Below are 140,325 nucleotides of genomic sequence, written 5' to 3'. Positions count from 1 at the left end.
TTAAGCTGGGTAGTAAATACCTATGACCCCAGGAAAAGACAATATTCCACAAACTTTTTTTTTTTTACTTTGTTTATAAAATGCAAAATTATAGGACTGGACCGAACATTATACAAATAAACATTCTGGTGGCAATTTGTAAAAAGAAGCCATAAAAATAATTTTGAGATCCTGGTATTTCGCAGAATAGTTATGCATGTTCAGTTAACCAGCATTGTTGCTGTTCAGACTTGATAAGTTTTTATGTTGAGTAAAAAAAAAAAAAAAAAAAAGGAAGGTAGCAGACACAATCCGCTGGTAATCAGTTTACAGCTGTTTTTCTCTTCTAACTTTGAGTAGTGGCAGCCCCATTACTATACATCTTACCATGAAATATACTGCACCATTGTTCTCCCATACACTGTGTTTATACTAGGAAAGAATTTGAAAGAATGAGGTAGCCATGTGAGAGGCTGTCCATTGTCACAGTAGGGTATGTTATCATGATTGTTTCATTGTAAGAGATTTTACAACAAAGAAAACAAATAAGGCTCTTCTGGGCTCAAAGGTGTATTTATTAAATTAATATGGTAATGCATTTTAAATACTTTTAAAAAGTCATGGCATTTCATCGTTAAGTTTAAATTAAGCATTTGTAAGGATACTCTTATTTAATTGGGCCAAATATAATGGCATTTTGATTAAGGAGTTTTAGATGTTACTACTTCAAATGGTAATCTATTCCATGCATTTAACTGTAACGACTCGCCCTTAGCACAAAACTAATCGGTGGGATTACCTCCCTGTATCATATATAGCTCAAATTAACAAAGGGGAAGGGCGAAGCGACAGTGCATCAAGGACGCGAGATCCCCCAATAAATACACTATAGAAACAAGGGATAACCTTAAACATTTATTGGCTAAAATAATTGATTGTTAAACAAAACAAAATAGAAAAGATAAGTTCCGAGCAGAAAAAAAAACCAAAACTGGCACAAAGCACTTGCTAATAAAAAACAAAACAACTTCCAACAGGAACAGTCGAAGTAAACAGGATCGCTCTACCATGGCAAACCTCCCCGGGCAAAAGAACGCCGCGGTCTTTTCAAAACACGGAATAAAGTCACTAAACAGGAACTAAGGAGATGGCAGGAACTCACAAGGCAAGTAAGTAGCACCCCCCTATGGCGTAACAAAGGTACTATTTATACTTGCCTAAAACAGTCTTTCCATTAACAGCGCTGCCGCTTCCAGCGAATAAGAACCTCGAAATGTATTTGGAACCTGGCCAGGCTTCCGTGCTGCCCAATTAAGGCGCAACACATGTTACGCTTCTTGCACCATGTAGAACCGAACATTTTAATTTAGGTGGCAGTGCCACATAGTCGTCCACCCCCCCCCGACCCCCCCCCCCCCAGCGGAGTAACTAGGGTAATACCCCAAAACATGGCTTTAGATTTACCACATTTATTGTTTAGACCTTCTCAGGACGATCCACCCACTTCAATCTGTAATTAACTGGTCCCAGTTTTTTTATTACTGAGGCTGGTCCAGACCATTCTGGGGCTAATTTAGCTGAGAAAAAAGCAGATGCATCAGAAATTGGGTGACTCCTCACCCAAACTAAGTGTCCTTCGCTATATATCACACATCTTCTCCGGGCATTATAATCTTTAGCCTGCCGCCCTTGAGCTTCCTTCACACGCTCTCTAACCAGCTTGGCAATACCAGCCTGTCACTCAAGCACAGAGTAACTGGACTCTCCAGGTGAAGGAGATTTGGACACTAAATGATCAAGAGGACCTTTAAGAACCCTTCCTAACATTAGCTCAGCGGGAGTAAAGCCAGTGGTCTCCTGTTTTGCTGAATTTATGGCAAATCTAAATTCGGGCAACCATTGATCCCACAACTGCTGATTTTGTCCCACAAAGGAAGCTATCATTGGCTTCAGAGTTCTGTTGACTCTCTCCGTAAGATTAGACTGAGGGTGATAACTTGTAGTAAGTTTTCGTGTAACACCCCACTTTTTGCAAACCTCAATTAGAACACCACTGGTAAACTGAGCCCCCCTGTCAGACACCAGGTACTTTGGTGTCCCCCAGCGCGTAAAAATCTCCCGAGTTAAAAGCTGCACGATGCGATGAGTCTTTCCATCACGCATTGGGAATACCTCCACCCACTTGGTGTAATAATCCACAATCACCACCAAGCATGTATTACCTTTCTTACTGCGTGGGAAAGGCCCCATCAAGTCAATTCCTAGCATGTGACCTGGCTCTTCCACGGTCGTGGACTGTAAAAACCCTGCATGTTTCTGATTTGATGGCTTGTATATTTGACAAGCTATACACTCCTTAACATGCTTTGTAACATCTTGCCTAATTGTAGGCCACCATGCTACCTCCAAAACACGAAGCAGAGTCTTCATTCTACCCAGATGCCCACTCAATGGGTTGTCATGATAGTATTGTAAAATATTGTAATTAATGACTCGGGAACAACCACTTGGTAGCGCTGACCCTCACCTCTGGGTAGAGACATTCTCCTATACAACACCCCCTTTTTCAACCACAAACCCTATAAGGTCAGACCGCTGACCATCCATTTTCTTCTTCAATTCTTGAAGGTTCAGATCTTGAGCCTGAGCCTCTGCGATCTCACTCATTTCAGAGGGCATATCAAGACGGCAACCTGCTTTTTTTCCTCTGAAAAAATGGCAAGTCCTGCCTTTTCTATCTGAGTAGATCGAGACAGGGCATCTGGCACTACATTTAAACTTCCCTTTCGATATATAACTCAAAGTATACGGTTGGAGACGCAAAGCCCAACGAGTTAGGCGGGATGTCACTTCGGGAGAATAAAAAACCCAAGTTAAAGCAGCATGATCTGTCACAACTTCAAATTCCACCCCTTCCAGGTAATGCTTCCATTTCTCAATGGCCCAGATAACCGCCAAGCATTCCTTCTCGGATGTGGAATAGTTAGATTCAGGTTTTGTTAAAACACGAGATGCATAAGCACCAACAACTCGTTTTCTGAGCACCCCTGAGCCAGAACAGCTCCTAATCCCACATCACTGGCATCAGTATACACCCGGAACGGTTTCATTAAATCAGGGTGGGACAACACAGGAGCTCTCTGTAAGGCTTCCTTTAATTGTTCAAAGCTGTCTTGCTCAGCTTTTGACCACACCCAGCTCACTCCTTTCTTTTTCAGCCGATTCAGTGGAGCAGCTTTATCAGCAAATTGATACCACCCGGCCAACCCCAGGAACCTTTGCAGCCCCCTGAGATTGGTCGGTGCTGGGTACTCCTTTATTGCCCCAACTTTATCTGTATCTACGGACACCCCATTTCCTGATACTATATGACCCAGGAACTTAAGTGAAGGTTGAAAGAAATGACATTTGGCTAAATTGAGGGTGAGATTGGCTTGATCCAGGGCCTGAAATACAGATGCCAGATCTCTCACATGCTGCTATTTAGTGGGAGAGTACCCAATGATATCATCTATGTATACAAAGCAACTGTTACCCTTCAGGTTTACCAGCACTTGTTCCATCAGACGTTGGAACAACGCTGCAGCGTTCTTCAAACCGAAAGGCATCACATTAAACTGATACAGACCGAAAGGAGTAATAAATGCTGTGTTTGGTTTACTTTGATCATTCATAACCACCTGCCAGTAACCAGAACGCAAATCTAAGGAACTAAAAACTGAAGCTCCCTCTAATGATTCCAAAATGTCATGAACTCTGGGCATGGGATATGCATCAAGGTCAGTTTTCTTATTTACCCCCCGGTAATCAACACAGAACCTAAATGACCCATCCTTTTTTTCGGTCAAAACCACAGCTGCGGCCCAGGCTGAAGCAGACGGTTCTACAATGCCATCCTGTAGCATTTGCTCAAGATGTTGCTTTATAATAGTTTTTTTGTGTTCCGATACTCAATAAGCTCGGACACGCACTGGAATCTCATTGGTAGTAAGTATCACATGGTGGATTAAGTCTGTCTTTCCCAAACGGGAAGTACAAACCGACGGCCACTGCAGCATCAGTGGGTCCAACAACCTTTGCCCTTCAATCGTAACATTAAATTCTAATATCGGTCTCTCTCTTAACCCCAGATCTAGCTCTTTCCTCACCACCTTAGTGGGAACTGCCATAAAAAGCTTTGACATTAGCTGCCACTCTGCCCCCCACACATTCTCACGAGAAAATGGAAAAAATGAATATCCCTCAGGCTTCTTTACTCCATACACCTGCTTCACCAAGTCAAGCAATGTAGATGTTTTGACTAGGAAATCAAGTCCTAAAACTAAAGGCTGAGCTAAATGAGCATCATCCATTATGTAGGTGTCTACAGACCAAAACTCTCCATGAAGATTATAAGTCAGACGAAACTTGCCCAGTGCAGTATATGCCTGACCATTGGCCAACACAAAAGATTTCTCTGTACTTGGAGATAAACGATCCTTTGACAAAGCTGTAACCAAAGATTATTCCTCATTAAAGTGTAGGTACATCCAATGTCAATCAATGCTAAACCTTCCCACCTTGCTTGCATTGTGTATGACAGACATATCAGCTGCTATTCTAACTGATCCTTTCACTGGCTTCTTTGCCCCTCTCTCAGTCTTTGCATTTATTTTCCCCCAATACTCTTTCTGAGAGGACCAATCCCTTTCTGCCATGGCCCCAACTCTAACCAAATCTGCCACAGACGACACCGATCCCCTAATAAAACTTGCTAGCTTGGGCTTTGCATTTCCCATAATTCTAGCTACTATTTCAGCCTCTGTCATACCTGGACGCCACTTAAGACAAAGAGCTTGGTAATCATATGCAAAATCTCTTACACTTTCAGCTGGATCTTGAACCCGATCACACAACCTTTTCTCCACCTCAGTTAAATAATCTCTGGGAAGAAAAGCCTCAATAAAAGCAGTTTTGAAAAGTGCCCATGTCTGAATTTTATGGCGTTCTGCAATCCACCAACTCTTTGCAGAACCCTTTAACACTGTTGACAGTGTAGCTAAGATTTCTGATTCAGTCATGGTTATTACCGACAAGAAATCCTGGCAGGCATCTATAAAACTCAATACATCAGTGGAACCTTCAGCCTCTCCAAAGACTGGAAAACTTAGTTTAATAGGTGGTTTATAATTATATGCACGGGATCTAACACTTTCAGTCACCATAGGTCTCAGTGACAAAGCTTTCAAAGAGCTATTAGACACATGAGCCATATCAGGCTGATAAGGCTGATAAAAACGTGGAATAAAAGATACTTTCGGAGTGCTTGTGCTGCTGTATCAAATATACCTCAAATTAACAAAGGGGAAGGGCGAAGTGACAGTGCATCAAGGACGCTAGATCCCCTAATAAATACACTATAGAAACAAGGGATAACCTTAAACATTTATTGGCTAAAATAATTAATACTGTTAAATAAAACAAAATAGAAAAGTTAAGTTCAGAGCAGAAAAATAAACAAAATGTAAACAAGCCAGCAAAATATCCACTGCGAGAACAAAGTAACAAAATAAAACAAAACAAAAACAGAACAGTCCCGCAACAAAAATAAAAAAAAACAACAATCTCACCAAACTCCTGGGTACCCGCTTGCTTGAAGATCCTCTCAGAAGGCGATGACAAGTAATCCACAAAAGAAATGAGAGAAACTTCCATATTCCAATTTTCAAGCCACTGGAAAATAAACAGTAACTTCCATGTTAAAGGATGTATGCAACTGTAGTTACAAACTGGCACAAAGCACTTGCTAATAAAAAACAAAACAACTTCCAACAGGAACGATAGTCGAAGTAAACAGGATCGCTCTACCATGGCAAACCTCCCCGGGAAAAAGAACGCCGCGGTCTTTTCAAAACACGGAATAAAGTCACTAAACAGGAACTAAGGAGATGACAGGAACTCACAAGGCAAGTAAGTAGCTCCCCCCTATGGCGTAACAAAGGTACTATTTATACTTGCCTAAAACAATCTTTCCATTAAGCGCTTCCGATTCCAGCGAATAAGAACCTCGAAATGTATTTGGAACCTAGCCAGGCTTCCGTGCTGCCCAATTAAGGTGCAACACATGGTACGCTTATTGCACCATGTAGAACCGAACATTTTAATTTAGGTGGCAGTGCCACACAACTATAACAAAAAAAGTGACAAGTTATCTACTTTTAGGATTTGACTTTAATATCTTTGTTTTTCTGAGATGAATAGATTTTTCTGTACCTTCAAGTACAATAATGTATATATAGCACACCCTCGCTATAACACCCTTTATTATAACAAACCTGGTCCCTGGACCCCAAATTAAAATATATGTGAAGTCTGTGAAGAGCAGGAACGCTTGGAGTAGGAGGGGCTGTGTTTCACATCGGTCAAACAGCCTATGGGTGACAGGCACGGACCACAAGAGCTGCTGGTGATTGGCTGGGGCTAAAGACCAGCGACGGGGAGTGTGTTTGTTGTTCTGAAGCAGAGTGAAAATTGAATAAACAGAGACAGAATAGGTCCACCCTGAGATTTATTTTAAAAATGAATTTGTTTTAGTGGGGCAGGTCGCCTTTTAATTGTTAGTTAACAATTGGCAGATTTGTTTTTGATCATTTTAGTGTAATAAATATTGAGTTTGGCTCTGAATCGACTGAAGGCTCATTCTCATAGCTTTATTATTGTTATTATTTCTTTCTTAGCAGACGCCCTTATCCAGGGCGACTTACAATTGTTACAAGATATCACATTATTTTTACATACAATTACCCATTTATACAGTTGGGTTTTTACTGGAGCAATCTAGGTAAAGTTCCTTGCTCAAGGGTACAACAGCAGTCACCCCGCACCTGGGATTGAACCCACAACCCTCCGGTCAAGAGTCCAGAGCCCTAACCACTACTCCACACTGCTGCCCAAGGATTTTTGTGACAGTATACACATTCTGTCAACATCCCGGTCTTTACATACCAGTGAAGTCAACTCCGAAATGAAAATCATTTTATGTTGCAACAAAGCTGGAAACTATATTGATCGTTTGAAAAAAGCAGTAACGTAGGCATATCTGTCGTGAATATAGGTTGTCAAATATAGGTTGGCTTGTTCAGCAACCATTTGGCAAGCAAAATTGATTTAAAGAAAAAAAACTACGAAAAAAAAGAATTTGAGGACCTGATAAACTTTTCATGTCAAATTTTTCATGTTGGTTTGATTTGGAATAAAAGCTCAGTTTGGGATTCTTGCATGTTGGATTAAGAGTAAGAGTTTTGGAATAAAAGTTTAGCTTCAATTCGGAATTTTTGCTTTTTGTACTATGTTTTAATCCTTTAACGAATTGGATAAAGTAAAGGCAGAATACTGCATACATGAAATGAACAGGTACATGTAATTCTACTTGTATTCACAATATCATCTCATTAACTTACTCCAACAGTGTATCGTTCATTTTGATTGTCCTTTTGCTATAACAAACCCCTCGATATAACTAACAAAAGGCTTGGACTCAGGTTTGTTATAGCAAGGGTGTACTGTGTGTGTATATCTATTATTTTTTACGTTAAATGAAAGCACTTCTCATAAAGTTGCTACTGTTCAAAAAAAATCTGCCAAAACATTAGGCATGCTCTTTATTATATTCATGAGCAGCCCTCTTTGCCCTATGCATCATTTCTGAAGTGACAAGAACTTTGAAGCAAACACAGTCCACATTTGGCTTTCTATCTTCTGGCATGCTGGGCAATGCTTCATCTTCCACCACTTGAAACTCCTCATACTCATCTTTCAGCGCCTCTGAATCAATACTGGGGGTGAATCTAATCGCAAGCCTCACAATTGAAAAACAGATATAAAATATGTAACTATCTAGAATAGTGAATATATAATGCACAGTTAAGCCATGTTTATTTTATGCCCCTTAAGACAACTGACAATTTAAAGCAAGCAACAATCCTACAAAAAAGCTGGACAGAGATTTCATACTTGGCTCACAGGTAAGTTCATGCCTTCTAGCAGGATCCAGGATGACTAGATCTTTCAAAAGGGAACTTCTGAAGCACCTTTTTGACCACAGCACAGTAGAAACCTATAACTTCCCTAGAACACCAAACAAAACAGTAAGAATACAAATAAAATTCAACCTAAGCAAGTCAGGGTTTATAGAAAGATCCAAGTTTTTTTTTACTACCCATGAACCGGTACAAAAAAAATAAACATTTGTAAAAAATACATACAGTGCCGTGAAAAAGTATTTGTCTCCTGTCTGATTTTCTGCATTTTTGCATATTTCTGACACTGAATGTTATCAGATATTCAACCAAAACCTAATATTAGATAAAAGGGACCCTGAGTGAACAAATAATACAAAAATTTGATACATATTTCATTTATTTATTAAATAAAGTTGTGCAACACCCAATGCCCCTGTGTGAAAAAGTATTCACCCCCTTAGACTCAATAACTGGTTACGCCACCTTTGACAGCAATAACTGCAACCAAACACTTCCTGTAGTTATTGATTAGTCTCTCACAGCGCCCTGGAGGAATTTTGGCCTACTCTTCCATGCAGACCTGCTTCAACTCAGTGACATTTGTGGGTTTTCAAGCATGAACTGCTCGTTTCAGGTCCTGCCACAACATCTCAATGGGGTTTAGGTCTGGACTTTGACTAGGCCATTCCAAAAGTTTAAATTTCTTGTTCTTCAACCATTCTGATGTAGACTTGCTTGTGTGTTTTGGATCATTGTCTTGCTGCATGACCCAGCTGCGCTTCAGCTTCAGCTCACGGACGGATGGCCTGACATTCTCCTGTGGAATTCTCTGATACAGAGCAGAATTCATGGTTCCTTCAATGATGGCAAGGCGTCCCCAAACCATGACACTACCACCACCATGCTTGACCATTGGTATGAGGTTCTTACTGTGGAATGCAGTGTTTGGTTTTCGCCAGACATAACGGGGCCCATGTCGGCCAAAAAGTTCCACTTTTGACTCATCTGTCCATAGAACATTGTTCAAGAACTTTTGAGGATCATCCAGGTGCTTTTTGGCAAACTTGAGACGAGCATTCATGTTCTTAGTGAGCAATGGTTTCTACCTTGCTACTCTGCCATGAAACCCATTTTTGCCCAGTGTCTTTCTGATGGTGGAGTCATGAACACTGACCTTAGCCGAGGCGAGAGAGGCCTGCAGATCCCCAGATGTTCTAGGGTTCTTTGTGACTTCCTGGACGATTTTACGCCTTGCTCTTGGAGAGATTTTGGCAGGACGGACACTCCTGGGAAGATTCACTACTGTCCCAAACCTTCTCCATTTGGACAATATGGTTCTGACTGTGGTTCGGTGGAGCCCCAGAACCTTAGAAATGGCTTTGTAACCCTTTCCAAACTGATAGGCATCAACAACTTTTTTCCAGAGGTCTTCAGGAATTTCTTTTGTTCGTGACATGATGTGCCTCTAGAACCTGTGTGCTGACAACTTAACTCTGATGGTAAGGGCCAAAGTTAGTCAGATTTATATTGGGCAGGGCTGGCCCAAATCAGGCCTGGTTGTTAACCAAAGTACTCAAACAGCTGACCCTAATTATCCCTTTAATTGGGTTGAGTTAACTAGGGGGGGCAATAACATTTTCACATCTGAAGATTGCATGTTTGATTACCTTGCACACCAAACAAATGAAAGAAGCACCAAACTTTGGTGTCTCTGACTCCCTCTATATACTACTACAACCCACAAAAAAATCTGACCAAATACAATGTGAAAAATGTGCAAAAATGCAGAAAATCAGACAGGGGGCAAATACTTTTTCATGGCACTGTACATGCGCGCACACACATAAATCGAACCACTCATCAAATGAAATTATACATGTTAGTAAACATTAAATGCAAGCCCCTTGCCCTAAATAACTTGGTCCTTGTAACAGGGTTAACAGCAATCTCTTCTTCCAGAAAGGTCCTGACAGACATACCAACTGCTATGATGTTATCGTCATGTTGCTTTTCCGGGACATCATACTCCACTTTCGTTAAATCAGCCTGCTCTTTGATGTACCTCCTGGAAACTTGATGATATTCAATTAAATGATACAAAGCTGCAGATTAATCTACCTGGAAAAGCTTGTTAAAATCGTTCAACACTGGCAAAATGTATTTGAGGAGCATCAAGGTTAGCTGAATGACGGGATCTCCCCGACTTTCAGAGATGCATTTTACCAGGCCCTGCTTTTCAGCATCCTCATGACTGACAAAGTAACCCTCTGAAGAGACAGCCAACACATTGGGTAATGTTTTAAAATCTCCAGCTGGTCAACTTCAACAAACACCTGAAACACCTTGGAACTGAGGACAAAAAGCAAACACAGGATGTATATTACTGTAGGATTGCTCATTTTAGATGTATATATAATATTGTATATAGTTATATGTGTTCTCTGCCTGCCTTTACCTAGTATTGCAAAATTGCAAATATCTGATAATGAAGAAAAACAAGCAAAGTGTCCTATCTACAGGCTAGAAAGAAATTTGCTTTAACTGTGAAGAAAGGTATGTAGTCACTACACAACACTTGTGACCATTTTAGTGGCATAATTAAAGACAACTTTTTAACAGAATAATGTAAAAGCATCAAAGTCTGCAGCAAGACAGGCACATAGAGACTCATTTAAAATACAGGAAAATTAATTAAAGTATGTCCAAATTATGAAAAATGTCTGTCTTTTTAAAATTAAGACATATGCAGAATTGGTAAAGAAACAATTGGTAGGGTTAATAATGGATATTTGCATTAAAATATCTACATTGCAACCTGATGATCTCAAAGCAACATTTTTTGGAGAAACAGCGCACCACAGTCTCATATAAAGTAATTTGGTAGGAATAAACACTGAAAGCAGCAACCTTAAAATAAATTTAAACATATATAACCCCTACTCACTATCTTTCTAACCACTACCCATTGACGTGACTATATCAGTAACCAGGGCTCACTTAAATACTTAAGCCTTACTTGGGGTCGATCATATAGCTGGCTGAGTTATATATATATATATATATATATATATATATATATATATATATATATATTAACCTATGGGCTAGACAAGGTGTAGCAAACGGGCTATTCTACTCTGAAATCCCCTTTAAATCTAAGCTACTGTCAGGCAGGGTGGTGGCTACTTGCTACATAGGCTGTATTCCTGGGCCTGGCACCACCCATTCAGGTGCTCTGCGTTGTGTAAAAGTGTGTAGATTCGTTTAACACGATACTCTCAAGCTTGCTGGTCAGTTCAGTGGCATTTTATTTTGTCCTTCTGAAATTAAAACACATCAGGAGGGACGTTTAACAGGACTTCTCATAATAACACAGTACAGAAAAACACTGCACGTAGCTTCTACATTAACATTCTCGCGAGATCCCCTAAGTGAGATCTCACACCCTCCAGACCTGGAATTAGAACGATAGGCTACAGCATTAAACTATGCTGCCTACAACTAATGTCCTGTACTGCTTCCCCATGTGTCAGCATTCATATATTCAACTTAAACTACCCTTATTACACCCTCCCCAGGTTTACAGAACGACGGCTTAGTCATTTACACTATATATTTTACATAGCATGTGGCCTAGATAATTTTCTCCAGCTTAAACTAATTCAGTCCCTTCTTTTCCTTGTGCAGTTCCAAAATCTCTCTCCCTCGGGCAACCTTGCTGTGGTACTCCAGGGAATTAGGGTCTATAACACGGCTTTCCAAGGACAGTCTATTTGGTGCCCGACGCACCTGCTGCGACCGTCTTGGGAGGGGTGGAGGTCGCTCGGTGTGGTGGTCTGGTTCATCGTCCTCTGCTGAAACCTCCGAATCATGTCCATGTGTCTCAGTCCAGTCCCTATCATTATCCCTGAATATATTTTCTGAGGGGCCTACTCTATCAGGGAACCGATCACTAGTGGTATGACTATTGAAGCTCTCCCTATGTACAGGGCTACCTTCACTAACCCTTGCCCTGCCTGAGGCCTCAGTACAGTTTTCAACATCCCCCCCTGACTACCCTCACCATCCCAGTCTGACCTCTCACTCTCTGAATCGCTGTTGGGTGACTGTTGATGGAGTGGCTGGCTGCTGGCGGTGGCTCCTTCAGATACATCTGGAACGAATGTGCAGGGTTTTAGGAGATTCCGGTGTAATGTGCATTCTTTGGCAACATCTTCTGGCCTCAGTGTATACACTGGTAGGTCTCCCTGCTTCCTCACTACTATATGAGGCCTCCTTTCCCACTTGTCCCCAAGCTTCTGCTTACCCCGCTGGCTCTTATTAGCTACCAGGACTCGGTCCCCTGGCCGAGAATAGATCTCCATTGCCTTCACATCGTATTTTCTCTTCTGGTCAGCTTTAGCTTTACAGGAGTGAAGAGATGCTAGGTGGTATGCTTCTTGTAGTGTGTTCTGGAACTGCACAACGTAGTCTTCATAACCCAATTCTTCCTCGGATGACCTGCTATCAAGTATAAGTTCAATTGGCAGTCTGGGGTGTCTCCCAAACATGAGTAGGAACGGAGTGTACTGAGTGGACTCATACCTAGTGCAATTATAGGCATGAGTCAATGCCTCAATGTGGTCCTTCCAGTCCACCTTCTGCTCCAGTTTAAAGTGCCCAACATGTTCAGGAGGGTGTGGTTGAACCGTTCGGTGGTCCCATTTCCCTGGGGGTGGTAAGGCGTTGTTCTACTGTGCACTATACCCATGACTTTGCACAGCTGCCGGATGAGATTGCTCTCGAAGTTTCTGCCCCGGTCTGCATGTATTATTATTATTATTATTATTTATTTCTTAGCAGACGCCCTTATCCAGGGCGACTTACAATTGTTACAAGATATCACATTATACATTATTTCACATTATACAGATATCACATTATTTTTACATACAATTACCCATTTATACAGTTGGGTTTTTACTGGAGCAATCTAGGTAAAGTACCTTGCTCAAGGGTACAACAGCAGTGTCCCCCACTGGGGATTGAACCCACAACCCTCCGGTCAAGAGTCAAGAGCCCTAACCACTGCTCCACACTGATGTATCCTCTCTGGGATCCCGTAGTGGCAAATATTCCTCTTTCATAAGACTTGGGCAACCGTGGAGGCTCTCTGGTCTTTCATTGGATAGACTTGAGCGTACCTTGTGAAATGGTCGGTCACTACCAGGATATGCTCATATCCTCCTCGGGATTGCTCCAGGGTCAGGAAATCAATCCATACGAGTTTCAGTGGCCTGCTGGTGTGGATGGAGGTCAGCGGAGCCCAGGCAGTTGGTGCAGGTACCTTGCACAAAGACAAAAACGTTTACAGCCCTCACATCACTGCTTGATGGTGGCGTACATTTGGGGCCAGAACCCCCGTGCTCGAACCAGGTCCATTATCCTCTCGACTCCGGGATGCCCCATCTCATTGTGAAGCTTCCTGATTACCTCATCCTTCATGCTCTCCGGTAGGACTATCCTCAACACCTCATTCCCCCCTGGACTGCGGGATTTCTGGAATAAAACTCCATCTCCATCTTACCAGCCGGTCTCATTGTTTTAGTAGCAATCGTACCGTTGGACTCTCTTTTTTTCGAACGAGAGGATTTGGCGCTCTGGGTCGGGATTTGTGGAACAACACTCTCGAAATGGCAATGTCGTTGGCCTGATGGTTTCGTAGTTCCTGTAGGGACATACTAGGTATCACTTCCAATCCCTTTTCCAACTGATCATCTCTCACTGGCGGTCTGGGGACGTCTGCCACCTGGCAGCCTGCTTGGAGGGCCTCCACCACCTCGCTCTGGGGCATCCTGGAAAGGGCATCCGTGTTGGCATTGCTCTTTCCCAGCCTGTATTGGACGTCAAAATCGAACATGGCTAACTGGGCCACCCACCTCTGTCCGTTGGCATCTAATTTGGTGGAGCTGGTCACATATGCCAAAGGGTTGTTGTCGGTCTGAGCTGTGAATTTGTGTCCATAGAGGTAGTCCTTGAATTTCTCTGCCACTGCACACTTTAAAGCTAGAAACTACCTTGTGGGCCAGGTACCTTCATTCTGCAGGTGACAGGCGGCAGGCAGCAAACAAAATCACCCTCTCTTTACCATCTTGGACTTGTGCGATGAATGCCCCTAACCCTTCTAATGATGCATCAGTCTGCAGAAGAAACAGCAGATTATAGTTGGCATAACCCAGGACCGGGGTGGTGGTGAGCCTCTCTCTTAGAACCCTGAAAACTTTCGCAGTCTTCAGTCCACTCGAAAGCTGGTGGCCAGTTCAACGGTCTTCGGGCTTTGTTCATCCTCTTTTGGGGCCCCTCAGTGAGTTTGAATAAGTGAGCTGCCAGCTGTGAAAAGCCTCTGATGAACCGCCGGTAGTACTCAGCGAACCCCAGGAACTGCAACACTTCTTTCCGGTTGGCAGAGGTCTTCCAGTCCTGTACTTGTCGCACCTTTTCAGGGTCAGTGGCTATCCCTCTCTCGGACACAATGTGCCCCAGGTACCGGCCATTCTGAAGTCCAAAGGGCATTTGATTGCACTCATAGAGGCCAATTGGAGTCGTAAAGGCTGTCTTATGGCGATTGTGCTCTGCTACCTCCACTTGCCAGTAGCCTGCTGTGAGGCATCCCGCACCGTCTTTGAGTTCAGCTGCCTGTAGTCTATGCATAGGCGGATTGAGCCATCTTTCTTTTGGGCTACCACAATGGGAGAAGCATTGCTAGGGCCGATTGCCCCTGCTGCTTCCATTTTCTGGAGGTGTTTGCAGACGTCGTGATACTGCGTCGGCGGTATCCTTCTATAAGGCTGTCGGAACGGTTTGGTGTCGACTAATGGTATTTCGTACTGCACCATAGAGGTGCATCCGAGATCCAGGTCGCTCTTGGAGAACACGTCAGAATGTCGACGAAGTAGTTCCTTTAATCTCTGTATTTGGGTCTCGTTCTGAATGGCCGCCTCATCCAAGCTCACCTCAGCTAGGTTTGGTCTTCCATCGTGGCTTCACCTTGTGGGAGAATCTCCTACTCCAACGCTTCATTAGGTCTTCTTTACTAGCTTTGATCACGTTTGTGCCCAGGAGGACAGGGACATCCTTCCTATATGGGGTGGCTGGTACGACAAACACTGGAACTCCCTGGTAAACTTGGCCCAAAAATGCTATGTCCACTTAAGGACTCCTTTGTGGGGTACCTTCTGGCCGCCTGCTCCCTCGATATCTACGCTGACCTCTTCAGGCTTCCGTGACCTTAACTCGGGATGCCTTTGCCAGAAGTCTTCAGTCACACAGACGTTATCTGCGACCCGGAGTCAATCAGGGCAGTGCAAGTTACGCCACACATCCGGATGTAGTCTTTGTTTGTTGAGCCAACAAGGGTGTGCACAGGGTTTCTCTTTTCCTTCCATGGGCTCCCTTTAGCGGACAGCCGCCGTATAGCCTCTGTTGTCCAAGTGCTGGAGCTTCCTAAGTTTGTCGCCCCCTCTACCCACTCCGCAGTAGGGGGAGGAACTAGTTTAAAGGCGGGGCATCTACAGCACTGGCCCCCTTTGGATGGGTCGGCACTGTTGGGTTACGGCAGCCTCTCTTGATATGGCCCTCCTGTCCACAGTTAAAACACACCACTGGCTCATTAGGCCTTCCAGCCCCGGGGGAAGGTGGTGTACGGGTATAGCCCCTCCCTCCCCTAGTCAGGTAAGCCATGTTGGTGGAACAATTATTCTCCCATCCTCCTATCTTGTCTTCAAGCTTCTGCTGGTTGACCACCATCTCTTGAACAAGAGCCGAGAGGTTCAGGATAGCCTGCTACTGCGTTAGCCCAGCCTCCGGGGCGGTAGTAATGGACTGCCCCTGGGCAGGGCCAGCCTCCTTAGTCATCTGGGGTAAGCTCTGAGCATTACAAGGTTTGTTGTTGCCCCCTGAAGACATCCTTTCCATGTCAACTGCTGCAGTTCTGCTTGAAGCTCCCTGAACTTCATATACCAGGGCCGCATTGGGGCTATCCTTTCTCTGGCTTCCCTATCGTTCACGCTCCTCATAAACTGCTGGGTAAGCTTATAGTCCCAGTCTGGAAAGGGGCGGTTGTGATAGATCCTTTCTTCAATGGTGCGCAGCAGAGCTTCTAATTCGATTGCATACTCAGTGGCTGTCTCCTGGGGTCTCTGTCGTCTCTCGTAGAAATCCGCCATTGGGTCGAAAGACAAATAGCAATCACTATATTCCGCCCTCAACTCTTCGAAGACCCTGGCCATATACTGCTCATTTATGGACAGGTTCAGGACCAATTTTCTTGTGCCACCCCTCAAGTGCCTCACAATGGTGGAGAACTGCAGTGTGGAGGGAACAGAGGAAGCTTCTAACAAATACTGGACATCTTTAATCCAATCTTTGATACCCAGGCAGTCCGCCCCCCCGCTAAAGATCGGGATGCCCTTTTTCTTGGTGTATAGTGGTGGTGGGCTCCCCAGATGGCTTGGCCCTTGGCTGGTGTCAGGCATGGCTGCTCCTCCATGGGCAGGAGGGGTCATGTGTTCGGAATAAGGTAAAGGTCCTTCTCCCTGCGGCATCTCCATGGTTACTGAGTAATTTGCATATGGTGCTGCCAGTAGTTCCTGTCTCGCTGGGGTGAACATCTTTGGCCGGGTGCAGGTGGACTGGTACGGCTCCATAAATAAAATTATTGATTTATCTATTTCTATATATGTACAGACGTGCTCAAATTTGTTGGTACCCCTACAGCTCATTGAAATAATGCTTCATTCCTCCTGAAAAGTGATGAAATTAAAAGCTATTTTATCATGTATACTTGCATGCCTTTGGTATGTCATAGAATAAAGCAAAGAAGCGGTGAAAGGAGATGAATTATTGCTTATTCTACAAAGATATTCTAAAATGGCCTGGACAAATTTGTTGGTACCCCTTAGAAAAGATAATAAATAATTGGATTATAGTGATATTTCAAACTAATTAGTTTCTTTAATTAGTATCACACATGTCTCCAATCTTGTAATCAGTCATTCAGCCTATTTAAATGGAGAAAAGTAGTCACTGTGCTGTTTGGTATCATTGTGTGCACCACACTGAACATGGACCAGAGAAAGCAAAGGAGAGAGTTGTCTGAGGAGATCAGAAAGAAAATAACAGACAAGCATGGTAAAGGTAAAGGCTACAAGACCATCTCCAAGCAGCTTGATGTTCCTGTGACAACAGTTGCAAATATTATTAAGAAGTTTAAGGTCCATGGAACTGTAGCCAACCTCCCTGGGCGCGTCCGCAAGAGGAAAATCGACCCCAGATTGAACAGAAGGATAGTGTGAATGGTAGAAAAAGAACCAAGGATAACTGCCAAAGAGATACAAGCTGAACTCCAAGGTGAAGGTACGTCAGTTTCTGATTGTACCATCCGTCGCTTTTTGAGCGAAAGTGGGCTCCATGGAAGAAGACCCAGGAGGACTCCACTTTTGAAAGAAAAACATACAAAAGCCAGACTGGAATTTGCTAAAATGCATATTGACAAGCCACAATCCTTCTGGGAGAATGTCCTTTGGACAGATGAATCAAAACTGGAGCTTTTTGGCAAGTCACATCAGATCTATGTTCACAGATGAAAAAATGAAGTTTTCAAAGAAAAGAACACCATACCTACAGTGAAACATGGAGGAAGCTCGGTTATGTTTTGGGGCTGCTTTGCTGCGCCTGGCACAGGGTGCCTTGAATCTGTGCAGGGCACAATGAAATCTCAAGACTATCAAGGCATTCTGGAGCGAAACGTACTGCCCAGTGTCAGAAAGCTCTGTCTCAGTCGCAGGTCATGGGTCCTCCAACAGGATAATGACCCAAAACACACAGCTAAAAGCACCCAAGAATGGATAAGAACAAAACATTGGACTATTCTGAAGTGGCCTTCTATGAGTCCTGATCTGAATCCTATCGAACATCTATGGAAAGAGCAGAAACTTGCAGTCTGGAGAAGGCACCCATCAAACCTGAGACAGCTGGAGCAGTTTGCTCAGGAAGAGTGGGCCAAACTACCTGTTAACAGGTGCAGAAGTCTCATTGAGAGCTACAGAAAACGTTTGATTGCAGTGATTGCCTCTAAAGGTTGTGCAACAAATTATTAGGTTAGTGGTCCCATCATTTTGTCCATGTCATTTTCATTTGTTTTATTTTTTACAATATTATGTTGAATAAAAAATCAAAAGCAAAGTCTGATTTCTATTAAATATGGAATAAACAATGGTGGATGCCAATTACTATTGTCAGTTTCAAGTTATTTCAGAGAAAATTGTGCATTCTTCGTTTTTTGTGGAGGGGTACCAACAAATTTGAGCACGTCTGTATATATTTATTTATTATTATTTTATGTATTTATTGAATAAACTATTACTAACCCCTAATAACTATAGTGCCAGATATCTGGGTCACGGCACCAGAGAAAAAAAATGAAACCCCTACTCACTATCTTTCTAACCACTACCCATTGACGTGACTATATCAGTAACCAGGGCTCACTTAAATACTTAAGCCTTAATTGGGGTCGATCTTATAGCTGGCTGAGTTATATATATATATATATATATATATATATATATATATATATATACAGACGTGCTCAAATTTGTTGGTACCCCTCCACAAAAAACGAAGAATGCACAATTTTCTCTGAAATAACTTGAAACTGACAATAGTAATTGGCATCCACCATTGTTTATTCCATATTTAATAGAAATCAGACTTTGCTTTTGATTTTTTATTCAACATAATATTGTAAAAAATAAAACAAATGAAAATGGCATGGACAAAAATGATGGGACCGCTAACCTAATATTTTGTTGCACAACCTTTAGAGGCAATCACTGCAATCAAACGTTTTCTGTAGCTCTCAATGAGACTTCTGCACCTGTTAACAGGTAGTTTGGCCCACTCTTCCTGAGCAAACTGCTCCAGCTGTCTCAGGTTTGATGGGTGCCTTCTCCAGACTGCAAGTTTCAGCTCGATGTTCGATAGGATTCAGATCAGGACTCATGAAGGCCATTTCAGAATAGTCCAATGTTTTGTTCTTATCCATTCTTGGGTGCTTTTAGCTGTGTGTTTTGGGTCATTATCCTGTTGGAGGACCCATGACCTGCGACTGAGACAGAGCTTTCTGACACTGGGCAGTACGTTTCGCTCCAGAATGCCTTGATAGTCTTGAGATTTCATTGTGCCCTGCACAGATTCAAGGCACCCTGTGCCAGGCGCAGCAAAGCAGCCCCAAAACATAACCGAGCTTCCTCCATGTTTCACTGTAGGTATGGTGTTCTTTTCTTTGAAAACTTCATTTTTTCATCTGTGAACATAGATCTGATGTGACTTGCCAAAAAGCTCCAGTTTTGATTCATCTGTCCAAGGACATTCTCCCAGAAGGATTGTGGCTTGTCAATATGCATTTTAGCAAATTCCAGTCTGGCTTTTGTATGTTTTTCTTTCAAAAGTGGAGTCCTCCTGGGTCTTCTTCCATGGAGCCCACTTTCGCTCAAAAAGCGACGGATGGTGCAATCAGAAACTGACGTACCTTCACCTTGGAGTTCAGCTTGTATCTCTTTGGCAGTTATCCTTGGTTCTTTTTCTACCATTCACACTATCCTTCTGTTCAATCTGGGGTCGATTTTCCTCTTGCGGCCGCGCCCAGGGAGGTTGGCTACAGTTCCATGGACCTTAAACTTCTTAATAATATTTGCAGCTGTTGTCACAGGAACATCAAGCTGCTTGGAGATGGTCTTGTAGCCTTTACCTTTACCATGCTTGTCTATTATTTTCTTTCTGATCTCCTCAGACAACTCTCTCCTTTGCTTTCTCTGGTCCATGTTCAGTGTGGTGCACACAATGATACCAAACAGCACAGTGACTACTTTTCTCCATTTAAATAGGCTGATTACAAGATGGAGACGTGTGCTACTAATTAAAGAAACTAATTAGTTTGAAATATCACTATAATCCAATAATTTTTATCTTTTCTAAGGGGTACCAACAAATGTGTCCAGGCCATTTTAGAATATCTTTGTAGAATAAGCAATAATTCATCTCTTTTCACAGATTCTTTGCTTTATTCTATGACATACCAAAGGCATGCAAGTATACATGATAAAATAGCTTTTAATTTCATCACTTTTCAGGAGGAATGAAGCATTATTTCAATGAGCTGTAAGGGTACCAACAAATTTGAGCACGTCTGTGTATGTATATATATATATATATTAACCTATGGGCTAGACAAGGTGTAGCAAACTGGGGCTATTCTACTCTAAAATCCCCTTTAAATCTAAGCTACTGTCAGGCAGGTTGGTGGCTACTTGCTACACAGGCTGTCTATCATGCAGTATTCCTGGGCCTGGCTCCGCCCATTCAGATGCTCTGCGTTTTAAGTTTTAACACGATACTCCCAAGCTTGCTGGTCAATTCAATGGCACTTTATTTTGTCCTCCTGCAATTAAAACACATCAGGAGGGACGTTTAACAGGGCTTTTCATCATAACACAGTACAGGAAAACACTGCACGTAGCTTCTACATTAACATACTTGCGAGATCCTCCCAGTGAGATCTCCGTTGTCCATGCACTTTACTTTCACTTTTAACACGCAGAAACACAAGCAGAACGTGAAATACAAGCTCTCTGCTAGACTATTGTTACAAAATGTCAAGCAATATTAACTAATGAAGAACATAAGAAAGTTTACAAACGAGAGGAGGCCATTGACCCCACCTTGTTTGTTAGGTTGTTAGTAGCTTATTGATCTCTGAATCTCATCAAGCAGCTTCTGAAGGATCCCATGGTGTCAGCTTCAAGAACATTACTGGGGAGTTGGTTCCAGACCCTCACAATTCTCTGTGTAAAAAAGTGCCTCCTATTTTCTGTTCTGAATGCCACTTTATCTAATCTCCATTTGCGACCCCTGGTCCTTGTTTCAGGTCAAAAAAGTCCCTTAGGTCGACATTGTCTATACCTTTTAGAATTTTGAATGCTTGAATCAGATCACTGCATAGTCTTCTTTGTTCAAGACTGAATAGATTCAATTCTTTTAGCCTGGCATACGACATGCCTTTTAAACCCGGGATAATTCTGGTCATGCCTTTTTGCACTCTTTCTAGAGCAGCAATATCCTTTTTGTAACGATGTGACCAGAACTGAACACAATATTCTAGACGAGGTCTTACTAATGCATTGCAAAGTTTTAACATTACTTCCCTTGATTTAAATTTCAACACTTCTCACAATATATCCGAGCATCTTGTTGGCCTTTTTTTATAGCTTCCCCACATTGTCTAGATGAAGACATTTTTGAGTCAACATAAACTCCTAGGTCTTTTTCATAGATTCCTTCTTCAATTTCAGTATCTCCCATATGATATTTATAATGCACATTTTTATTGCCTGCGTGCAGTACTTTACACTTTTCTCTATTAAATGTAATTTGCCATGTGTCTGCCCAGTTCTGAATGCTGTCTAGATCATTTTGAATGACCTCTGCTGCTGCATCAGTGTTTGCCACTCCTCCTATTTTTGTGTCGTCTGCAAATTTAATGAGTTTGCTTACTATACCAGAATCTAAATCATTAATGTAGATTAGGAATAGTAGAGGACCTAATACTGATCCCTGTGGTACACCACTGGTTACCTCGCTCCATTTTGAGGTTTCTCCTCTAATCAGTACTTTCTGTTTTCTACATGTTAACCAGTCCCTAATCCATGTGCATGCATTTCCTTGAATCCCTACTGCGTTCAGTTTGAGAAGTAATCTTTTATGCGGGACTTTGTCAAAAGCTTTCTGGAAATCTAAATAAACCATGTCGTATACTTTGCAATTATCCATTGTCAATGTTGCATCCTCAAAAAAGTCAAGTAGGTTAGTTAGACACGATCTCCCTTTCCTAAAACCATGCTGACTGTCTCCCAGGATACTGTTACCATATAGGTAATTTTCCATTTTAGATCTTATTATAGTTTCTATTAAGTTTACATATAATAGAAGTCAGGCTTATTAGTCTGTAGTCACCTGGTTCGGTTTTGTCTCCCTTTTTGTGGATCGGTATTACGTTTGCAATTTTCCAGTCTGTCGGTACAACCCCTGTGTCAAGAGACTGTTGCATGATCTTGGTTAACGGTCTGTAAGTAACGTTTTTTCATTTCTTTGAGTACTATTGGGAGATCTCATCCAGCCCAGGGGATTTGTTATTTTAAGAGCTCCTAGTCCCTTTAACACTTCTGCCTCTGTTATGCTAAAGTTATTTAAATCTGGATAGGAACAGGTCGACATGTGGGGCATGTTGTTCGTGTCCTCCTTTGTAATTTTAATGCAGGCTGCTTTGTTACTATGATATCTAACTTAGTACAGTGCAACACTTGATGTGACTAAAAGAAATGCTGAACGACCAGTAGCATTAAAAGCAGTTGCACAGCGCTGTGCAAATGTGGAGAATTACTGAACAGTCAACGTTCATATTTGAAACCAATCACAGAGAATTACGTGTGGGTTTATCTACTGACTGCTGCTAAAACAAACTGTTGCTATGATCCTCGTCTTAATCATCACTCTCGCTGCCCAAAGAGGTTAGACTACTGTAGTCTAACAATAACAGTATGGGGTGCCATGTGTAAAAAAGCGTTAATATTTTAACATTTCTTTTTTTCCAGATTTAACTTAAATCTTGTATTTTTTCCCAGATCTAACTTGTCTTTTTTCCCCAGATTTATAAATGTTGTGAAAATAAATAAATATTGTTTTTTTAAATGTGTACATTCAGATATAATTTATAAATCTTAAAATATCTAGCAACTTTTCAACATTTAAATGTTAAATTTTTATTTTAAAAATAAATATATATTTTGTTATTAAATATTTATTTTGAGAATCAAGATTTAGCTGTTCACAAATAAATCTGGATTTTGTGAACTTAAATATTTAACTAAATCTTAAATCTCTAAAGATTTAACATTTAGCTAAATATTTAACTGGCCAGCTAAATCTCTGTGTAACACCCCTTTCAGCCTAATAGTAGTGTACTTGGATGGACAGGTGTAATGCAGTGCTTGAGTTTGCATATATATATATATATATATATATATATATATATATATATATATATATATATATATATATATATATATATATACATACACACACACACACTACCGGTCAAAAGTTTTAGAACACCTCAATTTTTCCAGTTTTTATTGAAATTTACGCAGTTTAATGTCTCAATGTACTCTGAAATTAAAGCATAGAACAAATAAACAATTGGAGATAAAAAAGAAATCATGGAATCGTTTTGTTTAACAAAATGTAATCTAAATTTTTGACTCATCAAAGTAGCCACCTTTTGCAGATATAACAGCCGAACACACTCCTGGCATTCTTTCTACAATGGAAATCAAATATTGTTCGGAAAATTCTTCCCAACACTGTTGCAGCAGTTCCCACAAATGTGTTGCACTTGTAGGTTGCTTTGCTTTCACCCTTCTGTCCAGTTCATCCCAAACCAGCTCGATAGGGTTTAAGTCTGGAGACTGTGCTGGCCATTCCATGATTTGAAGCCTACCGTCTTGTTCTTTTCTTCTAAAGTAGTTCTGACATAGCCTGGAGGTATGTTTTGGGTCATTATCTTGCTGTAGGATGAACCCCTGACCAACTAGGCGTATACCAGAGGGTATTGCATGGCGCTGCAAAATGCTGTGGTAGCAGTTTTGGTTCAGGGTGCCACTCACTCTGTGCAAGTCACCGACTCTGGATCCAGCAAAAGAACCCCAGACCATCACGCTTCCTCCTCCATGTTTGACAGTTGGTGTCACAGACCGAGGAACCATCCATTCGCCTACTCGACGGCGTACAAAAACCCTGTGTGATGACCGAAGATTTCAAATTTTGATTCATCGGTCCATAAGACCTTCTTCCAGTCTTCAGTAGTCCACTGGCGGTGCTTCATGGCCCAGGCACGCCTCTTTTTCTTATTTTGCCATCTTAGCAATGGCTTTCTTACTGCCACTCGACCTGTCAAACCTGCAGCTCGAAGTCTTCTCTTCACAGTTGAAACGAGACTTGCTTACTTCGACCAGTGTTAAGCTGTGCTTGAAGCTGTTGTCCTGTGAGCCGCCTATCACGCAAGCTGTTGACTCTCAGAAACCTGTCTTCTGATTCTGTTGTGGCTTTAGGTATGCCAGACCTCTTCCTGTCAGTGTTTCCTCCAGTTTCCAAGTGCCTTTTGATGGTGTAGGAAACTGTACTCACTGACACCTTGCCTTTCTTTGCAATTTCTCTAAAGGAAAGACCTACACTTTTAAGGGTTATAATGGTCTGTCTGTCTTCCTTTGTTAATTGCCTTTTTCTCGCCATTATGAGAGCAATATACTACTTCCTGCAGTACAATACTGTCCAAATAATGCTTAAGAGGGTGTAGTAACACAGTCTGTTCCAACACAGCTTTTATACAGACAGAGGGTTTGTAAGTAAATCAACAAAGTTGGGACACCTGTAGGAATTGTTAGCATCAACTTTCAAGGCTTAATTTACTTCCATTGCTGCAGAACAGCTGTAAGTTGTTAACCCATTACTTCTTCCCTGAAAAAGGCCTTTTTGTATAACTCTGAAATGTACATTATTTTTCAGTTTTTGGTAACCTAAACTTTTTTTTTTAACCAGTTTACCGCTTACCTTTGTACCATTTCAGGTTATTCACTGGACTTGAACTGCTTAAATTTCAATAAAAACTGGAAAAATGGGGGTGTTCTAAAACTTTTGACAGGTACTGTATATATATATATATATATATATATATATATATATATATATATATATTGTAACCGGCCGGCACTCACGGTCGTTCGTTGCCCCTTTAAAAGCAGGATCCAGGACACAAGAAATGGATTTTCAAGCGCTTACGCGCTAATTTTAATATACACACATATAAATAAACAAAACGAAACAAAACACCTAGCTCCGTTTTGAGCACTAACTAAACATTTTATGCAGGTCCCTGACTAGCTCGCAGGACGGCTAAGCCGTTTACCTGTCATAAAAACACTGGAAACCACACAAGTTTAACTCAGCACTTTGACTGCTCGGAAGCAGAGCGCACCTTCTGCCTCCTTCTACTCAGCAGCCGTGTGCAGACAAGCTGCATGTCTCAAATACCCTGCACCTGACATTAATTTACAATATATATCAGGTGCAGGTGATAATTAAACAATAAACAAATTACCAAAACATAAAACAATTAAACAAAATGTGCATACGCACATGTTTTCTTCAGGGAGGATACTAACCCCCTCCCTGATGTGTTACAATATATATATACAGCTCTGGAAAAAATTAAGAGACCACTGCAAAATTATCAGTTTCTCTGGTTTTACTATTTATAGGTATGTGTTTGAGTAAAATGAACATTTTTGTTTTATTCTATAAACTACTGACAACATTTCTCCCAAATTCCAAATCAAAATATTGTCATTTAGAGCATTTATTTGCAGAAAATGACAACTGGTCAAAATAACAAAAAAGATGCAGTGTTGTCAGACCTCGAATAATGCAAAGAAAATAAGTTCATATTCATTTTTAAACAACACAATACTAATGTTTTAACTTAGGAAGAGTTCAGAAATCAATATTTGCTGGAATAACCCTGATTTTCAAGCACAGCTTTCATGCGTCTTGGCATGCTCTCCACCAGTCTTTCACATTGATGTTGGGTGACTTTATGCCACTCCTGGCGCAAAAATTCAAGCAGCTCGGCTTTGTTTGATGGCTTGTGACCATCCATCTTCCTCTTGATCACATTCCAGAGGTTTTTCAATGGGGTTCAGGTCTGGAGATTGGGCTGGCCATGACAGGGTCTTGATCTGGTGGTCCTCCATCCACACCTTGATTGACCTGGCTGTGTGGCATAGAGCATTGTCCTGCTGGAAAAACCAATCCTCAGAGTTGGGGAACATTGTCAGAGCAGAAGGAAGCAAGTTTTCTTCCAGGACAACCTTGTACTTGGCTTGATTCATGCATCCTTCACAAAGACAAATCTGTCCGATTCCAGCCTTGCTGAAGCACCCCCAGATGAGTCCAATTTTCAGCTTTGCCCAACACCTGGTCGTCTAATGGTTAGACGGAGACCTGGAGAGGCCTACAAGCCACAGTGTCTCGCACCCACTGTGAAATGTGTTGGAGGATCGGTGATGATCTGGGGGTGCTGCAGCAAGGCTGGAATCGGGCAGCTTTGGCATGAATCAAGCCAAGTACAAGGTTGTCCTGGAAGAAAACTTGCTTCCTTCTGCTCTGACAATGTTCTCTGAGGATTGTTTTTTCCAGCAGGACAATGCTCCATGCCACACAGCAAGGTCAATCAAGGTGTGGATGGAGGACCACCAGATCAAGACCCTGTCATGGCCAGCCCAATCTCCAGACCTGAACCCCATTGAAAAACCTCTGGAATGTGATCAAGAGGAAGATGGATGGTCACAAGCCATCAAACAAAGCCGAGCTGCTTGAATTTTTGCGCCAGGAGTGGCATAAAGTCACCCAACATCAATGTGAAAGACTGGTGGAGAGCATGCCAAGACGCATGAAAGCTGTGCTTGAAAATCAGGGTTATTCCACCAAATATTGATTTCTGAACTCTTCCTAAGTTAAAACATTAGTATTGTGTTGTTTAAAAATGAATATGAACTTATTTTCTTTGCATTATTCGAGGTCTGACAACACTGCATCTTTTTTGTTATTTTGACCAGTTGTCATTTTCTGCAAATAAATGCTCTAAATGACAATATTTTTATTTGGAATTTGGGAGAAATGTTGTCAGTAGTTTATAGAATAAAACAAAAATGTTCATTTTACCCAAACACATACCTATAAATAGTAAAACCAGAGAAACTGATAATTTTGCAGTGGTCACTTAATTTTTTCCAGAGCTGTGTATATATATATATATATATATATATATATATATATATATATATATATATATATATATATATACAGTACTGTGCAAAAGTTTTAGGCAGGTGTGAAAAAATGCTGTAAAGTAAGAATGCTTTCAAAAATAGACATGTTAATAGTTTATATTCATCAATTAACAAAATGCAAAGTGAGTGAACAGAAGAAAAATCTACATCAAATCAATATTTGGTGTGACCACCCTTTGCCTTCAAAACAGCATCAGTTCTTCTGGGTACACTTGCACACAGTTTTTGAAGGAACTCGGCAGGTAGGTTGGCCCAAACATCTTGGAGAACTAACCACAGTTCTTCTGTGGATTTAGGCAGCCTCAGTTGCTTCTTCACTCTCTTCATGTAATCCCATACAGACTCGATGATGTTGAGATCAGGGCTCTGTGGGGGCCATACCATCACTTCCAGGACTCCTTGTTCTTCTTTACGCTGAAGATAGTTCTTAATGACTTTCGCTGTATGTTTGGGGTCGTTGTCATGCTGCAGAATACATTTGGGGCCAATCAGATGCCTCCCTGATGGTATTGCATGATGGATAAGTATCTGCCTGTACTTCTCAGCATTGAGGAGACCATTAATTCTGACCAAATCCCCAACTCCTTTTGCAGAAATGCAGCCCCAAACTTGCAAGGAACCTCCACCATGCTTCACTGTTGCCTGCAGACACTCATTCGTGTACCGCTCTCCAGCCCTTCGGCGAGCAAACTGCCTTCTGCTACAGCCAAATATTTCAAATTTGGACTCATCAGTCCAGAGCACCTGCTGCCATTTTTCTGCACCCCAGTTCCTGTGTTTTCGTGCATAGTTGAGTCACTTGGTCTTGTTTCCACGTCGGAGGTATGGCTTTTTGGCCGCAAGTCTTCCATGAAGGCCACTTCTGACCAGACTTCTCCAGACAGTAGATGGGTGTACCAGGGTCCCACTGTTTTCTGCCAATTCTGAGCTGATGGCACTGCTGGACATCTTCTGATTGCAAAGGGAAGTAAGCATGATGTGTCTTTCATCTGCTGCAGTAAGTTTCCTTGGCCGACCACTGCATCTACGGTCCTCAGCGTTGCCCGTTTCTTTGTGCTTCTTCAAAAGAGCTTGGACAGCACATCTGGAAACCCCTGTCTGCCTTGAAATTTCTGCCTGGGAAAGACCTTGCTGATGCAGTATAACTACCTTGTGTCTTGTTGCTGTGCTCAGTCTTGCCATGGTGTATGACTTTTGACAGTAAACTGTCTTCAGCAACCTCACCTTGTTAGCTGAGGTTGGCTGTTCCTCACCCAGTTTTATTCCTCCTACACAGCTATTTCTGTTTCAGTTAATGATTGTGTTTCAACCTACATATTGAATTGATGATCATTAGCACCTGTTTGGTATAATTGTTTAATCATACACCTGACTATATTCCTACAAAATCCCTGACTTTGTGCAAGTGTAACCAGAAGAATTGATGCTGTTTTGAAGCCAAAGGGTGGTCACACCAAATATAGATTTGATTTAGATTTTTCTTCTGTTCACTCACTTTGCATTTAGTTAATTGATAAATATAATCTAAATATAGTCTATTTTTGAAAGCATTCTTACTTTACAGCATTTTTTCACACCTGTCTAAAACTTTTGCACAGTACTGTATATATATATATATCAACCACAGTTGCGGCCTCCCCAGCGCATCAGCATGACAACCGTCTGGATTGAGCTAAGTAGGGTACATCTCTGGGGTTTTCAAGTGGGCACCTTCCATCCTCAGTGTTTCGTCGACTAGCCCGCGACACCTCAAGAGGGCTCGACGGTGATTCTGGCGTCCCAGCATCACCCCCCTCCGTCCCCCACTCAACTCAGCCCAGCTTACCTACCTGTACATCAGCGTTTCTTTGTTTCTATTGTGCTTGAGATCCCCAGCCAGAATCTTTCCGTCTCAACCACAGCCAGTTGCTGCTCCTATCTGCTGCTTCAGATAAGTTCTTCACTGTGCGACGCAACTCTTGGCCACTGAATCCGACGTCTCTGAGAAACCGGGTTGTAGAGTGTGCCACAAATCCTCGACAACCCACTTCCACTGGGTAAACCCGAACTCTCCATCCTCGCTGTTCCGCTTCAGTGGCTAGTTGAGCATACCGCAGTTTCTTCCTCTCATACGCCTCATCTACAGCATCCTCCCATGGCACTGTTAACTCTACCAGGTGAACAAGGTGTGCTGATCCAGACCACAAGACAATATCTGGTCGAAGGTTAGTGGTGGCAATCTCAGGTGGAAAAATAAGCCGTTGACCAACATCTGCCAGCATTTTCCAGTCTCTAGCAGCTTCCAGTTGTCCTGGGCGAGGATTGGTTTTAACACCTTTTCTTGGTGGTTGCTCTCCTGGGCGGAGGAATGTTGTCTTTTGTGTGTAATGTTTTGATGGAACAGGTGACAACTTATTGGTCATGTTACGCTTGTCTTCCAATGCTAAGGCAAAACATCGCAGCACCTGGTCATGGCGCCAAGTAAACCGTCCTTGGCTAAGAGCCACCTTACATCCTGTCAAAATGTGCCTTAATGTTTCAGGTGATGAACACAAAGGACATGAGGGATCCTCTCCTACCCAGAGGTTTAGGTTCTGTGGTGATGGGAGAACATCATATGTTGACCTGATGAGGAAACTGATCCTGCTCTGTTCCATTGACCATAGGTCTTACCAGCCAATCTTGCGTTGTTCCACACTCTCCCATCTCATCCATTCTCCCTGCTTGGCCTGGGAAATGGCCTTTATACACCTCATCCTCTCCTCCTGCTTTTGCACCTCGTTGACTACCAGCTTCCTCCTTTGAGCTGGGGCTGCCTTGTGCCATGTAGGAGGAGCTGAACTGAAACCAAGACCCCCTCTTCCATGCTGAACTTGCCCCATGATATCACCAATTCGAAGGGCAGCCTTTGCATCTTCCACAGCTTTCTTTGCCGCCCACTTTCTTCCAGTTTTCAACACAGGTGCTGCCTCCCTTACGCATTTATCGCGTGACTCTACTAATGTCATTTCCAGTCTGACCTTGGCGCACTTAAACTCCTCGGTTAGAGCAGAGACTGGTAGCTGCAGTATTCCTTTACCATAAAGTCCCACTCTGCTGAGGCAGCGTGGAACTCCCAACCATTTCCTGATGTATGAACTGATTAAAGCTTCCAGCTTCTCTACTGTTGTCAAAGAAACCTCGTACACAGTCAGTGGCCACAGCAACCTCGGCAGTAGACCAAACTGAAAGCACCAGAGTTTTAGTTTACCTGGTAGAGCGCAGCTGTCTATGCTCTTCAACCCTTCCACTGCTTGTTGTCTAACTTCTACCACACAAACTGTGTCCTTTAGATCCCCGTCGTACCATCTCCCAAGACTCTTCACTGGTTTCTCAGACACTGTTGGTATTGCTTCACCATTAATGAAGAATGTTTTATCTACTACTTTGCCTTTAATTATAGAGATGCTCCTTGATTTAGTGGGCTTGAATTGCATTCGTGCCCATTCAATGTTATTGGTTAATTTGCCCAATAATCGATTAGTGCAGGCTACTGTTGTAGTCATGTTGTCATGTCATCCATGTATGCTCGAATTGGTGGTAGTCGCATTCCAGAAGCCAAGCGCTCTCCTCCTACTACCCATTTTGATGCCCTAATGATTACTTCCATTGCCATGGTAAAAGCCAGTGGAGAAATGGTGCATCCTGCCATTATTCCAACCTCTAGGCATTGCCATGTAGTGCTGAATTCTGAAGTTGAAAAACTGAACTGCAAATCTCCAAAATAGGCTTTCACTAAATTTGTTATTGTCATTGGTACACTGAAAAAATCAAATGCTGCCCATAGTGGTTCATTTGGCACTGAACCATATGCATTAGCCAAATCCAGGAATGTCACATGGAGCTCCTTCCTCTCCTTTATAGCTGATTGAATTTGTTGCCAGATCACATTGATGTGTTCTAAGCAACCTGGGAAACCTGGAATACCCGCTTTTTGTATTGAGGTGTCAATGAAGCAGTTCTTTAATAGGTAAGCTGACAATCTCTGAGCAATAATGCTGAAGAAAATATTGCCTTCTACGTTTAATAGGGAAATGGGACGAAACTGACTGATGCTTGTAGAATCTTTTTCTTTAGGTATAAAGACTCCACCTGCTCGGCGCCATGCTCTTGGTACAACCTGTTTTTCCCATGCCACTTTCATCAATTTCCACAGAATTCGTAGAACTCCTGAACCACTCTTGTACACTCTGTATGGAACTCCATTAGGCCCTGGAGATGATGAAGCCCTTGCTTTTTTCACAGCTTGCTCTATTTCTTTCCACTTAGGTGCACAGTCCTCCATTTGGTATTCTGGTGGATTGATAGGTGGGATGTCTGACGGAATTGACATAGGCTCCTGCCTTTTTGAATCTGTATGTGTTTCCTCCAAATATCTCTCCAGCTCAACCTTAGATGCTTTTAGTGTGCCATTCTTCTCACTGGTGAATAACTTCTTTACAAATTTGAATGGGTCTTTATAAAAGTTAGCTCTCGCACGCTCCTTCTTTTTGTAGCGTTTCCGTAGGCGCTCAGCTCTGCGCAATGTTGCAAGCTTATCTTTTATGACCCTTTGTAAGAGATTGAGTCCCTCCTTCTGACTTTGTTCTGCTGTTCTCCATTGGTTCCTCAGCTGTCTCCTTTCTCTAAGCGTTCAATCTCCTGCTGCCGTCTAGACTTTCCAGGAATAGTTTGTACTTTTTCCTTCCTTTTTTCAACTCCAAACCTCTCACTTCCATATGCATAGATGATGTCCCCAAATTTATACAGCTTCTTTTCAACTGTTCCACTTAATCTTTCCAATGCAACGCAGAGATCTGTGTTTACTGTGTCCCATGCAGTTTTCTCACAAGCTCTTGGCCATTTAACTCCAGGCTACATGGGTAGCTAACTTTCCTCCTGTCAGCTGTCTCTCCAGGCTGTCACAAGGTATTTCCCTTGTTGCCAGCTGCACTATTCACAGCAGTCACTGGACGTATCCAGATCTTCCATGATTTCCATTACACGAGAGTAGATGTTAAAACTTCATGCTGATTTGAACTCGGCTCTCGCCAAGATAAGCACCAACTAAGACGTAGCTTTGCAGTAAACTAATGTGATCCATATGTGTCTCCATCCATTTACGTTTCCTTCCATGACTCTATTATTAGACATGTATTTACGCATGGATACACCCATAAAGAAATTGCAAGACTTGGAGGGGGGGGGGGGGGGGGGTAATACACTATACTTACGAAAAAAAGCATATCGTAATGGCTTCAGTGAGTCTTGCAGTTTCTTAATGGGTGTATCAACACGTAAATACAATTCTAATAATAGAGTCTCCTAATGACACTTAAGGAATAAAGTGTATTATTTTGTGTATTATTCGTAGGTTCCAGACCCTCACAATTATCTGTGTAAAAAAGTGCCTCCTATTTTCTGTTCTGAATGCCCCTTTATCTAATCTCCATTTGTGACCCCTGGTCCTTGTTTCTTTTTTCAGGTCAAAAATGATCCATGACAAAGAAATTCCTGATAACTGACACTGAGACGTGAGAAATGACGATGTCCTAATATGTACACTGTAGATACACACACACTTTAGCACGCTGCGCCACCGGTCAGCTGTTGGAAAGCCTTCAATTTTGAAGCTTACATCCGTACTTGACGAGTTTGACTGAAAATCTCCAGCTTCCGGTTTTAAAACTAGCAGTATCCGGTTACATTGAGAAAAACGGCCTGACTCGATTTCACATGTTGGTCTACATCAAAATAAACCAGGGAACGCAAGCACTTTGATATCCATACCAGTTACATTAAGATATTTATTTATGACATTTTTGAAACAGCACATATCGCACAAAAAAAAAAAAATAATCCTGATGTTCGAACTTCCAACCCGCTGCGCCTCTGGGTAGTTGTTAATGTATTTAATTTTTAAACTTACATAAATTAACAAATGGCAAGCCAGGAAAATACATGTCATTAATTGATGTGGTTGATGTTTTTATCCAATTTATATTTGTATAGGCCTACCCATATATTATAAAAAAAAAATACATTAAAATACATTCAAATAAAAATATAGTATAACGATAGCCTATTATATCCATAATGCTCGTGAGCCATGACTTCGTGCCTGCATTTGACAATATATGTCAGTGGTGTAATGGTTAGTGTCACAAAATCCGCGTGTTCAGATTTCTTTACGTACTCTTTTTATTTGCTCAGCATACACTCTTATCTCAGGGGAGACGTTAGGAGGACAGAGATGTTATTACTCCTAGTGGGATATAGTTCGTGCTCTGGACCCGCAGTATATTCGGATGACCAATATAGTACCCAAGAAATTGACAGACTCATGTATCTAAAGTGTTTTTACGAATCAGAGTATGATCAGTACTCCTTCGGTTTATTAACAGTTAAATATTGGATTGAGTAGCTACAGGCTACTTCATATCCCCAGCTGACAGACATTCTGGGCAGTCCAGTGTCTTAACAGATATTACCGTTTACACTTTAATACATCTTTATGTATTCGTGCAGCCTGCAGGCCTGCTCATGACCACGACACTAAATACACCCAGTAGCCTCTTTCAGCACATTCAACAAATGTTCTCCTATTCTCTAAACATAGTGTGAGTCCCTTATAGCAATACATGCAATACGTGTGAGATAAAATAATAATTGATTAATGCTTACCCTTTAATATAAATCGTAAAAGGATATGACTGTCTTCACCAGGCAAATGAAACTGAGGTCAATCAGCTCAATTGTGTAAGTCTGCAAAAGATGGACCACCTTACCCTGTCTGGGATGAGTGTGGTACTCCATTGAAATTACTCTGGAGTTAAATAGGTTTTTGTCTCATTGGAATACATGGGACGCCTCAATTAAATCCAATCATTAATCAGGTGAGACAGCTCTTTATCCCTTTTACAAATAATAGTTTTCAAAAAATCCAGACTAACTTTTCAGAATTAATAGGTGTCATGTACTTCAATAAATTCAAAACTTCACATCTGTTTCAACTCTTATGATCTCATTCCTTTGCTTTCCTCCGAGCCCCTCCTTTATCTGAAAAGTTAAGTGAACCAAGGTTCCCAGGATCTTGGTTTATAATATAATATAAAAACACTACTGCATGCAAAACACTATTTTTATATGTGTTATATATGAGAGATGTTCTTAATATGTGACATCATCTTCTAAGTGATTATATTATGCTAAATTAAAGGTATGTGTTTCTTTTAACTTCATATTGTTTCATCATTTTGTTAATGAGTCAGTTTTGATTCCATATACCATTGTCTAACAGAGTATACAATATTCAAGTCATTTAGTTTCACTAAGTTTAAGTGGTAATAGTTTTCATTACAATTATTTATCCCTTAAGAGATGCACTAACCAGGCTCTGACCTGTACCTGACTCTGGGAATATGTTACTGCTAGCAGTTTCCACAGTCTCTTGTTTTTTTTCCAAGGTCAGAGTCTGTGCAAAGCACTTTATTAAATATATGACCTGTCCATTAAAAAATGTCATAATTTTTTACATTATTGTTTTTTACTGTTAATCTCAATACCGTAATGTGCACAAACTTTATTTTTTTACATTAATGAGAAATCTTTTCGGACACCATATTTTTCTAAAAAAAATAAATAAATAAAAATAAAAAATGTATGTGCACTTTTACAAACCATGGATTTATGTAAAATTATGAACAAGATGCATAGTTTGTATTAAGAATTGCCTAAAAAAAAAAAAAGTTCTGACACATGGTAATGAGATAAAAATCAATACAAATTGTAAAAATACATTTATTCTCATCAAAGAACAGATTTTCTTCTTACAGTGATTATAATCTTTTGTTCTAGTCATGTATTTTTTTAAAAGATATACACCTCGGACATGGTTTTGCAGCCTGTTGGTGAGAATACCAACACCCAGAACCTGAATTCGTTTAGCAAATGTTTTTACTTTTTTCTTGGGTGACTTGAGAATACTGCACTCCAGGGTTCCTGTTACACATGTATATGTTTTAAAGTTGCTCTGAAGTTATTGTATATTGTATCTGCTCTTACTTGTGAAATATGTATATTTTGTGACAAAAAGAAGAAAAACAACAACAAAACTGAACTTGAGAGGAGATTATAATTATTTCCAGGGGCACCGTTTTTCAAAGTTGCCCTGGAATATTTGGTGTCCCCGCTGTAAATTAAGCAGGAGCTTGCCAAAAAATACCAAACTTATACTGTTAGTGTGTCTCTCTCTCACCTGCATGCTAAATAGATTTGTGTCAATCTGGTGTGCATTTGCTCTCAATAAACAAGGGGCACCATTTTTTCCAGGGGCACAGTTTTTTGCAGTCGCCCTGAAATATTTGGTGTCCCCTCTGTAAATCAAGCATCGCTCGCATCTAGTGTGCATCGGCCTGACGCGTCTAGTGTGGATCGGCCTTTATAAACGTCATCTGTTGTTTTTTTTTATTTCACAAAAAACTGACCTACTGACAGTGTTGTGAGGAGCGTGCAGTAGCAGAAAAGAGTCTGGAAACTTGTACATAAATACTTTAGTTTATTTCTCATTGAAGAACGTATTTTTCTTTTAAAATATTACTTGGTACTGTTTTTTGTCTGTTAATATTTAAGTGAGAAGTTTCTTTTTATTTGTTTTATTCAGGAATTATTTCTTAAATTATTAAGTCACACCCGTGACGAGGACAAAAGAAACAGGGTGAGTAAAAAAATATATATATATAAGTACAATTTTTCAATTATGATTCGATTTTTAATGTTTGATTTCCATATGAAATATTGAGAGAAGAAAAGTGTATTATGTTAATTTATCAAATGAACAGCAGGGCATTGCGACATATTCGATTGTATAATGATGAGTGTAGCACAAGGGCGTAGGTTTGGTTTGAACATTGGTGGGGACACAATTTTTAGGGGGGTGGAGTCGCGGTCGCTAGGGGGGTTCAGGGGCGTGCCCCCCCCCCCCGGGAAGACATTTTTTAGGAGACAGCTGTTAAATGGTCACTTCTGGTGGCTTGAAATGAATGAATCGAGGATAATCTGATTGACATGAAGTTGGCTGGTATACACTTAAAACACTATGATAAAGTGGCCCTCCTGGAAGCTGGTTTGACATCCCTGCTATAGAATTACTAATAACCTGAATTATAACCTATCCCAGCCTTACTGTAAGCTACCAATACCCCTGCCACTACAAGCATGAGCACATGCACGCTCAGGTGCTCTGCCTGCCACTCCTGTGTCTGTGCTGTGCATTACTTCATTCACCTGATAAAATAATAAATTGATGCATGCCATATAGAGAGAAAATATATGGCTATGCTAACTTTATTTGCTGAGTATTACTATACAGCATTAGCCTACTATCATATCATAATGTGCCTCAAACAATAATATATCTAAAAACTGAGTCTAACACTTTCACTTTTATTATCACTAAGCCATTACAAACCTCACCTGCGACCCTGTTGCTCCACCTGCCTCTGTACTGCTTTTACCAGGTTGCACTGCTTCATTCACCTGATAAAATGATAAATTGATGCATGCTGTTTAGAGAGAAAGTATGACTCTGCTAACTTCATTAGTAAATTACTTTTTCATTTGCTATGAGAATCATTATCAATTGTGTTTATTACTTTAACAACATCTTCCTACTTACACTTTGACTTTTTGTAAAAAAAACTTCCTTATGTCCGTCTTTATTTTTTTGGCTGCCATTATGCTTTAGTCACCTAAAGCCAAATTGAAGTGATTAGATAACCTTAGTTGGTTGACGATATCAAAACATGCTCATGTACACTGACTCTCTCTCTCTCTCTCTCTCTCTCTCTCTCTCTCTCTCTCTCTCTCTCTCACACACACACACACATAATGATTAGCTGTGAAACAAGCTAGCTAGCCACCAATGACGTGGGGTTAGCAGCTAGCAATGGGTCGCTAACGTAATAAACCTACTTACCTACCCATTAGGTAGGTAGGTAGGTTTATTCTCTCAAACTATGTTGCTGACGAGCTGACAATACCTTCAGCCCCGGCATCTGGCTTTCATTCAGTCAGTGGCTCACACTCATATCAGACTGACCGGCAAGCGGCACCTTCAGATGAGCGTCTTTCCAGAGTCCAGCCTAAGCCAGCGGGTCTCAACCTTTTTTTACTCACGCCCCACTGAAATTTATTTTTATATCCTCCCCCCCCCCCCGGTTACTTTTTAATATATATTCTTTTATGACTACCTATATAATATAGAGCGTTTATTTAGCCGCCTGGATAGTCACACTGTCCATTCAATCAAATATATGTTCGTGTTCGCTTTTTACACACAGAATACAAAAATATCAAGCAAGGAGTAAGTTAGTTACAAAGGGAGGAAGGAGGAGGATTGAAATAATGTGACAACGCATTAACCAACAAACACAAAATAAATATCGAATTTAACTGATTGCATTTGTTCTTCTTTTTTAAAATAAATGTGAAAAATGTGGCACAATTTACACCATTTAAGATTGACTAGAATGTTCCTTATTTTTAACCCGGAGAATCACCTTTAACTCCCAAGTCCTTGTTCACTTTCGCGCCTCAATGAAAACAGAACACTCTGCTTGGTCCCTGACGTCAGCCGCGCACTGAGTCCGTGTTACAGTGATGCATTATGGAATTTGTAGTTTTCTTGTCTGCTGATTACACCCCAAAACCCCACCAAACACCTACAAATCCCAGGGTGCCATTCTTTTTAAAGCTATCTCTTTTTCTCTCTTTAATAAGTCGCTGCACTCAAAGGGCGAAATCGGGAGTATCGTTTGGCACGTCACTGTTATTATTACTAGTACGTTATTATTCAAAGTTCACCGCCCGGTTCAGAACCTAGTGCTTAAGCTAATCAAATTAGCATTTTTTTTTTGTTGTTTTTTTTTTGGAGGAGGGATGAGCAACGAGGGGATCTTGGGAGAGTTAACCCTTTGTGGAGCGGATAAAATAACATGACAAAAGACGTTTCAGATTTATCAAAATTATTGATAGGGACAATTCAACGGTCCCTTGACATTGGTAGGGACATGTCCCTACCGTCCCTAGCTAAATCTACGCCGGTGGTGTAGCAAATGTATTAAAAACCTATTTTAACCCTTTTGATCTATTCATCTTAGCGAAGATTATGGATCCAACAATGTACAGGGAAATATTACTGTTCAAGACACGGGGAAAATACCCCGAGAAGTCCACGAAGGGGGAAAAATTCATCATCCGGAGGCGTGCAGGACACTTATGTGGTTCAAGGTAATTCAAAGCTTGGATGGGTTGCAAATGGCTATAAATTCAAATTAAATTAAATTTCACAAAACCCCAAATTGTATAGCTAACTTATCTGGAGACGTGGTGGTGGCTCTGTTTGCCAAATAAATAATCGGCTAATATTATTTTTGTCGCTTTACAGTGTTGATGACCATTCGTTTCATGTGTATTTTTTGTTTACGACTGTAAGTCGTCCTGGGTAAGGGCGTCTAAGAAATAAATAATAATAATAATAATAATAATAATAATAATAATAATAATAATATTCGGTAATGTCTAAAGTATCTTCACTACAACGAAAACATAATTAGCCAACGTAACTTATTTTCAGCAACAGATGCTACTGTAATCATATTAGCCTAATATATTGTTGGATAGCTGTATATGAACTTTGTAGTTCACCAAACCTTTCGTTTAACAAAACTCAGATATTCATCCCTAGTAACCTATCTCAACTAGAAAAAAGCAGACATGGCTAACTACAGGACTACGGTTGAAAATCACTGCCATAGCTGAATATGTGTTTACAACCGCCTCTACATGTTTTTTTCTTATTATTTTCTTTTGTTTATTAGACGGCGAGCTCTATTATATACATAAGAAGGGTACAGAGCCATCAATAAAGGTGAAGGTGGTCAAAGGCACTGAAGAGGCAGACAGTCTTTTCCTGGAATTTCATGCAAGTGCTATAGGGGCACACTGTGGCCAACACAGAACTAGAGAGGCAGTTTCCTCCAGATATTACTGGCCTGGAATGAGTTCCGATATTGATAATTGGGTGAGTGCTTTTTGATGGGTGTACATGACCCACACCAGTATCCAATACAATAACTAGAGAGGTCAATCGGTTTTTGGTTATAAAAATAAATAAATAAAAAGGAAGTTTAAACAACAGCTCAACTGAGTTTTCTTAACATTGAAAAATCTTACACTGTGTGATAAAGTTTAAAAACATTTTTATGCAAGTGCCATAATGTTAGAGGCTATGAGACTGACACCAGCTGTTTGCTAGATACCTGGTAACATTTCATTAAATTAACAAAAATATTTTCCAATAATTCACAGTTTGGTATCATAATATGAAAGCGACACACGATGTGAGTAATCATGTGTTTAGACTAGTATTCAAATATATATAGTTTTTTTTACTATGAATGTTCATGTCATTTTGCCTTCAAGGGCAATATTATAGTTGTATGAATACAAACAAGAAAGCTTTTCAGTAGAGTTTATATACTCCAAATAAAATTTCAATTTAAGTTTTTCATATTTTAAAATACCACAGAACTACATTAATCAGGTTTTCAAAATGGTCTTGATTAACTTGATGCATTAAACATTCTTTTTGATCTCTCTAGTCCAACAAAGACTGTTGAGATTGTTCCTAGTTCATTTGTAGTCTAACAAAAATATAAACTCAGAGCAACAACACTATTTTAAGAGTAACTGCAAGTAGCATATTAGCACATTACTAAAAAGACTAAAAGACTAGACTGAGAGCCCCAAAAATGATACATCACTTATTTCTTATCTGGAAAAAAGAATTAGTCCTCAAAACCATAAACACTGAATAGTGCTTTCACATGGGAAATCAGCGTTTATGAAAAATCATGGATGTCATTTGAAAGTATACAGTAACTTACACTGCAAAGACAGAAGTTAAAATGTTTTTTGTTTTTTACCCAATTGTTTTCTCCGCCAATTTTTCCTGTTTTCTCCCCAATTTGGAATACCCAATTGACCCCATTAAGCTTGGCTCACGGCTGCAACCCCCTGCTCCAATCCAGGAGGGATGAAGACGTGCTACATGCGTCCTCCGAGATGTGAGCCGTCATCCATCCTACTTTTTTCACACCACGAGCTCAGAACCTAGGCAGTGAAACCCATAGTGGTGATTGGAGGACTGGCGCCAGTCTCTCCGCCCCCATCCCCAAGCTCGCGGGCGCCTGGTCAGCCACAGGGGGGTGCTGAAGAGCGGTGAGCCGAGCAAGCTAATGCCGACTCCCCCCTCCCAACCCTGGGCAGCGCTCGGCCAATTATGCGCTGCCCCTGTGAGCTCCTGTCCTCAGCTGGCGAGGAAATAAATCGGGTATGAAACCAGGTTAAAGAGCGCACTCTGCAGTCCGAGCAGGGGCCTTTACCGGATGCGCCACTCGGGAGCCCCGATGAAGTTAAAATGTTTTTTAAGTAAATAATGCATTATTTTATCTGCAGGTTACACAGTGCCCTAAATGTCAGGGGAAGAGGACCACTATAAAACTAGAAGAAAAATTCACTCCCATTGTTGTACGTCTTCAGTTGTATTTGACATTATATATTTTCTTTGACCAATTTTTTTCTTACAGCCACATTATCCTCACATTATAATTTCTTACATTTCCTGTAGGTCAAGGAACCATGGGAGCTTCTAGGAGTGGACCTTATTAGTAAATTGAGCAAGACCCTAAATGGCAACCAATAAATTTGCGTGCTGATTGATTACCAAATGGGTGGAGGCCTTCCCCATTTCCTCCAAATCTGCAGAGGATGTCACAATGTGCATAGTAAAGTCCTTTTACACTTTTGGAGCTCCTAAAAGGATTTTAATGGACCAAGGGAGAGAATTCATTAATCAGGTGATATCTGGTCTTCACTACTTCTAAATGTTTACTTTACATGATCTCTGTAATTGTATGCGTTATTTCAAATTCCATAAATAATTTTAGCCGTCACCGCTTATTTTATTCTGTTTTAATGTATTTACAGGTATACATTTCAGTGTTGAATCTTACAAATGAAAGATATTTAAACAAAAATATTAGAAATTTTAAATGTTATTTTAAGCTAAACAACTGTCAGTTTACATTAATAAGTTTGTACTGTGTTTTAACATCCCCCCCCTCCCACACACACACTTTCTTATCAAAAGGTCAAAGGAGTTTGTGAACTCCTGAATATAAAACGGAGCCTCTGCTCACCTTACCACCCTCAAACGAATGGTTTGGTGGAAAGAATGAATGGCACCATACAGAGGTAAGAGGTATTTAACTGTAATTTTGAAGCATGATATTGAACACACACAACATCAATAATCCCACAACTTCCACCACCAATTTGTGATTAGCTATCCATGAGAATATAAGCATTGTTTTCATTTGCCATCAGTTGCCCAAATATTTGGAGATTTGGAAAAATATATTTTGCCCCGTCCTAAAACGTTATAATTTGATGCAATGTGTTTAGAGTTGTTAGTTATGTAAAATGTAAATAAGAATTGAAAAAAAAATATTCTACACTGTTTATTTTCAGAACTCTAAGCAAACTTTGCCAGCAGAAGCCAGAGACCTGGGACACATATCTGGATGTGGTTATTTTTGGGCTTAGGACCAAAAAACAGTTGACCACACGTCATTCACCATATTTTATCATGTTTGGACGAGAGGCCCGCTACCCCTCTGAAGTTCCAGAATCTTATGAGGTAGGTTTACATTTGTAAATGTTAGTTGATTTGCTTTACTTGATCAGTTATAATATTTGGTATCCATTGTAATGTACGTGTTAATGTTAAACGTTTTTAGATTTCATTCAGTCTGCTTTGTAACGAAGACATTGTTTGCTCTGTTTCTTTATTATTATTATGGTTGTTTCCAACCTCTTCTTTGTAAACTCATCTCCTCCTACAGTTTTGTACCTATCAACATACAATTCAGCATACTAGTACTATATATTTTACTAGTATTATTTAACATAAGGTTTCAATTAAATCATCATTTAAAAATGCAAACACAATTGTATGTTTTTGCAACCTTATGTTGCAGCAGTATTTGCTGTTCTCTGTAGCATTGTCATCAGCAAGTTTAAATAATTTATTAATGATAGCCTGTAACAGGGCGAGCGCCCTGTACAGGGTTTGTTTATTTTAGAACGGGATTTCCCCCTCCGCCCCTGTGTTATTTTGTATTTGATTATTATTGTATTATGGTTTAGTTAGTGTATTTAATATGATGGCAAAACGCTGCAGGTTTTGTTGTTTTGTTTATAGAAGTGACGGCGTAGCCGTTTGTTTGTTATTATTTAGTAGCGTGGATGGGAAGCCCCATCCACACAGTATTTAGAAAACTCGTGCAGAAGGTGGCCATCTCCCGAATTAATTGGGTGATTTAATTTGTTGCTAATCGGGAGATGGCCACCTGTATAAAAAGCCTGCAGCTCTCCAGCTCGGGGTTGGGTGTTTAAGAGGAACGAGAGCGGAGAGATGGAGCGCGAGCAAAAACAAAACTAAATTAAAAACTCTAGGAACAGTGAAGGCAATTGCTCAGCCTGACATGGGTTTTGTTTATATTTTGTGTTTGTGATTATTTTTGTTTACCCTATTATTTTGCTCTGTGAGCACAGTGTTTTTGTTTGAATATTTTATTTATTTTTGTTAAATAAAACGGCGCCGCCTTTAACTGCAGTACTTGCCCGGTGTCAGTATTTTTCCTGTGCCTGCTTCTGTCTGACATCACCGCCCAGCCACCCTGTCACACGTGGTGTTAAAGTGGGATCACCAGCGCCTCCTGGATTCAGGCAGAGGAGGGGGACTGCAGTTTTTTTCTTTTTTTTCATTTTTTATTATTGCGTGTGGAAAAAAAGGAGAGTGAGGAAAGAGGATGGGAAGAAGGAAGAAGAGCTGCAGAGGGCTGTAACAACAGAAGCAGCAGCAGGAGAGAGGTGGGAGGAGATGGTGGTCACGGGACCCCACCCAACTGGGACCCCCATACTGGGACACGGAACAGGAGCAGTGGAGAGCTGAAGGGGCCCCCCCTGTGTGTCATCTGCAGGGAGTTTGGGCATGACCAGGGGACTGCCCCTATGAAGACCCCTGCTTCTGGGAAGCCTACACAATGGGGAGGGTGTCCTGTGCGTCAGGGTGGTTTTGGCTGCTGGAGTAACAGACCCCATCACCTCCACAGGCCAAAGGAGACAAGGGGAAGGAGTCTGTGCGTCCACAGCCCAAGAGGGAGGAGACTGAGCGTCCACAGCCCAAGAGGGAGGAGCCGGTGCGTCCACAGCCCAAAAGAGGGGAGGCCGAACGTCTACAGCCCACGTCTCCACCAGCAGAGGGGTTTTCCCACTACAGCCGGAAGGGGAGGAGCCCCTTCCGCTTTCGCAGCCAGAAGGGGAGGAGCCCCTGCCGCCCTGCCGCCTTCGCAGCCAGAAGGGGAGGAGCCCCTGCCGCCTTCGCAGCCAGAAGGCGAAGAGCCCCTGCCGCCTTCGCAGCCAGAAGGCGAGGAGCCCCTGCCGCCTTCGCAGCCAGAAGGCGAGGAGCCCCTGCCGCCTTCGCAGCCAGAAGGGGAGGAGCCCCTGCCACCTTCGACAGGAGAAGAGCAGCAGGAACTGCCTCTGCCTCCACCACCACCACCTGAGGGAGAGGAGCAGGAGCTGCCTCTCCCTTCACAACAGGACGGACCCGAACAGAAGCCTGGCGGTCCGCAGCTGTCCTTGCACAGGCTGCTAAAAAGAGCAAGGGGGAAAATGGCCGGGTCACCGCGGCTGAGAAGAGGGCCAACCCCAGCACCACCGCTGGTCCTGGCTCCCCTCCTGCAATCGCCTCCTGAGAGTCCGCTGCCGCCGTTGCCTCCAGAGGGACCGCTGCCTCCCTGTCGTGCATCGCCTGGGGATGCCAGTCTCGCACCGCTCAGGGATGCCAGTCTCGCACCGCTCAGGGATGCCAGTCTCGCACCGCCCAAGGATGCCAGCCTCGCACCGCTCAGGGATGCCTGCCTCGTACCGCCCAGGGATGCCATGCCCGCTCCGCTCAGGGATGCCACGCCTGGGTCGTCTGGGGCTGCCTGCTGCTCCGCATCGCCTGGGGCTGCCTGCTGCTGCGCATCTCCTGGGGCTGCCTGCTGCTCCGCCCCAGTTACAGGGTACAAGGGAGAAGTGGAGCTCCAGCTGCCGCCTCCATGGCCAGGGGCTCCCCTCCCGAGTTCGCCTCCCGAGGGTCCGCTGCTGCCGCCGTCGCCTCCCGAGGGTCCACTGCTCCCGCCGTCGCCTCCCGAGGGTCCGCTGCTGCCGCCATCGCCTCCCGAGGGTCCGCTGCTGCCGCCGTCGCCTCCCGAGGGTCCGCTGCTGCCGCCATCGCCTCCCGAGGGTCCGCTGCTGCCGCCGTCGCCTCCCGAGGGTCCGCTGCTGCCGCCGTCGCCTCCCGAGGGTCCGCTGCTGCCGCCGTCGCCTCCCGAGGGTCCGCTGCTGCCGCCGTCGCCTGGGGTCGTTGAGGGCCCTGCTTTGCCAGGGGTCACCGGGGGCTCTGCTTTGCCTGGGGTGGCTACACTGTGGCCGGAGCCCCATGAAGGGGAGCTGCCTGCCACAAAGAAGGGGGGGAGGTCAGGAGACCAGCTCCCCCAGCCGCACTTTCGCGGCAGGAGATTATGTGGCTGAAGCCCCGGAAGAGGGAGCTGTTAGCCACAAAGAAGTTGGGAGTGGTGGACATTCCACCATGGCCACCCCCAGAAATACCTTGCTTCCCCCTCTTCCAGGACTTTGGGACTGAGGGGAGAGGTGGCCGTTGGGGCCATGTGTGCGTCGCACAAGGGGAGGGGATATGTAACAGGGCGAGCAGCCCTGTACAGGGTTTGTTTATTTTAGAACTGGGTTTCCCCCTCCGCCCCTGTGTTATTTTGTATTTGATTATTATTATTGTATTATGATTTAGTTAGTGTATTTAATATGACGGCAAAACACTGTGGGTTTTGTGTTTTGTTTATAGAAGTGACGGCGCAGCCGTTTGTTTGTTATTATTTAGTAGCATGGATGGGAAGCCCCATCCACACAGTATTTAGAAAACTCGTGCAGAAGGTGGCCATCTCCCGAATTAATTAGGTGATTTAATTTGTTGCTAATCGGGAGATTTTGTGTTTGTGGTTATTTTTGTTTACCCTTTTATTTTGCTCTGTGAGCACAGTGTTTTTGTTTGAATATTTTATTTATTTTTGTTAAATAAAACGGCGCCGCCTTTAACTGCAGTACTTGCCTGGTGTCAGTATTTTTCCCATCCCTGCTTCTGTATGACATCACCGCCCAGCCACCCTGTCACATAGCCATATATAAACATTAAGAAACTGTGACAGTATGGCTTGCCGTGCGCAGGTGTGGTGACGTCACGGACCAAGAACACAAAACCAAAACAAGTAATGGCAGTGCAAAACTGGAGCGCAACGGCGCTCAGGGTTTTATTAAATAATAAAACAAACAGTTCAAACAAAACAAAACAAAACTCTACAAACCAAAAAGGTGCGTTGGCCAAACAAACAGAAATAAACAAATAAGTATCATGCTGGTGTAAAAACCAGCACGCTTAGCAGTTGTTTATGTTTTAGTTTCTTTACCTCCTAACTCCTCACTCGTTCTCCACTCTCTAACACCCTCACCCTGAGCACAGACAGCTGCAAGCTTTTATATTCTGGCCGAGGGGTTAACTAGCTATTAATTAATTATCCTATTACCCCTCGGCCATAGTCTGGACAAGTTTAAAAAGGATGCGCGACTGTCAGCTAGTTAAATAAATTACTAGCTGATCAGTCATGCATCCTCACAAGGTTTTAAAATCAAATAATGATGACAGCTTTCGTCCGCGATGCAAACAATAATAATACAAATAATAACAATACAGTGCACATACATATAGGGGAGGGCCACTCCGCCACAGAAATGTATATCAATATAGGTATTCCGTACATTTTTATACTTGTTCAATTTCTAATCCATCCAAAGTGCTTTCGAGAAGAGAGGTGAAAAAATTAATAAATCTATTTGCTTCCCCCCCCCAGACTATTAGTAACATTGTATTTAATGTAACAGACTTTGTAACAACATTCCAAATGTTACTACCCCTCTGGCTACAATGTTTCAGTTTCATGGAGAACAATGCAGTAACAGCTCACAACACCTTATATAACTCAGTGGTCTTTCACCTCTTCTTAAGGTCAAATGAAGTAGTGCCTTAAATGTCTATATAAATGGGAGTTTAACCCAGCAGACACGGTGCAAGGCAGGACTACACCCAGGATGGGACACCAGTCCATCACTGGCCAACTCTCACAATCACACAAGCAAGCACACAGAGGGCAATTTAGAGTGACCAATCAACCTGACCAGTATGTTGTTGGATGAGGGGAAGAAACCGGTGTGCCTGGTTAAAACCAACACGAACACGGGGAGAACATGCAAACTCCTATGAAACGGGAATCAAACCTGGGACCCTGGAGCTGTGGGCAGCAGTGCTAACCACCACACCACCATGCCACAAACTGTAATCTAATATACATGATAAATCATAAGAGCAAAGATTGTAATCAAGTTCTTCATTAAGACCTCCAGTGGTTACAGAACTCCTTGTTATTATTATTATCATTTCTTTCTTAGCAGACGCCCTTATCCAGGGTGACTTACAATTGTTACAAGACATTACATTATTTTTTACATACAATTACCCATTTATACAGTTGAGGTTTTATAGAAATCAGACTTTGCTTTTGATTTTTTATTCAACATAATATTGTAAATAATAAAACAAATGAAAATGGCATGGACAAAAATGATGGGACCCCTAACCTAATATTTTGTTGCACAACCTTTAGAGACAATCACTGCAATCAAACGTTTTCTGTAGCTCTCAATAAGACTTCTGCACCTGTTAACAGGTAGTTTGGCCCACTCTTCCGGAGCAAACTGCTCCAGCTGACTCAGGTTTGATGGGTGCCTTCTCCAGACTGCAAGTTTCAGCTCTTTCCATAGATGTTCGATAGGATTCAGATCAGGACTCATAGAAGGCCACTTCAGAATAGTCCAATGTTTTGTTCTTATCCATTCTTGGGTGCTTTTAGCTGTGTGTTTTGGGTCATTATCCTGTTGGAGGACCCATGACCTGCGACTGAGATAGAGCTTTCTGACACTGGGCAGTACGTTTCGCTCCAGAATGCCTTGATAGTCTTTAGATTTCATTGTGCCCTGCACAGATTCAAGGCACCCTGTGCCAGGTGCAGCAAAGCAGCCCCAAAACATAACCGAGCCTCCTCCATGTTTCACTGTAGGTATGGTGTTCTTTTCTTTGATAGCTTCATTTTTTCGTCAGTGAACATAGAGCTGATGTGACTTGCCAAAAAGCTCCAGTTTTGACTCATCTGTCCAAAGGACATTCTCCCAGAAGGATTGTGGCTTGTCAATATGCATTTTAGCAAATTCCAGTCTGGCTTTTTTATGTTTTTCTTTCAAAACTGGAGTCCTCCTGGGTCTTCTTCCATGGAGCCCACTTTCGCTCAAAAAGCGACGGATGGCGTGATCAGAAACTGACGTACCTTCACCTTGGAGTTCAGCTTGTATCTCTTTGGCAGTTATCCTTGGTTCTTTTTCTACCATTCACACTATCCTTCTGTTCAATCTGGGGTCGATTTTCCTCTTGCGGCCGCGCCCAGGGAGGTTGGCTACAGTTCCATGGACCTTAAACTTCTTAATAATATTTGCAGCTGTTGTCACAGGAACATCAAGCTGCTTGGAGATGGTCTTGTAGCCTTTACCTTTACCATGCTTGTCTATTATTTTCTTTCTGATCTCCTCAGACAACTCTCTCCTTTGCTTTCTCTGGTCCATGTTCAGTGTGGTGCACACAATGATACCAAACAGCACAGTGACTACTTTTCTCCATTTAAATAGGCTGAATGACTGATTATAAGATTGGAGACATGTGTGATACTAATTAAAGAAACTAATTAGTTTGAAATATCACTATAATCCAATTATTTATTATCTTTTCTAAGGGGTACCAACAAATGTGTCCAGGCCATTTTAGAATATCTTTGTAGAAAAAGCAATAATTCATCTCTTTTCACAGCTTCTTTGCTTTATGCTATGACATACCAAAGGCATGCAAGTATACATGATAAAATAGCTTTTAATTTCATCACTTTTCAGGAGGAATGAAGCATTATTTCAATGAGCTGTAAGGGTACCAACAAATTTGAGCACGTCTGTATATACATAAGAAATAGCCTTGAAGCCCAGGTGTTAAATCAGGACAAAGAAAACAATGCAGAATCAATATGGGTCAGAATAATGGACACAAATTCAAAGGGCATAATAATAGGAGCATGCTATAGACCGCCAAATTCAGACGCTGAGCAAAATAATCTGTTGTACAATGACATTCGAAATGCGTGTAGAAAAGGAGAAGCCATACTAATGGGGGATTTCAACGTCCCCTGTATAAAATGGGAAAACCCAATGGGGGGCACGACGGACAAAAGTGAAATGGTGGAAATGACAAATGACTGCTTCCTAACGCAATTTGTCAAGGCACCGACTAAGGGGAGGCATGCCTTGATTTAGTCTTTTCAAATAATGAAGACAGAATAACTAAAACAGAGGTCAGAGAGCCATTGGCAAACTCAGACCACAACATGGTCTCATTTGAAATATTTTTTAAAACCCCAAAAGTAATGACAAAAGCTAAGGTTTACAATTTTAGAAAAGCAAACTAAAAGGTATGAAACAGAGACTAATAGAAGTAGATTGGAGTAAAATAGAGAAAACATCCACAGAAAAAGGGTGGCTGTTTTTTTAAAATGTAGTACTAGAGGCACAAAACAATTACATACCAAAAGTAGACAAATCTAAATCTAAAACAAAATGGCCAAAATGGTTTAATAGATCAATCAAAAAAAATATTCAGCGAAAAAAGGCACTTTACAGAGCGTTTAAAAGGGACCAAAACAAAGCACACAGAAAGAGTACTTGGAATTGCAAACACAAGTCAAAAAGGAAGTTGGAAAGGCCAAGAGAGAGATAGAAATCAATATTGCTAAGGGGGCTAAAACCAATTCCAAAATGTTTTTCCAATATTATAACAGCAAGAGAACATTCAAAGAGGAGGTTAAATGTCTAAGAGACACAAATGGCAAAATCATAGATGAAGAAAAAAAAAATAGCAAATATATTAAATGATTACTTTTCACAGGTTTTTACAAAGGAGGACACGGACAACATGCCCCACATGTCGACCTGTTCCTATCCAATTTTAAATAACTTTAGCATAACAGAGGCAGAAGTGTTAAAGGGACTGGGAGCTCTTAAAATAAACAAATCCCCTGGGCTGGATGAGATCCTCCCAATAGTACTCAAAGAAATGAAAGAAGTTATTTACAAACCGCTAACCAAGATCATGCAACAGTCTCTTGACACAGGGGTTGTACCAACAGACTGGAAAATAGCAAACGTAATAGCGATCCACAAAAAGGGAGACAAAACCGAACCAGGTAACTACAGACCAATAAGCCTGACTTCTATTATATGTAAACTTATGGAATCTATAATAAGATCCAAAATGGAAAATTACCTATATGGTAACAATATCCTGGGAGACAGCCAGCATGGTTTTAGGAAAGGGAGATCGTGTCTAACTAACCTACTTGACTTTTTTGAGGATGCAACATTGAAAATGGATAACTGCAAAGCATACGACATGGTTTATTTAGATTTCCAGAAAGCTTTTGAGAAAGTCCCGCATAAAAGATTAATTCTCAAACTGAACGCAGTAGGGATTCAAGGAAATGCATGCACATGGATTAGGGAGTGGTTAACATGTAGAAAACAGAAAGTACTGATTAGAGGAGAAACCTCGAAATGGAGTGAGGTAACCAGTGGTGTACCACAGGGATCAGTATTAGGTCCTCTGCTATTCCAATCTACATTAATGATTTAGACTCTGATATAGTAAGCAAACTCGTTAAATTTGCAGACGACACAAAAATAGGAGGAGTGGCAGACACTGTTGAAGCAGCAAAGGTCATTCAAAATTGGGCAGACACATGGCAAATGAAATTTAATAGAGAAAAGTGTAAAGTATTGCATGCGGGCAATGAAAATGTGCATTATAAATATCATATGGGAGATAGTGAAATTGAAGAAGGGAACTATGAAAAATACCAAGGAGTTTATGTTGACTCAGAAATGTCTTCATCTAGACAATGTGGGGAAGCTATAAAAAAGGCTAACAATATGCTTGGATATATTGTGAGAAGTGTTGAATTTAAATCAAGGGAAGTAATGTTAAAACTCTACAATGCATTAGTAAGACCTCACCTAGAATATTGTGTTCAGTTCTGGTCACCTCGTTACAAAAAGGATATTGCTGCTCTAGAAAGAGTGCAAAGAAGAGCAACCAAAATTATCCATGTTTAAAAGGCATGTCGTATGCAGACAGGCTAAAAGAATTTAATCTATTCAGTCTTGAACAAAGAAGACTACGCGGCGATCTGATTCAAACATTCAAAATCCTAAAAGGTATAGACAATGTCAACCCGGGGGACTTCTTTGACTTGAAAAAAGAAACAAGGACCAGGGGTCACAAATGGAGATTAGATAAAGGGGCATTCAGAACAGAAAATAGGAGGCATTTTTTTACACAGAGAATTGTGAGGGTCTGGAACCAACTCCCCAGTAATGTTATTGAAGCTGACACCCTGGGATCCTTCAAGCTGCTTGATGAGATTCTGGGATCAATAAGCTACTAACAACCAAGTGAGCAAGATGGGCTGAATGGCCTCCTCTCGTTTGTAAACTGTCTTATGTTCTTATGTTCTTATGTTCTTATATATATATATATTAAAAACTGATTGCACAATGGTTTACACAGGCCTGCATTTTTATTTTACATCTACATTGAAATTCTAATTTCAGTTTGTATTTCATTTAGGATATGTAAATTGTCACGTTTTCACTTTTCACGTTCTCTTTTATTATATTATTCGCTCTGCACACACTCTTAACTCAGGGGAGACGTTAAGGAGGACAGAGATGTTTAAAAATCCTAGTGGTTTATGTTCGAGCACTGGACGAGCGGTGTGTCCTTAAAACCTTTTTATTTAATCAAGAAAATCACTCAGACTCATTTATTCAAAGTTTTACGAATCAGAGCAACATCAGCGCTCCTTCGTTTTATTAAAATGCCTTTAATATTGGTTTAGTAGTTTGCGCATACTACTAAAACCCGAAAACATGTAACAATAATTAGCAATCCTAAGTTTATTACAAGCTCAGCATTTAATACTTCAATAACATAATACAATTATATGTATTTAGTGCAGCCCTCAGGCTGGCTAAGCACAAAGCCTACAAGCACCCACTGCTATGTTTTAGCACATTCAATATAACACTCTCAATACTAAAACATAGTTTCAAAACCTCATAGCAATATAACCAATAAATGCGAGATACAATAATACCATCAATATGCTTACCTCCTATTATAAGGAAGAGTAGCATGAACAAAAGAGAAGGACTGTTCTGTAGAGATCTGCAAAGGATGGACCACGTAGCTCTGCCAAGCTTGATTGTGGTGGTCTCAGTGTGATCGGCCCAGGGTTTTTATACAATTTTCGTCCCATTGAAAGCAATGGGAAGCCCCAATTAGATCCAATCATCAATCTATATTGACAGTCCTTATCTCTTGGCAAACAGTAATCTCTAAAGAAGTTAACCAACTCTTCAGACTCAATTGGAGTCATATGCCAACAAATCAACACTAGCCCATGTTCTCATCCACTCATTCTTGGCCCCCCTCCTTCATCTGAAAAGTTAGGTGAAGAAGAGTTCACAAAATCCCTGCTACCTTGATTCACTACTTAATATGGGTGCATTATAAAAAGGAGTGGTGTTTAAATATATGAAGCACCAATAAATGTGTGTATTATAAAAAGAGTGGTGTTTGAATATATGCAACACCAATAGTTATATCATAATATAGCAGTTATAGTTATAATGATTATAATTGATTACATGAACTTGGCTTTCAAAAATATATTCCCTCATGTCATCTCACTCTCAAATTAGTTTCCTTCTTTCCTTACAGGTGTGTGTTTAGCAGGTATTATAGGGAACTTCCATCTTATATCTTTTTAGTGTAGAGTTTTCTCCTTATGGAAAACCTAACTATTTTACTGAGCTGTTAAGCTGTAATGTTTTTCTCCTATGGGCCCCTGGTAGCTTGAACTTAATTGACATCCAGATGACCCTGTATTTTTCAGCTATACACATACTGGCTAAAACCAGCTTGCTGGAGACACCTCTTTTCTTGCCAAGTTTAATAGTGATTAATGTTCCCTAGAACTTTCCTTACACCTGTATCTTACGTGCTTGTTCCGTCCGGCAACTAACTATCTTAATATATTTTGGAATTAGACCATTTCTATTCTGTCCTTCCTTCTTCTAAATTGAAAAATACTTCTAGCCTTGACAGCAGGTTACACAGAGTTTACTTTTCCAAAGCCTATCTTTTGCTTTAAAGTTATTCTTCAATATTTTTTCAATCTTTTTATTTTGTATTTTAAACACAACATCTTTTTATGCTGCGTCTTTTAACTTCAGAGTCAAACTAGTACCTTACTCCTTATAGCGTATGGCTGCTAACCTTATTACTTTCTGCTAGTAGCAGCATAGCAGCAATATCGCAATAACAATTTATTTAACTTTTCCGTTCCCTTTCTGTGGTGTATCTTCTAAAATGCTTATTTTTTCTTGAATTAGAGGCTGCTTTTTACTCTAGGTTGTTCTTACTCACCCACTTATTTTAAAGCTAAATTACAAGCAGAAACCGACTCAAAGTGAGATCCTTTAGTCCCTTTCTGTCTTTCTCTTTCCCTTAAGAATACTCCTAACTCCTTTTCCCTTTATATTCAGAAGTTATAATTCTTGAATGTAAGCACACAGTAATTCTTTTCATTGAATTAGGACTCAGTTTTTAACTATGCTCATCTTGATAGAAAACAGCTTCAGGTATGCTATCATATTAAGCATAGTGAATCATATGATCTTATACATAAAAATTGTTCATAGTATTTCATACTAACAATAATGATCACTACCTATGATTATATGTTACCACAACAATCTATACCATTTAAAACAAGCATATTAACATACATCTATTAGTACAGCATTATTCTGTAGTCAAGCTGAAAAGTCTTAACAGAGATTTTGGCACTAAATTCTGGGAATCGTGCCAATTTTAATAAGAGGCTGCTCAAGGCCGGCCAGTGTATCAAGTTGTACCAGATTCTGTTATACGGTCTTACAGAGAGAGAGCACTTTACAGTATTTGTTACAGACTAAAGATTATTCAAACATTACAAATGGTTACAGCACATCTCATCTCATTAATACATTTCACCTTTAAATCATCCAGTCCATGTCCAATGCTTCAGCTCGTTCCCAGCAGGACTCCACCCCTGTCCTGGGTCCAGCCCGGGTCGGCTCCGCAAACACCACAATACCCACTTTGCTCCACATTACTAGTGGGCAGACTTAATACAACTGAATCTGAATCAATCGAGGAGCCGTGAACTCTAGCCACTGAAATTCTCCATGCAAAGGAATCCAACCCCCTACTACACACAATAACTGGTTCAGGGTCACCCGTGACAAAATACATTGCACAGGGATATTTAGCTATGTTGTTGAAGCTGAAACCATGGGATCCTTCAAGAAGCTGCTTGATGAGATTCTGGGATCAATAAGCTACTAACAACCAAACAAGCAAGATGGGCTGAATGGCCTCCTCTCGTTTATAAACTTTCTTATGTACTTATGACATACAAACTCCATTGGCATATGTGCCACACAAATCCATGTTGGGCCAGGTTACATGCACTTGTAGAAGGGATGATCCTTGTGGGATACTCACAGAGAAAAAGCAGGTCAACATGATATGACCAAAGGGACTTAAACAAAGGGATAGTCATTTAGCTTTGATAAATCAATTGGCATATGAGCTTAAAGGACAGAACAAAAACTGGGATGCAAATAATATGAGTGACGACCTGAACTTCAGCTTCCTATATTTTATTGCGTATACCTAGGCTAACCTATACAGACATGTAAGCATGTCAATTTTATATTGTAAATAAGATGAGAATGACACACATAATTCTTACTTTAATACGATTAAGTAAATGTAGATTGTGTGAAGCTATACCCCTATAAAAATGTACCACGGTTCTATAGTGTAGCTATACTATTATTATTATGGTTGTACTGCATTATTGTAACACAGGGAATTGTACATTGATGGTGTAGATACATATATTATACAATACAATTGCACTTTCAGAGATACCATCGTACCTTGTTCCAAAATCCAGTGGTACATTTTTATAGGGTTCCGTTCTAACAGTATTGTTGCAATAGAAACAAACGGATAATTGAACAGTTTCCAAAGAAGCGGAGGGCAGTATATTAATCAGAGAGTATCAAGCAATATTTTTAAAATACGCTGACATCAAGACCATTCCGAACGATGCTTGCAGATTTTATTTATTTTATTTTTTATTTTTTTACATACATTACATACCGCAAATAGTTAACGATGCTTTTGTATATATTATATGGAAATGTAAGCGCATTAATTACTGCCTTTATAAATGTAATGATGATTAAATGGTTTATTTAGAACGCAATGCCGATTTATTCATTATTTGAAAAACATAAACTGGGCATATTACATGTTACGACATTGACAATACAGAGAAAAGTAGATTCAGTAAAAAAAACAAAAAACGACTTCAGATGGGTGGGATCTATGTGAGGACTTGGAAATTGCGTCACTGTAGAGGTGGAGTTAGAGGCGGAGTTATAAGGGTACCAGGCTTGGGGTGTGAGGCGTGTGACGTCCGTCTATACACTGTTGACTTCAGCCAACGAGATCTGTCAGGACAGGATGAAATGGCTGACTGTGAAACTACACTAGCCTATTAAGGAACTACTGATTTGACTGACAGCTTCCCCTAGCCATTCAGAGCAGAACAGAGACGGGACAGACAGCAAGTATAAAAACTACACAGACGAGATGATTTCTTAAATTATTATTTTTGGTAATAAAATAAAATAAAATAGCGAGTGGTTTTACCGGCGTTTATCGTATATAAATTTATTTCAATCAAAACCATATTTTTTGGGAATTCGACGTTTAACGAGCTTTACCGATTACAATTGAAAAGTAGAGAGCCAACAAATAGCATAAGAACATAAGAACATTTACAAACAAGAGGAGGCCATTCGGCCCATCTTGCTCGTTTGGTTGTTAGTAGCTATTGATCCCAGAATCTCATCAAGCAGCTTCTTGAAGGATCCCATCTTCAACAACATTACTGGTGAGTTGGTTCCAGACCCTCACAATTCTCTGTGTAAAAAAGTGCCTCCTATTTTCTGTTCTCAATGCCCCTTTATCTAATATCCATTTGTGACCCCTGGTCCTTGTTTCTTTTTTCAGGTTAAAGAAGTCCCCTGGGTCGACATTGTCTATACCTTTTAGGATTTTGAATGCTTGAATCAGATCACCGCATAGTCTTCTTTGTTCAAGACTGGATAGATCAATTCTTTTAGCCTGTCTGCATACGACATGCCTTTTAAACGGGATAATTCTGGTTGCTCTTCTTTGCACTCTTTCTAGAGCAGTGGAGTAGTGGTTAGGGCTCTGGACTCTTGACCGGAGGGTTGTGGGTTCAATCCCCTTTGGGGGACACTGCTGTTGTACCCTTGAGCAAGGTACTTTACCTAGAGTACTCCAGTAAAAAAAAAAAAAAAAACATTGTATAAATGGATAATTGTATGTAAAAATAACGTAATATCTTGTATAATGTGAAATAATGTATAATGTGATGTCTTGTAACAATTGTAAGTCGCCCTGGATAAGGGCGTCTGCTAAGAAATAACTAATAATAATGCATTATAAAGTTTTAACATTACTTCCCTTGATTTAAATTCAACACTTTTCACAATATATCTGAGCATCTTGTTGGCCTTTTATATAGCTTCCCCACATTGTCTAGATGAAGACATTTCCGAGTCAACATAAATTCCTAGGTCTTTTTCATAGATTCTTTCTTCAATTTCAGTATCTCTCAAATATGATTGCCTGCCCCGGGTGCTAAAATGCCTAGTTACTGCTTTGATGGGACAAGATGTAAGATGAGGAAAAATAGCTGTAAAATGTTGTACACTAAATTAAACAAAAGAAAAAATATATTTAATCTTTCCTATATAAATGTTGTGTGCATTTTGGTAGAAAAACAGTACAAAATGCAGAGAAACTTGACAGGTTATACACAAGTCCTTCTGGGGTTCAGCAGTTCACCAAACTGCACTGGAAGGAACATTTCCTTAAAGTACGTTATACATACATTTGTCGAGGTAATGTGGGGTCACTTTTTGTGTATCTTGTAGAATTTAGTGAACACGTCAAGTTACAAGGCTAGATCCACCACTGTTAATCACTAATTGATTGATTGTGTTCACTGTTATATAAAACCAAAATACTACAAGTTATATTCTGATTTGTTGTGTGTGTGTTTTGTGCGATGTGGAGGAGGCAAGTAGATTTTTATAGCATTTTGTCCCTTTGACAAACATTTTTTTCAAAAATTGCACACCCCTGACCTCTTGCAATTATTTTGTTGATGATCTGTACAACTAAATCCATCACTTTTGCCATCTCATCTGGAAAATACTGTGCACAGAGTGCCTCTTGATGGATTATGCAGTGAAATATTATTACATCGTGCTCCATACTTTTTCTAAATACAGAAATGAAACCTTTGTGTGCCCCCTCATGCTTGCAGCCCCATCTGTACCTATAGAAACAATGTTGATGTTTATTTTTCTTTCAAACATTCGATGACAGCAGCTGATATCTTCCCTGTGAGTTTGTCCTTTGAGTGGCAATAATCCGATCAGTTCTTGAGGTCCTTGTGAATTCACATATCTACCAAGGAGGGCAATATGTGCAATATCATCCACATCGCATGACTCATCACAAGTAATAGAAAAAAAAAAGGTGCTGAATTAATGTCTCTAACTTGCTGACTGGTAAAGTCTGTGGCCTTCTTTACAGATCTGTCTCTTACATTATAGCAGATTTATGAGGGGAAGAACAAGATCCCTGTGAAAGGCTGGCTTTAGTGATGACATCAGACCAGAAATGAACACACAGCACTGCGAGTTAAAATAGTGAATGAAAGCACTGCTGCGTGGTTTATTAAGTACGGAAAAGTAAAAGGTTTGAACAAACACAAAAACACTTTGTAAAATAAAACGGCACAGTAGCCAAAACGAACAGACAATAAACTGCCAGACAAATGAGTGGACGAACAGACATAAACAAGTACCGTGCTGGTTCCCCAGCATGTAGTAGCAATTGTTATTTTAAATACACTCTCCTTTCTCTCTCACCCGTTCTCCACTCTCGAACACACAACCCCGAGTGAATGAAACGTGCATCTATATATACAATTTGGCTGGGATTCAATTACCAATTAATTATTCACTTGAATCCCAGCACATGAACTAAATCTGTGCAATCCCCGTTCCTAAATACAATTATACATTTTAAACACTCATGCTCATTACCCACATTATATCCGTGTACCAACTACAATACACCAACATTAACACACACAATATACAACATAAAACACAAAAATACACACAGGGGCAGGGCACATTGCCACATATCCCCCCCCCCCTTGTGCGCAACATACATGACCTCAACAGCCACCTTCCCCCTTAGTCCCAAAGTCCCGGTTTTATTTCCGGCCCAGAAACAGGGGCAGCAATAGTCCACGGGGGCGGCCATGGTGGGACGTCCTCCTTCCACCCGAATAGCTGTAGTGGCCATGCTGACCACACACACGCCGGCTCGCAATCCCAGCAGCCGAACAGCTGCTTGGGGGGCGGTCTCCTGACCTCCCCCCTTCTTCATAGCCAGCAGCTCCCTCTTCAGGGCTCCAGCCACAGTATCTCCGGCAGCTAAAGTGATGCTGGGGAAGGTGGTCTCCAGTCTGGCTCCTCCAGCTGGGGTAGTCCTGGCAGCGGAAAGGGTGCTTGTGGGGTGGTCTCCTGACCTCCCCCCTTCTTCGTAGCCAGCAGCTCCCTCTTCCAGGGCTCCAATCACAGTATCTCCAGCAGCTAAAGTGGGATGCGGAGCAAAAGGCAGACCCAGGCAATTCGGAGCAACAGGCAGCCCCAGACGATGTGGAGCAACAGGCATCCTTGGGCGATGCAAGGCAGGCACCCTTGGGTGAAGCGAGGCAGGCATCCTTGGGCGGTGCGAGGCAAGCATCCTTGGGCGGTGCGAGGCAAACATCCCTGGGTGGTGACGTGCAGGCATCCCCCGGGCGGTGGCCAACTCCGCTGTTGCTCCTCTCCCTCAGTGGTGGAGGTAGCTCCAGCTCCTCTGGTGGTGGTGGTGGGAATGGTAAGCAGTCCTCCCACATTGGTGGAGACGGAACCAGCAGATATTTACCCTCTGCTGGTGGAGGTGGCGGAGACAGAGGCAGCTCCTGCTGCTCTGCTCCTGGCGGTGGAGGCGGCAGAGGTAGAGGCAGCTCCTGCTGCTCTCCTGGTGGTGAAAGCGGTTGAGGGGGTGGAGGCAGAGGCAGCTCCTGCTGCTCTGCTCCTGCCAGTGGAGGTGGTGGAGGCAGAGGTAGCTCCTGCTGCTCTGCTCCTGCCGGTGGAGGTGGTAGAGGCAGAGGCAGAGGCAGCTCCTGCTGCTCTGCTCCTGCCGGTGGAGGTGGTAGAGGCAGAGGCAGCTCCTGCTGCTCTGCTCCTGGCGGTGGAGGCGGCGGAGGCAGAGGCAGCTCCGGCTGCTCTCCTCCTGGTGGTGAAAGCGGTTGAGGTGGTGGAGGCAGAGGCAGCTCCTGCTGCTCTGCTCCTGCCAGTGGAGGTGGTGGAGGCAGAGGTAGCTCCTGCTGCTCTGCTCCTGCCGGTGGAGGTAGAGGCATCTCCTGCTGCTCTCCTCCTGGTGGTGAAAGCGGTTGAGGTGGTGGAAGCAGAGGCAGCTCCTGCTGCTCTGCTCCTGCCGGTGGAGGTGGTGGAGGCAGAGGCAGCTCCTGCTGCTCTGCTCATGGTGGCGGAAGTGGTGGAGGTGGGAGCAGCGTGTAGTCTCCTGACCACGGAGGTGGGAGCAGCGTGTAGTCTCCTGGTGACGGAGGTGGGAGCAGCGTGTAGTCTCCCCGTTGCAGGGAACTGGTGCGGCTCTCCCTCACTTGCAGGGGACGGGTGCAGTTCTCCCTCACTGGCAGGGGACGGGTACGGCTCTCCCTCTCGCTCTGGAGACAGCGGTGTTTCTCCCTCTTGCACTGGAGATCCCACTACCTGGGCTGCTCTTTTGTTTATAGGTTCCTCCAGGTAGCTGAGGACCAACTCCACAGCTTCCTCCAAGGTGTTTGGGGTGTGTTACCTCTCATATGCCTCCCATCGCTCCCTGTCCATCAGCCACAGGACCCAGATGGCTATGGGCAGACTGGGCCTCCAGCCCAGCACTGTCCAGGATCCAGTCCCGCAGCCTGATAGCATCTTCTACTATTGCTCTTTTTTTCCCCCCCGCAGTACTGTTTCTGGCCTGCGTGTTAAAGGCGCTGTTGTCCCGGTTCTGACACCACATGTGACAGGCTGGCTTTAATGATGACGTCAGACCAGAAATGAACACACCGCACTGCGCATGAAAATAGTGAATGAAAGCACTGCTGCGCAGTTTATTAAGTACGGAAAAATAAAAGGTTTGAACAAACACAAAAACACTTTGTAAAATAAAACGGCACAGTAGCCAAAACGAACAGACAGACAAACGAGTGGACGAACAGACACAAACAAGTACCGTGCTGGTTCCTCAGCACATAGCAGCAATTGTTATTTTAAATACACTCTCCTTTCTCTCTCACCTATTCACTCTCGAACACACAACCCCGAGTGAATGAAACGTGCATCTATATACAGTTGTGCTGGGATTCAATTACCAATTAATTATTCACTTGAATCCCAGCACGTGAACTAAATCTGTGCAACCCCATGCTCACATATTATTAAATACTTTAAATCCCCGTGCCTAAATACAATTATACATTTTAAAAACTTGTGCTCATTACCCACATTATATCCCGTGTACCAACTACAATACACCAACATTAATACACGCGACATACAACATAAAACACAAAAATACACACAGGGGCGGGGCACATTGCCACAATCCCACACAAATTATTCAGTGGTCTGCAAGCATGGGGGCAGCCAGACAGCTCAATCTGATGGTCTTGCCCTGTGTACACTGAACCGATGAGTGTACCCAGTGGAACTCTCATAGTTTGTAGTTTAATTCCATAACTGGCATACTTCATGGGAATATACTGCTTAAAGTCTCCTCTTGAAGAGCAGGAGGAACTCATCCACAGATTAATTTTGGCCAGATGTATATATTTCTTCGAATTTATGGTGCAGATGGTCTAGAAGTGGCAGTAATTTGAAGTGCCTGTCATTGTACAGTCGGTGCCGCCTAATCGGGACACTGATAGTCAGGATTTCTGTTTAAATAGAATACGACTCAATATCAGTAATTGCTATGAAGGGGTTCTGTTATGTTACAAGCCAGCTGTGTTGTTGAAAAACAGGTATTGTGTGCTGATAACGCTGTAGACTTCAGCAGTTTTCTATGTGTTTATGATTATTATAACCTTCAGTATACTTATACGAATATAATTGGAGTGGGAAAACACACAGTACATAAGAAAGTTTACAAACGAGGCCATTCGTTTGGTTGTTAGTAGCTTATTGATCCCAGAATCTCATCAAGCAGCTTCTTGAAGGATCCCAGGGTGTCAGCTTCAACAACATTCTACTAAGGCACAAGATGCAGACACAGCTGTGCCAATATAGATAAGGGTGGTCTTGCACACAAGAAAATGAATAATGCTTGCACACAAGAAAAAAACTTGCAATTAGCTGAACCTTGCAAAAAGAGCAACTCCATATATGGAACGAGTTGCATAGTTTTGTTGTAAGAAATGTAGGGAGTGTATTCTGCATGAACAACTTAAAAAGAGGCTGTAATGAAGCAGTCTGTGTATTTTTCCTTTTGCCTGAAGCTATACACACTGCTTTGTGCACTGTACTTCTATTATTAAACAAACTACAAAATAAACTATTATATTGGAAATTGTTCAAGTGTTTTTGTTCAAGAAAGAAGAGATACATATTCTTACCTACACAGACAATTCTTCCTAATGCTATTTGTGTGTGAACTGGGACATCACTACATTTAATTGGGATACAGTATTTTCAAATGATGAACCGCTTTCCAGAGCAAGACAGGTTAGCATAGCACAGTGCAGAGAGTATGCTGTGATTTGTATAAATTACGTAAACCACCAGAAGGTTGGTGTGTCAACATCGCAGGTGTCTCGCCTTGTGATAAGATGTGATTTAATTATTTTTCATTTAATGTAGAAATAAAAACAGCGATTCATTTTAAATTATGTATTTCATTCTTTTTTTCATATAAAAACCAAAATAAAATGTGAATAAGGTTGTCTCAAATGCCCCTCGTTTAATTGTGACAGCCGCTTATTTCGGGATATTTTTACTTCTCCTGAAGCGTCCAGATAAAGCGGTGCCAACTGTAATGTAAAAATCACATCAAAGGTATTTTATCCCACGAACAATGAAATTGGAACCACTGACTAAATATGATTAGTAAGAACTTCCCGATGATCGATCCTGAGTAAAATAACAGCAATCAGGCTTTTTTTTTTTTAAACCATGTTTTTAATTAGGATGTACCTGGTACGTTAGGCAGCAGAGAAGGGGTTAATATAACACAATCACTTTGTGGTTTCAACATATTTGTTTTTTAACAGAGGAACTGTATTACAGATATACATCTTAAATCCTCCCTATTCACAAACTGCAAATTGCATACATCAATACATAGATCACTCTTTGCCCCCACTTCTGCAGGCTAATGTCTTGAATTACATAGGGCGCTCTCGTGGGCGAGTGACATACTGCCACCACAGAGGAGGCAGGTCACCTTCCTTCCTTGCTGGCGGCAGAGCCTCAGTCTTCAAACCATCAACTGGAGTCTCTACCTGCAGCTGTTTAACCTAAAAACAAAAATAACATAATACATTTTTTGTGAGATTTTTTAAATCTAAAACTGAACGTGATCTGCTTAGAAAAATACACACTTATTTTTGTCACATGCAAAATTCGATCTTTTGATTTGTGTAATCCGTATTACTAAAACAAAAGTTGTTGTATTTAAATCCACTACCAAATCGTTATACGTAACAACTCTATATGGCGCCACTGCCGTGTATTGGAGCAGGGTGCATTATGCCAAAGCATTGGGGGGCGTACCTACAGCGGTTGTAGTGCTTCAGTAAAATATGTACTTAATACCTAGCGTGCAAGACAGTGTAAGAGAAGTGCTATGGTAGAATATGTTTGAAACATACAAAATATACGCTAACCGTAATAATTTGAATTTCAAAAACTGAGCACCGTCCGTCCCTCCCCCCTCCAGCTTGTGTTATCCAAAGGCAAACCTTTAATTTCTTCATTCACCATCTCAACAGCAAGGTGTTGTATAGTGTAAGCTGTATTGAAAAGCCCCTCTGCTGTTTGGGATTTTTTTTATTAAATGACCAGACAACCAAAAGAAATGTTGAATGTAAACTGCAAGCTTGATGTATCATGGATACACAACCACACAACATCTCTGGGGTCACTAGACAAGCCTAAGTTCCTATTATTATTATTATTATTATTATTATTAATTTAGTAGTAGTAAAATGTGACAACTTGCTTGGAACGGTGACTTAAATAAAGCAGTTGGTGCTGCTGCAATGCAAGCTCACAGTATATCGCAAGCAGCACCAATTACGTGTACATAAACATGTACTTTTATTTTCATTTAAATTATAAAAACACAATTACTGTTCTATATAACATATATTTAAACTACATATTTATTCCATTTATATGGCTCACCTGTAAAATAGGATTTTCAATCAAATATTAACTAGTAGCTATGGTGACGTCACCAGTAAATCATGAAAATTAGTATCATCAAAGGTTCAAACCTTCCTCTGTAGGCACAATTGCCTAGAATTAATAACCATTTTCGACATAAGTACATATCTGAACTAATCTTTTGGATTCATTCTTGAGCACACAGTATGCAGGGCAGCATGTGAACTATTGACTGGAGCAACATCCGAGCACCCAGCACAAAGGAGGGGGTAGTGAGCTCTCTGACCAGTGGACTTGAACCTGACACAAAGGGGCTCTACAGGATCGTAAATAGACTGGAGCACCCGATCAGAATTTATGGAGGAAATGAAAGCTGGAGACAGCAGAAGGAAGTCATAATTAGATAATGTATTCATCCCATGCAGGGCGAGGCAACCCATTGTCCAAAACAATGGAAGACAGGCGTAGGGGTAATGTATATGTCTTTATTTGAAAGTCCTAATAAGAACTGTCAACTTGCAGCCAGAACTTTGAATTGGTTTCAAGTCTAACATGGCTCCATAAGAGAAGACAGCATTAAGCTTTATACCTCTTCACTGCAAGAAGATTTTGTACCCTGCAATAAACGAACATCCCAGAAAGTTCCCTGTCGAATTCCTGCTGAAAGGGAAGAGACTTCTGGAGAGTCAGTTTATTTACTCGTCAATAACAACCATTCCCGGCTTGACTAGCTTCTGTTTCAGCCGTGAAACACAGCAGCTTGAAAGACTGTTGTCTGCCTATTGGTGAAGCAATCAAAAGAAAGAAAGGCACACACACACAGACTGTGTGAAAGCTTGACTTGGGTTTTGAAGATAAAAGGAGCCCCAGCTTGGGTCTGAAGATTTGTTGCAACAAAGTGGACACTGAACTACAATGGAGGATTTATTCTACTGACTTTTTGGTCGACGTCAAGGAATCATCGAGTATAAAATTAATTACCTTTCCCTTGTGGAACTAGAGTAATTAATTGTAAATGCAACAGATAAAAGTTGATAAAATAGTTCTTAATTGGTGCTTTTTATGCGCGTATGAAAAGCCTCAGGCCCAGATTTATAAAAGGACTGCGTATGTTTTACGACCGTAAAACGGGTGCTGAGGGTTCTGAATTCTTGGATGGGATTTATAAAACACACGCAATGGCATAAACGCGCAATTAAGACGCGATTTGCGCATATGTAATTCTGTATATGCATATGTAATTCTGGGGCGCTTCTGAACGAAACAGCTAAAATTGGGAGGGGATTTTGCAATTATTTTAATAACTCTGAAAAGCAGGCAAACAGGAATGGACGCTTAAGTCTGCTATTCCCTTCCGCCCGACAGTTTTTTTTTTTTTCCTTTAAAACTTTATTCGGGCATTTTTCAGCCACTTAATTCAATAAAAGTTATCATAAAATATCGGAGATGGCAATGAAACATGATAAAGACATGAGTTCCTCACCATCAAAGAAAAAGTTAAAGGATTTGACTACTGCCCATCTTGCTCAGGCTGAATGGCCGGGACATGGCGCAAGCCAGGAAACGTCTGATTCAGAAGGGGATCAAGTCTTTCCTGATTTATCCAGCTCTGGTTAAGGTGTTTAATGGGGGGAAACACCGGTTGAAGATTTTGCGGTCTCTTTGGAGTCTGCGGGTTCTTTTTTGGCAATGGACGCAACTCAGCAAGGGATCTGAACTGTTAAACGATGTCCGAAGTTAACCAGGACTTAAGGTTTGACAACACTGTCATTACAGATTGCTCAGTTTTTGACAAATTATTTGTTAATGTAGTTGCATTTGTGCTATACTGTAAAGTGTTTTTTTTTTTTTTTTTTTTTTTTTTTATATTTCTGCGGGGTTAGGTGTATAAGGTTAAACAATAATAAGCCGATATACACACATATATACATATATATATATTTTGTCTTGTGGTTGACTTGAAGTCGGGGCGGGGGGTTTAGAGATCAGAGCGTTACCTTGCTGTGTTGGGGGGTCACGGATCAGCGAAGTTTTATGTTTTTGGCAGATAAGAGTTATTTTTACCTCTCTGCTGACTGCCTTGTGTTTATTGTTAACATGTCTCAGTGCTGTCTTTCTACGGATTGGTTCTTTATTGTTTTTCTATTTGCCAAGGCTTGCCTACAATTATATTGTACTGTTTTGCATACCATATATGTCCGATTTCTATTTTAACTGGTATATTATCTTTTCACACAATGTGCTCGCTGCTACAACTAGTAGAATGCACCCTATATCTGTCTTTATTATGTTTGTTTTCTTGAGAGAGGTTTTCGTTTGTTTACTTTGATCCACCATGATGGCTGATATTAATATTGTATCTTGGAACGTCCGTGACTTAAACACTCCTGTTAAACGCACAAAGTGTCTAGATTTTCTGCACCATAAAAGGATATCGATTGCATTAATACAGGAATCTCATCTTAAATCTGATGACATTCACTGCTTTCAAAATAAACACTTTCATGTTGCAGCATACTCTTCTGCAAATAATAAAACTAAGGGGGTTCTTATATTGGTAAATAGGAAACTAAAACTTTCTGCTGAAGGATCTGGGGGTGACGACTCAGGGCATTTTGTTTATTTGCTAGGTTCCTTGAACAATGTTAAATTTGCTTTTGTTTCAATTTATGCCCCTAATGACTACGATATTAACTTTCTTCCTGGTATAGCGAATGCTTTTCTAGATTTCTTCGAGTACCAGTTAATAATAGGAGGAGATTTCAATGCAGTAAGTAATCCGGTTCTAGATTGATCTAATTCCAATTCAGCCGATAATTGTTTGAATTCATCAGTGGTTTTTAATAATTTTATTCGAGATACTAATTCGCGGGACATTTGGCGTTTGAATAATGATAATGCAAGGGACTACACATTATTTTCTGCTCAACACAAAACCTATTCTCGGATCGACTATATTCTTACCTCATCTACACCTATTGAATATGTGACAAATTTACCTCGTCCGACATAGGACCGCAAAGGGTTAAATAAAAATGATAACAATGAGGTTTTAATTAATGTGAATCAATATTCAGATTTAATAGATAACTAATAGATTGTCTATTTAGGTCGGTGAACTAATATGGAAATGGTCATACAGTATTCATTCAGGTTGATTAACACAAGAAAATGTAAACTATTTTAATTATTCAAATTAATTAACTGTTTAAATTCATTATTAAACAAACTAACGTAATTACCCCACAAATCTGGTGACCCCGATGTGATAAGACTGTTTTAGTACAGTATTGTGCCGGGTTAATGAACATATGAACACATAAAAATCTAAAAAAACTTGAGTCTAACAGTCTCTTGGAACAGGAGCTGCAGTGGTCGCAGTTAGTTGTGGTCAAACCTGGTAGTGCCGAAAAATTGCAATATGTTTGAGCAACTGAGTTTTTGGTTTTGTTGTTCTGGTCTTTCCTCACCCAATTACTTTTAACACATTCTTGGAACAGGAACTGCAGTAGTATTGTCAAGCAGAGAATATGAAGGAGGATTTCGATTCTGTAGCAGGAGCTGACATGCCTAGGTTAGAGCCTCAATCTGATATAATTTATGACTATTTACTCTCAGTATAAAGGAAAGAAAATTCCAACGCCCCCGATCCCCAAACTTCAGGCATGACAAACCAATCAAAAATGTATTTCACCAAAGCCCCAACCAATAGAATTGAGTTTCTGGACGCAGTGCAGCATTTCAGTATCTATGGTTGCAGTGTTACTCGATATTACCGTAGACGATGGCATCAAAGCACAATACTTTACTGAAGAGCTTTCTAAATTGTTTTGCAAACCCAGAGCGCTTACTGATCCAAAAGAAATATAATTATTTTTTATAGATGTTGATGGAATGAATGCCAGAAGGAGAAGAATCTCTCCTGGATTATGAACTTCTTCACACCGATAGTGAAGATTCTGAAGTAGATGAGCCTGGGAACATTCTAGTTTTGTTTGTTTAGTTTTCAATAGATGTTAGTTACATGAAATACGCCTGGGTTATAAATATACTAATGTGTATATAGATAGTAAATTATACAATTGTTAAGTGTAGACAGACTAGTGTGTTATGAATTTGGTCTAATGTAGTATATTACTTGTATAGCTGTTAATTAGTTATTATAATGTAGTATTTAGTATTTATTTATTTGAAAAAAGGGTTGATGTTTAAAGATTTTATGGACAAAGTGTACTTTAAGCATTTTTCTGAAAAGTTTTGAAATCAGGCATTCATATTCTAGCATATGTAGAAGTATACTGATGATATTTGTTATGAATTAAATATATATATATATTATATATAAAATATATATAAATATTTTTAAAGCAACTTTTGTTTTTGCTTTCTACAATCGGTAAATTCTGGTTTTACTTCATGTTAGATAGTGTAACTAGGGGTGCAACAATTAATCAATGCATCGATTATTGAGCTTCGGTTACATATTGGTGAATAGAAGCATCAAACTAGAACCCAGTTTGAAGTCTCCTGTTGCCGGTTTGCGCTTCTTTTTGTGCTAGTACGGTAGGTTAGCACATTGCTAGGATACACACTTTAAGCCTCTACATTCACATTGGACAAGCCAAATCAGAAGTAGGCATATTGTATCACGTTTTCTTGATTTAAAAATTAAGGCCATTTTTTTTTTTTTTAAATCTATGGATTTAGCTTTTGTTTCAAAGCATGTTGTGTTTGGATTATATGGCAATTACAAAAAATAAGTTGAATTTAGTACAATAGTTAAATTAGTCAGGATTTGTGAGATTAATTCAAATGTTTTACTTTGCTTTTGGACATAAAATGTTAACAGTAATGAACAGCCATAGTTCAGATAGAAATTACTAAAATATGTTTTTTTGTATTATTACAATGTTAACACTAGAAGCGTTGCAGTTATACTCCTACCTAAAACCACCGCATTTTAAACATTGGTATTAAAATGAAAGACAAACTATCGGAAACAACTCTGAAGTTTTATTCAAGCACATCATATCAAACATCTGCACAGCCGAAACACTATTGAACATTTTAACATAAAAGGGTTTATTTTCTAACTTACCACTATAAAGCACTACTTAAATTAAAAACGATAATAAAATAAACATTTCAAAAGAAACTCGTGGGTAAACAGTACATAAAGAAATGTATTTTAAAATTTAAAATGAAAGTAACATATGTTTTCTCTGCGTGTGTCACTCTGTGCTGTTCAAGATGACATCTCCTGATATTTTCCCTGGTGCATTCCTTGTACAAAACAAAGGAATTGGTGGCTGCCAGGTCCAGTAGAGATAACAGGCTTGTATATTAAAAAGTAAAATAAAATAAAAACAAATAATTGTAGGTTATATTCAAAATAAAAAACAACATGTTATTGTAAAAGGCAGTCAAAATGATGTCTTTGGCGGTTCTATTTAGAGGGGATTATTATAATTTGTATTTTTGCAATACTGCCTTTCAAACACCATCAGGATATTTAATACATATATTTAGCATAAGTGAAGAACGGACAACCGCGTATCTTTCACACACGCTGTGCAATTAAAATTTTTAAAGTGAAAACCGTCAAAATGACTGCCGTGGCAGGAACTTTGACTGCCCTTTACATGTTTTTATTTTTAATATAACCTACAATATTTTATTTTTTTTAAATATACAAGCCTGTTGTTATCTCTACTGGACCTGGCAGCCATCAATTCCTTAATTTTGTACAAGGAATGCACGAGGGAAAATATCAGGAGAGATTTCATCTTGAAGCTAGCTAAATATTTAAAAAGGACAAAGTAGATCAAATACCTGAATTGAAATGTCAAACAAACTTGGTAAGTGGATCAACAACGAATAGACGAGAACTGGAAGTGTCTACAGCAGAAAGGTTACTTCATGCAACTACACAATTAGAATTGAGAGGAGAAAATAGTGAGTTGCGGGATTAGATTAAATTCTGCCTCATTAGAATTGGGTAACACTCAGAAACGATTGAATGATATTCAGATAGCACATCAGGAACTATGGTATGTTTCAGGAGAAAACAAGGATAGAACTCTTGTGCAAGAATTGAGGCAAACAGGCTGAAAAGGCAAAAACAATAGAATGAGGTAATGGATGAGAGAGTTGCAGCTTTGAGGTTATCTCAGCTTTCCGAGCAGAGTCAGTCAGAGGAATTGACAGACACAGATAGTGACACGTTGGGTGTACAGCCACAGGCGGCTTTACAGCAACAGGTGGCTTTACAGCAACAGCCAGTTATGGTTGCTGCTGCAGCGGATGACTCAGATGAGGAAGATGAACAGCTGGCAGATACTGATCAGTTGTATGCAGGAGGGCTTAAAAGTTCTCTTGATAATATAGATGAAAGAGTGAAAAATAGACATGGTCAGCAACTGTTTTCCGGTTCCCCTAAGAGGTAGAAACCGACAACAATAATACAAAAACAAGCTGCTCCCATAGTTACAAGGCGAGAAAGGACAAGTACTGTAGACAGTCAGGGTCTAACAACATACAATTACGCCGATCAGCTGATAGTATGTGACTTGTCTTTATGTGAAGTAAACATTATGCAGCAACAATTGCCAAAATGGGATGGTGTTAGGGACATTGTTAGTTGATAAGGTTCGCTCCTTACAGCGATCAAGTGCTTTGACTGAAAGATTGCTGTAAATTGTTACAGGTGCTACTGCCGCATGATTGCAGAGTGTTTAAAAGGGACCAAAAACAAAGTACACAGAAAAAATACTTGGAACTGCAAACACAAGTCAAAAAGGAAGTTAGAAAGGCCAAGAGAGAGATAGAAATCAATATTGCTAAGGGGGATAAAACCAATTCCAAAATGTTTTTCCAATATTATAACAGCAAGAGAACATTCAAAGAGGAGGTTAAATGTCTAAGAGATACAAATGGCAAAATCATAGATGAAGAAAAAATATTAGCAAATATATTAAATGATTACTTTTCACAGGTTTTTACAAAGGAAGACACGGACACCATGCCCCACATGTCGACCTGTTCCTGTCCAGTTTTAAATAACTTTAGCATAACAGAGGCAGAAGTGTTAAAGGGACTAGGAGCTCTTAAAATAAACAAATCCCCTGGGCCAGATGAGATCCTCCCAATAGTACTCAAAGAAATGAAAGAAGTTATTTACAAACCGCTAACCAAGATCATGCAACAGTCTCTTGACACAGGGGTTGTACCAACAGACTGGAAAATAGCAAACGTAATACCGATCCACAAAAAGGGAGACAAAACCGAACCAGGTAACTACAGACCAATAAGCCTGACTTCTATTATATGTAAACTTATGGAAACTATAATAAGATCCAAAATGGAAAATTACCTATATGGTAACAATATCCTTGGAGACAGCCAGCATGGTTTTAGGAAAGGGAGATCATTTCTAACTAACCTACTTGACTTTTTTGAGGATGCAACATTGAAAATGGATAACTGCAAAGCATACGACATGGTTTATTTAGATTTCCAGATAGCTTTTGACAAAGTCCCGCATAAAAGATTAATTCTCAAACTGAACGCAGTAGGGATTCAAGGAAATGCATGCACATGGATTAGGGAGTGGTTAACAGGTAGAAAACAGAAAGTACTGATTAGAGGAGAAACCTCGAAATGGAGTGAGGTAACCAGTGGTATACCACAGGGATCAGTATTAGGTCCTCTGCTATTCCAATCTACATTAATGATTTAGACTCCGATATAGTAAGCAAACTCGTTAAATTTGCAGACGACACAAAAATAGGAGGAGTGGCAGACACTGTTGAAGCAGCAAAGGTCATTCAAAATGATCTAGACAGCATTCAAAATTGGGCAGACACATGGCAAATGAAAAAAGTGTAAAGTATTGCATGCGGGCAATAAAAATGTGCATTATAAATATCATATGGGAGATAGTGAAATTGAAGAAGGGAACTATGAAAAAGACCTAGGAGTTTATGTTGACTCAGAAATGTCTTCATCTAGACAATGTGGGGAAGCTATAAAAAAGGCTAACAAGATGCTTTGATATATTGTGAGAAGTGTTGAATTTAAATCAAGGGAAGTAATGTTAAAACTCTACAATGCATTAGTAAGACCTCACCTAGAATATTGTGTTCAGTTCTGGTCACCTCGTTACAAAAAGGATATTGCTGCCTAGAAAGAGTGCAAAGAAGAGCAACCAGAATTATCCCAGGTTTAAAAGGCATGTTTTATGCAGACAGGCTAAAAGAATTGAATCTATTCAGTCTTGAACAAAGAAGACTACGCGGTTATCTGATTCAAACATTCAAAATCCTAAAAGGTATAGCAAGCATTCAAAATACTAAAAGCTATAGCAAGCATTCAAAATCCTCAAAGGTATAGACAATATCGACCCAGGGGACGACTTTGACCTGAAAAAAGAAACAAGGACCAGGGGTCACAAATGGAGTTTAGATAAAGGGGCATTCAGAACAGAAAATAGGAGGCACTTTTTTACACAGAGAATTGTGAGGGTCTGGAACCAACTCCCCAGTAATGTTGTTGAAGCTGTCACCCTGGGATCCTTTCAAGAAGCTGCTTGATGAGATTCTGGGATCAATAAGCTACTAACAACCAAACGAGAAAGATGGGCTGAATGGCCTCCTCTCGTTTGTAAACTTTCTTATTTTCTTATATTCTTATGTTCTTATTGGCCTCTTGCTGGCTTCTCTGACCAATGCCCTTCTTACCCGGCTGCTCAGTTTGGGAGGATGGCCTGCTCTAAGCAGATTCTGGGTGGTGCTGTAAACCTTCCACTTCTTAATGATCGACTTGACTATGCTCCAAGGGATAGTCAATGCCTTTGAAATCTTTTTATACCCCTCCCCTGATCTGTGCCTTTCCACAACTTTATCCCAGAGTTGACATGACAAATTCTCCCCGAATTTGTGATTGGTAACATATAGACAAAGATTGGAGACGTGCTTTCGCAAACACAGTGGACTCCGACCAGGCACTGATGAATACAACAGTCTTTTAAAAGCAGCCATAATAAACGGACTTGTACCTGCCCTGAATAAACAGGTACGGATGACATGCATTGGATGGGAGACGGCTCCCCTCATTACATTGCAAGCACGCTGAAAGACAACAACAGAAGCAAGAGAGCAATCAAAAGACAAAAGCTGAAAAAGAAGGAGTTAAATTGCAAGCAGCTCAGCTGGCTTATTATCAGGGCAAAGGACCAACCCGAGGCGGATACCAACGCGGACGGGGCGGACGTGGGACGGGGGGTAGGGGGAAGCGGAGGCGGTGGCAACAGAAACTTCCACAACCAGGATAAAGACACTAGTTGCTATAATTGTGGCCAGGAAGGACATTTTGCTAGAGAGTGTCAGAGACAGCAGCAGCAACAACAACAAACCAACGAGAGTAACTGGCAGAGCGCTCCCCCACCGCAAGTATCACTATACAAACCGAAACCAGAATGAAACGAGGCAGGGACAGCTGACACCAAAACAGCGAACAAGCAGTACGTGCTAACTTTTTCTAAACCACAAGAAGCCCCCACCGTTGATCTCTTCGTGAATGGGTAAAAGCTGCCCTACCCGAACCGAAGGAAGGGGCGCTCCACAAGCTCCTGCCAGGGGACTGGGTGATCATCAAAGACCTCCGCCGGAAGCATTGGCATCAACAACTCTGGACAGGTCCGTTCCAGGTGCTCCTGACAACGCAGACAGCGGTGAAAGTCGCTGAACGATCAACGTGGGTCCACGCCAGCCATTGCAGAAAAGTGCCCTATAGCCCGAAGGGAGATGTATCGCCCCCTGGAACAACGTAGACGGCTCGGATGGCCTTGGGACAGTCAGCTTTGGACCCCCAGAGTCCTGACTTATTTTTCTTGGCAGCATATTAACTGTGTTTCTCATCTGGCTCTTAACTGAACTAAAAGATAATAAAAAAGAGCCAGATACTACAAACCACAGCTACGCTGAAAATCGCACAGAACTCAGAACAAAAACAGCATTGCACACATGGAGTGTAGAACATGATTGAAAACATGCGGACAATGGTTGGTGGGAAATGCTCAACCATACTGTACAGAACACTTTGAACATTACTGACACTGGTTTATATATGATGTAGTGATATTGTTGTTGTTTTTGCTTATCATAACCTGCGTGAAAAAGTTATGTACTAAAACTGTTGACACTGTTTTAAACATGCCCCTGCTTACTAATGATGACCAGTGTAGTGATTCAAATGATGACCCTTTCAACAAAATGGCAGATGACCTGATGAGTTAAGATAGTGGGGAAAATCTGCAAGCGGGATACGTTGGGTCGTCACTTTGTTCATATTACACTACATGTTAAACTTTGTAAATCTCGCTTTAACTTGTACTATTGTGTGTGTTTGAATCCATTTTCTGAATAAGGTTGAGACAAAGTCTCAAAAGGGAGGGAATGTTATAGAAATGTTACAGAAAATAGAACTGACTCGACATAATGTACTGGCATTTTGTTCTCCCATAACCTTGCTCACATAACCTTGTATGCTTTGCTAAAGATAAGGAACCGCAAGATGCCTACACTGCAGCTGCGGCTGTGAGAAAAAAGGATGAGCCAGACGTGTCTTTTTGCACGTATACCCAAACCACCCATCCTTTTTATCTGCTTGCTTAGTTTTATGCCAAGTATGCATAGTTATAAGTTTTCTCTTATATGCTAATACCTGAATCATCATTGGCTAACCCTCTGCCTTGCTGACAATTTTAAGGTATATAAGAAACTGATCTAACTCTGTATGTTGGAACACTGCTCGATGATTATCTAGCACCCTGTGTGCTGAGAGTGTTCTCAGTTTGCAAACTTAAGAAATAAAGGCCTGTGTGTTTGGAACTCGCAGTCTCTCTTCCTTTATTAGAATTTCCACGACATGTGGGAAAAGGTTTTGTGGTCAGATGAGACCAAGATAGAGCTTTTTGGCCAAAACTCAAAGCACTATGTGTGGCGCAAACCTAACACTGCCCATGCCTCAAGACACACCATCCCTACAGTGAAGTATGGTGGTGGCAGCATCATGCTGTGGGGATGCTTCTCATCAGCAGGGACTGGGCATCTTGTTAAAATTGAAGGAAGAATGGATGGAGCAAAATACAGGGAAATACTGCAAGAGAACCTGCTTCAGACCGCTAAAAAACTGAAGCTTGGGAGGAAATTCACCTTTCAGCAGGACAATGATCCCAAGCACAAGGCCAAAGCAACATTGGAGTGGCTCAAGAACAAAAAGGTGAACGTCCTACAGTGGCCCAGTCAAAGTCCTGATCTCAATCCCATTGAGAATCTGTGGCAGCATTTGAAAATTGCGGTCCACAAGCGTCGTCCAACCAGCCTGAACAACCTGGAGCAAATCTGCCAAGAAGAATGGGCCAAAATCACTCCGACACTGTGTGCAAAGCTGGTACATACTTACCCCAAAAGACTTAAAGCTGTTATTGCAGCGAAAGGTGGCTCTACCAAATATTAATGTGTGGGGGTTGAATACTTATGCAAGCAAAATATTTCCCATCATAAAACCAATGTCACCTTACAATAATTGATTTTGAGTTTCAGAGTTTTAAAATAAAATATCAAACAGAACGAAATTTCAATGTACCATTTGTAATTCAGTAATATGAGAGAATTGGTCAGGGGTCTGAATACTTTTGCAAGGCACTGTGTATATATATATATATATATATATATATATATATATATATATATATATACACACACACACACACATATATATACACACACACATATATATATACACACACAGTGCCGTATTTATCCTGTCTGATTTTCTGCATTTTTTTGACACTGAATGTTATCAGCTCTTCAACCAAAACCTAATATTAGGTAAAAGGGACCCTGAGTGAACAAATAACACCAAAATGTGATACATATTTCATTTATTTATTAAAGAAAGTTATGCAACACCCAAAGCCCCCATGTGAAAAAGTAAATCGCCCCCTTAGACTCAATAACTGGTTACGCCACCTTTAGCAACAATAACTGCAACCAAACGCTTCCTGTAGTTATTGATTAGTCTCTCACAGCGCCGTGGAGGAATTTTGGCCCACTCCTCCATGCAGAACTGCTTCATCTCAGTGACATTTGACACCGGCTAAAGAGCTTGAATGGCAGATGCCTGAGAAACTAGGGGAAGTGATCAAAACACCTTCCTTTTTTCTTTTAGTCCTGCTCTGGCAGCTGAAGTTCCAGCTCCAATTCTAAAGGAGTGAAGAATTGCTGCAGAAGACCTGCTTTAGTTAGATGAGATGAAAACCAGTTCCTTGTGACAACGTTCCTCGAGTAGTCGGTAAACAGTGGATCTGAGTGACTGGGTTTCTTGAGAGCGATGAGTTTTGCCAGACAACTGTAAGGGCCAAGGGGAGAGTTAACCCTTTGCGGTCCTATGTCAGACCTGGTCCGACAGCGCAATTTTACCTTTCCGGTCCAATGCCGGACCCTGACCGACATCATCAAAAAGACGCAAAAAACAGGTCTCTAGTCGTTTTTTCTCCGGATAACGCCGAGAAAACCATTCAACGGCCGAGTGAGACCGATAGGAGCCGAGAGAAATAAAAAGGGCATCTCTCATGAATACCGATAGCCCCGACATCACATAGATGACACGGACATAAACAAACAAGATAGCTGCTTCCGCATCCAGCGCTCAAAGAACATCACAGACATGTGAAGAGCTTTTTTTAGATGTTACAGTAATAAAATAACGACTTGGATCGCATTATTGAGGAGTTTGGTGATAAAACGAGTGATCAAGAGATGATTTATTGGTATGTACTATTAAGGCATTTGAAAAATATAGCGAACAAGGGGTGGGACGGGGCTGGAGATGCAGTACTGAGTGTCCTGTTGATATGCAGTGCCTTTTAAACCTGTTTTACTCTGAAAAAAAATACTTTTAAACAGCACGTCTAAAATAAACTGCGCGTGTGAAAATAAATTGGACCTGACGCGCTGAATAAATGGACCGTTAAGGGTTAATTTTTGATAATTGAATACATTATCAAAGAACGAAGTTAATCGGTTTTTGATGTCCTCAAAAACAGCAGGAAGTGCTGGTCTCTATTGCAGGAGAGGTCGCTCACTCGGATTCCTGAAGCTGGGAAGCTGGAAAAGGATGCGACCATGAACTCACCTTAAGGAGGATGACCGTCGTGATCGGCATCCTGATAGGAGAAGTTGGTGGGAGAGACTTCTCGATTCCGCGGAGAGTCATGCTGACTGCAGGCAGTGAAAGGAGGGTGGGTGCTGGGATGCACTTGAGTCGGTAATGGTGCTGAATCCCAGACAGATATGATTTAATGGTAGTGGGTGACAGCTGGAGGATGTCCCGGAGGTGCACGATGAATGCCATGATCCCTTTGTGGTTGAACTGTGCCAGGAAGCTTCGGTGCTGGGCGCAGAATCGGGAGTATGAATTCCATGCTGTTTTGTATGATGAGCTGGGTGCTGGAGCTAGAGGTGCTGTCAAGTAGCCCTAAGCAGAGAGAAGTAAACTGGAAAGGGATGAATTTATTCCATGATGTGGTGATGGAAGGGAGGAGGTTGCAGAGGGAGACGTGATGCTGCTGGCATGATCTGGTGGAATCTGCGGATCTGCAAACGGAAGAGAGCATCAGCAGCGTTATTAGAGGAACCGGGCACATGCCTGGCTTGAATTAAGGAATTATTTGACACAGATAGCCAAATGAGCCTTCGCAGTAATTTCATAAAGAATGGTACTGAAGATCAGCCTTTAGTGATTATTTGGACTGTGGCTTTATTGATTTTCTAGACCATGATTTGCCCCCGATGAAAGCAGCAGCAACTATTGGGTATAATTCCAATAATGCAGTGGATTTCTGTTCCGGTGGTAGTACTGCTATTTCAGGGGGCACTGGCTGAAAAAACATTGATTGGCTACGATTGCCCCATAGCCTAGATGAGAAGCGTCCGTGAATAGAGCGAGATCTGCAGCCCCTATGCAATCCTTGTAGAACAGATAGCCTATTCCAATGCTGCAGTAGAGTTGTCTACATTTTTATGTCCGTCCTTGCTTCCACAGAAACAGATATGTTCGCATTGAGGCTGCTGGTGGTGGATGTCCTGCCCTGGGGATGATTCTTAAGGCGTAATTGAAATGACCCAGTAGAGAAGAGTTTTCTTTGTGTTATGAACTGCAACCTTTGAAAGTTACTTATGAGGAGGCGTATTCTTTCCAACTTGATTTTTGGGAGATGGGTCTCGAACTTCACGGAATCCAGAGTTATTCCTAATTCAAAAGTAGTGACTGGCCTGATAGTTTTTTCCGATAGAGGAACTCCCACTATTTTTGAAGAGAGAGAGGAGGGCTGATATTGCTGGCTCCGGAGGGTGAGAGGGAGGAGAGATGAGGAGGAAGTCATCCAACAAGTGAAGCAAAATCGGTACCCTGTTGGTATTGAGCAGTATCCAGCATAATGCTTCTGACAGGCTGTCAAATATTTTGGGGCTGCTACGGCAGCCAAATGTCAATTGCGTGGCAAAATAGTACAGTCCTTTCCATTGCACACTATACAGGTGATGGAGGGATGGGTGAATGGGCATGATTTTAAAGCACCTGAAATGTCCGCCTTTGCTAGCCATGCACCGCGTCCTGTCGTCTTGATAGCCTTGATGGTGTCAGTTAGGGTAATGTAGTGCAGGGAAAACTGATTGGAATCGGCAGCAAACAAACAAAGCTCAAAAGAGAGAGATTGCTAGATATGGGAGTGTTTAATAGATTGGTTAACAACATCACAAAATTGATTTATGTGCTGGTAGAGACCGAGTTACAGATAAAGAAAAGAAGCAGGAGATAAGTCTCACCGTCTCTCCCTGAAATTCAACCTAAAGGTTAACACTTAAAAAAACATTCAGAGAAAAAGGCACTTTACAGAGTGTTTAACCCTTAGAGGTCCATTTATTCAGCATGTGTCAGGTCCAATTTATTTTCACACCCGCAGTTTATTTCAGACACACTGTTTGAAAGTATTTTTTTTCACAGTAAAACAGGCTTAAAAGGCACTGCATATCAACAGGACACTCAGTACTGCATCTCCAGCCCCGCCCCACCCCTTGTTCGCTATATTTTTCAAATGCCTCTTAATAATAGTACATACCGATAAATCATCTCTTGATCACTCGTTTTATCACCAAACTCCTCAATAATGCGATCCAAGTTGTTATTTTATTACTATAACATCTAAAAAAATCTCTGCAAATGTCTGTGATGTTCTTTGAGCGCTGGATGCGGAAGCAGCTATCTTGTTTGTTTATGTCCGTGTTATCTATGTGGTGTCGGGTCTATCAGTATTCATGAGATACGCCCTTTTTTTTTCGTCTTCTCTCGGCTCCTATCGGTCTTACACGGCCATTGAATGGTTTTCACAGCTTTTTCCGGAGAAAAAATGACTAGAGACCTGTTTTGTGTGTCTTTTTGGTGATGTCGGAAAGGGTCCGACATTGGACCGGAAAGGGAAAATTGCGATGTCGGACCAGGTCCGACATAGGACTGCAAAGGGTTAAAAGGGACCAACAACAAAGTACACAGAAAGAGTACTTGAAACTGCAAGCGCAAGTCAAAAAAGAAGTTAGAAAGGCCAAGAGAGATAGAAATGAACATTGCTAAGGGGGCTAAAACCAACTCCAAAAAGTTTTTCCAATGTTATAATAGCAAAAGAACATTCAAGGAGGAAGTAAAATGTTTAAGATATAGCAGCATCACAGATGAAGAGGAAAAATAGCAAATATATTAAATGATTACTTTTCACAAGTTTTTACAAAGGAGGATATGGACAACATGCCCCACATGTCGACCTGTTCCTGTCCAGTTTTAAATAACTTTAGCAAAACAGAGGCAGAAGTGTTAAAGGGACTAGGAGCTCTTAAAATAAACAAATCCCCTGGGCCAGATGAGATCCTCCCAATAGTACTCAAAGAAATGAAACAAGTTATTTACAAACCGCTAACTAAAATCATACAACAGTCCCTAGACAGGGGTTGTACCGACAGACAATAAAATTGCAAACGGAATACGGATCCACAAACAGGGAGACAAAACCGAACCAGGTAAATACAGACCAATAAGCCTGACTTCTATTATAAGTTATGCGGTTGTCCGTTGTTGACTTTTCATAAATACATGTATTAACCCTTTGCAGTCCATTTATTAAGTGTGTGTCAGGCATGTCAGGTCCAATTTATTTTCACACGCGCAGTTAATTTTAGATGCGCTGTTTAAAAGTATTTTTTTTCCCACAGTCAAATGGGTTTAAAAGGCCCTGCATATCAACAAAGCACTCACTAGGCATTTCCAGCCCCGCCCCACCCTTTCGTTCGCTATAGCTTTCACATATGCCAATAATAATAATAATAATAATAATAGTCGTACATACCGATCAATCATCTCCTGATCACTCGTTTGATCACCAAACGCCTCAATAATGCAATCCAAGTCATTATTTTCTTACTATAACAACTGAAAAAAGCTCTGCAAATGTCTGTGATATTCTCTGAGCGCTGATGCAGTCACAGCCAGCTTGTTTCCTTATGGCCTCCGTTATCAGATGCCAGGGGCAAGTATGACTATTCATGAGATCCGCCCTTTTTTTTTTTTCGGCTTGTCTCGGCTCCTGTCGCTCCCACTCGGCCATTGAATGGTTTTCTCGGCTTTTTCCGGAGATAAAACGTCTAGAAACCCGTTTTTTGCGTCTTTTTGATGATGTCGGACAGGGTCCGACATTGGACCGGATAGGAATAATTGCAATGTTGGACCAGGTCTGACATAGGACCGCAAAGGGTTAATACCCTGACGGCATTTGAAAGGCAGGATCACGAAAATAAGGAAGTTATACTCCCACCCACCTAGAACCACCAAAGCCGTCATTTTGTTTTAATTTTTAATTTAACCTATATATAGTATTCTATTTTATTTTTATATACAATCCTGTTATCTCTACTGGACCTGGTAGAGATAATTTCCTTCGTTTTGTACAAGGAATGCACCGGGGAAAACATCAGTAGGAGAGATTTTATCTCATAGCTAGCCACAGCGCTTCGGCAGAAACATTTCGATCAGAAAACTGCAAAGCAACCTGAATTCTGTGCTGCACCACGTGACACACACACACAAGAGAAAACATATGTTACTTTCGTTTTTACAGTTTTGTATGTACATATACCTGTTTACATACTAGTTTATTTTGAAATGTTTATTTTATTATAATTTTTCATTTTTTTAAGTAGTGCTTTATATGTGTTAACAAAAAAATAAACCCTTTTATGTTTAATTGTTCATTTAAATAGTGTTTCGGCTGTGCAGATGTTTGATATAACAATTAAACCATTACATCTGTGGTTGTGCAAAACCGCCACAAAACACACATTTTCACATGTATTTGCCAAGGATAGGAATTAATCCCATCCCTGCCAACCAGCAGCAACACATATTTATTAGCACGGCTCTGCCCTGCCACAGTATTAAATACTGTAAATATAAACAATGCATTTCCTATATCACCTATTAAAATGCATGTGTATATGTAAAAGGTGTGAATATATTTAATGGCCCGCAAATCAAACAATAAATTAATATATGGCCCATGGTAAAATTGAGTTTTACCAAGGGCTAAATCTACCTAGTGTGAACACAGCCTTAATCTGCACTAAAACTAAACTGTCAGAATAAATATACAAATAAATACAGTTGTTGTGCTGTCCGTCACATATACCAGTACTGCATTACTGTGCCGAATCTCTATTTTGCCAGGTTACTGTACCCACCTCTCTATCCCAGCTCTGGTCACGCAGCTTCTTCCACTGCTCTCTCTTGGCAAAGTAATCAGGGTACATAGCTTTCTCAGTAGGATGCCAGTAGTCCAGACACCAATCAGGAACCTAAAAAGAGAAAGGAACCGCACTGATCAGAAATACCAGAAGCTTTTTACCAGTCAACATACATCGACAACCAAACATTTGGATTAAAAATGCATGCAAAACCAGAATTCTAGAAGATCGATCTCTCTTTCTCTCTCTCATAATAGATGGGTCCATCTATTATTTTTTATAATACATGGATACCCTTGTGATGCTAATATTAAAGAAGACGAGGTTCAGCAGTACAGCTGGATGTTTTTTAAACGTAGTGTTTTAGTGCTGTACAGATGTTCAATGTCATTATCTGTTAGTGCTTCAGCTTTACTTGGATGATTGCCTTTACCTTGTTTTAATTTCCGGTTCCTATCCAGTTTCTCTGAGATACGAATGTACCAGCTTTACATCACTTTTTTTAACGTATTCTCATTTTGTTGATCATTAATGAACATTTCTGTATTGGTGGGTGTTGTCGAGTGACTGAAAACAAGACTTTTTGTTTGAATTGAAAGTGATGGTCTCGAGGAGTATATTTTCCACTAGAAGAATTATCACTTCTTGACGTCACTACTGTGGTATTATGCCATTTGTTTTTAATGGCTTCTGATGCAAATATAGCCTTCATCCATGTATTTATTTTTTTAAATGAGCAGCCTGTTCAATATGTGTCTAGATAAAATCCTATAAGGTCACTGACTACATACCTTGAAGCATTCATATCTCTCATAAGACGTTCCACCCGGGGAATCAGGGAAGATATAGGGCTGAGGGTGCTGGTTTGCCCAGAATTCCTCTTCACCACTTTTCAGCATCATAGTAGCTTTTACCATGTCCTTCTCATCCTTGTTCTCATCAAACCGTGCCCTCAGCATGCAGGCATAGAATCGGTACTTGTCCCTGAATGATCAAATAATAAAATCACATCATAAATTCATTTTAAAACTCAGACACCTGTGCAATCTACTGGGAGTTGTACAAGGAAAACTACACTTGGAACATGAATGGAGAGGTGCAGGCAAGTATATATAGATTTACATTTCCTTTCTACAGGGAGCAAACTGAGGTAAAGCAAGCAATCCTGGGGGCCTCAGAAAGGTTAATCTCAGAAAGGTTCATTTAGCAGTATTCAGCTGTCATTGGTACTGTGTGGTGCTCAGGGAGACAGAGAAGTGCTTTTACAGTTATTAACAGCTATGGACACACATACCTCTTTCCAGTTCATCTGCATAGGGGTGATTCCACACCAAATGGACCAATGGTCCCCATCTCACCGTCTCAAATTATTTTGATATCGCATATGAATTAACCTAGAAGAGTTTTAGGGAGAATCTCAAAATATTAGCTCAGCTTTCATTATTTTTGAAGTTATGGGCCTATAATGGAGGGGAGACCAAGGGACGAAAAACAAGCACTGAAAATGGGTCATGTTTGAGAGGATAAATCTTTCAAAGTATTCAAGACCTCTTCTTGAAATAGAACTGCTATTATAGTTTAATAAAATACAACAAGGATTATAAATGCCTTGTCAGTGTCATAAGGCAATTGGTTACTGAGTTATGAGTAGGGCCACAGAAAATTCACTGTACTTTTTCAAGAAATTCACAAATGACAATAAAAAAAAGATGACTGATTGTCACGGAAGTGCCATTTTATTTTAAAAAAAAGTTTGTATTGTAAGTTGCCTAAAATTAATAGCGCATCAAAGAAAATCACTGAGGTTGAAACATTTTGAGATTTAATGGTAGCTACTGAGTCAACATTTACATTGTAACATTTAAAACAATCTTTTAAAATGTAACAAACAAAGGTAATTTAAATGTGTTGGCTGTAAAAAGTAACAAGCAGACAAAACTGATTAAAACAAAACAAGTTTGAACTTTGGCAAAATTGTCGAGTTTTGTAAACGTTTAAAACTTAGGTTATGTTCATACAGTAATTAAACAAACTGTGTTGTATAGCGTTATGCTGACTTTGAAAAACAGGGTTAAGTGCAAGTGACAAAACCGAAACTTTGTGTTTTTCTTTACACACACTAAATTATATATGATGTTTAAAACCACATAACATTGTGCTACTTGAGTGAATCAACCTACACAAAATAATCTGAAGAACAAGAACAGGAAAAACAAGAAGAAGAAATCGTATGCGACTTTTTATCCATCTAGTGTGTTGTGCACACACGCTCACACACACACACACACACACACACACACACACACACACAAAATAATTCTGGCCCGTGAGCAGAAAACTAGTTATTTGTTGAAGGCCAGCATCGTGCATCTTGTTGCAGTTTATTTGTGGTGTAGAAACCTGTCCATATGTGGAAACTGCTCGTTCTGCATCCACAGAGTTTGGTGGAATTGACAAAAAGCAGTGTGCAAGTTTTTCAGTGTTTGGGAATCTGATTTCAGACCTCACCTAGAAATCAACAATATTGACATTTTTGTCACTTTCAGCGGCATGGTGCTTGTAAGATTCAATTTCATCTCTACAGCTTGTGAAATTAGGGATTACATCTAGTGGCAAAGATGTGACATCCAAGACTGACACCATGATAAATATAATATATAATATTTGTCTTAGTTTTAATATTGTTGCAGACATTTTTATGTAGTTGTCTATGGTTTCTACATGATAACAGCTGATGAAGAGTAATGTATTTGACTGGTAGGCAGTCAAATACATGATTTCCGTGAAATTGTAAATTTTCCATGGCCCTAGTTATGAGACCCCAAAGTGGACATCCGGCCAGAAATGGCATCTCTACAGCACCCAAGAACTCAAAAGGGATAGCAGATACACTTGTGCTTTTAATATGTAAAGCTATGTTTTTTCTGGAATATAAAATGCAGCATTCTTAAATTGGCACACTGTCGTTAAAAATGCCGCAACTTTGGTTCACACTAGAATTAATCAATTTAGCAAGGTTTACATTCATATGGGCAGCAAATACTTGAAACAAACTGTGGTTTCTATGTAAAATTTTGAATTGAGAGTTGATGTTCTTCCTAAAATACTTTCAGGTACTTTCAGCAATATCAAAAGAATCTGAGAGCGTGAGATAGGGAAGATACTAAAATGTTGCCAAAATGACTCCTACTGGAATTTGGGGTACCAGTACACACTTATATTGTGACCTGGGACTAAAAATTCTTGAGTAAAATATTTGATTAAATGTAATCAATATGTTAAGTCAATTGTGCAATAACCATTCTCATTTTATAAAACAAAAATCTACAACTTATGGTATATAATAAGTCAGTAATATACATTCCCTGCCACAGTTATGCATACAAAATTAGATCTATCTGTATCATAAAAAAGTATGGTAATTTAAGATCTATACTGACCATATACAGTATTACTAGAATCTTACTAGATTTTCTTTCAAATTTTATTCATATCCTTTATATTATATTGGCATCATTAAATAAGTTACTGTGTTAATCTGGGCTGCATTATGTATTGTCCAAAACGATGACCTATTTTTAAATTATGGATGTAATGGAGCATGCTTGGTTTCCATTTAGAACCTCTCATTTTTCCGAGTTGCCAAATACAAAACTCCAATTTTGTAAAATATCAAATGGTATGCTTCAATGACAACAACAGATGGATATTTTCTTGCAAGCTTTGAAATTCAATTTCAAGGGCAAATCTTGCACGGTTTAACACTAGTTCAAATTTAAACTAAGAATGTCCCAGAAGAGCAACTCCATCACTTTGGGTTTGTGTTTTGAACCTGACAATTTTTGTTTAACTAATTACGATAAAGCATAAATAAGCAGCTAGCTAGTTCACTTGTGGTGAAGAACGCTCATCGCTATTTAGAGACCGCTATTTTCTCGTTTTTCCAACCCAGATCTGACACAGGCCTGTTTTTTTTTTGTTCCCATCACAGACCTACAATCCCGTACATGACCAGAAAAGAAAACAGCAGCAAATTAACTACTATTAGCATTTCTGTTACCTGAATATACACCACGACTCCAGGTGTCTCAGGGCTTTCTTGTAAAGCCGAAGGACTTTCTGTTGATGAGTAAGAAAACCAGATGCCATCTTTTCCAGGGACTCGCCGACCGATTCACCTTCAGCCCTGGCAATAGAACTATGGGATACTGGAGGACAACGCTTCGGGTAGCCAATCAGAAAAGCACGTAAAGACTTTTCAAAGATCTCTGGTACTACGGAACGTCGATAGTGACATGCTAATGCTAATGCTAATGCTAATGCTGAATATACTTAATATGAAATTTAAGAGAAGGACTGTGGGACAATCATGCTGTGTACGACTACTACGAAAAAGTTTATCGCCACAGAGAAATATTTTGCAGTAATTATTGCGTTGTTATGGTATATGGCCATTATGTGTGTGTGTTTATTTGACTTACGCTTTATCCAAGGTACTTAATTAGTTATTTTACACCCCTTTTACAAATTCTGGAATCCATTTATACAGTTTTTTTTTTCCCATTACAGTCTGGAGAAATCTAGCTAAAGTACAGGGTACAACTGTTCGTGCGGGAGGGGAGGGTAGTTGCATGTATACTTTATCATTGAGAGCTTAAACATTTTTTATCATAAAAAGTAGCAACTGTGGATTTTACAATGTACATACAAAGTTAAGGCAAATCAATGAACCCTTTTGTGGTCTAGTCTGGACAGAGGAAGTAATAGGTTTGCTTATTGCAATAAGCAATTGTGGGATATTCTTTCCAAACGAAACGGGTGAAGAATCTGCAACTCCATTGTTCCGTGACCGCCAAAAGAACTAAAAATCACCGAAAACCAGGCACTCTTCAACACGGAACAATGACGTTCAGATACTTTCTTCAGCTGTTTCGTTTGTAAAGTCTTGAAGAAACAACCCTTGATTCCAAAGAGCACCTTTTTTCATATAATGGAGACTTTACTTGATACCTCTAATAACACAAAGAGCGTTCCGGGTTCCCCCTTTTCCCTCTCAAATGATATTCTATTGTATTATCTGAATATGATTTGGAAGAGGGTAAGTAAAGCTATTATTTGCTGAATTGGCAGGCAATGTGAGTTATATTGAACCAATAGGTTCTCTGTCGTCCTAAAACCCGCCAGAAGCCCGGAGACGTCCGGCCCGGGTAATAAATACATATTTGTCCCGGTTGCTCACCTCCAGGCTTCATCGGGTTTCCCCGAGTGTCTCCGGGCGGGTTTTAGGACAAGCCGCTCAATTAGTGTTCAGAAATGTGCCAGCTCGAGCAACCTATAACGAATGCAGATACTTTTTCACCGATAGTCCAGTAAATTAAATTCGTATGTAGCATTCCCACATTTCATATTGCAGTCTGCGCTATAGCATACATATCCTTTATCTAGTTAAGCACACAGCAATCAAGACTGATCTTGTTCCAATGAAATAAAAATGCAAAACGAATACAAATACAGTAAAAGCACATGTTCTAATTTAAATAATGCTTATTCACCGTAGGTGCATCAATGACGAGGCTTTCGACTGCTGAGGCTGCCAACCCTAAATCAGCACAGACGGATAGGTTAACCTTTACATGTTTCACTTGGACTTTGTTTAACGCAATAATTATTGGGAGATATTTTCTCTCTGTGTCGCTAATATAATAAGCCGTATGTTTCCACTTGAAGAAGTTAAAATTAACTATAAACGCATGGTGAAAATGTATGTGGCACAGCATTAATACTAGTGCTGTTTTGCATCAAGCACGATTCAAATGTTGTTTTCTGTAAAATATTCGATTTCATTCAAACAGATTTGTGAAAAGCAGTAGTCGATGTCTGCTAGATATTAGTTGTTATGTTTCTTTTTTATTATTATTTTTTATTTTGGTTAACTAGCAAATGGAGAATCAATTGACAGTTGGCAGCTTAACCACTACCAACATGGCGTAGCATGTCTACCAAGACAAAGAGGAAATGGTGCACTGGGATGATGGGAATGGTGAGGTCAGAAAGACCCAGTTTATGGTCTCCTGTATTGGTGTATGTACCAGGACAATAATGGCACAGTTTGAATTTATAGGTAAGAAAATACCTTTGAAATACTCTGCATGTCTAATAACTGTATGCTTATGTGTAAACAAAAATAAATAAATAAATAATGTAATGTAAATAAACTAGTGATTTAAAAGTATACTGGTACGATACTGAGAAGGAGTGCATTTTGGTGAGTAGGCTGGATGACCTGCACAATTTGACGAACCGTTCCTCATTGTTTTCAGGAACGTGTTCCGTCTTGTTAGACTGAACAGCCCTGAGCAATTTCAAAAACATATTCATGTTCTTGTCGATTAGCGGAACCTGTCCGGGTTTGTGTGTTTCACGAAACGATAGTTAAACAAGTGTATTTTTTAAACACAAGAACTGATTAATATGTACAATTTAATAGATTACTTACAACGATATCGAAGTATTTTTGTACTGATTTCCTTAGGATTTGGGTTACATGTCGTACTGAGTGCAAGATTGTAGTTGGGAAATGAAGTGTTTCGGTCATAATTTTCTTAAGAATTGTAGTCCCCGTACGAGAAAAGTAGAATCTGTACTCAAGCCCGTCGCTAGGCATACGCAAACAGGCAATCTGCGTAAGGCCTTCACACACCAGACACGACACGATTTTTACTGGAGAGACACGACAAATTAGTTGGGAGATCACTGTGCACACCAGAAGCGATCACAGACAGCTGGAAATTGTGGTGAATGTGGGTGGTGCCGTCGTTAGACCAGGAAATGAAACAATAGCAATGGTTGCACGGGCAAAACGGCGCTGCTGCGCTTGTGTTTAATAATTAACAAAACAAACAGTTTAAACAAAACACAGCAAAGGGCACTCTGGCCAAAGTAAAACAAACACCAACAATTCTAAACAAGTATATTTTAGATATAGCAATTGTTTCTCTATTAATTTAGCCTCTGACACTCTCTCCTGGAGCGCAGAAAGCTGCAGGTTTGTATACAGGTGACCATCTCCCGATTAGCAACAAGTAATCAATTAATTAACTTGGGAGAGGGTCACCTTCTACACAGGGTTTTTAAATAAATAAACAAAACACAAAGGGTGCGTTCACGACACTTTTTTGCCGGCTAAATTGCAGACGGGAGTCTGCGCTTAACGTCACAGAAAACAGAAAGTACTGATTAGAGGAGAAACCTCGAAATGGAGTGAGGTAACCAGTGGTGTACCACAGGGATCAGTATTAGGTCCTCTGCTATTCCTAATCTACATTAATGATTTAGACTCTGATATAGTAAGCAAACTCGTTAAATTTGCAGACGACACAAAAATAGGAGGAGTGGCAGACACTGTTGAAGCAGCAAAGGTCATTCAAAATGATCTAGACAGCATTCAAAATTGGGCAGACACATGGCAAATGAAATTTAATAGAGAAAAGTGTAAAGTATTGCATGCAGGCAATAAAAATGTGCATTATAAATATCATATGGGAGATAGTGAAATTGAAGAAGGGAACTATGAAAAAGACCTAGGAGTTTATGTTGACTCAGAAATGTCTTCATCTAGACAATGTGGGGGAGCTATAAAAAAAGGCTAACAAGATGCTTGGATATATTGTGAGAAGTGTTGAATTTAAATCAAGGGAAGTAATGTTAAAACTCTACAATGCATTAGTAAGACCTCACCTAGAATATTGTATTCAGTTCTGGTCACCTCGTTACAAAAAGGATATTGCTGCTCTAGAAAGAGTGCAAAGAAGAGCAACCAGAATTATCCCAGGTTTAAAAGGCATGTCGTATGCAGACAGGCTAAAATAATTGAATCTATTCAGTCTTGAACAAAGAAGACTACGCGGCGATCTGATTCAAACATTCAAAATCCTAAAAGGTATAGACAATGTCAACCCGGGGGACTTCTTTGACTTGAAAAAAGAAAAAAGGACCAGGGGTCATAAATGGAGATTAGATAAAGGGGCATTCAGAACAGAAAATAGGAGGCATTTTTTTACACAGAGAATTGTGAGGGTCCAACTCCCCAGTAATGTTGTTGAAGCTGACACCCTGGGATCCTTCAAGAAGCTGCTTGATGAGATTCTGGGATCAATAAGCTACTAACAACCAAACGAGCAAGATGGGCTGAATGGCCTCCTCTCGTTTGTAAACTTTCTTATGTTCTTATGTTCTTATGTCACGGTCTGTGCAGACGGAGCGTGGACAGCTTTGGTAGATGAACAACAGTTCTGAGCAGAACCAAAATAGAGGTGGTGTTGAGAGAAACTCTAATTTGCAGAAGAAGTGGATGCAATCGAAGTTCCCTTTGTGCTTCTCCAGCTTCATAATTTACAGCATGATCAGAAAATGTATAGTAGAAACAGTCCCTGCTATAAAGAGATCATGTAAACGTATGTTTTGTGATGTGAGACAAATTAATGAGTATTATAACGGGCAGGATTCCCCCCGCCCTCTCACAAAGGGGTTGTTAGACAGTACTGTATTTTGATCTGGGGCAAAAATAGTTCAAATGCTTGCACATATGGTCACATATCTCACTTCAACTACCTGTTATTAAAGCTGATTTATTCTCTAATTCAAAGTAGGTTATTCCCTGTCCCTGATAGCCTTTCATCAATAACCAATTACACCTGCTGAAAATAAGAGTGGTTTTAGGTTCATTTCAACCGTTTAGCATTATTTTTTTTACATGTTTAAACCTTTAGAATAAATATCTGAATATTTGAAAAAGTATAATAACTGTGTGGAAAAAGAGGCAAATCATTTTAATTTGTATTACAAATCATAAGATAATTAATGATATGACTTGAAAGCGATTCACCCCCCCTGACTAGGTGGCAGTAGCACATGAGGATTGTATCAGGTTTCCTACACACTTCTTTGTCAGCCAACGCTCGTCTATTGTTTTGAGCCGCGGCTGCTCCAGGCGCAGGACCTCTTGAGAAGCTGCGCGGCTGTGCAGACTTTTAAGCCCGTGGATGCGTGACCTGGTGACGTCTTTTCCGGCTGAGTTCATGCAGACAATGAATTTCGACAGGTTTTCTGCAGAATCTGCGCAGACTTAGCAAAGTCTGCGTATCGTGAACGCAGCCAAACGCACAGCTTTTCGCAGTCGTCCGTCTGCACATAAACACAATGTATTTATATAATAATAATAATAGTAGTAGTAGTAATAATAATAATAATAATAACTAGAGTTGCGAGCAACTTTACGGCTTCCAAGCAGTTATCGTGAAATTTAAGCGCATTGGTTATTATAAATGAAGCGTTATCACCACTGTGCTAATTTTGGCACACATATTGGAATTATTGGTTAGTAGGCTATTTAAATTTTATTTGGATGCACACAAAATTCTAAATAGTATGCAGTCATATACTTTGAAAATAATAAGAGGCTAACATTGTTCTAAATTCGAAATCGCTCTGTTTGAGTTTGTGTGTGTGTGCGTGTGGTGACCTATTCTTAATTTTGCAATATAAAGTCTACAGCATGTATTGGTTCTTGTATATTTTAATGCCACTATCATTTAATGTGCATTTTAAAGCAATAGAAAGTGATAGTGTAACAATTGGCTATCAGGGGTGCCTGGCAAATACACAATTCACCATATTTAATTGTCACCAAACTGCTTAACATGTGCACAATTTATGAGTAACATCACTCGAATCCTATGCCGAGGAATTATAAACAGGACAGAGGAGAGAAGAAGCTGGAACAGAACCCAGAGAGACAGTACTGGTTCTTGTATATTTTAATGCCACTATCATTTAATGTGCATTCGTAAAGCAACAGAAAGTGATAATAGTGTAACGATTGGCTATCTGGGGTGTCTGGCTTCATTGCCACATATTCAGAATTTGCGATTGTTGTTTTATCAGTTTAGTCTTAATAATTATAACTATCACTGTAGTTAGAAATTTAAAAAAAGACGCCATATCAGTAAAACGAGTAGTGCATTTTTTTTTTTTGGCTTCTGTTCAGCTGCGACAGCGTTGTAAAAAAAAATGATTACAGAACATTTTTGTACAGCCCGAGAAGACAGTAATTTTGAGGTATGACACAGGCCCGGTTTTTGGGATGGAACCGCATAACAGTCTCGCGTTTTGATTGGTCCATGTCTGTCACATGAATACGTCGTCACACGAGTGGAAAAGCGTGCTGGCATTTTTAACATTGTGATCAGATAGGGAGAGTGTTCTGCTTTCCACAACCTTACCATTAAAATATAATGTGGTATTACACTGTACTGATATTACAAACTATGATGAATTACTTTATATAAATTATCATGTTATGCACGAATGTAAGAATTGGCTTTCTGTGGTGGTGTACTTTTTTCTTTCAAGTAGCATATATCTATAATCGTTTTTGCGATATATTTTAATATAAAACATATACGCTATTGCAGTTTTGTTACAGGATACATTAGTTTATCTCTAATGTAATCACAGTTTTACATATAGACTGCCCCTGTTTGCATTTACGTCGCAAATTCTGGGCCGCTTTACTTTTCAGATAATGTCCCAAATTCTGGGCCGCTTTGGTTTGCAGATAACATCCCAAATTCTGGGCCGCTTTGGTTTTTAGATAACGTCCCAAATTCTGGGCCGCTTTGGTTTTTAGATAACGTCCCAAATTCTGGGCCGCTTTGATAACATCCCAATTTCTGGGCTGCTCTGGTTTTCAGATAACGTTTCGAAATCTGCATTTTCGAATTCAGGCCAGTTTTTGAGATATTCTGCTTAGCTGACAGCCGAGTTTCTAAGTCATGCATGCACAGTTTACCATAAACTGGACCGTTAATTCATTTAAGAGTACATGAATCAAAGTTAATGTATTTTTTACTCTCCTCAGAAAACATTTAGGAACATGGTATACCAAAAAAAAAAAAAGGTAATCTCATTTGCTTATGTAATGTCCATCAATATATAGTGAGGCATAGGGGTTTATCAGAACTTCTGGGTTTAAGAGACCAGTGCCCTTCAAAAACTTCAAATAAATCCGATTGTATTGTATTAGTCAGCATTTCCCTTATCTATTCCTGATCATTTATACTGTAGGTCAGGGGTTTTCAACCTTTTTTTGAAACTGTACCCCTTCTATCTGGAGGTTTCAGCTCGAGTACCCCTTTACAATTTTCGCTCGACTGAACGGTACCTCAGTTACAATAAAATGGAGAATAATCTGATGACCCCCCCCTGTTTATTTAATAAATCTGGGTGACAAACTGCTGGTTTAGGACAGAACAACAAACAGTAAGCTTAATTCTTAAAACTTTTAACTACAAGTATTTGGATGCACAGAATTAAAAAGACAAGTTGGGTTAGGAGCACACCTATTTTTTTTGTAACTTTGACGGCCTTTTGTAAAAGTTTGAAGGCCTTTTGATACCCAGCATACACTGCAATACCCAGCAAAGTTATACACTGATATTCTGATAGCACAGCAATTCAAATGAAGTTTGTAATTGGTTGTGTTCCTCAAATACACAATAAAAAGTGATATTTACAGGGTATACAGTTATACAGCGATACAGTGGTTTCGGACATCTAAGAACAGGTACTGCGAGCATCTGGATTTATACTCAGTGGTACTCTGTACCCTCCTGGGACATTCACAGCTTGTTTGACACCCTCTTGTAGTTGCCCGTTTCTGCATATAAAGCAAAATGCTGTTTGTCAATCTCTCTTTTTTCTTATAAATCAGTCTTTGCAAGAATCATTCCAAAAACACTTGAATCAGTTAGGCACTACCAGTCTGACACTACAGGCCTTTAAATTGCAGTACCAATTTGCAAGTTGCTAAGTGGTTGCGTTCCTCAAATTTGCACTGCAAAGTGATATCTTAAAGAATAGGGTATATAGTGCTTTTTTTCGCCTCCCCTCGCTTTTGGTGCAAAACTGTGCTCCGATACACTCAGGCTGATACTGTGATCACAAAACACTTGGAATGGACTTAAATTGGAGCTTCTGTACTCTTTTTTAGATGCACAACAATCTTAGCTAAAGAAAATGGGTTCCTTCGAGTTCGTAAGACCCACGACCGCCATTAGCTGAGCCTTACCCCGATGGTATTTTTATAATGGGATTTGCCATAGGGAAGGGGGTGGTCTCTTATCGTACCCGTATCTCCACGACCCCTGGGCCAACAAACTCAGAAGGACATTCTTTGCGTGCACAAGAGTCTTAGCTAAAGAACGACATCAGCCACGGGTTCAAACGACACCCCACCGCCAGATGGTGGGCGTTGCCCCAAAGGGGTTTTATAATGGGATTTCCCATAGACATTTTTCAGGGTGCTGTATCTCGGGTTCCGGGGGTCCCCAAGACTTGAAAATCGGTATGGAGGTCCACCTCGGGGCCCCTGTCGATCCCTCCAAGTGACGTGTCCCCAGCTAGAAAGGACACCAGTTTAGACTTTTTTTGCCAACCTGGAGCTCAAAAGCTATTGGAAATGCAACCTTGACATGCCATCATGCTGAAAATGTGAAAATTTGTTGAAAATGTAGCATTTGAAAACGGGTGGCTCCCTGTGAAAGAGGGCCCCCAGACATGACCCTAGGAAGTTCAACCCGGTTTCTAGGCCTCGGGGTCATGGAGATATGACCCCGAAAAGGGTAGTTTTTGGACATTTTTGACAGGGCGTATCTCTGGTTCTGTGGGGGTTAGGAACTTGATTTTTTTTGCGTTGGGGCCCCATGGGGCCCTGCACAAGGAGTCACCGACGGCTTGGCAAAGTGAATTTTTTCGTCATGACATGAGTTTTTGGGTGAACCACCACACCTTTTTAGGGGGTGGTTTGGGGTGCTCCCCTGAGTCTATATCACTTTGAATGGTGGTTCTACGTGCTCGGGTTCGAGAGATATGCCTGAAAATGTGTTTTATAACGCTGCCATAGACATGAATGGGGATGAATACCCGAAAATATATTTTGCAAAGAATTGCTACGGTGGGTGTATGCGTGCAGGGGTTGCATGGTGGTGTGTGCGTGCAGGGGTTGCATGGTGGTGTGTGCGTGCAGGGGTTGCATGGTGGGTGTATGCGTGCAGGGGTTGCATGGTGGTGTGTGCGTGCCAGGGTTGCATGGTGGTACACGTGTGTGGAGGGGAATTGGAGTTCAGGTTTTGCGCACAAGAGGGGCGGGGAAAAGACTGGGAAGGGTAGGGTAAAAGAAAAATTACTACAATCATTTATTTTCACTTTCGACTCCCAGTCTCCTTTCCCTCACTTTATGATTTTATTTTGTGATTATTTAATTATTGTCAAAATAAACGGCCTTCATCTACTCACAGTTGCAGTCTCATTTCTGTCCAAAAAGAACCTGAAACACTACAATATATTGATGGACGTTACATAAGAAAACGAGATGTCCTTTTTTCAGAATACCATGTTCCTTCCCAAAAATGTGTTTTAATATTAGCCTTTAATAAAGGAAAACGACTGCTTAAATTAATTTTCATGTATCTATTTCAGTGCAATGTAGTTTCTTCATGTAATAAGAAATACGTTTTTTAACATTTACATTTTTGTTTTTTTCATTAAAAAAAAAAAAGATTTCTGGGGAGAGTAAAAAATACATGAACTTTGATTAATGTACTAAGGGTTACTCTCAAATGAATTCACGATCCAGTTTATGGTAAACTGCATGCATGACTTAGAAACTCGGCTGTCAGCTGATTCCCCAAAACTGGGCTGAATTCGGAAATGCAAGCGGCCCAGAATTTGGGATGTTATCTAAAAACCAAGGCTGCCCAGAATTTGGGACGTTATCTAAAAACCAAAGCGGCCCAGAATTTGGGACGTTATCTAAAAACCAAAGCGGCCCAGAATTTGGGATGTTATCTGCAAACCAAATCGGCCCAGAATTTGGGACATTATCTGAAAAGTAAAGCGGCCCAGAATTTGCGACGTAAATGCAAACAGGGGCAGTCTATATGTAAAACTGTGATTACATTAGAGATAAACTGATGTATCCTGTAACAAAACTGCAATAGCGTATATGTTTTATATTAAAATATATCGCAAAAACGATTATAGATATATGCTACTTGAAAGAAAAAAGTACACCACCACAGAAAGCCAATTCTTACATTCGTGCATAACATGATAATTTATATAAAGTAATTCCTCATAGTTTGTAATATCAGTACAGTGTAATACCACATTATATTTTAATGGTAAGGTTGTGGAAAGCAGAACACTCTCCCTATCTGATCACAATGTTAAAAATGCCAGCACGCTTTTCCACCCGTGTGACGACGTATTCATGTGACAGACATGGACCAATCAAAACGCGAGACTGTTATGCGGTTCCATCCCAAAAACCGGGCCTGTGTCATACCTCGTAATTTTTTTCAAATTCTTTGTGTGTATCAGTATTGCCTGCATGTCCACGAGGTTATAAGTAAACAAACAGCATTACGGTTGAGAAGCTGGTAAGCTTGAATTATACTAAAATGTCCGCTTTTGGGGGGGATTCCCCATGAATAACTACAGTTATTTTATAGAGCAAGCGATTGTGAAGCGTTCTGTCTATACTTTTGATTACCAAAAATAAATATTTCATTGAAAGATACGGCCCCAAAGTACCCCACCTCCTCTTCTCACATGCATCTTTTAAATGGATTACACACGCGGTTTCGTTTTAGCTGATTCAGGATTTGTGACTGTTTTACCACAGTTCAGTCGTAAAAATAATTATATAACGATTTTAAGCAAACTATATTCATGTGACTTGTAAACCTGATTTTTATGCATTTAATTGTTTCGATTGTTAGTTTAAAAAGCATAGTGCAGGTTTATTTTTTTTTCGCGTGGATGTAGTTACAAAAAAATGTTTTCTTAGTTTACAGTATGTGTCTGTACTGTACTGTGTGTACGTCTAAATATAATCCTTTCCATTTTCCTTAAGTAGAATCAATCGTGGTCATGAGCACACTATGTACAAAATTTTTCACAGCTGTACTATTTACCGTTCATGAGAAGACATTTGAAAATTGCACAAAAAATATCATTGCATCTAAGATGGCTGCCACACCATGTGACCTAAGGCCGCCATATTGACCATGGCACAACATCCCATAGTCCTCTACATCCATGTCAAATCTTGTGCATTTTGGTGCAGCCGATAAGAAGTTATAGGCAGTTTTATAGCCAGTTGCGTATGTTGATGATGTCATGCATCACGTTTCACTTTTAGGAGAGGTCAGAGGTTACAGGCGATGACATTTTTTCATAGAGCACATATGACTTCCTGTACGTGTTCCATTATAATTATGACCCTGTCGGTACGCCCTAGGAGTTAAAATTTCAACGTAAATTCCAATATGGCTGCCGCACTGTGTGAGCAATCTGTTTCAAACTTCAGCAGTTATTACTTTCCAATGGTCTGTGCAATTGTGTTGACAATGAAGAGCATTGGGTTGCCAAAGTTTTTTTATAATTATCAATGTGGCCGCCAAACCATATGACCAAAATGTCATTTTCATATCACCAGTACTTCACATGAGTCTCTATGGTCATATAAAGTTTCATGACTGTAGTGTATTGCACCTTGGATTTATGCATGAATGTATGAAAATAGAGCCGTCGTGAAACAGTTATTTGCGCGCCACGGCCATGTTTGTTAACGAAAAAGCGTGAATTTTACAAACGGTAGAAAGGACCTGGTCATGAACATGCGTGCCAATTTAGGTGTCGATTGACGTTGCGGTTTAAGACAAGAAGATTGTTGAATATTTAGCGCCAATCCAGTGTAGTGGGCAAAGTAATTGTTCAATCGACCTCGACTGAACATATGTGTTTTTATAGGCCATTGCTGCACTATCTGCTGCCATCGTCATAGTTCCACCTTAAGTTGTTTTTAACGGCAAGAATTTTGAAAAATTCCCCAAATTTCCACGAAATCCAATGTGGCAGTCGAACCATGTGACTTTTTCATTTGGGGACCAGTCTGGTTGTCCAGCAATAGGCATCTACTTACGTATGCGTTTTCATAACTCTGCGATGTTGTTTGTGCGAAATAATAATAATAATAATAATAATAACAATAGGCTTCCCAGCCTACGGCTCGGAAGCCTAATAAACACAGCAATAACAATAGGCTTCCCCAGCCTTTGGCTCGGAAGCCTAATAAACACAGCAATAACAATAGGCTTCCCCAGCCTTTGGCTTGGAAGCCTAATAAACACAACAATAACAATAGGCTTCCCAGCCTTTGGCTTGGAAGCCTAATAAACACAACAATAACAATAGGCTTCCCAGCCTTTGGCTTGGAAGCCTAATAATGAATACCTGTCACAAAGTGAAACAGGGCTTGATTTCAAACCACATGACGTGAAGCTGTTCTCTGATTGCTCAGTTGTGTAGTTGCGTGAGGAATTTGCAAAAATAGGACCAGATTCTTTCGTCGCTTGTCGTGTCGCCTTTGGTGTGCAGGGTGCTATTGAAAAGCATAGGTTTTATTGATTTTCTCGCGTCACTTTGTCGTGTCACTCTTCGCGTCGCGTCTGGTAACGGCCTTTAGTGCTCCGAGGAGAAAAAACAAGAAGTGGTGGTGTTCGCGCGAAAATCATTCTTGGTGAGTGAGTGGATGTACAATCAATACACCTTCGCTATAACAAGCCTGTTGGGGTCCAATTAAGCCTTTTGTTTGTTATATAGAGAGGGTTGTTACAGCGAAAGGACAGTCAAAATGAACAGTAAACTGTTGGAGTAAGTTAATGAGATGATATTGTGAATTAAAGTAGAATTACATGTACCTGTTCGTTTCATGTATGCAGTAATCTGCCTTTATCTAATTAAAGAATTAAAATGCAGTACAAAAAGCAAAAATCCCAAATTGAAGCTAAACTTTTATACAAAATCAATCTGACATGAATCGTTTCAAAGGCCACCAAATCTTAATCCAACATACAAGAATCCCAAACTGTATTTTATTCCAAATCAACCCAACATGAAAAGTTTGACATGAAAAGTTAATCGGATCCTCAAGTATTTTTTTCGTTGTGTGTGTTTTTTTTAAAATCAATTTTGCTTTGCGCACGGTTGTTGAACAAGCCAAAAAAGAGTGCTTTTTGACAACCTATATTCACGACAGGGATATGTCTGCGTTACTCCTTTTTTCAAACGATCAATATAGTTTCCAGATTTGTTGCAACATAAAATGATTTTCGTTTAGCAGGCATAGTTAAATACACATTCTTATTAAGACAAAAAACTTCACTGTGAGGTGGCATCCCGTGCGTACAGACGGAGATGTTGACAGTGTGTGTACATTATTGTAACAAAAATCCTTAACGCTGTAATAATGAGCCTTCAGTCGATTCAGGGCCAAACTCTATATTTATTACACTAATAAATGATCAAAGATCATTAACACGTTGCTGTGGGCCACGACCTACGCCGCTAATGTTGTGGTCTGAGTTTGCCAATGGTTCTCTGACCTCTGTTTTAGTTATTCTGTCTTCGTTATTTGAAAAGACTAAATCAAGGCATGCCTCTAGTTGATGCCTTGACAAATTGCGTTAGGAAGCAGTCATTTGTCATTTCCACCATTTCAGTTTCATCCGTCGTGCTCCCCACCGGGTTCTCCCATTTTATATATACATTACAATATTATCTTTATTTTTATTTTTAGCTAGGGTCCAGGGGCCAGATTAGTTATAATGAATTGGTTAAAACAGCCATTAAATTGGCTTATTTTAGTTTTGTTAGGAGCGGGGGGCGGCGGCAGGTGGTTTTGACTTTACGTATGTTTTATGGTGGGCTGGCGGCGGGTATTGTCTGTACCGTCTTAATCAGCACCAGTTCACGAATGGGGTCCACAGTTTAAAAACACAAAAAAACAAAAAAAACATTTAATAGAAAATTATAACGCCCATCATTTTTTTCGGTAGATTATAAAGTTCTTGTGCCCTTTTGTTAAGCTAATGTGTATGAGGTCTACTGGTATTTAGTGTTACTTTTGTATGTATTTATTTTTTGAGAAAATAATGTTTATTTATTTAAAGCATATGTTATGCTGATAATGTATTCTAACTTTTTTTTGCTTGGTTTCAGACATTGGTGTCAACTTAACTGATCCAATGTTTAGAGGAATTTACAGAAGCAAACAAAAACATCAAGGTTAGAGTACTTTTCTGAAAATGTGTAATTGATTAATAAGCAATTTAAAATCACTTTAAAGTAGAGTGGAATCCCTCTGTTCTGACCACCACAGGGTACAATGGTAAGGTCTTTATAGAGTAATCTTCAGATGTCTTCAAATTAAAAATTTAAAAGGACTAACAAGTAGTTTGAATAGTGAGCTGCTCAGAAGGAGGGCCTTTGCAGTATTTTGTCAAAAGTATAACCAATAATACAGTATAACCAACAATAGTAAGTATATCCATTGCAATATATTCATAAGCTCTCTTTTTACTGTTAACACTGCATCAACCGCTTAATTACATATAAATGGTTTTACTGTACAAGACGCTAAACATACTTTTTAATGCATCTTATCCCAGCATGGTATAGGGTGATAACATCTACTCGGCTAATCAGACTATTAAGATCAGACATCAGCAACTTTGTTTCAGTAAACTATACTGTGTTTTAAATTGTACATGGCACAGATCATACCTGGATTTATTCTTTGAAAATTGTAGACCAAGGCTTATGGAGTTACATATTTTCTGAGCATGGGTTCAAATCACAATGCCCTTGCTACCAGCCCTGGGTTCTATGGCTACTGGGTGTGGAAAAATATCATAAGGCTAGATTTTGTTACCCGATTTTGTATTTTTACTTTACTTTTTTATTTTGCTTTTGTGTATTTGCAGATGATTTTTTACAGATAATAGAAAGAGCTGCTAAAATTGGGACCCAAAAGGTAATTATTTGTCTGGTGCATACTTGTGCAGTTCACTGTATTTTGAAGAATTTGTACCACAACAAGATAAATAACCTTCTATTTTTTTACCAGTTCATGATCACAGCGGGAAATCTTCAGGACAGCAAAGATGCACTACAGTTAGCACAAACGAATGGTAAAGTGATTTAGAATTTATTATAGAATGGAGTTATACAATTTAATAGTACTATTGTACAGCCTTCACTTTAAAGTCGGTATGATTGGCCATTTATTCTCCTAATTTAAAGCTTTATTTTATGTAGGTGTATATAACTGTCATACTATCAACTATCAACAGTTTGTTACAGGGTCATACACATTGTTCTTAATACTTAAAAAAAAAAAAAAAAAAAAAAAAAAAAAAAGTTAGTTTGCATCAGCTCCAAATGAGAGTTGTGGCTCGTAAATGTGTATGTAAATGTAGAATTACGTATATAGAAATAGAATGTCCTCTAATTCCCTAGAAATGTCTTCATATCTTTGTAGTTATTTTCTAAGATATCAAATATTTTTCTTCATGGTTAATGTATAAATAAAGTAAAATGAAATCATATGAAGAACATAAAAAAATATATGAATGAAAGGAGGCCATTCGGCCTAAGGTTGTCCTGTGCTTAGTAGTTTGATTGATCTCAGAATTTTGTTAAGTTGGGTCTTTTATTTAAAGGATCCAAGTGATTCTGCCTCAACTGTCTGATATGAACGACACTTCCCTTAAAGTAACGTAGCTGACAATTACATGAATACATTTTGCACTTAAATTACCTGCAGCTACGGCCAAAAGTTTTTCATCACCTAGAATTTTAGGATTGAGATTTAAAAAAACAAAACAAACTATAAACGTAATTTAACATCATGTAATTAGTAAGACCTCACCTAGAATATTGTGTTCAGTTCTGGACAACGTCGACCCAGGGGACTTTATTTTACCTGAAAAAAGAAACAAGGACCAGGGGTCACAAATGGAGATTAGATAAAGGGGCATTCAGAACAGAAAATAGGAGGCACTTTTTTACACAGAGAATTGTGAGGGTCTGGAACCAACTCCTCAATAATGTTGTTGAAGCTGACACCCTGGGATCCTTCAAGAAGCTGCTTGATGAGATTCTGGGATCAATAAGCTACTAACATCCAAATGAGCAAGATGGGCTGAATGGCCTCCTCTCGTTTGTAAACTTTCTTATGTTCTTAATCAAAGAAAGTACAAAATCATATCGCAAGTGTCTACTGGAAGCCATAATAGCAGTACAGTATTTCATGTTAATTTGTTAATTCATGAAGTATATGAAAAACTATGTAATTAAGTATGTTAACGTAACATTATTCAGCAGGTTTCATTCAACTTTATGAAGCAAAATTAGTTAATTCTATAGGGTGATACAAAACTCGTATCTGTTACGAACTTACGCAGGAAATATGTTAATCTTGCACTTCTTGGGTCATTTTATCTCAGGTGTGTATTTTGGGTCATAGCATGTTATTGGCTGAAAGCATGACAATCAATAAGGGACGCAGTTTTTTTGGTTATTGACAGGTAAGAAGCAATTGATGAGGTGAGGACAGTTTCACCCTCCAGGTGAATTGACCAACCAATTGCAACACTATCTGAAAGCATTGATATCAAGCAGAGGTTTCTATAACTAGGTGTAGTACCAGATATCATATTTTTTAATAGTAATACTTATTCACAATAACATGTCTTTCAAAACTGGACACCTGAACCAGTGTGCAACAGGTAGGATTTATTGAATTACTTTGTGTTGTATTTTTTTTTAATTACCTTGAGAAAACAATAAATAAATACTGAAAGCTAAATTCCTCTACTGCTGGCGTTGTTTGGTAACTGTTTTCTTCTTTGTTAAAGATGCATTTTATAGCACAGTAGGCTGCCACCCAACTCGCTGTTCAGAGTTTGAACAGTACGGCTCCGATCAGTACCTTGCTGACCTCAAAGAACTGACCAAAGAAAACAGTGGCAAGGTGGTGGCAATAGGGGAGTGTGGTTTGGGTAGGTTACACCACTCTTTTTACTCCCCATTCAGATGCTGTTCAACAATGATATGTATATTTGACTGTTTTTTTTTACACCAAACCTGGCCAACTCCAAGAAAATTGCATTTTTTAAGAAAGATCAGTGTGGTCAGTCTTTACAGTGACTACATTTTAGGGGGGGGGGGGGGTAAAATAAATAAAACACACGGGATCATTACAATATTTTTTTTTGTTGCTATTTTGTCGTGAGTGGAATAACAAGATACAAGTAATCAAACAAGCAAAACATGCTTCTGCACCAAAGAACAGCACATTTTTTATTTTTGGTTGGACAGGGTAGTTAAACAATTCATTTTACAATTGGTTATTCATTTTACTTCTTGGATAAAGGGGAAACTGAATGGTTAACCACTACACACCATTTTTTGGAAAATAAAATGAACTTGATACCTTAATAAATGTGGTAGGTATAAAAAGCGTGTACTGTGTAAGCTATAGTTTACATATTTTTTTTTGCAGATTTTGACAGGCTGGAGTTTTGCCTGAAAGAGAGTCAACTTATGTAAGTAACAACTTGATACATTACTATCCCTCAGTTTGGTGTGGTTTTTAAAAAGCTTTGGTGTGAGTTCCATAAAACAATAAGAAATTAATCTTATATATTGTTTTCAATTTGTCTTGACAGCTACTTTGAAAAGCAGTTTGACCTAGCAGAGGAAACAAAGCTGCCTATGTTTCTCCACTGCAGAAATTCATATAAAGAATTTATTGGTATATGTTTTTTTAGTTTTGGTCTTTTAAATTAAACATGTTCATTTGGAGATTCCACTTCAAAAACATACTTTTTCTTTTTCTATTCAAAGATATAATGAAGAGAAACAGGGACCGATGTGTTGGTGGGGTGGTAAGGCCATAAATATAATAATAATGATGATAATCCAGGGGCAATTGCAATCTTTAAGACTCTATAATTGGTACTTGTCCCTTAATTTGTTGATTCCAACAGTATATACATTTATATTTTCATAATGAAAAAATAACAGTGTTGCTTTACGTAAATATGGAGTAAACAAAAAATAATTATATTTGTTCTGTAACAGGTGCATTCCTTTGATGGTACCAAGGAAGAAGCCGCAGCTATTATTGATTTGGATCTTTACATTGGTATAAATGGTTGGTAAGTTAAACAGTGGAAGGAGAGAATGTAATTTAGGAGTCACAGTGGGCTATTACACTTGTCTTACCTGCCTTTCAACTGTGAAATACATTTTTCGTGGTCTCAACCTTGCCCTTTCTGCAAAATGTTCAGTTAATCAATCAGTCAATCAATAAACCTGTATTTAATATAGCGCCTTTCACAAAACCAATGCCTCAAAGCACTTTACATTGCTAAAATAGAAAATACAAGCAGGAAATACAATAATCACAGTAAATGAAAATACATGAGTAAATGCATAAATAAATAGATAAAACAGAAGTTCAGGTCAAAACTGAGCTGTAACTCTCATGGTGCTTGTCTGTTACCAGTGCCATTTCCTTTGTGACTGCTGAGCTACGTATCTGCTATGTTTACAGTATATGACTTGCATTTCATGTTTACTTCTGTGTAGTGGTAAAAGTTATGCTAAAGTAATTGTAACATAAATCCTTAAGCTATTTCTAGATAAGAGCCCTCAATTATGTGTAAACAATACCTTACCATAAATGATCTAGGGTGTTACCACAATACCTGCTATCTTACCATCAAAACTACATTCATATTCAGGTGTAATCAAGTTACACTGAATATATAAATATATACTTTTCAGTAATCGAATTCTGGCTATAAATACGATTGATTCATTCGGCATAGGTTTTAATCTTTTGACAATATTCAACTTTGTTTCAATTCAATGTTATCATTATGTATGTGCTTGTTTAAACATACAAAAACAAAATGACAAACCTTGTTCAAAGTAAATGCCTTTTATTTACGAAGTTAAAAAAAATAAAAGTAGATTGTATTGGATTGTAGTAATTAGTTTTCAATAATCAAATATTGTACGAAGTACAATAATTAATAATTAACCATATACTCAGTTGTAATTAAGATTCTAAGTATGTTCAACAATGCATTCATATTCTGTCATATAATTCAACATAGGTTAACCCTCTGCAGTCCTGTGTCGGACCAGGTCCGACATTATAATTTTCCCATTCTGGTCCAATGTCAGACATCATCAAAAAGACGTAAAACGCAGGTCTCTAATCGTTTTTTTCTCCGGAAAAAGCCAAGAAAACCATTCAATGGCTGAGTCAGACCGATAGGAGCCAAGAGAAGCTGAAAAAAAAAGTGGCGTATCTCATTAATACAGATAGTCCTGGCACCACATAGATAACATGGACAAACAAGATAGCTGCTTCTGCATCCAGCGCTCAAAGAATATCACAGACATTTGCAGAGCTTTTTGAGATGTTATAATAATAAAATAATGACTTGGATCGCATTATTGAGGAGTTTGGTGATAAAACGAGTCATCAGGAGATGATTTATCGGTATGAGGAGTTATGTGAAAAATACAGCGAACAAGCTGTGGGGTGGGGCTGGAGATGCAGTACTGAGTGTCCTGTTGATATGCAGTGCCTTTTAAACATGTTTTACTGTGAAAAAAAATACTTTTAAACAGTGTGTCTAAAATAAACTGCGCGTGTGAAAATAAATTGGACCTGACACGATTGAGACGCGTTGAATAAATGGACAGCAAAAGGTCAATATTACTTCATACTGAATTTATGTTATTATACTTTTAGATTTAGTTGCAACAATCTTTGTATTCATCGTTTTGAATTAAGATATTTTCTTCAAGTCGTTGTTTTCTTGTTGTCCAGCAGCTGTTTTAGTTTTTGTGAAGTTGAAATGTTACAGCGAAGTTGTTGAGTCTTCAGCGATTCAGTCTACTTGTACACACTTAGATGTTTCTGTGCTGCTTTTCCAAGACGACTTTCATTTTCTTTTGGAGAGATTGATTTCTTTACTTTGAGAGAGAAAGATATCGATTTTCATGCTGCAAGCATTTTTATAACTTTTGAGAATAGGTGATCTCTCATTGTCATTCAATTGGTTGACTCTCCTAGTCATTCCATTGGTAAACCCTCCATCAGGTCATTTTATTGGTTGTTTTGAATGTAAGCAGATGACATCATAACTTCATCAAAAAGATACCTCCCCGTCTTCATTCACAGGATTATAAATCTTACAAAATGCATTTAAGTTAAATACTCTTTTTTTAAAATAACTTTTCCAAGTTATTCATTTCTACTTAATAATCACATTTCTATTTTCCTGATGTGATTTCACACAATGCAGTACCAAAATAAATTATATGTACAATAATTATCTTTCTAATTAATTTTAGATAGATTTAGATAGTTAGATTTGAATCCATTTCCTTAATAATAAATTACTTAGTTTTAGTGATTTAAGTAAGGCTTTTAATACACTACATTTTGAATGTTTGTAAATCTAAGAGTTCACAAGAATATTGTTTTTATAACAGTTAAACTATTTTTTCATTTAAAACAATGTTAATTTAATTCCAAACTGAACCATCTCCATCGTCCACTAGATGGCAGTATGACATCATTTTGACCAGATTTCGTATAGAGCACACATTCCTTCAGACACCAAGTCTGGCAAGAACTTTACATGATCCTGCTATCAGTTTCAAGATACAAAGTTTAAACAAAATCAGTTTGAAGCTCCTTAATCTGATAAAGATTTGAATTTGTTTAACAAAGTCACATCTGATTGCTCTTCACAGTCTTTTGTAAAACAGACCAAAACAAGTTATTTCAATTTATAATCCACTTAAATCTGGCTGACCAACACAGCTGAGAATTCAGTTTCCCAAATGATATTCTGGTATTATATGAAATGTCAAGATCTCTTTTTCAGAGTCTTCTTTGGAATAAAGATTCAATGGGTATATTTTCATTTAAGCAAATATAAATTGTACTTTTTACATCACATCTGTTACAAACCATTGTATCTTACATGTAGATGTCATTCTTCACATTTAGCCACTTGGGATTATTTGCTCCAAAATATCTAGTTTTTAATAAATGTATTTTTAAAAAACTTTTTATTTTTTTTACTTCCTGGAATATTAATCTGTTTAGCCTTTCATGTAATATGTTTTTAGCTCTTTGAAAACTGAAGCAAATCTTGAAGCAATGAAGTCCATTCCAAGTGAACGTTTAATGATTGAGACTGGTAGGTAAACAAACTCTTCTTTCATTATTATGGTTTAGGGGTGAGTCAGTATACAGGCTTACCACTGTTTATGTAAATTACGGTATTAACACAATTCCTGTTACGCTACAACACAAATGTCATAATTACAGTATACAACGGTTTGTGTTTCTATGAACAGTGAAGTAAAGGAAAATGTAATTTTCATTGGAACAATTTTTTTTAATCAACATCTTGTACAGAACAAGTCAGCTTTCTCACTACAACGTGAGGCTAGGTGTCATAAATGTCATCCAACTTGCCAGACACAAAGAAAAAAAATAGAAAAGCACTGCAAAGAGCTGAAGAAAAGTTAGGTAAAGATACACAGGTTTAGCAGCATAACTTGTATTACTGTTTTTTCAGAATAGTTGACAAAGTGTTTGTGGGAAACTTTTCTTGTACGGTGGTGCAATATACACTGTTTTCTACACCTCCACTTTTATCTGCAAGGATAATGCACGTTTTTGCACTGCATCATGGAAATGGCATTGATGCATGAGCACAAAACAGCACTAAACTACAGTACAGAGGCACTAATCATTTCCCAATATCTTTTACACTCAAACTAGGCTGATTAGTTTTATTCCAATTTCTCCAAAATAATTGACACGAACAGGAAATTTGTGTGAAGTGAATTTGTGCTATAAGAAGTAATTTACAATAAGCGACTGCTAAATTGAGCCGGGACCATGTAATTTGTAGCATCAGGAAATTAGTTTTATCTGAGTTTGTTTTAATGAGAATTGACTTATGATTTTATTCTAATGCTACCAATAAAAGCTATACTAATACAACATTTATTGTCTTATTCATAGCTCATGTAAATGTAATACAACCTGTTTATTTAATTTAGTGTGAACTGATTACTTTGTTTTGATAATGGTTTTGGAGGAAACTGTCAGCACACAGTATATGAGTTTCAGTGTCTCAATAGCAAGCCACGATTCTCAAAGTAGTTTTGTTAGTTATTTAGTTTTCATCTTAGGTAAATTATCTTTTTTTGTACAGACTCATTGTAATAATCATTTGTAACAAAATTGGAAGCTTACTTGTGCAGTGTTATGTGAACTGCAGACATAAATTCAATAACTTGCATTTTTGTAATCGTTTTCTATACGTATTTGGGTCTATGCCATAAACTAATAACTCTATTTGTGGTGTAAGCAATGTGACGATCATTTCCTAATTCTGGAAATGATTGGTCCATCCCAATTAAAGTTATTGAAACTGTATTACAGTGCCTATAGTAAGTATTCACCCCCCTCCCCCCCTTGGACATTTTCACAGTTTGTTGTGTTACAACCTGAAATCTGATGCATTTAAATGGGATTTTTTTCTTTTGATTTACACAACCTACTCAACACTTTCAATGTGTGAAAACATGGGGGGGGGGCGAAAAAACAAATCAATTAAAAATAAAAACCTCAAAAGTCTTCATTAGATAAGTATTCACCCCCTTTACTATGACACTCATAAATAAGCTCAGATGCAATCAATTGCCTTCAGAATTCACACAATAAGTTAAATGGAGTCCATCTGTGTGCAATAAAAGTGGTTCACATGATTTCAGATTAAATACAGGGGTAAGGTACCACAGTTGGGTAGTGCACTCAAAGCAAAGATACTACCATGAAGACCAAGTAGCTTTCAAAACAACTCCAGGATAAAGTTGTGGAAAGGCACAGATCAGGGGAGGGGTATAAAAAGATTTCATAGGCATTGACTATCCCTTGGAGCATAGTCAAGTCGATCATTAAAAAGTGGAAGGTATACGGCACCACCCAGAATCTGCTTAGAGCAGGCCGTCCCCCCAAACTGAGCAGCCGGGTAAGAAGGGCATTGGTCAGAGAAGCCAGCAAGAGGCCAATACAACTCTGAAAGACCTACAGCGTTCCATGGCTGAGATGGAAGAAACTGTCCATGTGTCAACAATAGCTCAGGTACTCCACAAATCTGGCCTGTATGGAAGAGTGGCAAGAAGGAATCCATTTCTGAAAAAAAGCCCATGTAAAACCCCACTTGGAATTTGCAAAAAGGCATCTGGGAGACTCTGAAAAGATGTGGCAAAAGATTCTGTGGTCTGATGAAACAAAAACTGAACTATTTGGCCTAAATGCAAAGCGTTACGTCTGACGCAAACCCAACACAGCACATCACCCAGGTAACACCATCCCTACTGTGAAGCATGGTGGTGGCAGCATAATGCTATGGGGATGCTTTTCATAGGCAGGGACTGGGAAGCTTGTCAGGGTAAAGGGCAAAATGGATGGAGCTAAATAGAGGCAAATCCTTGAGGAAAACCTGCTTCAGTCTGCAAAAGACCTAAGACTGGGAAGCACACAGCCAAAGCAACACTGGAGTGGCTTAAAAACAAGAAAGTGAATGTCCTAGAGTGGCCCAGCCAAAGCCCGGACTTGAATCCGATTGAGAATCTGTGGCAAGACTTGAAGATTGCTGTCCACCAACGATCCCCATCCAACTTGACAGAGCTTGAACAATTTTGCCAAGAAGAATGGGCGAATATTGCACGATCCAGATGTGCAAACCTGGTAGAGACTTACCCCAAAAGACTCACAGCTGTAATTGCTGCCAAAGGTGGTTCTACCAAGTATTTACTCAGGGCTGAAAACTTATCTAACCAAGACATTTCAGTTTTTTTTATTTTTCATTAACTGTTCACAATAAAAATTCTCTTGCTTCTCAAAGTGTTGAGTAGGTTGTGTAAATTAAAGGAAAAAAAATCCCATTTAAATGCATCAAGATTTCAGGTTGTAACACAACAAACTGAAAACGTCCAAGGGGGGTGAATACTTACTATAGGCTCTGTAGATGGGTATTTTACATGAAATGGTTAGGTTCTTTATATTATCAGCACAGTAAGTACTCTGAGGCATATACTATACCTACTTGTATTTTCTATGCCTGATCATTACATTTCTGATTAAGCGAGTATGCCGCATTTTCTTAGATGCTCCTTGGTGTGGAGTAAAGAATACTCATGCTGGTTCAAAACACGTCAAAACTACCTTCCTAACCAAGAAGAAATGGGAAGCGGGCCATTGCTTGAAGGACAGGAATGAACCTTGTCACATCATGTAAGTCAACCTAAAATAAATAACTCCCTTGTTACAGTATGATCATGCCACCCTTAAGACCACTCTGTCAGTATCCTTCAATATTTGAAATCTCCCTTTATTAACCCTTAGACTGTAAACCTCATGGATCTTAGCAAATGGAGCTAATGGTATTTCCGTTAACTGGTATATACACTTCGGAGACAGTTTCAAAAGCTTGTTGACGGGCAGATACTGAAGCCGGCCACCAGTTTGACTGGCAGCAAAAGGTCTGGTGGGTGGCTAGAAACAATTACTGTCACGAACAACAGCGAATGAGTGCGCTTGTAGACTACAGCCTTTTAAAGACAGGCAGTTCCTCATGCATGTTAACAAAACAAGTCACCAATAGCCTGATTCAATCCTCACCGCCTCCTATCATTCTTCTTGGAGGGGAGGATTTGTTTATCTTCATCCATGATTCTGAGCCTTATGTTTGTTGAAATGAAAGGATTAAAGCAAGTGCAGTTAATTTTTTTTTTATTTTTGTATGATTTTTACATTTTCTCTTTAGACTAGATCTGTCAGTCAATTCTTATGTAAGTTTGCACACCCTCCTATCTTTTCAGTACAAAATACTTTAATTCACGCTGATGTTATACCTGTAGTTTTCAGTTATGCTAAGAACTATTGTGTACAATATTTTAACTTGAAATTTTGAAGCGAAATATGAATGTTAAAATAAATATTGAAACAAATTGTTCTAAGCTATTTTATTTTGTGTTCTGCTTAATGTTTTTACTTTAACATAAGCCTATCTTTTTCTGCATAACTATGTGTATTTTTATCGTTTTAAGAGTGGACAGGTGTCAGACGAATGACTACGATGTTTTGTGTTGTGACTGGTAAAACAATTAGTGACCTGTCACTGACGGGGAGCAGTTTTTCCTTGTGGAAATTCTGAACTTACAACTAGGGATTAAACAGTACACTAAAGACACAATACATGTGGTGGTCATTGTATATGTATAAAGAGATCAAGTAATAATTTAATGGTAGACTTTTGTTAAGACAAATTAAATGAGATAGGGAGAGTATGTATTCATATCAACTGGAAAAAAACAACATTTTTTTTTTCATTTAAGAGGCGTTTTGTGAACTACAGCTCTCTAATTTGTGCTTTTGGTCTTGTATCACAATACAAATGATACACACCTCATAAGAACATAAGGAGCATGTGGAAGCGACATTGTGGGAGAAGTACGAGTGGACAAGTACAACGCAGTTAGAAGCAGACAGGAGGAATTACATCTTTAAATTAAATCTGGAGTTGCTTTAATCAGAAAACATTGTAACTTAAAGCCTTACAGTGTATTTTTCTGATAACAAGCTGAAGCTCGGAGCAGCTGATTCAAATTCTGCGGCGTTCTGAGACACGGGGGAGGGGCGGAGCCCGCAGCACAAACAAACAAAAGGCAGGCAGTCTTCCCAGCGACAGCGTGTGGAAGCAACAGCGTGGGAGAAGTACGAGTGGACAAGTACAATGCAGTTAGAAACAGTTGAAAGCAGGTTGACAGCTGCAGAAGCTAAACTAAACTTCCCAAAAAAAAAAATGGTCTTCAAGCCAGTGATCTGTGACAACTGCATGATGTGGGAAATCCGAGAAAACCCAACAGAGCTCAACCAAGTTTGTGTAAAGTGCCAAACGATCCAGGACTTGCTTCAACGAGTAAGCCTGCTAGAAAAGGAGCTGGAGGAAATGAGACAGCAGCAGGAGCTTGAGGAGCTGACACACCCACAATTCATTGAAGTCTGCACCCCTAGCAGACTGAAAGCCACCACGGAGATGGAAGAGAGTCGAAACAGCTGGGTTCAGATAGGCAGAAGCAGGGAAAAAAAGAAACTTCGTCAAACACAACCACCAGAAATCCAGACATCGAACAAATTTGAGCCACTTCAACATTTAGATGACCAAAACCAACATCAAGAGAATGAAAGAAACAACATCCAGGACCCTATAAACACTGCTGGCCAGGCAGCAAAAATAAGGGAGGTCATGATTGTTGGGGACTCCATATTAAGAAACACAGCAAGTTCAGTTCGCAGTTTGGATCCCCTTTCTACAACAGTGTGCTGCCTTCCAGGAGCCTCTGTCGATCACATCACTGTGAACGTGGACAGGCTCCTAGAACGAACAGGAGATGACCCGGTAGTAGTCGTCCACATCGGTACAAACAACATTGGAAGAGACAGACCAAGATCCCTGCAAAACAAATTCAGAGAGCTAGGAAGGAAATTAAAAGACAAGACCAAAACTGGTATTTTCTGGGATACTGCTGGCAACTTGCAAAGGACCATATGGACAGCTGGAAATACAAAATCAAAATGCATGGCTGAAGTCGTGGTGCACACAGGAAGGCTTCACCTTTCTTGAACATTGGAGCATATTCTACAACAAGTGCGCGTCACGCACGCCATGTCTAATTTATTTTCACACGCGCAGTTAATTTTAGACGCGCTGTTTTAAAAGTATTTTTTTCACAGTCAAACGGATTTAAATGGCCCTGCATATCAACAAAGCACTCACTAGGCATCTCCAGCCCCGCCCCACCCTTTCATTCGCTATAGCTTTCACCTATGTAAGAAATAAATAATAATAATAATAATAGTCGTACATACCGATCAATCATCTCCTGATCACTCGTTTTATCACCAAACTCCTCAATAATGCGATCCAAGTCATTATTTTATTACTATAACATCTCAAAAAAGCTCTGCAAATGTCTGTGTTTTCTGTGCGCTGATTCACAGGCAGCCAGCTTGTTTACTTACGACCGCCCCGTTATCTGATACCAGGGCCATGTATGACTAATCATGAGATGCGCCTTTTTTATTTATTTATTTTTTTTCGACTTTTCTCGGCTCCTGTCGTTCCCACTCGGCCATTGAATGGTTTTCTCAACTTTTTTTGTGTTTCTATAATGATGTCGGACAGGGTCCGACAGTGGACCTGATAGGAATAATTGCAATGTCGGACCACGTCCGACAATGGTCCGCAAAGGGTTAAATCAAGGGAAGTAATGTTAAAACTTTACAATGCATTAGTAAGACCTCACCTAGAATATTGTGTTCAGTTCTGGTCACCTCGTTACAAAAAGGGTATTGCTGCTCTAGAAAGAGTGCAAAGAAGAGCAACCAAAATTATCCCGGGGTTTAAAAGGCATGTCGTATGCAGACAGGCTAAAAGAATTGAATCTATTCAGTCTTGAACAAAGAAGACTACGCGGCGATCTGATTCAAACATTCAAAATCCTAAAAGGTATAGACAATGTTGACCCAGGGGACTTCTTTGACCTGAAAAAAGAAACAAGGACCAGGGGTCACAAATGGAGATTAGATAAAGGGGCATTGAGAACAGAAAATAGGAGGCACTTTTTTACACAGAGAATTGTGAGGGTCTGGAACCAACTCCCCAGCAATGTTGTTGAAGCTGACACCCTGGGATCCTTCAAGAAGCTGCTTGATGAGATTCTGGGATCAATAAGCTACTAACAACCAAACGAGCAAGATGGGCTGAATGGCCTCCTCTCGTTTGTAAACTTTCTTATATACACAATAAATTGTTGCAACTCTACTTGCCACCTTAGATCATTGCCACAGTTTGAAAGTAAATGTAGCCAACAAACTATAAAACCATAAATAGGGCTTCTGTTTTTTGGGTTTTATTAATTGTATTTTTCGGTGCTTATTCAGGGCTTTCGTTTTTGATATACTGTATGAATTAGTGTTTTCGGTTACTTTCCAAAATGCTTGAGCTGTTTTTTTTTTTGTGTGTCAAAATATGTATAGTAACTCGACAGTACTTGCACACTGTCGCCAGGGTAAAAACCATTGGCAATGACTGACTACATTTAAAAAAAAAAAAAAAAAAATAATCGAATTCCCAGGGCTCCCGAGTGGCGCATCCAGTAAAGGCGCTCCTCGCAGGATGTGCCGTATAGCCTGGAGATCGCTGGTTCGAATCCAGGCTATGTCACAGCTGACCGTGACCGAGAGTTCCTAGGGGGCGGCGCACAATTGGCTGAGCGCTGCCCGGGTAGGGAGGGCTTAGGTCGGCAGGGGAATCCACGGCTCACCGCGCATCAGCGACCCCTGTGGCCGATAGGGCGCCTGTGGCTCTGCAGCGGAGCCGCCAGATCTGTGTTGTCCTCCGGCACTATAGGTCTGGTAGCATTGCTGTGGATCTGCAGTGCGGAAAATGACGGCTTGGAAGGAGCACGTTTCGGAGGACGCGTGTTTCAGCCTCCGTTTCCTGAGTCGGCGGGGGGGTTGCGAGCGGTGAGCCGGGGATACAGATAATAATTGGGCATGCTAAATTGGGGTGAAAACCGGGGTAAAAATAATTGGCGACGACTAAATTATTAAAAAAAATAAATAAATAATCGAATTCCCATTTCCAAATTTCTATAGGATAAATGTGTGTAAAACCACTTGCTATTTTTTATTTTCTTACCAAAAATAATCATTTAGAAATCATCTCTAGTTTTTACACTTGCTGTCTGTCCTGTCTCCGTTCCGCTCTGAATGGCTAGATGTCGCTGGCAGTCAACTCAGTGGTCCCTTAATAATAGGCTACTGTAGTTTCACTGTCAGTCATTTCATCCTGTTGCATTGAAATTAGCGGGTTAAGGTGTAGGTAAGCTTTTGCTATAGGTATACAGTGACAGTTACTAGTTTTGATTTGAAAATGGGGCGCAAGAAGAAAACACTTAACAGGTGTACATCGAGGTGGCTGCCTCAGTAAAAATCAGCTAGGTAGTTTAACTGAGTGCATCCTTTCGATATGTTTGATTGCTCTCGCAGCAGTACGGGTAAAATTGACTGCATGGCCTTGCCCTGCTATATGTCCACAGAGACATGTCCCAGGAGGAAGTGTTACAGTTTCGATAGATCAGGCCGTAGGAGGATTGGTAAACTCTATTTAAAGTAAAGCCTTCTAAATCAGTGTTTTTAATCATGGCATCATACAGTCTCAGCAGTCCGATCAGTCTTAGTACTAGTATCAGCAATCTTACCAGTCCCAGCAGTGGCAGCACCAGTCTTACTAGTACCAGCAGTGTCAGCACCAGTTCCAACAGTAGCAGCACCAGTGTTATCAGTCCCAGCAGTTTTAGCACCAGGTCCAGCAGTTGCAGCACCAGTCTTACCAGTTCCAGTTGTAGCATTAGTATCACCAGTCTCAGCATTAACTTCAGTAACAGAGAACCAAACACATGTCTCAATGAAGGTATAAACTCATTTATTTATTCATATTTATAAGTTCTATTCTTCTTGTCCTTTTTAATATCACATATTTCTAACAGTGTGAATAGAGTCATTTAGGTTGGTGTTTTTGCTGGGAGATTTGTTTAAAAAAAATGTGTCATGAAATTTCAAACATCATCCAAGGTGGTCAAAAAGAGTTAGCGACTTGTATGGCTTTCCAGTTTGCATTAATAGTCTCCAGGCTTCATGAACAGGATATACAGGGTTTTTTTGTTTTTGGTTTTTTTAGACACAACTTTGATTTTTACCTCAGTAAAAACCTATTCCTAGCTACGCCCCTGACTTAATGAATATTGTGCACAATACCCTGACCGAAGCCTGAAGTCTCCACGGCAGGACGAAGCGGGCTCGTCTGCCTTGCCTTCCAATGACTCTAGCTGTGCTGAAGCAGGAGAGGGGCGGACCTCAGACTCCGAATAATAAGAGCAAGTTAGTTCTGTTCAACTGTCTCTAGTTTTGTTCTGTGCATATTATTTTTACCTGTAAATTTATGCTATGAAAGTCTGTGTAATATAAGAACATAAGAAAGTAAGAAAGTTTACACACGAGAGGAGGCCATTCAGCTCATCTTGCTCGTTTGGCTGTTAGTAGCTTATTGATCCCAGAATCTCATCAAGTAGCTTCTTGAAGGATCCCAGGGTGTCAGCTTCAACAACATTGCTGGGGAGTTGGTTCCAGACCCTCACAATTCTCTGTGTAAAAAAGTGCCTCCTATTTTCTGTTCTCAATGCCCCTTTATCTAATATCCATTTGTGACCCCTGGTCCTTGTTTCTTTTTGCAGGTCAAAGTCGTCCCCTGGGTCGACATTGTCTATACCTTTTAGGATTTTGAATGTTTGAATCAGATCGCCGTGTAGTCTTCTTTGTTCAAGACTGAATAGATTCAATTCTTTTAGCCTGTCTGCATACGACATGCCTTTTAAACCCCGGGATAATTTTGGTTGCTCTTCTTTGCACTCTTTCTAGAGCAGCAATACCCTTTTTGTAACGAGGTGACCAGAACTGAACACAATATTCTAGGTGAGGTCTTACTAATGCATTGTAAAGTTTTAACATTACTTCCCTTGATTTAAATTCAACACTTCTCACAATATATCCAAGCATCTTGTTGGCCTTTTTTATAGCTTCCCCACATTGTCTAGATGGAGACATTTCTGAGTCAACATATACTCCTAGGTCTTTTTCATAGTTCCCTTCTTCAATTTCAGTATCTCCCATATTATATTTATAATGCACATTTTTATTTCCTGCATGCAATACTTTACACTTTTCTCTATTAAATTTAATTTGCCACGTGTCTTCCCAGTTCTGAATGCTGTCTAGATCATTTTGAATGACCTTTGCTGCTGCAACAGTGTTTGCCACTCCTCCTATTTTTGTGTCATCTGCAAATTTAATGAGTTTGCTTACTATACCAGAATCTAAATCATTAATGTAGATTAGGAATAGCAGAGAACCTAATACTGATCCCTGTGGTACACCACTGGTTACCTCGCTCCATTTTGAGGTTTCTCCTCTAATCAGTACTTTCTGTTTTCTACATGTTAACCACTCCCTAATCCATGTGCATGCATTTCCTTAAATCCCTACTGCGTTCAGTTTGAGAATTAATCTTTTATGCAGGACTTTGTCAAAAGCTTTCTGGAAACCTAAATAAACCACGTTGTATGCTTTGCAATTATCCATTGTCGATGTTGCATCCTCAAAAAAATCAAGCAGGTTAGTTAAAACCATGATGACTGTCTCCCAGGATACTGTTACCATACATGTAATTTTCCATTTTGGATCTCATTATAGTTTCCATAAGTTTACATATAATAGAAGTCAGGCTTATTGGTCCGTAGTTACCTGGTTCAGTTTTGTCTCCCTTTCTGTGGCTAGGTATTACGTTTGCAATTTTCCAGTCTGTCGGTACAACCCCTGTGTCAAGAGACTGTTGCATGATCTTGGTTAGCGGTTTGTAAATAACTTCTTTCATTTCTTTGAGTACTATTGGGAGGATCTCATCCAGCCCAGGGGATTTGTTTATTTTAAGAGCTCCTAGTCCCTTTAACACTTCTGCCTCTGTTATGCTAACATATGTTTGGTAGCATTTTGCTACCCAAAACTCTTCATTTGTTACTAGATTTTTTTTTTTTTATGCAGTAGCATTTTTCTGATAACTTACACTGCAGTTTATATGACCAACCCTGAGTGAACACGTACATAAATACTTTCATAAAGCGGGAAACCATTGCTAATAGAGCTTCTCGATTTGTAGATGACCGGGGTGTATTGCCCCGTGTTGATACGCATGAGACCCACAATGCAAATCGTATTGGACAGTGGAGTACAAATGCCTACAGTACAGAACAACGTGGATACAATTTCAAGATAGGAAGTTTATTTTATAGACCAAAAGTAAAATTACATAACTGTTTAAAACATTACGATTTTATAAGATAACAGGCAATGACCTAACAGTTTATTCAGTGTCTGTAAAATGCTAATTGAATCTGTCATGGAGAATGGCGGCTCCGGTTTTGTTATAATGTTAACCCTGATTTCACCCGCGCTAAAAACACATGGGGGCTCCCGAGTGGCGCATCCAGTAAAGGCGCTCCGCATGGTGCAGGATGCGTTCTATAGGCTGGACTACAATAAAAAAGGGGCAAATAACTAGCTATAACGTAACCATGAACGGCTTCCTTGTTTTATCAGTATGACTAATAGAGGAGAACAATCTTGAGGTGCATTAATTGATCTGTTTTCCTTTTATAATCGATTATCACTGCCTTGCTTACTTCTCCTGTTTAACTTGTGAAACTTGTGCTTAAACACAAAAATGAACAAACCAGTTAGTATAACACGTTGCATGAATCTTTAAATGTAGCGGTACCGTGATGGAATTAGTTTTCATTTTCAAAACTGCTTGGTTGTGGTTGTAACCTTATAAATTTATAAGGTCATACAATGCAGGATTCAGTGATAATGTGGCACACGTTACATTATTATTATTATTATTATTATTATTATTATTATTATTATTATTATTATTATTTTATTTTATTTTATTTTAAATCGCAGTCTTTATAGGTGTGTGATTTGTTAGTTACCGAAATCTCAGTCAACAACTGAAGACATAAGAGGATCATTTTGTACTTAATTTGCACCGATGAAACATAACCTGGTCAACCGTACTGATGGCATATCAAACTTAAGTATAAAACAAAATATAAATTTCGACAAGGAATTGCATTTGTTCCATTACTTAGTTGAGCACAAGGTGGTTTCAATAAATACTTTCTGATTTAAATATAGGCCTACTATGTGATAATTTGGGACATTCAGTCTATTTAAAACAGTAGGTAGGTGTTTATTTATTTTTTATGTATTTATATATATAATTATTAGTCGAATAAACTGCTACAGAATAAGACCATTTTGCTACCTACTTTCCGAGCAGGTAGCAAATCCTCAGTACTGCCTTAAAGTTAACTTCTACCCATGGCTATAGCATGTGTTTCTGGCTAAGATTTATGGAATTATTTTGGTAGGTTGCTATAGTTGTTTACAGTTGTTTTTTTCCTTTACAGTCAAGTGCTGGAAATCATGGCAGCAGTTAAAGAGGAAGACCCCTTTGAGCTGGCAAGCACAGTGTACAACAACACAATGAAGGTCTTCTTTCCAGGCAATTGATTTGGACTTACCTTTCCCCCTGACTCTGATTTGAGTCAAGGTAATGGCTTCAAAAAGACAATTACACCGATCAGATGGTTCAACTTTTACTTTGACACCAGCACAAAACTCTGTTTTTAGATATTGTAGCAAAACAAAAAAGAAACAGCTAGGAGATGCACCCTGTACCGAAATACATCCCAAGACAATTTTCTGCACATTTGTTATTTATGAGATGAATTAAACTATTAACTGCTGGAGCACTAAAAAAAAGGATGTTTTAATCTAGCCATCAACTGTTTCTTATTACACTGAATTCAAAACCCCCCCTTTCTGGTTTAGAGGACCTTGTTGGAAAATATTGTTTATAAACCTGTTTTGTCAAAAAATAGAGTCATGAAGTACAGGGTTTGAGAGGGCAGACAAAGAACACGTGTGATGACTAAGTGAAATTTGATTCGCTGCTCTTACTGAAAGGCATGGCTGGCTCACATTGAATTATGGGACATTATCAGAAACAGGTTCATCGTCTCCCAGGTGTTCCTGGAATAGCAACATTTGCTGAAAACCACCACCAGACATGCGCAATTGTTCTACAGAGGCCCTCTTAAACAATGTTGTGCCACATTTTTCATGAGACCATGAGATTAAATTTTTTTAACTAAGTTACATTTCTCAATATATCAGTTCTGCAAAATACAGAAATTGTTTTGGAGCAGAAGTTAAGTAAATAAAGTCTGGAATCTTCAAACAATGTACATTTTAAACCATGCATGCTTGAAGTTGTAAATGTTTCATGTAAAAAAAGACCATACAATTGTGTAGATTCATGGATGTTAAGTCACAAGGTTTACCCATGAAACACTCGGTTTTTCACAATTTTGAGAGTCTCACGGCCGTGCAATGGATTCTCATGTTTTTGTGCAGAAGTTTGGTATTGTTTGCGAGGCTGCAAAACCCTTTATACATGATACAGCGGTAAATCCAATACAACTGTCCAAGCGTATTATTTCATTTTGAGGGGGGTGTGGCAATGTGCCCCGCCCCTTTGTGTATTTTTGTGTTTTATGTTGTGTGTTAATGTTGGTGTATTGTAGTGTATTGTGTATTGAGCACAAGTGTTTAAAATGTTTAAAATTTAGGCACAGGGATTGCACTTCACGTGCATTTAAAGTATGTAATATGTGAGCACTGGGTTGCACAGATTTAGTTCACATGCTGGGATTCAAGTGAATAATTAATTGGTAATTGAATCCCAGCACAATTGTAAATATAGATGCACGTTTCATTCACTCGGGGTTGTGTGTTCGGTGAGTAGAGAACGGGTGTGGAGAAGGAGGTAAAGTTAACGAAAATAAACTAAAATAATAATTGCTAGTGTTTAAACTCACCGTGTTTGTTTGTCTGTTCGTCCACTGTTTGTTTAGAACATAAGAACATAAGAAAGTTTACAAACGAGAAGAGGCCATTCATCTTGCTCGTTTGGTTGTTAGTAGCTTATTGATCCCAGAATCTCATCAAGCAGTTTCTTGAAGGATCCCAGGGTGTCAGCTTCAACAACATTACTGGGGAGTTGGTTCCAGACCCTCACAATTCTCTGTGTAAAAAAGTGCCTCCTATTTTCTGTTCTGAATGTCCCTTTATCTAAACTCCATTTGTGACCCCTGGTCCTTGTTTCTTTTTTCAGTCCCCTGGGTCGATATTGTCGATATTGTCTATTTTGAATGTTTGAATCAGATCACCGCGTAGTCGTCTTTGTTAAAGACTGAATTCAATTCTTTTAGCCTGTCTGCATACGACATGCCTTTTAAACCCGGGATAATTCTGGTTGCTCTTCTTTGCACTCTTTCTAGAGCAGCAATATCCATTTTGTAATGAGGTGACCAGAACTGAACACAATATTCTAGGTGAGGACTTACTAATGCATTGTAAAGTTTTAACATTACTTCCTGATTTAAATTCAACACTTCTCACAATATATCCAAGCATCTTGTTGGCCTTTTTTATAGCTTCCCTATATTGTCTAGATGAAGAGATTTCTGAGTCAACATATACTCCTAGGTCTTTTTCATAGTTCCCTTCTTCAATTTCAGTATCTCCCATATTATATTTATAATGCACATTTTTATTGCCTGCATGCAATACTTTACACTTCTCTATTAAATGTTATTTGCCATGTGTCTGCCCAGTTCTGAATGCTGACTAGATCATTTTGAATGACCTTTGCTATTACAACAGTGTTTGCCACTCCTCCTATTTTTGTGTCATCTGCAAATTTAACAAGTTTGCTTACTTTACCAGAATCTAAATCATTAATGTAGATTAGGAATAGCAGAGGACCTAATACTGATCCCTGTGGTACACCACTGGTTACCTCGCTCCATTTTGAGGTTTCTCCTCTAATCAGTACTTTCTGTTTTCTACCTGTTAACCACTCCCTAATCCATGTGCATGCATTTCCTTGAATCCCTACTGCGTTCAGTTTGAGAATTCATCTTTTATGCTGGACTTTGTCAAAAGCTTTCTGGAAATCTAAATAAACCATGTCGTATGCTTTGCAATTATCCATTGTCGATGTTGCGTCCTCAAAAAAATCAAGCAGGTTAGTTAGACACGATCTCCCTTTCCTAAAACCATGCTGACTGTCTCCCAGGATATTGTTACACTTAGTCAGACACTGTCGAATTCTGTTTGAATGTAATAGACCTTAAGGGATGTCATTTTCACACTTGAATGTAGACCCACAGGATGTAAAGAGAATTGAATGTGTGGGTTGTGACAGTGGTCATCCAGTGACATGGGCTTTTTGGGTAAGCTAGAATGTGAGGAGGGTGTTCCTGCCAAACGTGTACAAGTGTCTTGCAGGTATCAAGTGAAGACCCTGGTTGCCCATACTTGTGATGTAAAACGTTGGATGCACAGGCCTGTCGTGGTGTTCGCAGAACCAATCTGAGCTGAGTTTGAATCCTGTAGGGAACGTGCCGAGTTCTTAGACATGAATTGGAGGATTTAAATTAACCTGTATTGATTTTAATAATATGATATACTCTTTGTCAATAATTATAATAATACTGTATATGTTCCTTTTAAAAAGATCTGCATATTCAGTAGAAAACAATGGATAGCTGTTGTATGCAGTCTGTGAAAGCACCTGCTAAAAGGAGTCAAACTCGGCAGGCTCTTATAAGGCCTTGTTAGCACATTCCAGTAAAAATAGAATTTTTTTTTTCGTTACTTTACTTTCGGATAACAGAAGGTAGGAGTATTAGAAAATGGTTACGGTAGTGTCTCATACTAATCAACACCAAAAATTGGCAAAAGGCTAGGATGTCTTAAAACCTGCTTCAACTGGATTTTGTATGAACAGAGAAAGGGGTCAGACAGAATTCAGTAAAATAATATTAGCAACTGTTATACTGAAGTAACTCACTTAGAAATACATGTTATAAAAATCATTTAAAGTTAAACTGTTATACAAATAACTTATTGTTGAAAGAACATATTACAGTTAAAAACTAAAGTAGTTCAGTACTAACTGACACTGTCAGAATATTGTAATTGTACTGTGTTTTAAAGAATATAAAACCAGCATAAATAATATTGCAGCAAATTATGAACAGGTTACAATGATTTACCAGTTGTTCAGTTTTCTTAGTTTAATGTCAGAAAAAAAGCTTGTCTGTGTGCCTTTGTTATTCGTGCACATACACTCGTGGAAGCCTGTAACCTTGAAAGAAAGGCATCTGGGGGAACTAAACATGGAGGCTAGGTATTGTAAATTAGTAAAAACAAAAGGGTAACCCTTTTTAGACAGAAGGATATTTTAAACTAAAAGACCTATTTGATTTTATTTGATTGTGTTGTTACTAAGCATACAGGTTTTAAAAAAGTATTCTGATCTAATAGAGTGACAAAACTCTCTGAACAGAAATATGTTTCAAGTATTTTGATCTAATAAGCATAATATTTAAACTAAAAAGTGTTTTTGCTTGTTAAGGCTCTACTGTAACACAAATAGACTGTAAAAGCAGGAGTGAGCATTTCATTTAATCAAATTAAGAATTAGTTCAGTTTCTTTCTCCAACTAAACAAAAAATCTTTTAGACATTACAATATACATAAAATAAAGATATAAATGTTTAGTTTATATGAAGGTTTTACTGCAATAAAAACAGGAACTGGTAGGTTGGAATATTAGACAAAAAGTGTAAACTATTCAATAATTTTAGTACACAAAAAACCTACAGAAAAATAGCCTTGCACTTATTTGTTTGCAAGCAGAGCGGTGCTAGATATGGAAGGTTCTTTTTGGCAGTCAAAGTGAGATTTACTTGTAGTCCGCAGTTTTGAATCCAAGGTCTTTCTATTGTGGCGCCTGCCCCAGTTTGGGCAGGGGAAAACTTACATACAATCGTTGAATTTGCAATCAGTGACTACGCCACCCCTTGTTTATAGTGAGGTAGGGGACCTCTAAGTCGTGACCAAGATATGGGTTCCCTCACACAAGCCCCTTCAATTAAATGAAAGTTATAAGTCACAAGTGCAGTTTAAAATTGCCTTTACAGAGCGGTTTTATTTTAATTGTACAAAATGGAAAACAACACACATATAGATACTGCACATTTTTAAAAGGTAGCTATATCAGAAGGAATTGAAATTGAGGTAAATAAGTATCTAGTTCCTGTAGTTTAACAAATAAAATTAAAGCTCAAAAGAAACACCAGGGTCAATAAAGATTTATATACAAAGACAACCGTACTACACAAAAAGAAAGTAATAGAAAAAAACATGAAAAGAAAAGAAATCAATATAAAGCCACAAAAACGCCAAGTGCAAACTCAATAAGAACATAAAATAAACGTGCAAACCAATTCAAATCCCCAAATAATATAAATCAAACGTGACTATTCCCTGCGTCTATACCGTCTATGCGGACAGTGGTAGGGTTGCACTTTGTTGTAAAGAAAGTGCAAAAGGCACAATAAATTACACTAAAAAACCCAAAGCACGTATCAGGAATAATATTTAAAAGAAAAGAAACAAAAAGACAGCTAAGATGATCAATAGACCTAATCAAACATAGCAATACATACAGTACACAAAGAAAAAAAGAGAGGATTGGTAATTTCACAAAATAAACAATAATCAAAGCAAAAAACAAACAAACAATCGGCGCTCACATCCTACAAAGCAAAGAATAAAAACAAAATATAACGCTATGACACAAACCACTACACAAGAAAAATATAAAACATTACCTCGGGCAAGCTGCTGCGTAATGTTTGAGACAACTCCCTGCAGTTTGCCCTACGCCCACCATCTGGCTTGTGCACGCAAAGAGTGCCCTTCTGAGTTTGTTGGCCCAGGGGTCGTGGAGATACGGGTATGATAAGAGACCACCCCCTTCCCTATGGCAAGTCCCATTATAAAAACACCAACGGGGTAAGGCTCGGCCAATGGCGGTCGTGGATCGTACGAACTCGAAGGAACCCATTTTCTTTAGCGAAGACTGTTGTGCATCTAAAGAGAGTACTAGCAAGTTTGTTGGCCCAGGATTTGTGGACTCATGGGGTACAACAGGAGGACTGCCCCCCCGACCGCGATTTCCTACAGCAAAATACATACAAAAAATGTCCATTATATATAAGACCTGAAATGTGCACATTTTGTAGTGTATTTATGCAACAGAAGCACCAATTTAAGTCCATTCCAAGTGTTTTGTGATCACAGTATCAGCTTGAGCGTATCGGAACATAGTTTTGCACCAAAAGCGAGCAGAGGCGAAAAAAGCACTATATACCCTATTCTTTGCAGTGCAAATTTGAGGAACGCAACCACTTGGCAACTTGCAAATTGGTACTGCAATTTAAAGGCCTGTAGTGTCAGACTGGTAGTCCCTAACTGATTCAAGTGTTTTTGGAATGATTCCTGCAATTGATTGATTTATAAGAAAAAAGAGAGATTAACAAACAGCATTTTGATTTATATGCAGAAACTACAAGAGGGTGTCAAACAAGCTGTGAATGTCCTAGAAGGCTACAGAGTACCTCGGGGTATGAATCCAGATGCGCGCAGTACCTGTTCTTAGATGTCCAAAACCACTGTATAACTGTATACCCTATAAATATCACTTTTTATTGTGTATTTGAGGATCACAACCAATTACAAACTTCATTTGAATTGCTGTGCTATCAGAATATCAGTGTATAACTTTGCTGGGTATTGCAGTGTATGCTGGGTATCAAAAGGCCTTCACTTTTACAAAAGGCTGTCAATTTAAAAAAGGCCGTCAAAGTTACAAAAAAAAAACAATAGGTGTGCTCCTAACCCAATACTTGTCTTTAATTCTGTGCATCCAAATACTTGTAGTTAAAAGTTTTAAGAATTAAGCCTACTGTTTGTTGTTTTGTCCTAAACCAGCAGTTTGTCACCCAAATGTATTAAATAAATGGGGGGGGGGGGTCATCGGATTATTCTCCATTTTATTGTACTGAGGTACCATTCAGTTGAGCGAAAATTGTAAAGGGGTACTCGAGCTGAAACCTCCAGATAGAAGGGGTACAGTTTCAAAAAAAGGTTGAAAACCCCTGACCTACAGTATAAACGATCAGGAATAGATAAGGGAAATGTTGACTAATACAATACATTAGGATTTATTTGAAGTTGTTGAAGGGCACTGGTCTCTTAAACCCAGAAGTTCTGATAAACCCCTATGCCTCACTATATATTGATGAAGCAAATGAGATGTCCTTTTTTTTTTTTTTTTTTGGTATACCATGTTCCTAAATGTTTTCTGGGGAGAATAAAAAATACATTAACTTTGATTCATGTACTAAGGGTTACTCTTAAATGAATTAACGGTCCAGTTTATGGTAAACTGTGCATGCATGACTTAGAAACTCGGCTGTCAGCTAAGCAGAATATCTCAAAAACAGGCCTGAATTCGAAAATGCAGAATTTGGGACGTTATTTAAAAACCAGAGCAGCCCAGAAATTGGGATGTTATCAGAGCGGCCCAGAATTTGGGACGTGAATAAAAACATGGGCAGTCTATATGTACAACTGTGATTACATTAGATCTAAACTAATACATCCTCTAACAAAACTGTAATAGTGTGGAAGACATATATTTGATATTAAAATATATCGCGTAAACGATTATAGGTATAAAAAGTACGCCATTACAGAAAGCCAATTCTTACATTCGTGCATAACATGGAGGCAGTGTGGTCCAGTGGTTAAAGAAACAGCCTTGTAACCAGGAGATCCCAGGTTCAAATCTCACCTCAGCCACTGACTCATTGTGTGACCCTGAGCAAGTCACTTAACCTCCTTGTGCTCCGTCTTTCGGGTGAGATGTAATTGTAAGTGACTTTGCAGCTGATGCATAGTTCACACACCCTAGTCTCTGTAAGTCGCCTTGGATAAAAGCGTCTGCAAAATAAACAAATAATAATAATAATAATTCATATAAAGTAATCGCCCATAGTTTGTTATATCAGTACAGCGTAATACCACATTATATTTTAATGGTAAGGTGGTAGAAAGCAGATCTCTCTCTCTCTCTCTCTCTCTCTCTCTCTCTCTCTCTCTCTCTCTGTGATTACAATGTTAAAAATGCCTGCAAGCTTTTCCACTCGTGTGACGACATATTCATGTGGCAGACCTGGACCAATCAAAACACGAGACTGTTATGCGGTTCCATCCCAAAAACCGGGCCATACCTCATTTCAGAACGACCCCGGAAGACAGAACAGACCCAGCATTCACCATTCTTAATTCAGGCAGAACGTGCGCTTTATAGGGATTCCCAACAACCGCATTCTGCATGGTCCTAGTGTCCCAAATACTACACTATGATAAGACAACCTTGTAGAAGGGAGCATTCCATGAATTAGGGGAGTTGTGTCGTCACAGTTCTTATAAAATAAGTAGTGACTTTTGTTGGGAGAAAAATGATTTCATGCGATGAATTTTCATGGGATGGATCGCAGCGCGCTAGCGGAGCTGCTGGAGGCACTGGAGAGCAGACGGGACGCAGAGGAGAGAAGGAGAGAGGAGCGCTACACCGCGCTCATTGAACGGGTAGGGCTGGCATTGTCCACAGTGCAAGCCCTTACCGCAGCACCAGCGATGTCGGCACCGAAGGCTCGGGCGATGAAGATGTTGGCTGAGGAAGACCCGGAGGCGTACTTGGTGGCGTTTGAAAGGATGGCTACCACCGCGTCATGGCCGCGGGAGTTCTGGGCAAGCCAGCTGGGACCCTGCCTGATCAGGGAGGCTCAGGCAGCCTACCAGGCCAAGAGCAACCTCAACGCCGCCAGCTACGACCTGGTCAAACAGGCCATTCTCCGCCGCCTCAACATAATGGCAGAGACCCACCGGGTTCGGTTTAGGGAGTACCGATGGGCCTTGTATGATTGATGTGGTTTTAGGCAATGTGAAAACCCACGCATTAGTGGACACAGGATGTGAGCAAACCTTGATTAGAACAGCTCTCTTGGGCGGTGTGTCGTGGCAGCCACGAGGTCAGGTGGCCATCTCCTGTATCCATGGAGACACGGCGGCATACCCCACACTAAAAGTATATTTATCGGTAGGACCGATAAAACGTCACCTGGTAGTAGGGGTGGCGGAAAGGTTGCCACACCCAGTTATTCTGGGCCGAGACTGGCCAAAATTTAAAGAACTAATGCAAATAATGGCAGTCTCGGCCGCACACGTAAACATGGCAGAAGAAAAGGGAACGGATTGGTGATGTGTTTCCTTTTCAAGCTGAAATGTTTTCTCCTATTTTCCGTCCCAGAAAAACAAATAAGGAGAGACGGACTGCAAAATGGGAGGGAGCATCCCTGAGACAAGGCTGGGGTCTGGTGGGAGAATGCTTGAATGGTAACAAACGCCAGTCGCTGGTATATCCACACTTCAGTATCAAGGGGCAATTACTATATAGGGTAAATCTAGTCGCGGACACAGGACAGCCTGTAACACAATTATTGGTTCCCCCGTCTTGTCGGTCCGAGGTCATGAGGCTGGCGCATGATATCCCTTTTGCGGGGCACCTCGGAGCTGACAAGACAAGGGAGCGGATATTGGCTCGATTCTATTGGTAAGGTCTTCATACTGATGTGTTGAAATATGTAGCCACATGCCCAGACTGCCAGCGAGTAGCACCGGGTCGAGTGCGCCCCGCACCTTTGGTTCCATTGCCGATTATTTCCACTCCTTTTGAACGCATTGCAATGGACATAGTGGTCCCTCTGCTACCTTCTGACTCTGGGTATACACATATATTAGTAGTGGTAGATTATGCAACGCGATATCCAGAGGCAGTTCCATTGAGGTCCACTAGTGCCGCTGCAATAGCCACCGAGTTAGTACAGATTATGGTTAGAGTAGGGATCCCCAAAGAGATCTTGACTGATCATGGAACCAACTTTCTGTCGAAAACGTTACAGCAGGTATATAAAATATAAAAAATACGTCCCAACAGCACATCAGTTTATCATCCACAGACGGATGGTTTGGTGGAACGTTTTAATCAGACCTTGAAGTCAATGCTGAGATGGTTTGTAACGCAAGAGCAAAAGCATTGGGCATCGCTCCTTCCCTACCTCCTTTTTGCAGTGAGAGAGGTGCCGCAGAGTTCGACAGGGTTCTCCCCCTTCGAGCTCTTGTACGGCCGACAGCCTTGCGGCATCCTCGATCTGTTGAGAGAGGGGTGGGAAGAGCACAAAGGCTCCTCCAAAAATTTTGTGAAGCATGTGCTCCTACTAAGAGATCACCTAGATTTGGTCGGTCATTTGGCCCAGGGGACAACCTCAGATCGGCTCAGCACCAACCACAGCAGCATTACAACAAAAATGCACTGATTCGAACCTTTCGACCAGGGGACAAGGTAGTGCTGCTGCTTCCCTCCTCAGAATCCAAGTTATGTTCTAAATGGCAGGGGCCATATGAAGTGATTCGGGCAATAGGAAAGGTGAATTATGAAATTAGACAGCCCGATCGCCGTAATGAACGTGAAATTTATCATGTCAATTTATTAAAGCCCTGGCAGGCTAGGGAGGTCTTGTTTATAGCCCCAGGCAACACAGAGGATGATTTAGGCCCCTGTCCAGAGACTCCTAGCACAGAAATCATTCCGATGGGGGAACAATTGGTTCCAGACCAGCAGCGGGAGCTGTGTAAGCTTATTGAGGAATTCAGCGATGTTTTTTCTGACTTGCCCGGCAGAACTAATTTGGTTGAATATGACATTATCTCTCCACCAGGTGTCATCGTGCGGGAGAGACCTTACCGGATCCCAAAAAGTCGACGAAGTGGCGTTCGCAAAGAGGTATGGGACATGCTCGAACTTGGGGTGATTGAACCTTCCAAGAGCGAGTGGTGCAGTCCTATTGTCATAGTGGCTAAGAAAGACGGCAGCAACCACTTCTGCGTGGATTTCAGGAAGGTAAATGCTATTGCCAAGTTTGATGCGTAACCTATGCCTCGGGTCGACAAACTTTTAGACAGACTGGGTAAGGCGAGGTTTATCTCCACTTTGGACCTGACGAAGGGATACTGGCAGATCCCTTTAACCCAAAGTTCTAGAGAGAAAACCGCATTTTCAACACCAGAGGGGCTGTTTCACTTTAAAACCAAGCCATTTGGGCTACATGGTGCGCCAACTGCTTTTCAGAGACTGATGGATCAGGTTTTACGCCCACATCATGAATATGCAGCAGTGTATATTGATGACGTGGTCATTTACAGCTCCACCTGGAGAGAGCATTTGGCTAGGATTGCAGCCGTCCTTCAGTCTCTAAGGGTAGCCCGGCTGACAGCTAACTTGAGAAAATGTGCGTTTGCCAAGACAGAGACTCAATATTTGGGATTTTTAATGGGGAATGGAAGGGTGAGACCTGTGGTCACTAAAATCCAGGCTTTGGTTGATGCAGCGATCCCCAAAACCAAGACTCAGGTGAGGTCACTGCTGGGATTAGCCGGTTATTACCGCCGCTTCATCCCCGAGTATGCCACAGTGGTTAACCCTTTAGTTGACCTCACCCAAAAGAGTGCTCCAAATTTAATTAAGTGGTCAGCTGAGTGTCAGGGGGCGTTTGATACTATTAAGCGTAGACTTTGCCAGGCCCCCACTCTTATCACACCAGATTTCACCAAAAGATTCATCCTCCACACCGACGCCTCGGATGTGGGTTTGGGTGCTGTCTTGTCTCAAAAGGTAGATGGAGTAGAACACCCGATACTGTACATCAGTAAAAAAATGCTACCTCGGGAACGCAACTACTCCGTAGTCGAAAAGGAGTGTTTGGCCATTAAATGGGCTACTCACTCTTTACGATACTACCTGCTGGGACACTCATTTGATCTTGTCACAGACCACGCCCCACTCAAGTGGTTAAGCACAATGAAGGACAGCAATGCCCGGATAACTCGGTGGTATCTGGCGTTGCAGCCCTTCACGTACCATATGGTACACCGTGCAGGGAAAGACCATCAAAATGCGGATTATTTTTCCCGGGAGGGGGGAGTAATGGGAAAGATAGATTCAGCCTAGTGTTCCTTCGGCTCCACTCTGAGCGGTGGGATATGTGACAGAAATATAATGAGTTCTGGTTGTAAATCTCCCTCTCGACCTGTGAGGATACAAAGTAGCGAAAGGGAAAGGCTTTGGACAGGTTGTCCTGACAGTTCATTCTCTGTGTCGGGAAGTCAATCAGCCTGGAAAAAGACGAGACTCCAGTGCGAGAATGTATTGACCTGGAAGGTAAACGAGGTAGCAGCTGCAGGCAATAGAATCAGCTGCAATCGTTTACCAAGGGTCATGCATAATCGCATAAAAGGAGCTGGAGTATTGTAAATCTTTTCCTTCGCTTGGGTTTTGCTACAAGGAAACTGGAAGGACCAGGAGATTGCCCAAAATATTAAAGAAAAGAGTTTGTGAGTGTTTTGTTTGTTTGTCTGTTTAGTAATTGTCTGTGTTTGTTATCACTAGACGGCTAAACACAAATCCGGAGCTGTCGCCGAGGGCCAGCACGAAACCGGATCACCACTGCACTACCGTCACGAATAAACATTGTTATCAGCACTTGTTTCACTAATAGCACGTATTATATTGTACTTCACCACAAGCACTGAGAGCACTCACTTTGGAACAGTGATCGTGTGTGTCTAATTGTGTGTGTTTGTACCGTGTCTATTATTTGCGGGACTGCAACCCTTTGTTTCATTACTGTGCAATACACATTGTTGTGTATTGCCAGCTCTTTATTATTTACCGGCGGGTCATCAGACCATTGGATTATACACCATTAAATCAATCATTTTCACCCGTACTTTGTTGTCTGTGTGTTCTTGGAAGTACGGTATCCGCACTGCACCTGCTATACATCTGCTACCACTTACCACACTGACACATAGCAGTAGAAACCCTAAAAGTCAAAGCAAGTCGTAGCACTGTCTTAACACGCGTTTTCAGCACAGACTGGGTTGTCCACTTTTCATTTTCGTTTGATTTAATCTGCTTCTGTAGAAACTGACGTGCAACTAGCAATTCAGATTCAGCAATGTCCATATTGATTAAATTAACTAGAGTAGAAACGTTGGGCTATTGGGGTCGGCAGCCTGTAGGGCTGCAATTAATTTAGTATTACGTTCATTAAAATGAGCCGACAGTTCAACTAGTACGGCATCCAGCACACCATAAAACAGTCTCATGAGCTCACATTCATTATCAGCTTCACCACCTGGCTGACCAACAGATCCCTCAACCACAAAGTCTTAAAGTTGCTTGCTCAAATGTAAAACTCTGTTTCTTGCATGGCACAGTTGTTTCACCACTGTCATTCAGCAGATCGTTAAAAACTGCATCACAACGCAGTTTCAAATACACTCTGAAGCACTATGAACGACCTCTACAGCAGAAAGAAGATCGCTTTTTTCTTCCTGAAGCATTTTGTTTGGAGTGTCCAGTATACTCAGATTTTTTTGCACCATGTGTGCAATGAATTTGAAGTCTACAGCTGACACCTGCTTCAATAACTTCAATCTTAACTTCGGTTCCATGTCCTCGAGTGCTTTGGATTTCTGAAAGTAATTCTACAATGCTGTTAAACGACTTCATAACACCCCAACTGTACAGTAATGCCCAGTCTAACGCTGCTCGAGTAATCGTTTAAGTTTCTCACCTTTGTAGAACAGCAACAGTTGGTTTCCTTAGAAATCCGTACAATGAGCTGCACACATTGAAGAATTCTTCTGCCTTTTCTTCTGAGGACATGGCATGCACAATGACCAAGTGTAACTGGTGATTAAAGCAATGGATGTACGGGACCTCCTTCCCAGTTTGTCCTGCAAAATCTTTTGAACCCCTCCAAGGCTGCCAGACATAACATTTGCTCCATCGTAGCAATGACTTAATATTTTAGAAGGGCAGAGTCCTGCTTCCGTTATTTCAGTTACAATCGTGTTTGCAAATGTCTCTGCACCGAAACTGTCAGTTGTGGCTATGGTCCAAAGCCTTTCCCTGTTTTCATCATTCGCAGTTACAAAACGAACTACCATCGAGATGTTTTCACAACCAGTTGGGTCTCGTGTTCCATCAGCTTTTGCTGTATACCACGAATCCCTGATTTCTCGTACTATCACACATTATTTTGATTATTTCATTTTGTATATCGTGCGAGGTGCACTTAGCATTGCCTGGTATAGTTTGGTAAACTTTTGCCAGCTCTGGATCTTTTCTCAAAGTGTATTCAAATAAACCCAGGAAGACTCCACTAGATCTATCTGCAATGTCAACAGATTCGTCACTGCCCCTGAACTGCAGTTCGTGTACTACAAGGAATTCAATCATGTCAGTAATTGCAGCCATATAGTACTGTAATGAATCTGCTCGTTCATGGCTACTGGATTAAATATACAATAGCATGCCACTGCCACCACCTTTGTTTAACCGGAGGGTCCGGTAGTTAGATATATTTATAAAATAAGGGAGAGTGTATGAAGTCACGTCACAAAGACACCAGGAACAGCAACTCAGAGCAAACCATTTATTAATATAGTTAATTAAAGCAGGGCAGTTAGCAATCTTAAATCATACCAATAAATTTGACCAATTGAGCTAGATTAATTATTCTCTGCAAAATAGGAAACACAAGGGGGGCAGACACACCCACTGCAACAAAAATAGTGATAAAATACAATACATTAGTATAGTTCAAAGAAAGCTATAAACAGATAAGCCAAACCATTAATAATAACCCAAAATAAACAATAACCACATAACACAGCAAACTCAGATATACACAATAAACCTCCACCAAGGATTGGGGTGAGTGTGTCTCTCCCCTGCAGATACACACAGTGTTTAAATACAGTGTAACAGTTTGGAATTTTCTGTTTAATAACATAAGGGCCCCTAAAGCACCTTTGTAAATTTGGGGCATTTCCCCGCCCTTCTAGCAGAATCTCTTACCCATACTCGTTCACCCTCTAAATAAACCTGGGGACTGACTTTGAGATCATAGAACTCTTTTTGCCAGCATAATATAAGGCAACAGTTCATCCCACTTACCCTGGTTAGTGTCCACAAAAGAAGCAAGCATTGCAAGCAGGGTACGCTTTAGTTGTTCCACCAACCCATCTGACTGGGGGTGATATGGAGATGTACGAGTCTTATTAATCTCAAACAACTCACACATTTCACTAAACAATTTGGACTCAAAGTTCCTACCTTGATCAGTGTGAATAGATCGGGGTGCTCCAAAGCAACAAAAAAATGCTCCACTGCTACTTTTGCTACAGTTTTCGCTTCTTGGTTTGGCAGCGGAAAAGCTTCGGCCCAGTTAGAAAAATAATCAGCAATAACCAGTATAAAGTGGTTCCCTTGAGGTGTTACAGGGAGGGGGCCCACAATATCCATAGCGACCCACTCTAGGGGTCGTGTAGTACTAGAAGAGCATAGAGGTGCTCGTGGGGTTGGACGAGAGTCCTTACAAGAACCGCAAACTTCACACTGTTTACACCATCTTTAACGTCTTTCACCCAGTAAAACCTAGATCTTAACCCGCTCTATAAGTTTTTCTATCCCCAAATGCCCCCCAGTATGATCATTATGTAGTGCTCCCAACACCTGTGGTATACATAACCTGGGCAATACTACCTGCAACTTTGGCAACTCCACCGAAGTTGACGCCGGGCTCAGCACCACCAGATCATCGTACACCTGCAACTCGTCCCACACACCAGTAAACTTACTTAAGGCAGAGTGTCCCCGTAATAACTTCAGTACATCAGGGGTTGGATTCTGTAGCCACCCTTTAAGGCAGGCTAAATCAGAATCAGTTGCTTGGATCTGCTTCAAATTAAAATCTACAGTAGCGCTATTGGGTACCACTGAATCCTGTAGTTACGCTACCTCAGCATCCATAGTGGATTGACTACTCTCTCGACTTGACATCCACTTGGTGGCGCGATAAGGCATCTGTGTTCTTATGTACTTTTCCAGGCTGTTTATAATTATTAAGCCACCAAAGGGAACTGTGATCTGTGCGGAGTATAAACTCTCGTCCCAACAAGTAGTGACGAAAGTGCCGCATAAAAGCAACTACTGCTAACAGTTCCTTTTTCGTTATTGCATAGTTCTATTCTTGTCGACTTAATGCCCGGCTGGCATATGCCACAACTTGTTTGTCCCATGGGCCCATCTGCAATAAGACCGCTCCAATACCTCCATCACTTGCATCGGTATCTAAAATAAACTGCAACTTTGGATCGGGATACACAAGCATCGGAGGAGTAGTCAACAGGTGTTTCAATTTCTGAAATGCCTCTTCACAGGCAGTAGCCCACTGGAAGGGAACCCCCTTCTCAGTAAACCAATGTAAAGGGCAGGCAATTGTAGCAAAATCTGCAATGAATCTCTGATAATAAGACGCCAAACCGACAAAACTACAAACTTCCATCGTAGTTTGTGGAGTTGGCCAAGACTGAATCATCTCGATTTTTGTAGGATCCACAGCAATCCCCTCAGCCGTAATTATATGTCCCAAATACTTAGCCTCCTTAGTGAAAAGATCGCATTTGCTTGGTTTTACATTCAGTCCAGCACCCTCCAGCTGTTGAAAGATTTGTTCTAGTCTGGTCACATGCTCACCACAAAGGATCTGCCAAAAACATTTATGTCATCTAGATAAATAAGGCAGGTAGTCCATTGGAGATCAGCTAGGACTAGTTCCAATAAATGTTGGAAAGTTCCTGGGGCATTACAAAATCCAAAAGGCAAAACATTGAACTCAAAAAGACCTTGTTGAGTGACAAATGCAGTCTTATCATGATGTTCTGCCAGTCTCCACTAGCGAGGTCAAGTGTGGAAAACCACTGCAAAGCTACCAAAGCATCTAGAGTATCATCAATACAGGGAAGAGGGTAAGCGTCTTTAACAGTTACTTCATTCAGACGTCGATAGCCTACGCAAAACCGTACTCCGCCATCCTTCTTTCGAACCAAGACCACAGGCGCAGCCCATGGACTACAGGATGGTGGGATGATTCCATGTGTTAGCGTATGTTTGAGGTGTTGCCCTGCCTCTTCCTGAAAGTGAACTGGTATGCGACGGGGACCCATCTTCACTGGTGGAGCGGAGCCAGTATCAACCCAGTGGGTAGTAAGGTGAGTCCTGCCCAGATCATGGTCGCCTGCAATATGTATTTGTTGCTGTGGCAATGTGCCCTGCCCCTGTGTGTATTTTTGTGTTTTATGTTTTATGTTGTATGTTGCGTGTGTTAATGTTGGTGTATAGATATGGCTGCACGGAATATAAATGGGTGTGTGCAGCACGAGTTAAGAACATAAGAACATAAGAAAGTTTACAAATGAGAGGCGGCCATTCAGCCCATCTTGCTCACTTGGTTGTTAGTAGCTTATTGATCCCAGAATCTCATCAAGCAGCTTGAAGGATCCCAGGGTTTCAGCTTCAACAACATTACTGGGGAGTTGGTTCCAGACCCTCTCAATTCTCTGTGTAAAAAAGTGCCTCCTATTTTCTGTTCTGAATGTCCCTTTATCTAAACTCCATTTGTGACCCCTGGTCCTTGTTTCTTTTTTCAGGTCAAAGAAGTCCCCTGGGCTGACATTGTCTATACCTTTTAGGATTTTGAATGTTTGAATCAGATCGTCGCATAGTCTTCTTTGTTCAAGACTGAATCAATTCTTTTAGCCTGTCTGCATATGACATGCCTTTTAAACCCGGGATAATTCTGGTTGCTCTTCTTTGCACTCTTTCTAGAGCAGCAATATCCTTTTTGTAACAAGGTGACCAGAACTGAACACAATATTCCCTTGATTTAAATTCAACACTTCTCACAATATATCCAAGCATCTTGTTGGCCTTTTTTATAGCTTCCCTACAAGATGAAGACATTTCTGAGTCAACATAAACTCCTAGGTCTTTTTCATAGTTCCCTTCTTCAATTTCAGTATCTCCCATGTGATATTTATAATGCATTTTTATTGCCTGCATGCAATACTTTACACTTTTCTCTATTAAATTTAATTTGCCATGTGTCTGCCCAGTTCTGAATGCTGTCTAGATCATTTTGAATGACCTTTGCTGCTGCAACAGTGTTTGCCACTCCTCCTATTTTTGTGTCATCTGCAAATTTAATGAGTTTGCTTACTATACCAGAATCTAAATCATTAATGTAGATCAGGAATTGCAGAGGACCTAATACTGATCCCTGTGGTACACCACTGGTTGCCTCGCTCCATTTTGAGGTTTCTCCTCTAATCAGTACTTTCTGTTTTCTACATGTTAACCACTCCCTAATCCATGTGCATGCATTTCCTTGAATCCTTACTGCGTTCAGTTTGAGAATTCATCTTTTATGCGGGACTTTGTCAAATGCTTTCTGGTAATCTAAATAAACCATGTCGTATGCTTTGCAATTATCCATTTTCAATGTTGCATTGTCAAAAAAGTCAAGTAGGTTAGTTAGACATGATCTCCCTTTCCTAAAACCATGCTGACTGTCTCCCAGGATATTGTTACCATATAGGTAATTTTCCATTTTGGATTTTATTATAGTTTCCATAAGTTTACATATAATCGAAGTCAGGCTTATTGGTCTGTAGTTACCTGGTTCGGTTTTGTCTCCCTTTTTGTGGATCGGTATTACGTTTGCTATTTTCCAGTCTGTCGGTACAACCCCTGTGTCAAGAGACTGTTGCATGATCTTGGTTAGCGGTTTGTAAATAACTTCTTTCATTTCTTTGAGTACTATTGGGAGGATCTATTTAAAATGTATAATTGTATTTAGGCACGGGGATTGCACGGGGATCACTTCACGTGCATTTAAAGTATTTAATATGTGAGCACGGGGTTGCACAGAATTAGTTCACGTGCTGGGATTCAAGTGAATAATTAATTAGTAATTGAATCCTGGCACAACAGTATATATAGATGCACGTTTTACTCACTCAGGGTTGTGTGTTCGGTGAGTGGAGAACGGGTGTGGAGAAGGAGGTAAAGTTAACGAAAATAAACTAAAGTAATAATTGAAAGTTTAAACTCACCGTGTTTGTTTGTCTGTTCATCCAGTCTGTTCAGTGTTAATCCGTTGTGTTTGTCTATTTTATTTGGCCTCAAGTGCCGTGTCCTGTTTTCTGTTTAAAAACTTTTATTTTTTAATAAACGTGCTGAGTGCAGCCATTGCAGCTCAGTTTCAACTCCACTACTGTTTCTCTGTGTATTACTTTCTGGTCTGACATCATCCCTGCAGCTAGCCTGTCACAGTTGCACAGATAACTCCTTCTCCCCCAAACCCAACTCCTCAATAAGTTTAATAATCTGATATCCAGGTACTCCATGCTAAAACAGGGCATCCGCTAACCCTAACCCTAACCCTAACCTTTCCTTAATTCCTGAGACTCAACAGTCAAATTAGCAACTTGTATTGGCATGTCTCCAGATGTGACGTTACCTACAACCCAGGCAACCAAAACATCAGATTTACGAGAGATATTCTCTGCAGGTTCTACCATTTCCTCAGCATTAAGTCCTTGTAAGCCTTCCACATGTCCCTCTATAACTACGTCACTAGGGGGGAATAACAACGTATGTTGTACTCAGATACGGCGAACCTCTTGCGCACTGTGTAAACAAATCAAAATTTTGGCCCACAAGTTGACAGTTCTTACGTTTTAGATCAATAACAGCACCATATTGCACTAAAAACTCCATCCCAAGTAATACTGTCTGACTAAGATCGCGGGCCACTAAAAATTTAAGATGTAGACAAACCTATCAAAATTACAGACTAAGTTACTCATCCCCTAAAAACCCTCCATTAGCTGTCCGTACTTGCCCCACATAGGACTCTAGTCTACTCTTCTGATCAGTGCACAGTCGGTCCCAAAATTGTACATCAACTAGGGACACCTGGGCACCTGTATCCAATAAATACTGACAAGATTTATTCCCAATTTCCCCATCTAAAAAAACTCAGACACCAGGGGTCCTAAATTGCATTGAAACATGGGATTGTTCAGAGAAACCAGAGGGGGCAGGGGTACAATCCCCTTCTCCTGCCCACTCTAGTTTCCCGACACATAGGGACAATCTCTACGCAAATGGCGAATACAACCACGCTCCCAACAGACTCTAGCCTGAGGTTTTTCTGAAATTGCGAGTTGGAATTCCTGCGATACAAATTTGGGCCACTAGGGAATGCGAGGCCTGAGTATTAGGGTTATTACCTGCAAAGCTTTTCAGCTGCCGAACCTCACCTCTGAGCTTCTACAGCATTGATTATCTCAGAGGGCACAGGCTCAGCTCCTCTGTAGGAGCTGATAATGGGCAAATCAACACTCCTAACTCGGGCATCAGTACTTGGTTTTTCCCGTTCCAATCCCTGAATCATTTCCAAATCGGCTGCTAGCCCAATAGCTCCCTCTAAACTTTTCAGGTTTAGCACAACGTATTTGCACCCATTGTGCTAAACCTGAAAAGTTTAGAGGGAGATATTGGGCTGATTCAAACATTCAGAATCCTAAAAGGTATAGAGAATGTTGACCCAGGGGACTTTTTTGACCTGAAAAAAGAAACAAGGACCAGGGGACACAAATGGAGGTTAGATAAAGGGGCATTCAAACAGAAAATAGGAGGCACTTTTTTACACAGAGAATTGTGAGGGTATGGAACCAACTCCCCAGTAATGTTGTTGAAGCTGACAACCTGGGATCCTTCAAGAAGCTGCTTGATGAGATTCTGGGATCAATAAGCTACTAACAACCAAACGAGCAAGATGGGCTGAATGGCCTCCTCTCGTTTGTAAACTTTCTTATGTTCTAACATTAGAGAAGCTGGAAGCTTAATCTCAGCAGAGTGGGACTTTATGGTAAAGGAATACTGTAGCTACCAGTCTCCTCTAACCAAGGAGTTTAAGTGCACCAAGGTCTTGACTGGAAATTACATTAGTAGAGTCACGCGACAAATGCTTAGGAGGCACCACCTGTCTTGAAAACTGGAAGAAAGTGGGCGGCAAAGAAAGCCGTGGAAGATGCAAAGGCTGCCCTTCGAATCGGTGATATCATGGGGCAAGTTCAGCATGGAAGAGGGGGTATTGGTTTCAGTTCAGCTCCTCCTACATGGCACAAGGCAGCCCCAGCTCAACGGAGGAAGCTGGTAGTCAATGAGGTGCAAAAGCAGGAGGAGAGGATGAGGTGTGTAAATGCTGTTTCCAAGGCCAAGCAGGGAGAATGGATGAGATGGGAGAGTGTGGAACAACGCAAGATTGGCTGGCAAGACCTATGGACAATGGAACAGAGCAGGATCAGTTTCCTCATCAGGTCAACATATGATGTTCTCCCATCACCACAGAACCTAAACCTCTGGGTAGGAGAGGATCCCTCATGTCCTTTGTGTTCATCACCTGCAACATTAAGGCACATTTTGACACGATTTAAGGTGGCTTGGCGCCATGACCAGGTGCTGCGATGTTTGGCCTTAGCATTGGAAGACAAGCGTTTCATGACCAATAAGTAGCCACCAGTTTCATCAAAACATTACACACAAAAGACAACATTCCTCCACCCAGGAGAACAACCGCCAAGAAAAGGTGTTAAAACCAAGCCTCCCTCAGGACAACTGGAAGCTGCTAGAGAAAATGCTGGCAGATGTTGGTCAACTGCGTATTTTTCCACCTTAGATTGCCACCACTAACCTTCGACCAGATATTGTCTTGTGGGCTGGATCAGCACACCTTGTTCACCTGGTAGAGTTAATGGTGCCATGGGAGGATGCTGTAGCTGAGGCGTATGAGAGGAAGAAACTGTGGGTATGCTCAACTAGCCGCTGAAGTGGAACAGCAAGGATAGAGAGTCCGGGTTTACCCAGTGGAGGTGGGTTGTCGAGGATTTGTGGCACACTCTACAACCCGGTTTCTCTGAGACGTCGGATTCAGTGGCCAAGAGTTGCGTCGCACAGTGAAGAACTTATCTGAAGCAGCAGAGCAGAGCAGCAGCTGGCTGTGGTTGAGACGGAAAGATTCTGGTTGGGGATCTCAAACACAATTCACTGGTTGCCTACGAGGGCTTGAGAGGAGGCGAAATTGGGAGTGAGATATTAAGAATGAGACCAGATGAGAGGATTTCTCCGGTTGCTTAGGAGGCTTGAGAGGGGTGAGACATTTGAGAGTTTAAGAGTGAGACGAGTTTGAAGGATGTCGAGATTGAGGGCTGGAGTTTGGGAATGGTGCTTAGTAACATTGAGGTTAGATACTGATAGCAGGACGAGATAGGGGGGACGAAGAGTTTTCCCTTCTCGTCGGGTCAGGCAGCATCCTCTGGCTGCTGGGCGACGTAGAGAGGGAGACATGAGAAGAGCAAAGGATTAGATATAAACACTTTCCGCCAGGTCAGGCAGCATCCTCCGACTGCTGGGTGACGTAAAAGTGAGAGAGAGAGCAAAGTTTAGACATATAACATACAACAAACTGACTCTCGCTCCCGACGGGTCAGGCAGCATCCTCTGGCTGCTGGGCGTTTAGTGGAGCAAGAGACAGGAAGGGGACGAACAGGACAAAAGGACAGATCCTTCGCAACTCAGTGCAGCATCCTCAGGCAGC

General features: G+C 40.3%; 2 protein-coding genes and 1 long non-coding RNA gene across 7 annotated transcripts; 2 read left to right on the top strand and 1 right to left on the bottom strand.

Annotated features, from left to right (window-relative positions):
* Nucleotides 1–35,587: 35,587 nt before the first annotated feature.
* LOC117400254 (uncharacterized) lies at nt 35,588–41,014 on the top strand. The gene is made up of 5 exons (XR_004662832.2): nt 35,588–35,690; nt 38,134–38,263; nt 38,854–39,056; nt 40,493–40,564; nt 40,665–41,014. It is a non-coding gene; the product is annotated as an uncharacterized LOC117400254 (long non-coding RNA).
* Nucleotides 41,015–61,859: 20,845 nt separating this feature from the next.
* On the bottom strand, nt 61,860–86,189 carry ndufb9 (NADH:ubiquinone oxidoreductase subunit B9). The gene is made up of 5 exons (XM_033999904.2): nt 86,177–86,189; nt 84,998–85,268; nt 81,729–81,921; nt 80,935–81,048; nt 61,860–62,220 (listed from the first exon to the last, which is right to left on the bottom strand). The coding sequence occupies exons 1-5, from the start codon at nt 86,187–86,189 to the stop codon at nt 62,089–62,091; spliced, it is 723 nt and encodes a 240-aa protein (XP_033855795.2). The 3' UTR covers nt 61,860–62,088.
* A 458-nt stretch (nt 86,190–86,647) lies between these two features.
* tatdn1 (TatD DNase domain containing 1) lies at nt 86,648–136,932 on the top strand. 5 transcript variants are annotated; one of them, XR_009328491.1, is made up of 13 exons: nt 86,649–87,058; nt 99,061–99,126; nt 99,825–99,874; nt 99,968–100,031; nt 101,760–101,903; nt 102,407–102,449; nt 102,573–102,658; nt 102,751–102,791; nt 102,988–103,064; nt 106,069–106,139; nt 109,129–109,255; nt 128,470–128,651; nt 130,197–130,318. XR_009328491.1 is itself a non-coding variant. In XM_059022584.1 (13 exons), exons 1-13 carry the CDS (start codon nt 86,953–86,955, stop codon nt 130,202–130,204), a joined length of 948 nt encoding a protein of 315 aa, XP_058878567.1. In that variant the 5' UTR covers nt 86,650–86,952; the 3' UTR covers nt 130,205–130,332. The 5 variants fall into 5 exon arrangements, 4 of the variants coding, with proteins under 4 accessions (XP_058878568.1, XP_058878565.1, XP_058878567.1 ...); XM_059022584.1 differs by having other exon boundaries at nt 86,650–87,058; nt 128,470–128,534; nt 130,197–130,332; XM_059022582.1 differs by lacking the exon at nt 128,470–128,651 and having other exon boundaries at nt 130,197–136,932.
* The last annotated feature ends 3,393 nt before the right edge of the window (nt 136,933–140,325 follow it).

This window comes from Acipenser ruthenus, chromosome 4 (genome assembly GCF_902713425.1).
Source record: "Acipenser ruthenus chromosome 4, fAciRut3.2 maternal haplotype, whole genome shotgun sequence".
NCBI classification, from domain to species: Eukaryota; Metazoa; Chordata; class Actinopteri; order Acipenseriformes; family Acipenseridae; genus Acipenser; species Acipenser ruthenus.
This window is presented reverse-complemented; position numbering and strand designations above follow the sequence as displayed.

Excerpts from the sequence above, each read along its gene's own strand:
- ndufb9 (XM_033999904.2), bottom strand. Across the intron at positions 81,922-84,997 it reads GAGTCGTGGTGTATATTCAG|GGACAAGTACCGATTCTATG; the intron begins GTAACAGAAATG and ends TTGATCATTCAG. Across the intron at positions 62,221-80,934 it reads ACCAGAGCTGGGATAGAGAG|GTTAAACAGCTGCAGGTAGA; the intron begins GTGGGTACAGTA and ends TTTTGTTTTTAG.
- tatdn1 (XM_059022582.1), top strand. The coding sequence starts at position 86,953 with ATGGTGCACTGGGATGATGGGAATGGTGAGGTCAGAAAGACCCAGTTT. Across the intron at positions 101,904-102,406 it reads AATAGGGGAGTGTGGTTTGG|ATTTTGACAGGCTGGAGTTT; the intron begins GTAGGTTACACC and ends TTTTTTTTGCAG. Across the intron at positions 109,256-130,196 it reads AATGAACCTTGTCACATCAT|ACGGCTAAACACAAATCCGG; the intron begins GTAAGTCAACCT and ends TGTTATCACTAG.